The 144,179-nt window shown below is 47.6% G+C and overlaps 1 protein-coding gene across 2 annotated transcripts; it reads right to left on the minus strand.

The window, feature by feature from the left end:
• Positions 1–1,011: 1,011 nt before the first annotated feature.
• On the minus strand, positions 1,012–96,522 carry LOC146869277 (leukotriene B4 receptor 1-like). 2 transcript variants are annotated; one of them, XM_085646801.1, is made up of 2 exons: positions 95,822–96,522; positions 1,012–5,315 (listed from the first exon to the last, which is right to left on the minus strand). In XM_085646801.1, the coding sequence occupies exon 2, from the start codon at positions 5,288–5,290 to the stop codon at positions 4,208–4,210; it is 1,083 nt and encodes a 360-aa protein (XP_085502927.1). In that variant the 5' UTR covers positions 5,291–5,315; positions 95,822–96,522; the 3' UTR covers positions 1,012–4,207. The 2 variants fall into 2 exon arrangements, with proteins under 2 accessions (XP_085502927.1, XP_085502962.1); XM_085646836.1 differs by lacking the exon at positions 95,822–96,522 and adding an exon at positions 95,541–95,747.
• Between the last annotated feature and the right edge of the window lie 47,657 nt (positions 96,523–144,179).

Genomic DNA, 144,179 nt, shown 5'->3' on the forward strand with positions numbered 1-144,179 from the left:
TTCCCGCCAGAGTGGGGGTCAGAACCGGTGAGGGCCAGTTGCTGGGTACAGCAAATGGCCTGGAGAAGCTCACAAAGGCGGCATGCCTTTGAAGCTTCCCCCTGCCCATCCTGGGGGAGGAGACCTAGCACCTCGCCCAGGATGTGCATTGTTGCAGGCCCAGGAGAGCGGGGTCTCTCCACCCAGGGGTCCAGCAATAAATCTGCTGTGTGGCAGCCTAGGCAGCCTCTCAGACAAGACGTGGATTGTAGGTTAGGTTTCAGGAGGCATATCTAAGATGCCCTCGGTAGTGCTTTGTACATTAAATCCCACACTGGCATCAGTGCGGGCTTAATGTGCTGAGAAGTTTGATACCAAACTTCTCAGTCTTCAGTGTTGCCATTATGGTGCTGTGGAGTTTGTGTTTGACGAGCTCTCAGCACCATATACTCTTAAATGGCAGCACTGCATTTACAGTGCCCAGGAATGGACCTGGGTACTGTAGGGGCACAGGGCTCATGCTCCTGTGCCCGCACCACTGGCATAGGGCACCCAGCTAGAGGGATGGCTGATGTATGCCAGGGCAGTGTAGGTTGTGGGCATGGCACACAGGGATGTGGGCAATGTCGACTCTTGGTTTTGTCTTGTACCCAGACACTCAGCCTGCAAGGGCAGTGTGTTTGTGTTAGGGTACAGGGCCTCTGATGGCGGCACAATAAGTGCTGCAACCCTTAGAGGCCTTCCCTGGTCACAAGGCCCTGGGTACCTAGGGTACCATTTACCAGGGGCTGACATGTGGCCAGGGTTTGCCAATTTGGGTTTTAGGTTTTAGGGAAGGAACATAGGTCCTGGGCCCCTGATTGGCAGGAGTCCAGGGCACACTCAGTCAAAGTACATTCAGCAATTCAGCAAAAAGTGGGGGCATACCATGCAAGAAAGATGGTACTTTCTCACAGGTGTACCTTCCTGCACATAAACAATCCTAAAATGCCATTCTGTCATTTTCATGTGTGCTGCTTCATGCAGCACACATGAAAAAGTGACAAAGTGACATTTTTTTAAAGGTTTATGTACAGGAAGGGATATCGATCCAGCATATCTGGATTTTCCACGCATCACACCTGTGCGCCAAATCTACATAGATGCTTGGCTTCAGTAAGGAACTGAGGTTGCATGTCCCGAGAAGCGATGCATCACCTCCCCTCGCAGTACGAAATCAACGCATCACCTCCTCTCACAGTAAGGAACTTACACATCACTTCTCCTGGGAGCAAGGAACCGACGTATGACCTTCCCTGTGAACAAGGAACCAATGGATTGCTTGCTTTTTTGGGTCCTCACCTCCCCTGTGCCCGTTTTCGCCTTTGATTTTGAAGCATCCCAAGTACTTTTTACTAAAAGTGACGCAGCCATAGTTTCCTATGGACTGAACTGTTTTGAACCTTTTAAAAGAGATATCTTGATTTCTGTATGTTGGATTTTTGTCATTTTGGTCTTGTTTGGTTTAAATAAAGATCGGTTATTTTTAGGTTTCGCCCATAGGAAAGAGACCTTTAGCAATTGGCACAGCTTTCCCATCAAAAACTTGCTCGCGTTGCATTGCTTCCAATGGCAACGCGTGCACGTCTGGCGATTCACTTGCGGAACGTAGAGAAACTGATGTGCGGCACGAGCGTGAAGATGGCAACACTGCATTATTGATATTAGGGAGAAATTTGAATCTTCGGGATATAGAGCGAAGTCCACACTCAAAAATATTCAATGGCCGTATGGAGACATTGAGAAACGAACTACGTTTGATTCTTTAATATACAGTGATTTACCTGCATTACCATTAGAGATTGGCCTGGTGTAATACATATCATTTACAACAGAAACAGCACGTTGATAAGTGCTTTTGTAAATTGCTTTTTAGACCTGAAGAATTCCCAAGAGGGATGAAACGCGTTGGCGGCAGAGCAATTGTATGGTGATTTTAAGAAAGTAATTGATTCATAATAAAGGACGAACGAAAAACAAACTACAATCAAGTCTTTCATCATGAATAGATATATGTATTATGGGAAGCTGAATGAATGTGATATCTTGCTTTGTTTCCACTATAATAAGCAGTATTATGCAAGTTACAGAATAGAATTACAGTTTTCGGGTGCAGGGTCATTTTGTATCATGGTAAGGTAGCGCAGGGGGTTAAAATGCTGTCTCCAAAGAACGTATCATGCAGATCACAAAGTGCATATCATGTAAATAGGTCAGTGTGCTACTGTTTCTGTAAGAGGGATCCTATTGTTACTTGCAGTTTATAAGTCAAAATCCTAAACAGAACATTGAGCTATTAACTGTCATTAAAGAGCTGCATGCATACTTCACGGTATATATTAGAGCTATATGTTTTTTTTGCCCAGTCTTTCATTATTCTAATCTTGCCAAAAGGATTCATTTGGGTAGAAAACAATTCTTATTATTAAAGAGAACCCCTAACAATTGTGTTACCTTTTAAATTCTGAAATTGTACTTTTCCAGAATAAGGACTCTTAAACTAATTTGCCTACCAGTATCAATGACATGTGACTCCTACACCTTGTAGTCCTGTCTAATGTAACAGTTCCTATACACTGATTTACACACATATGATTGTCTCTGTACAATGTGTGCATGATGTAAAGTGCTCTGACACCTTACACCGGTATAAGTGGTGCTAGAAAACTAAATGAATCTGAGAGTCAGTGGCTATGGAGACTTGAGGGGCACTGTTAAAGGGTGCTAGTTAGGGAATCCATAGCAGAGTTGGTCACTGGGGGGGGCGCCAACATACATTGTCACAGAGGGCTCCACCAGTGTTAAAGCCCGCCCTGAAAACAATTAATGCCAACAAAAGGGCACGCATCTCGTTCTTGAAAAATAATATTGTTATTCTATGTAGTCTTGTGTCTGCTCCGCATGGGTACAAGGTATCAGAGGTTCTTGATTGAGCTGGAGGAATAGGCCTTGGTTTTTACCTTGAGAAAAAAAGGACGAAGGGAATGCGACCAGAACTCGTTCTAGGTTCAGGTTAGGGAGTGCAGGTGTTGTCTCTTAGGGATGGAATCACCTCAATGTCAAAGTGCAATAACGGAGAAGAGAGATGATGTGGCAGTGTTTGCAGAGATGTGGGATCCTAGCTAGGGCCTGGGGTGTGGGCACTATGAGCATACAATGTAGTAATATGATGCCACCCAATCTATCTCTTCCCTTCTCCTAATGTTTGTTTGAAGGAATCATCCTCCTTTTTTTATATAAGCAAGGGGTCCACAGGACAGAAGCATTGGTGTCTGATAAAGCAAAATCAGTCACTCACTCATGATTCCTGTCATCCAAAATCTTATATATGGGTAGTACACATTCACGGATGACTCCGGCCATTAAAAATCTTATGTATAGTCAGCAATGCTCCAGGGTCAGAAGTGAAAGGAAAGCCAACATGTGCGAATCTGTTGGAGAACATCTGCAATTGGACCTGAAGGCCGCAAGAGTTTCCAGTGCAGGACTTGCGTGCATCTGCTCAGGGGACACAATTTGGGTCCCCATTCAAGAAAGTTGCAGGAGTCCATCCTCTGAAAGTCATATCACTGTCCCACTTAGCACTATATGAGACAAATCAATTCTTAGAATTTCCCAGCGTTCAATCTAGGACCGGTGGAGTGTCTGGGATCTACCATTGTTCCAAGACATGTACTGTGAGATAATGTGATTTTTAAGAGAGAACGTCCACTATCGCCAGTATTTTAAGTTAGACAGAGAACACCCACTCCAGAGGAGGGCCATTGTCCGGTACAATGTTTATATGCCACTGTCCCTTGGTGCATGGTATGGCAAGGACAATTTAAAAGGCTTAACATTTCTGTGCAGGATTACGCTATCAATATCTCAGAAGAAACTGCCCTTCCAGTGACAGACCATAGGTATATTCTGGCATTTCCCTTCCACTTTCTTAGGCGATAGTGTCAATTAATGTGTATTTTTCCAGCCACAAATATGTAATCAAGGATTTCCCTGTCATTGCTTTAGGTACCATACTAAGTTAAATCCCTCTTTGAAAAAGGCCTATGAGCTTGAGATTTCCACTTCACTCTTTCTCAGACGTATACTCTGCTATTGACTTTTGCATGTGGGTGAAATTTTTTTGGGTGCTAATTATCCCTGTCTGAGATGAAAATGTTGTGTGATGGTTCCCATTAGTGTTGGCTCTTCAAGCTGGAGGAAGTTTGGTAGATGGGGAGATGTCTAGTATGTTGTCTCTATTAAACTCCTGCACTTCAACTCCCGTGCTGGCATCATTGACAAAGTCCTTTTCCAGGTCCCTTTGGGATTTGGTTCTCCGGTGCAGCTCCCCAACTGTGCCCTCAAGCAACTTGACAATGAAGTTCATACCAAACACCCTGATGAAGTTGCTGGCCACAAAGGCATAAAGCAGTGGGTTAATGCTGAAGCTGATGAAGGCCAGGGTGGTGGCTAAAGCTCGACTTGCCTTCCAGGCATGCTTAAGCTTCTCTGCCATGTTCCCTGTGGCCACTCGGGAGGCCACCTGAATAACATTGACCACATGGTAAGGCAGCCAAAGCAACGTGAAGGTCAACACGATGGCCAGGATTAGTTTTTCAGTACGGACCCGCCGCCGGAACTTTGTGGCCTTCAGTTTCCGTAAGATGAGAGCATAGCTCGTACAAATAATCGCTAGAGGGACTAAAAATCCTACCACAGTCTCTAAGGAGTAGTGGAAGATGGTGTGGCGGCTAGAGGGATGGCAAGGCTCACAGATCAGCATCTTGGTGTTTGCTTCTTCCACTACTTCGCGGTAAGCAAAGGCTGGGATTGACAGCAGCATGGATGCTACCCAAATACCCAGCAGAGCTTTCCTGGCCACATGCTTCTGGCGGATTGACTGCACCGTCCAGGGTCGAGAGATGGCCAACAAGCGATCAAGGCTCATCAAGGTGATGATGAAAATGCTGGCAAACATATTCACACAGGCGAGGTAATAAACAATCTTGCACGTGACCCGGGAGAAAACCCACGTCCTCATGATGAGAAATGTGATGAAGAACGGTGTCAGGCTCAACACAGTGCCATCGGCCACGGCCAGGTTGAGGATAAGAATACAAGTGACAGACTTCTCCTTGCCCCTCATCTTCCCAAGGATGCTCCAGATGATGAAGACATTACCAGGTACTCCAATGAGAGCAGCGAGCAGCAGTACGACAGTGCCTGAGATACTGGAGACAGACGAGGTGACCAAGGTCTCATTATCAAAGCTTTTCACACAGTGGTTCATGACTGTGCCTGGTTGTGTCTTCTTTCTGCAGTAGAAAGGGAGAGAGGATAAGAAGGCATCAGAGAAGCTAAGGCATGAGTTGAAGAAATTCAGAATGTAAGGTTTGAGTGAGAAAAGGGTTCACAGGATAAGCTGAGGAAATGTGCGATCAGAAAGAAGGGAGCCTGCCAGGGAGCGACAGTGCAATAGGATGGTCTTAAAAAACATGAAAGATTATGGTGTGGCAAACACTACTTCAGAGACGGACTAGCATGATTCAGGATCAAGAGGGTGACCCTGTAGGGGAGAGACTGATGAACATGCTGATCAAGAATGAAATCAGGATAAAAAAAAGGGAGATTGCAGGAGACAGACAGTAACAGGGTAAGCTGAATCGAAAGCACACTTCAGATTATGTGATTTTGCATAAAACAAACAGAAAAACATCATAACCTTTGACACTGTCCCATTGGGTCACTAACGTCAATCCCCGATGCACCAACATCAGTTTCAAGCACACTGCTGAAGACACCAAACCTTGCATCAGCCCACAGGTCGATACACCACTCTCTGAAGCAAAAACAACATACCTCAAACCCTTGGTACTGCCAAGAAGTGTCCTCTGATAAAATAGTTCACTGATCATAAGAGCACTGGTGCAAGAAACAGACACACAAAGAGACCTCGTCCCTCTCAAAGCAGCATGCACAACTTGAAAATGTGAAATCACCTAAGACAAATTAGACTTCCATCCTCATACAATCCCAAGACAGCAATCAAACTGTCCATGCCAGCCTGCATGCATATACAGCTAGCTCCTGCCAGTCCACACCGTCTACAGGAATAAAATGCCATCAACAAATACTTCATTGAAACAACATCACCCTCACCAACAATAAAACTGGCAACCAGACATCACCAGGTGATACCAAAGAGGCAAGCATTTAAGCTGTTGACAATAGACAACCTTGTGTATGTAAACTCCCTTAAAGGTATCACGTATAAAGTCATCAAAATCTCTTCTTCCATCATCAGACTTCTCTCATCAAAACCACTAGAACTTGGCATAAATTCACAATATACTTATTCCCCGCTAATTTGTCAATACACTACAAGCGAACCAATAAGCGCTCAAACACTGACCTCCTTATTCTGGAAAAGAAGCCGGAAAGAGCCATAGCAATACAACAAACACATATCAACCAGTATCAAGGCTTCAAACCCAATTGGTTGGGCTCTTTCTTCCTAGCAGCAAGAAATAGAAACTATCCTAGCAATTGTTAAAGCCTCAAAATCGCTAAAAAAGTAAATCTTTTCCACTTCTTACACCAGATCTACCATCAACATTCATTTTGTTTTCGGCAGACAAATAGTTGTTACCTCCTGGCCAGTCATTGTCCAATTGTCCCAGTCCCTACTTCATGAAATTCATAAGGGCACAATATCTACCTATACTACCAAAATGAAAATGAACTGCCCTGTAATGGGAGAAGCAGGAAGGGCTCTCCTGCTGCTAGCAAACCCGGAAGACTCGGACCACGCAAATCTTTGCAATATTAGAAGAAGAAGGTAGAGTCTTTACTTTTACGCAAGGCTGCCAGGAATGTACTGTCAAGGAAAGGGAAAATCATTGAAAAATCTAATAGGAGAAAATCGCTATGTTTCCGGGAGGAGACCGGCAGAGCAGAAGGGCCAATAACCGTAGTCTCTCACAGTGGGACCGCTCATCATGGGAGAGGAGGACATGACATGGAAGGAAAGTCGAATGGTCCAAAATAGAGGAAAAGAAGATCAAGGTGTGGGGAAAGGTAATCAAGGGTGACATCACCGATTCAAGGCTTATGATGAAAGACACTCTGGGCATTTCAGAAACCAGTCAGGGCACTGCCACATTGTGTCTGACAACTCCTAGCTGTACGGCTATAGTCTCTAGGGCAGTATCAGCGCTTCCCTCTTACACCTTTATTGCACATTCTCAGTAGGTTGTTATATTTTTGCAAGTCGGTGAACAGGCTGCTATATTTTTATGATCCTGAAACATAATCCATCTGACATATCAGCAATACTGAAGCGATGTGAGCTGGAGGGGAAGGAGCGCCTCGATGGTGACAAAGCAGCAGTGTCAATATGTTAGGAAGGTCTATGCATCCCTCAGCAAAGGTGATGTTTTATTTTGAATTAAACATCTGAAGTCTAACACCTCGTTAAATAAGATGACCTTGGCAACAGAGAATAATGCTATAAAGCTGTGTGGGGTCATGGCCTCCAAGTGTGCTGGTCCTCGTGTCACAAACCTGTTCAAGGTCTCATCCAGCCATACATCTGTTCTCAATTTAATTCTGTAATAAATCTAAAGAGGAATCTTACAGCTCACTGCGTGTGTGATCACATGGGTTTATATCTAAAATAGTGAAGAAGACCCCTTTCTTGCATGTGGTGATCCGAATCCAATTACACCATACAACCCTTCAAACTAGACCAACCACTGATAAGTAGCTGAATTTCTCAATGGTTTAATATTTAAAATGGAAAAACACACAAACCATACCTACCGACTGCTTTTCTCTGCTGCTACAGATCATTTGCATATATATTATAGGACAAGCTCCTTACTATATTGAAACTAAAGATCTTTCACACGCCCAAATCTAGCTTTCGAAAAAGGGATGTCTGCGGCACTCAATGCAGTCACACTTACACTCCCGGCCACAATCCTGCAAATCTGTCTTTGGGTAATATTGATTCTATTTTGTTCTGGACAGATCATCATGAAATCAGATTTAATGTTGATAGACCAATTTACTGATAGCTGCCAATAAACTCAAATGCGTGGTCGAAAATGTATGTTTACAGTAAAAAAGCTCCATTTATACCTCCCAGTAAGCTACTAGAAGGTTGAAATGCTTCTACTACTGTCTAATTGTGTGTGCATATAGACAGTAGTAATCCCCACAAAATTTGTGGGGAGTGGGTGGATCATGGTGCAGTTTGCTTTGAGAGTTTGTGAACACCTACAAAGTCATGACTTTGTGTGTGTATTTTCAAACTTATCTCCACTGCTTTGGCTGCACTAAATCCTCCTTCCGGAGCGAGAAGGGGGAACTAATGCTGGAATGAAGGGGGATGCAGCCACATCCCGGATTCAGTAGCCATTATTGATCCAGATCGGGGGATCCGTCTAGACCCAGCGCCTCCTGATCCAAGAAACTGAGCATTGGGAACGCATGTGCAGGGCCAGGGAGGCTGCACTGCACCAGGCCCTTGTGGGGGGTGGGGTACACCAAGTCACTGGTGCAGAAGAGAGGGCTGGTAGGGTGATGAGAGAGGGATGATGGATGCTGGATTTGGGTGCCGGAGGACCAGGAACTAGGCACAAGCACACAGGGAGCTGGTGCAGCTCTGAAGTACGGTGGGGCAAGGGACCCACCAGGTTGGTGCTGCCTGGTGGGGGATAGTGCTTTAAGGCCAGTAGGCAAGACTCGAAGACAGGTGGTAATGCCGACAGGGTACATGATGGCACCCGGACGTTGGCCCGGAGAGATGGGGGGTCTGCGGCGGCCCTCCCTATGCCGAGGGTTCTTGCTACCAAAACTCATCAAGAGCTGGTGAAGAAGAGTGGAATTGTGGTGTGCGAGGCGGTGTGTGATGACGGTGCCGGTGAGGATGAACTCGAGCTGGACTTTGTCGATGGCAGCAATGAGTAGGAAGAAGGTAAGCGGCATCATGATGAGGGTATTGCAATGCAAGAAGCAAGGCCAAGAGGGACAGAGGAGGCAACAGGGAGCCTGGTTGGTGTTTTTCAGTAGCCAGGTGCGGACAAGGGAAGCACCTTGGACAAGGCAACGCAGAGGAGCAGCAAATGTAGCAGTGACAAGAGGGAGTTTGGCGCCTTGCCATGTTTATGTGTGTTTATGTTTATGGATTTGTAAAACGCACAGCTGCCCAAGGGCTTCGCAGTGCTGCGGAGAGGTGATGTGTGAGGAGATTAATAGATCATCAGGAGAAAAGCCACGTTTTAAGTAAAAATAAAAATAACTTACCTCATATCTTAGCAGTCTCATTTCTTTGGGCAGGGAGTTCTACAACCTTGGGACCAGGGGCGAAAAAGATCTACCTCCCCATGTGGATCTTTTTATCCTTGTCGTCTTCGTGAGCAGGTGTGAAGATGATCTCAGAGACCTTTTGGGCATGTATGGGGTGATGAGTGTTCTAAGCAGGGCTGGTCCCTTGCAGTTCATGGTTTTGTGGGCCAGACATAAAGATTTTAATTTAATCCTGGCTTGGATCGGCATCCATTGATGCAGTTTCAGTGAGGCTTTCGCTAATTCTTGCCTGGGTATGCCTCGGAGTATCCTGGCTGCTGCATTTTGAACCACCTGTAGTCTGTTCACCACGTATTCAGGTAACGCAGATTGGTGGGCAGTTTGGAGCACCAGGGAGCCCAGGTTTGGGAGTAAGTCATGCAAGTCAGTGGGTGTTGGGGATGGGGTTATCGATGAAAAGGGGTTACAGGCTAAGGACACCTCAAAGGTTGGAGAGTGGCACCCAAGTGGACTGACAGTGGCAAGGCCATTGATGGGAAAGGGACACAGACAGACGAAGCAGAGGGGATAATGCTGTGGGTGGGGAGGAAGTGACCAAGGAGGACAAATATAAGAAGTGTTTGTCATACATGGGTTTGGCAATGCGCCAGGGGTCCCACCTTTACGATAAGACAAGAAACAGGATCTGGAAATACTAATACGTAGATGTATTCAAACTCTCACACAGGGACATTCAGACAAAGGAGGGGTCTAAGGAAGTGGAGTGGGAGTTGCTGAGCAGGCCCAGAGTGCCGATAAAGTTGGAAAACTGGACCTCAGCATTTTTTATATATGCCAGTATTTATTGTGAGAGACATATGGACAGGGCAAATGCCTGTTCCAGTATATGAGCTTCATCAGGAGTACACAGAAGCATTTCAAGGGGTATGCATGGCTAAACTATGATGAGTAATTCTGGGCAAGTGTGAGTCTTAATCCCGATAAACCATGGGGGAGGTGGATTTGGGACTGTGGATGGGGTGGATGCCTTCTACCCAATCCACTGCCTCTACACACACTGCGAGCGGTCTGCTTATCACCTATAGGCCTTTTCAGCCCCGTCCTGCTCCCCAAGAAGCAGGTTATATTGGGGCAGGTGGGTAGATATTTTGAGGTGTGCCAAAGAAGTGCCTTTGGTGGTGGCAGTGAAGTTAGAAAAAGAAGATTTAGAAGGGGGGAAAGTGGGCCCATTTGTGAAGTGGCCCTTGCTTGATTTGATCATCTCTCCACTGGGTGTGGTGCCTAAGAAAGGGGCGTGGGAATTCAGACTGATTCATCACTTGTCCTGGCCAGAGGGTGCTCCAGTAAATGATTTAATTGCGGAGGACAGGGTGTTCTATGCATCAGTCGAGGATGTCATTCGTCTGGTAATACAGTGTGGTCAGTGTGCCAAATTAGCGAAATATTACATCAAATTGACCTTCCGACTCTTGGCGATTCGCCCTGCTGATTTCTCCTTGTTGGGCATGCAATTTGGAGGCACCATTTACATAGACAGGGTGTTGCTGATGGGCTGTGCCATTTCCTGTGCGTTATTTGAGGCCTTCCATACTTTCTTGCAACGGCTCTTCACTAAGTCAAGCAGGCATCGGGAAGTGTCTCACTACCTTGATGATATCTGTTTGTTGGCAGGGAGGCCTCTGGGGACTGTCTTTGGGCGCTCGTGCATTTTGAGTCAATGTTCCAGGTTTTTGGGTGCGCTTGCCACTGGAGAAGACGAAGGGCCGTAGCAAAGGTTTTGACATTCTTGGGTATTGAACTGGACACTGTGCAGCTGGTGGCTCGCTTGCCGCAGACAAAGGTGCAAGAGATTCAAGATTTCCTGTTAGAAGTGATTGGTGCAAGGCCAATCGAGCTGTGGGCAGTGAAGAAGTTGTTGAGGTGTTTAAATTTCACTTGCAGGGTGGTAAGGGCTGGTCAGACTTTTTAATGGAGAGTACGGCTATGTTGGGGGTGGTGTTGCCTCATCACAGGGTATGGATCTCATTGGCTGTCAGGCCAGGGTGGACCTTTGCATATGGAATATCTTCTTGGAAGGCTTCCATGTGTTTTTTGGAGCAGAAAAGAGAGAGAGAGAAGCAAGGGCTCCTGCCTGGTGTCCGCCTGTGGAGGTTGTGGAGGTGTGGAGCTGGCCCCGTGGGGCCGATTTGCGCCGAGGAACAGGCGGTGAGTGCAGTAGTGGGGAGACATCAGCGGGGCTACCGGAGCTGTTGTGGGGGCCAGGAGCGGTGGAGACACCCCCCCATCAGGCCGGGTGTCGACGGTCGGGGGCCGGCTCCCCTCCTTTCCTCCCCCCGCCTGCGTCGCTGGCTCTGGATCTGGTCTTCCACAGCCGGCTGAGGACATTTGGATGGTGCGGAGCAGCCTTTGCAGATCGGGCCGCGGCCCGGCGGTCAAGGGGTGTGTGGCTTCCCTTCCCCCCCTATCGGGACCCCCGGGGGGGAGGTCCGAACTGAACTGGAGCCCATGGTCTTGGGCTGAACACAGGCCGTGGTGGCGAGGGGCCCACCGGGAGGGGTCAGTAGCGTGGGTGAGCGCCTTCTCTTGTGTACTGGAAGCCTTTCAAGTGCAGGACTGTTGATACGGGGTGTTCGGGCCCCGGGTCCTCGATTTGAGCTGTGAGGCCTAGCCTTGGCTGTGGTGTACGGCGGATGGTGGCGTACCTCCATGGATATCGGCGGGCGACGGATCGGTGAGGGACTCCAGGGGATAACCGGCTGCTGTATCGGGCAGCACGCTGGGAAATGACCTGCGGGCTTGGGGCGACTGGCCTTCTGGCTAAGCGGGAGGCCCTAACCGTGTCTCCTCCCTCCTGCCTTTCGCCTCCCCGGCCCTCGTGGAAGCACTGGAGGTGCCTACGCTGCTCATCCACTGGTCTCGATGTCCCCATTGCCCGAGGCGCCACCACTATGGGTAAAGACAAGGCATCCAAGCCGACGCCCGCAGCCACCCAAACCAGGATGGACCAATTCACAACCTCCGAGAGGGGGGCGGGCCCCACCGTGGAGGTGGCTCCGGCCCCTACCACGGACCTTGCTGCCATCCTGCAGGCCATCAATTTGTCCCGCTCCTCCCTGGAGGGTATGGTGGGGGAGGTCAGGGTCGATGTTGCCCTTCTCCGGCAGGACTTGCGTAATGCCACCACCCGCATCTCTGAAGCCGAATCGAGAATTTCAACCGCTGAGGATGATATCCGCCAGCTGCAGGACCAGGTACGAGAACTGACCACCCATTCTAAAGAACTGCATCGCCGGGTCGAGGATGCAGAAAATCGAGCCCGATGTAGCAACCTCCGCCTGGTGGGATTCCCGGAGGGGGCGGAATCGGGCCGTGCTGATGACTTTTTGGAGCGCTGGTTTAAATCCTGGATGCCGGCGGACAGCCTGTCTGCCTCGTTCGTGGTGGAGAGGGCCCATCGTTCCTTGGCTCCCAGGCCTCCGGGAGCGCCCCCCCGTCCCTTCATCCTGAAGATCCTTAATTTCCGGGACAGAGACGCGATTCTACGCGAGGCCAGGCGCACAGAGACTCTCAAGTATCAAAATCACACTATAATGATTTTCCCGGACTACACCCGTGAGGTCCAGGAGCTACGGCGATCCTATACTGAGGTGAAGCAGAAGATGCGATCCCTGGGCCTCCAATACCAGCTTCAGTTCCCGGCCTGCCTTCGAGTCATCTTTCAGCATAAGGCAATATTTTTTGACACACCACGGGCGGCCTGGACCTGGCTAACGGAGGAACGTCCCTTACATTGCTCTGGACAAGGATCACCACCGGGCGGACGAGGGGGGCGGGAGATGCCCCGGTCGTCACGAACCCGTCAACGGCGACGCACGCTGCCCCGGAGGCGCGCAGAGGAAGAGGTGGTCGTCACGTGCTCCATGGGGCGGCCGCGCCGGACGTCTGGGGCCTCTTCTGCCTCCTCAGCTGCACCTCCAGGTCCCACGGCTGCCGGGCGGCAGGCCGTGTCACCCCGGCAGGCGGGTTCCGCAGCCCGGCCTGTTGTACAAATGGACAACTCGTACCTTTCCCGCAGCCCTATCATTTGACTTCCTTCTTCTGTCTGTGTTTTTGTCGGGGGGGGGATTGGGATTTGCATACCAAGCTGAGGTTCCTCGAAACCGGGCCGCAGTGCTCCGCTGTACTCGTTGCTCTCGGCCAGGGCAGGTGAATCAGGCTTGTTCTGATCTATTAAGGGGTCCACTGGTGCTCAGGCCCAAGCGGTCTAGCTTGGTTGTTGTTACACTTCGTTAGGGCGACAGATGCTTCTGTTTTCGAAGTATAGGGTGGGGGGTAGGGGTTTGGGGTTGGTTTGGGGTTGTTTCTTCCTCCTAGGGAGGGTTTTGTTGGTGGAGAGTAAACTCCTCTCTGTTGTTGTTCCAAGGCATCATGTAACCTTTGACCTGATCTCCTGTCCGATTTCCTGATGTCCCTCCTTTCGGGGAGCTCGCGCGCCCGTGCCCCCCTCGGCCCCTGCCTCTGACTGTACCCATGGCTGACACACCCATTTCTAAGGTCACCATGCGCGTATTGTCCTGGAATGTAAATGGTCTTTTGGACCGTTTTAAACGCATGGCGGTCCTTAAATATGCACAACGTGCTATCCTGCTTAGACGGTCCTTTCCCTTTGTACTGGCTCAGGTGCATCTAGACTCCCACGGAATGGCTGTCATGGTTTGTGGCACTCTCGAGGGGCGACCACTCACCTTGCTGTCCCTCTATGCGGCACAGTCCCTATTGCAGGCTGCCCTTTCCTACACCACAGATCTACTTCCAACACTTCCGGCGGGCTCGCTCGTTCTAGGAGGAGATTTTAATGCTGTTTATACGCCCGATCTGGACTCGACAGGTCCGATCTCCCTTGCCAGAGCCGCTCGCACGAAGCAGCTGTCGAATTGGGCCGAAACCCAGGGCCTGTGCGACGTCTGGAGGGTTTGGCACCCACATGCTCGCCAATATACCCACACCTCGGCGGCGCACCACTCTCACGCCCCGATCGACCTAATCTTCGTCCTGTCTACCGAATGTGCAGGGGTTCAGGATGCCCGCATTCTCCCAAGGGGCCTGTCGGACCACTCACCAGTGCTCCTCGCTCTTGGCCCACCTCCCTTTTCTGCCCGCCCGATGTGGCGTCTCAACGCTTGATTCCTTCAAGGCAAAGTTTTTCGGAACATGGTGGGAGGTGAGATTGCTAATTATTACCTTCACAATGTGGGCTCCGTGTCCTCCTCGGCCATCCTCTGGGAGGCCGGCAAGGTGACTATTAGGGGGACTGCAAAGGGGCATGTGCAACAGCAGCGTCGTAGACAAATCCAGCAGCTCACGGCTTGCGAAGCACAGGCCTTGGAGCTTGAGCGGGACCAGGAGGTTTTGAGGGATGCCACGCGGGCGCGCAGACTGGCCTTTCTGCGGGAGGAGATACGCATGCACTCTCTGGAGGCGGCGAAGACTCTTTGGCGCTCCTCGGTGGCCCGGGTGTACGGATGGGGGGATAAAAATGGTACGCTTCTCCATCGGCTGGCTACCTACCCTCGGGCAGGCCGGATCATTCCTGCCATCAGGGACTCCAAAGGCGAGACCCACACGGTCTCCGTGGCAATGGCTCAGACCTTTGCAGATTACTACTCCCAACTATACCGGGCTCGGGCGCCGGAGATCTCCCTTGCGGAGCTGCTGGGGCCGAGCGGGCGGTCCTCGGGCGGTTGGGACTGGAGGCGTGTGAGACCCTTGACTTGCCCATCACGCTGCAAGAAATTGATGAGGCGATCAGCCACCTGGCTTCCGGGAAGACCCCGGGACCAGACGGTTTCCCACAGGAATACTATGCTCACTATCGCGAGACCCTGGTCCGAGGCTTCTGGATCTCTTTGCAGAGGTGGTGGAGAAGGGTTTGTTCCCGCAGGAAACAGACACCGCCACTATAGTCATCCTTCCCAAGACACAACCCCCATCACAGTCTTGCTCGGAGTAGCGGCCGATATCCCTCATTAATACCGAGCTTAAGATATACGCCACTGTCCTCGCGCAGCGGTTGCGCCCGCTTCTTGTCTCACTGGTCCACCAGGACCAATGTGGATTTATGCCAAACCGAGGGACCAGACACTGCCTGCGGCGCTTGCATATCGCCCTGGCCCACCGGGAGCGCCTTTCTCCCTATCTGGCCCTTCTGCTGGTTGCCTTTGACTCAGTGGGGTGGGACTATCTTGGAGACACCATGGAACGAATGGGTTTTGGCCCCCAGTTTCGTGCCATGGTCCGTGTCCTGTACGAGGACCCACGAGCCCGAGTGTTGGTCAATGGGGCTCTCTCCCGCCCATTCTCCATAGGACGGGAGACGCGGCAGGGCTGCCTGCTCTCGCCCCTCCTCTTCGCCCTGGCAATGGAGCCCCTGGCCGTACTGATCCGGTCGGATCCTACTCATCATGGGTGGGACTGGACGGGTATGGTCCCTGATAAAATTGCTCTATATGCGGACGATGTCCTTCTCTATCTCTCGGATCCGGCTGTCTCGGGGCCCCGTGTCCGCCAGATTCTTCGCCGGTTTGGTCAGGCATCTGGTCTTCATCTAAACCCCAGGAAAAATGTACTGGTCCCGCTGCACCCGTCTAGGGAGTGTTTCGATTGTCAGTCTGATATTCCCCTCCGGAGGCTCTCCTTTAAATATTTGGGGATCTGGGTCACCCTTCTTCCGGAGCTCTGCTGGGCTCTCAATGTGGCCCCCGTGGTCAATAAGACCAGATCAGACATGGTTAGGTGGCAGTCGCTCCCGTTGAACCCATTGGGGCGGATTGCACTTTATAAGATGATGATCCTTCCCAAGTTCCTATATATGCTACAGAACACGCCCTGCTCCTTCTCCCGCCCTTGGTTCCGGGACCTGGATAAGATGGCGACTAAATTTCTCTGGGGTGGCGGCAGACCCCGTCTTGCCTTGCACCGCTGCCGGGTTCCTTCATATGACAGAGTCCTGAGCATGACTAATCTTTATTTGTACTACCTTGCCACTCAGCTGCTGGTGGTTCATGACTGGTTCTCAGGCGGGTGGGATGATCCGTCTTATAGGCTCGAGGTGCAGCTCGCCGGGTTCTCAACTATCCAGAGCATGCTCTATGGGGCGCCGATCCCTTGGTCGCTTCCGGATGTTGTGCGGGCCCCCTTTTTGGCGTGGCACGCCGCCTTGTGGCATACCCGTTGGTCGGGGACAGTGACCCGGGTCACACCACTTTGGCACGGTACTTGGCTGCGGGAGGTGGCGGGGCTTGAAGGATTTCGGGCATGGGATCTTCTGGGGATCTCCTGCTTGGGTGATGTCTGGCGGGGGGGGCTACATGTGTTCCTTCCAGGAGCTCCAGAGCCGGTTCTCTTTACACTCTTCGCAATTCTATAAATACCTCCAACTGCGCCACGCAGTCCAATCTCACGTCCCCCTAGATTCCAGGATACCCGACCATAGTCTGCCCGAGGCTCAGGTGATGCTGGGGTGTCTTGGGAGGAGAGGAATATCCCGTATTTACAGGTCCCTGGTCAACAACACCCCGGTGGATTGGAACGGATTGAGGCTGCGGTGGGAGACCTGGGTGGGTCCTCTGGATGAAGCTGATTGGAGGGACGCCCTTATGGCACCCAGGATGATTACCACTTCGGCTAGACTGCGGCTCATCCAGCTTTACTATCTCCACGCCACATATCTGACCCTGGAACGCCTATATCGTGCGGGCCTCTGTCAGGACGCTTCATTCGCTCGGTGCGGGGTAGATCCGGCGGACTTCTTTCACATGGTCTGGTCTTGCTCACGCCTGGGGAACTACTGGGCCGAGATTGAAGTCGAATTAACTGAGGTCCTCGGATGGGAGGTCCCACATGACCCTAAGCTGGCTCTGCTGGGAATAACGGATGGGTCGGACGGATCCCGGAACGAAAAATATTTCCTAACTACTGCTCTGGTGGTGGCTAAAAGAGATATCGCAGCCGCATGGAAGCAGATTGACCCACCCAACGGTGCTACATGGAGAAGAGGGGTGGACTGGTGTGCCGCACAGGAACGGACGTTGTACGCTGCCCGGGGCTTCCCCAAAAAGTTCCACAGAGTATGGGGGAAATGGCTTGGGGGCTTGTTTTAGGGGGGGTACGAGGGCCGGGAGCGGAAGGTCAGGGAGGGGTGGGGGGTCTTGCGATTGATTGTCAATGCTTTCGTGATAGGTTTTATTGATGCCAAGTTACTCAGACTGTTGTATGTCCTACTTGATTTTGCTCTCTATAAAGAAAATAAAAATTTGTTTATCAAAAAAAATGTTGCCGAGCAGACTTTGGAGGGGAGCATTGAAACACGCAGCAATTGACAAGGCTAGGAGGAAGCTAAACAGGGCCATGAGGGTGTTTTGCATGGCCAGGGATATTACAGTGGTGTCGCATAGGAGCATTAAGGAAGAGGAGCAGTGTTTTTTCCGGGTTGACGAGGTGCACCTTTCACAATGATGGAGCTGAGGCGTGTCGTTGAGTAGGTTTGCTCGTAGATATGCGGAGACAGCAGTAAAATGCCCTACAGTGTTTTCCTGGTAGGCGGCATTTTGTGGAGGTGGAGAGTCGCATGCAGGCGTATCCACCCCTCAGGGGGGTAGGAAACACATGTAAAAAAACTGTGTGCAGGATTCATCGATCAGGTCAAAGAATTTCATTGGACGGTGTTTGGCAGGGCAAGTGAAGGAGAGACTGGGAATATGGAAGGAGGTCAGGGAGTGGAAGGGGGAAGAATGAAGAAAAGGCATGAGGGATTAGGGCTGAAAGCTTGTGTGAGGTGTGAAGAGTTTGGAGAGGAATGGGAGTGTCATTTTGAAGTTTTGATGTTACTGTTTTAAAGATTAATAAAGTTAAATAATTGTTTTCAATCTTGTCCCAATAAATGCCTTTTATGTTATTACTTACATGGCGTGTGTTTATTGCTAAATAATAGCTCCTGAGGGAAGTGAAGATAGCAGGCTAGACTCCCCCCAGGGTGCTTTGGGCAAAGGAGACTTAGCCTTAAGACAGGATAGGTTAGGTTTAAGGGAAAGGTCCAGGATCTTTAGTTCTATGAAGGAGTTCAGGAAGAGCGGGTCCAGCCTTTCCTGACTCATCGCACAACCGGGATGGTTGTTGTTAGCCAAAGACCAAAGACCCCCCACCCATACTACATGTTGTTAGAATTGGGGTGGTGTCATTCCACCTAGCACCTGCTTCGATAGGACGGGTTGAAGTGCGTAGGCAGTGTTTTAAGGGGTGGAGAGTCACATGTAGGCCTATACACCCCTTGGGCAGGGGAGCACAGGTAAAGAAGACGGTATACAGGATTCGTCAATCAGGACAAAGAGTTTACTTGGAGGGTGTTTAGGCCGGGCAAGTGAAGGAGAGACTGGGTATATGGAAGGAGGTCAGGGAGTTCAAGGATGAAGAAGGAAGCTATGGGTGAGGCATTGAGGCTGAAAGCTTGTGTGAGGTGTGAAGAGTTTGGAGACAAAGAGTTTCCTTGGAGGGTGTTTAGGCAGGGCACGTGAAGGAGAGACTAGGTATATGGAAGGAGGTCAGGGAGTTGAAGGATGAAGAAGGAAGCTATGGGTGAGGCATTGAGGCTGAAAGCTTGTGTGAGGTGTGAAGAGTTTGGAGACAAAGAGTTTCCTTGGAGGGTGTTTAGGCCGGGCACGTGAAGGAGAGACTGGGTATATGGAAGGAGGTCAGTGAGTTCAAGGATGAAGAAGGAAGCTGTGGGTGAGGCATTGAGGCTGAAAGCTTGTGTGAGGTGTGAAGAGTTTGGAGACAAAGAGTTTCCTTGGAGGGTGTTGAGGCCGGGCACGTGAAGGAGAGACTGGGTATATGGAAGGAGGTCAGTGAGTTCAAGGATGAAGAAGGAAGCTATGGGTGAGGCATTGAGGCTGAAAGCTTGTGTGAGGTGTGAAGAGTTTGGAGACAAAGAGTTTCCTTGGAGGGTGTTTAGGCCGAGCACGTGCAGGAGAGACTGGGTATATGGAAGGAGGTCAGGGAGTTGAAGGATGAAGAAGGAAGCTATGGGTGAGGCATTGAGGCTGAAAGCTTGTGTGAGGTGTGAAGAGTTTGGAGACAAAGAGTTTCCTTGGAGGGTGTTTAGGCAGGGCACGTGAAGGAGAGACTAGGTATATGGAAGGAGGTCAGGGAGTTGAAGGATGAAGAAGGAAGCTATGGGTGAGGCATTGAGGCTGAAAGCTTGTGTGAGGTGTGAAGAGTTTGGAGACAAAGAGTTTCCTTGCAGGGTGTTTAGGCAGGGCAAGTGAAGGAGAGACTGGGTATATGGAAGGAGGTCAGTGAGTTCAAGGATGAAGAAGGAAGCTGTGGGTGAGGCATTGAGGCTGAAAGCTTGTGTGAGGTGTGAAGAGTTTGGAGACAAAGAGTTTCCTTGGAGGGTGTTTAGGCCGAGCACGTGCAGGAGAGACTGGGTATATGGAAGGAGGTCAGGGAGTTGAAGGATGAAGAAGGAAGCTGTGGGTGAGGCATTGAGGCTGAAAGCTTGTGTGAGGTGTGAAGAGTTTGGAGACAAAGAGTTTCCTTGGAGGGTGTTTAGGCCGAGCACGTGCAGGAGAGACTGGGTATATGGAAGGAGGTCAGGGAGTTCAAGGATGAAGAAGGAAGCTATGGGTGAGGCATTGAGGCTGAAAGCTTGTGTGAGGTGGGAATGATTCAGGGAGGAATGGGAGTGTCGTATTTTGAAGTTTTGATGTTACTGTTTTAAAAGTAATTAAAGACCAATAATTGTTTGCAATCCTATCCTAAGAAATGCTTTTTTACGCTAAAAAGTACTGACATGGTGTGTCTTTATTTAGGGGGCTTGGAACTCTTTGAGCTACCCTCCAGCACCCTGAAGAGTAGTCTGGAGTCAGTCTACCATGCCCATTATCTCTCCTGCGCAGCTCGCCCCACCTACCTCCTGCTGCAGTGCTGCCTGAGGACCATAGCAGCACATCTGTCAGCAGCCGGAGCATCAGTGAAGAATACTCAGCTGCTGAGCATTCTTCACTGACGCTCTTCAAGAAGGGAGCTGCCTTTGTTTTCAAAGCATAGGGACAGATTTATGACCGTTTTTAGCGGCTGCAAATGGGAAATCCATTTTCGACCGCTAAAAAGGGTTGCGGCATGTCCCAAATTATTTAGCGAGTCGGTAACCTTTAAGCCCTCACTTCATCTACCACATGACAGGGCTATAGGAAGACTATCTCAGCGAATGGTCCATTTGCATTTCTATGAGACCCCTGTTTCCTCTGTCCCTAATTGAATGTCTGAGTCTTCTCCCTCCAGCTCAGGAATGTCAGCGGTACACGTCCACTGTCTGGTAACACAACCTCCCCTCCATCTTTTGCACCGGAGCAGGCCAGGAGCTTCCACATGGAGCCCACAGGCCTACTTTAATCTGGGTCAATCATATACAAAATAAATGTGCCACACAGGCTATGTATATAAATTCACACAATACACTTGGGTGGTTTTGTGCTGGGTACCTTTGTATCTGCAACTCTGTTGTTGTGAAAACAGCCAAGAATGGGATTAGGTAACATGGACTATAAATCGGAGCACGTGTTGGTGAGATGCTCTCAGACAGGACAGTATAAATCCTTTACAGGGAGTAAAACAACTGTTGAGTGCAGTGATGGTAGAACAGTGAGGAAAGATCATTAAATGAGACTTTTCCCTAAAGGAGAAGCCTGACCCGCTTCCCCTGTGCAGTACACAAACCATGTACTAAACGTGAGTACTCCAGACTGTGCTTAAAAGGTCTGCCCCTAGGCTTGGCACACAGTGGGCTCAGCCTCTTAATGTTTACATGAACTGCCCACTCTGACTCGTATTGTTTAAGCAGTCTTCCCTTTTATATCAAATACCAGTTAATGGTGTATCTTTCTACAACTGTACATCCCCTGGTTCCATGCTAGCTCAGAAAGCCTCCTTCTGCTATATGACACTAAACCTGCTTGAAAAAGTTACCTTGACTTAACATTCTTGACTGATTCCTCTGCTGTCATTTCCTTAGATTGTCTCTCTCCTTACCTTTCATGCTCTGTATGTCACCTCTTTCTGAGTGTAGCCTTCCCTCAGTCGCATGCCTATCTGCTTTAATCTCTTTTTTTCTGTTTCTGCAAATGACTAACACCTTAGATCATTGATCACAATCTCACCTTCTTTAAAACTGCATCTCTGCAGCATAACAATACCTTATCTCCGCCACCCTACCTATTCACCTCACTAGCCATGTGCATGAAGCCACCCAGTTTCCACTTTGAATCATACTTAACTCCTATTGATTTAATCTGTCGCAAAGAAACAGGAGTAAATGCATGGCATGGGCTCCTGAGAGCATATGACTAAATCCAATAACTATCAATAACCACTTTATTAACCACTAACCTTGGGTTCCAGAGTAGCGTGCTACTCGGCATAAAGTGCTTCAACCGCTCGTCAGGGGTAGCAAGCACTATATAAATGTAATTACAATTACATTTACAATTACGTTGGTACATAAATGGTTTTGTGAATATGACCCAATAACATTGAAGTTGTGTGTTAATCTTAGTGCACTTAGTGGTACAACGCTTCCCTCTTCTGGTCTTTTGAAATACCAGGTCGCAGACATTGTCAATGTCACATCAAGTAGACTGCGCACAAACATCCACTTGAAGTGCGCAGTAGCATTAGGGGGTCCTTGTAATGACCAAGTAAAATGTCTCCTTCCTGCTGCAGGTACATTAGGTGGGATTTATGTAAAGTGTAAACTAACCTTTGTGCATATCTAGTTAGCCACAGGACACCAAATCAAAAGCCCATAGTTCAACATTTCTAATAACTGGAATGTGGAAATCAATAAAATTCCTTCTCACAAGCTCTTTGCAATAAGTTAGGCCAAGTCTTTCATAGCAAAGTATTGCTCATCTACAAGTCTATTTCCCTCCACAATAAATCTACCAATCTACTACCGCTAATGGAACCTGTAAGATTTCTTTTTTTTGTTTTTCTTTTTTTTTTTTTGGTTTCCTCATATACCGTTATGGAATTTCTTGAAGGGAGCTTAGGCGGCTCAAGTTGAAAAGGTCAATCCTGCCCGTCCCTGATGATAATCAACCAAGTTCAAACGGAGCCGTGCCTGGTCCCTCAAGTTACCGCTGCTTTCCCAATCCGCTCCTTTTCACGTCATTGCTGGCTCCCTGCGTTACTAGGGAGGTTTAGGAACCAACAGGGCCCAAGATAAATCATAGGAGCACCAAATTACCTTTACCTGTCTTGCCATGCCACCAGGGGCTTCCAGATTTTTTCAAAGCTTGTGTGATCACATGCCATGTCTGACTTACTGGTAAAAATAACATGTTTAAGGCAGTTTGAAAAAGAAGGAGGTAATGGATCCTTCCAGGCTCTGCATAACTCTCGCCTGGCAAGGAGTATAACGTAAAAAATGAACCTTGTGTTGAGATCGTCAGTGTTATAAACTGCTCCAAGTCCGGAGAGAATGGTGCTAGTCGTTATTACCATTGGTTTCTGGAGAACCTCCCCCAGAAAGCCCTGTACTGAATCCCAGTAGTTTTTTATTTCTGGACAGGCGGCCAGCATATGCACATCATCGGCGGCCAGGAGTCTGCATCTTGGGCAATAATATTCTAGATTAGCAAATTTCATAAGTTTCTTTGGGGATATATATGCCCTATACATGGTGTACAAATGATTCCGCTTTAATGTGGCCGGCTTCAGAACAGCCTGCAGGGTAGTAAATGAATCAACCCAAATATCCACCAAGTCTGCACTCTCTGATACTAGTATATTATTCCATAGCTTTTGTACCTCTAGTTCAGAGATGTTTTTGGATTCTAACATAGCTGTATACCAGTATGAGATTTGATTCTTCCACTTGTTCTTCCTGTGTACAAGATCAAATTTTGGATTAGGGTTATTGAGATTCCAGGGCTTAGTTAACCACCATCTGGATAGCTGGTGGTATTTAAACCTAGTGAGTGAACCCCCGGTAAGACCCGATATTGCCTCCCAGCTGAGAAGCTGCGAGTCGACCTGGAGATCTCCCCACCGCTCAATCCCAGCGGCCCTGAGAGGGCGAGACAGTGAGTCTTCAAGGCAGTCCGGTGTTCCTGGAGAGTCCCAAATTGGAGCCTGCACTGCATAGTAAGGAATATCAAGCTTCTGCCTTACAAAAACCCAATTTCTGATAGCTGTCCCCAAAACCTTTAGTCTTATCTTTTTAAAAAATGTTGGGTCTCCAAACTTAAAAAGAAAATATGATTGGCCCTGTGGTACATCCCGTAACAACGCTTGAAATAATAAGCCTAACGATGTTGCCTCTATCTCCCCCGCTAAGGGTCTAAAATTTTTAAAATGGAAAGCATGACAATACACCAATAAATCCGGGAAGGCCAGACCTCCTGTCTTTAAAGATCTCCTAAGCTTCTTCCATGCTACCCTTGGCGATTTAGAGTTCCAGATAAAGGAACCCAGTTTCCCTTGCAGCTTTTTAATAGATGCGGTATTAAAGGATAAGGGGATGGAATTGAATAAAAAAGTAAGTTTAGGAAGGATGATCATCTTAATTAGATTCACCCTCCCAAAGATGTTAAAAGGGAGTGATGACCATCTTTGCAATAGAGCACAAACCTCCTTAGAAACCTTATCCATGTTGGTTTTAGTAATATCCTCCAATTTATGGGTCAAAAGGACCCCCAGGTACCTCATTTTTGACTTAGCTCCCACCGTACTGACCTCTTGGTTCCACTCCATGATTTCAGTTTTTTCTTTCTTAATGGAATAACCAGAGAACTCCCCAAATTCTTCAGCTAAAGCTATCATTTTGGGCAAGGCAACCCCAGGGTTTGAAGTAAACATAAGAAGATCATCTGCATATAAAGCAAATTTTAATTCTAAATCAGAAATCCTAAAGGGTTCAAATACTAGGTCAGACCTAAGCAAACAAACAAAAGGCTCAATATATAAATCAAACAATAAGGGTGACAGCGGACAGCCCTGCCTGGTCCCGCGGGCAATTGGTACTCAGTTGGTTAAAAGACCGTTGATTAATATCTTTGCCCGTGGGGAGCGGTAAAGAGACCTCATAGCCATTATGAATTTATTTGGAAAACCAAAGGCTCCCAAAACCCTCCATAGATATAGCCAATCTACCTGGTCAAACGCCTTGGCGGCATCCACTGCCGCCAGGGTCAAAGGAAGCTTCTTACTGATAGCAACATCTATCGCTGCGATAGCTTGAAATGTCAGTTCGTTTAGTTGTCTATCAGGGATGAAACCCCTTTGATCTTGATGGATAATTGTCTTAACCGTTTTAGCAAGTCTAGCTGCAATCACGCCGGCAAAGACCTTATAGTCTGTATTTAATAGTGAAACTGGCCTATAGGATTCAATATTTAATGGATCTTTATTTGGTTTCAGGATTAAAGATACAGTAGCCTCTGCCCATGAATCGGGGGCATTCCCCCCATCTGCAAAGATTTTGTTGCACAGAGTTGTAAGGACAGGCACTATTTGGTCTATAATTATCCTATAAACTGCCACAGGGAGACCATCGGGCCCAGCTGCCTTACCATTAGCCATTCTCATCAACTGAGCTCTAACCTCACCTTCTTTTATGTCTGAGGCAAGGAAACTATTGTTCTCTTCTGCCAGACATGGAAGCTGTATCTTACTTAGCCAGTTTTCTAATAGCAAAGGGGATTGGTTTATTTTAGCCGTGTACAGCGTTTTGAAAAAGGATTCAACCTCCTCCCTAATTTTCTCATCATCGCTTGTAACAATACCCGAGCTTCCCTGGGTTAGACTGGTGATCAAATTTCTATTTCTATCTATCCGAGATTTCCAAGCAAGAAGGCGACCACATTATTCCCCATATGAAAAATTTTGAAGTTTGCTAGCGTCCCATCTGGCTTTGAGGACCTTGTCCAGGCCCGCTTGATAATCTGCTCGCAGGCCATCTAGCTTCTTTTGCAGGAGAGGTTTCATACTGGACTGATTGGCTGCGGCTACTTGAAGTTCCAGCTCTTTCGATTTAATTTTACGAAGCTCTTCTTCCTTCTTCTCTTTATTCTTCCTATTCCTCACAAGTGACAAAGAGGTCAGCATACCACGCAGAAAAGCTTTAAATGATTCCCAGACCACTTGTTGGGAGGCTGAGCCTATGTTATTATTAAAGAAGTCCACAGTCAAAATTATCATCTCCATTTTTATCCCCTCCTCTAATAGCATAAGTCTGTCTAGAGTCCATCTCCTTTGTATTTCTTTTGCTTTAAAAGTAATGGTTAACTTCACAGTTGAGTGGTCCGACAAGATAGCTGGGGTATATTCGATAGTATCAACGGCCGCAAGTAGCATCTGATCAATGAGGAAAAAGTCTATTCTGGAGTGGTGGCCGTGCCTACGGCTATAGAAAGAAAAGTCCCTCTTTGTGCTGTTTCTATATCTCCAGACGTCCGTAAGGTTATGATCTTTAACTAGATTTTTGAGCTCTCTCCGGGATTTTACTGGGGGTGTAAATTTAACCCTTGATGTTCTATCCAGCTTGTCATCCAAAATCAGATTGAAATCACCCCCTAGAATAACTGGCCCTGTATAGTCTAAGAGTGTTGCTCTCAGCTTGAGGAGTGCCCCTGGTAGGTCTTGATTCGGGCCATAATATACAGCACATACAAAAGGAATGCCCCGACTTTGTAGAGACGCCACCAGCCACCTCCCTGACTGATCCGTATCAAATTTCACAACCTTAATTCCTGCATTAGCTCTGATCAGTATTGCTACCCCTCTAGTACTACCACTCTGGTCTGAGCATAGGACTTCTTGTATCCACTTAGCCTTTCCCAGACCGGACTCACACTCTCTTTTCTCTAAATGGGTTTCTTCCAATAAACAAACCTGAGCCCCTGACATAAATAAATATTCATTAACCCTTGAAAGTTTCCTCCTGTCTCTTAGGCCATTCACATTCCAGCTAACAAATTTGATTTTATTATTCATATTAACCATTCCATCTATCACCACGAACCCTGCTCCCTTCCATAACCAGTGTATTCATTAATGTGTATAAGAGAATTTGTTTTACCCCTTTTGCCCCTACCACCCCACGACCCGCCCCCCCCCCTGAGGAACCCCTCCCATACCTACTCTGGCGATCTTGTCGCCTATGGGGGTTCCTGTAGTCTGACCTAGCTCCTCCCGTCGGTTACTCAAATACAAAAAAAAAAACCACCAAAAAAAAAAAAAAAAAAAACCAGACTCCTATATACGAGCCGGGTGACTAATGACTAATAACTAAAGGGAAAAAACCTGTCCCCTTTTCTTTCCCTTCCCTCTCTTTCTTTCCTTTTCTCCCTGCTTCCATTCTCCCACTTCTTACATCTTATCTTTCCTTCTCTTTGTTCGTCTTTTCTCCTCCTATCCTTTTTTTTTTTCCCCCTTTTCCCTCCCTTTTTTTTCCTTTTTATTTTTATTTTATTTTTATTTTTTTCTTCTTTTTTCCCACCCTTTTCCACTTGTTTTTTTTCCTCTCCTTCTATTTTCAATTAAATTCCATTAGGGAGTTTTACTAAGAACTCTCTCTTATTGAGGTTATGAAGGAGTCAACTTCATACGGGGATAGAAAATTATGATTCTTATTCCTCCGAACAACTTTTAAGAATGCAGGGAATTTCATTTGAACCTGGGCACCAAGGCTCCTCAGGTCGGGCATTCTATTTCCCAGCTCCCACTGCCTTTGTGCTGTGGCTTTTCCTACATCTGACCTGATCAGATATCTGATAGAATCTATCTGGAGGGTTGTATCAGATAGTGCTCTGGTCAGTATTAGCTCCTTTACCGTATAGGTAAGGAAATTCACCAGGATTTTCCTGGGTGCCTTCCTCTCCTTATGAAGCCTAAAGGGATCTCTGTGAGCTCTTTGAATTTCGGCCTCAAGGTCTATATCCGGCCTATCTTTTAGTACCCCCTCTCTAAGCAGATTGCAGATAAATGCTTTAACATCCCCTTTCTCGGCTCCCTCAGGAATCTTCAAAAATTTGAGATTGTTCCTTCTCGAATGTATCTCGAGTCTCTCGATATCCATTTGGAGGCTTTTGTTTTGCAACCTGAGAGCCTCCAGATCTCCCTCGTGTCGCTGGGAGGCCCCTGTAAGCAGGGACACCTCTTCTTCCAATACTCCAGTTCGCTTAGACACTTCGTCCAACTTAGCCTCTAAGTTGGCACATTGATCGTGAATGCTTTTTTGATTTGCCTCGGAAATTGCAAACTTAGATAACAAATCCTCCCTCATGTTTAGTAACAAAGACTCTAATTGAGAGAGCCTGGGACCAACAGGGGTATCCATACTCAGCTGTGGGGCTACCCCATCACCTGGTGGAGCCTCTTGTATTACTGAGTCACAGTCTAGAATAGAGTATCTGTTGGTTAGAGGTAGGCCCCCTTGGGTCGTACAAATACCTGCAGGGGGTTGTGTAGTAGTATGAATTGAACCCCTCGATGGTTGAGTAGGAAGCTGTGACGCATTTGGAGCTTTCTTTCCTGTTAACTTAGATGCTGACTTGGGTAAAGAAGATAGAAGAGGTGAGCAGCTCCCCTTAGAATCCATGGCCTGCTCCAAGATTTTAAAATAGGACTTCAAAGATGGGGTCGGTTTACCTCGGAGGGGCAAATTCTTAGGAAGTCTCTGTTTCGGCTCGCCGGCCCCCCCTTTTGAGCTTTTTCCCTTCTTTTCCTTCTTCCGCCCCTTAGGTGAGGAGCGTTACAACAAACAAATGATGGACGGAATGCTGACAATGCAGACATTCTCCCCCAGTCAAGAGATCTGGGTTAAATCCATCGTTCTTTTGCCCACTACGCCACCCCAGTTTAGACATGGCCATATGCAAATCAGTCTTGACCCTGTGCCTCATGGGAACAGTCCAGCCCGAACTGCCAAGCCATGTCTTCCCTGGACCGGAATCAAGCATCCTAGGACCGGTTTCTGGCTATCAGCCGTCATCAGCCAGGATAGCTTGACTCCAGTGGCGTAGTGAGCACGGGTCCCACGTCTGGGAATACCCATCCCACTTAGGGCGAAAAGCGTTACAACAAACAAATGATGGACGGAATGCTGACAATGCAGACATTCTCCCCCAGTCAAGAGATCTGGGTTAAATCCATCGTTCTTTTGCCCACTACGCCACCCCAGTTTAGACATGGCCATATGCAAATCAGTCTTGACCCTGTGCCTCATGGGAACAGTCCAGCCCGAACTGCCAAGCCATGTCTTCCCTGGACCGGAATCAAGCATCCTAGGACCGGTTTCTGGCTATCAGCCGTCATCAGCCAGGATAGCTTGACTCCAGTGGCGTAGTGAGCACGGGTCCCACGTCTGGGAATACCCATCCCACTTAGGGCGAAAAGCGTTACAACAAACAAATGATGGACGGAATGCTGACAATGCAGACATTCTCCCCCAGTCAAGAGATCTGGGTTAAATCCATCGTTCTTTTGCCCACTACGCCACCCCAATTTAGACATGGCCATATGCAAATCAGTCTTGACCCTGTGCCTCATGGGAACAGTCCAGCCCGAACTGCCAAGCCATGTCTTCCCTGGACCGGAATCAAGCATCCTAGGACCGGTTTCTGGCTATCAGCCGTCATCAGCCAGGATAGCTTGACTCCAGTGGCGTAGTGAGCACGGGTCCCACGTCTGGGAATACCCATCCCACTTAGGGCGAAAAGCGTTACAACAAACAAATGATGGACGGAATGCTGACAATGCAGACATTCTCCCCCAGTCAAGAGATCTGGGTTAAATCCATCGTTCTTTTGCCCACTACGCCACCCCAGTTTAGACATGGCCATATGCAAATCAGTCTTGACCCTGTGTCTCATGGGAACAGTCCAGCCCGAACTGCCAAGCCATGTCTTCCCTGGACCGGAATCAAGCATCCTAGGACCGGTTTCTGGCTATCAGCCGTCATCAGCCAGGATAGCTTGACTCCAGTGGCGTAGTGAGCACGGGTCCCACGTCTGGGCATACCCATCCCACTTAGGGCAAAAAGCGTTACAACAAACAAATGATGGACAGAATGCTGACAATGCAGACATTCTCCCCCAGTCAAGAGATCTGGGTTAAATCCATCATTCTTTTGCCCACTACGCCACCCCAGTTTAGACATGGCCATATGCAAATCAGTCTTGACCCTGTGCCTCATGGGAACAGTCCAGCCCGAACTGCCAAGCCATGTCTTCCCTGGACCGGAATCAAGCATCCTAGGACCGGTTTCTGGCTATCAGCCGTCATCAGCCAGGATAGCTTGACTCCAGTGGCGTAATGAGCACGGGTCCCACGTCTGGGAATACCCATCCCACTTAGGGCAAAAAGCGTTACAACAAACAAATGATGGACGGAATGCTGACAATGCAGACATTCTCCCCCAGTCAAGAGATCTGGGTTAAATCCATCGTTCTTTTGCCCACTACGCCACCCCAGTTTAGACATGGCCATATGCAAATCAGTCTTGACCCTGTGCCTCATGGGAACAGTCCAGCCCGAACTGCCAAGCCATGTCTTCCCTGGACCGGAATCAAGTATCCTAGGACCGGTTTCTGGCTATCAGCCGTCATCAGCCAGGATAGCTTGACTCCAGTGGCGTAGTGAGCACGGGTCCCACGTCTGGGAATACCCATCCCACTTAGGGCGAAAAGCGTTACAACAAACAAATGATGGACGGAATGCTGACAATGCAGACATTCTCCCCCAGTCAAGAGATCTGGGTTAAATCCATCGTTCTTTTGCCCACTACGCCACCCCAGTTTAGACATGGCCATATGCAAATCAGTCTTGACCCTGTGCCTCATGGGAACAGTCCAGCCCGAACTGCCAAGCCATGTCTTCCCTGGACCGGAATCAAGCATCCTAGGACCGGTTTCTGGCTATCAGCCGTCATCAGCCAGGATAGCTTGACTCCAGTGGCGTAGTGAGCACGGGTCCCACGTCTGGGAATACCCATCCCACTTAGGGCGAAAAGCGTTACAACAAACAAATGATGGACGGAATGCTGACAATGCAGACATTCTCCCCCAGTCAAGAGATCTGGGTTAAATCCATCGTTCTTTTGCCCACTATGCCACCCCAGTTTAGACATGGCCATATGCAAATCAGTCTTGACCCTGTGCCTCATGGGAACAGTCCAGCCCGAACTGCCAAGCCATGTCTTCCCTGGACCGGAATCAAGCATCCTAGGACCGGTTTCTGGCTATCAGCCGTCATCAGCCAGGATAGCTTGACTCCAGTGGCGTAGTGAGCACGGGTCCCACGTCTGGGAATACCCATCCCACTTAGGGCAAAAAGCGTTACAACAAACAAATGATGGACGGAATGCTGACATTCTCCCCCAGTCAAGAGATCTGGGTTAAATCCATCGTTCTTTTGCCCACTACGCCATCCCAGTTTAGACATGGCCATATGCAAATCAGTCTTGACCCTGTGCCTCATGGGAACAGTCCAGCCCAAACTGCCAAGCCATGTCTTCCCTGGACCGGAATCAAGCATCCTAGGACCGGTTTCTGGCTATCAGCCGTCATCAGCCAGGATAGCTTGACTCCAGTGGCGTAGTGAGCACGGGTCCCACGTCTGGGAATACCCATCCCACTTAGGGCGAAAAGCGTTACAACAAACAAATGATGGACGGAATGCTGACAATGCAGACATTCTCCCCCAGTCAAGAGATCTGGGTTAAATCCATCGTTCTTTTGCCCACTACGCCACCCCAGTTTAGACATGGCCATATGCAAATCAGTCTTGACCCTGTGCCTCATGGGAACAGTCCAGCCCGAACTGCCAAGCCATGTCTTCCCTGGACCGGAATCAAGCATCCTAGGGCCGGTTTCTGGCTATCAGCCGTCATCAGCCAGGATAGCTTGACTCCAGTGGCGTAGTGACCTGGGACAGGTACAGACTAATTTGCATGTAGCCAGGTTCTGAGCTGGGATGGTGCAGTGAGCTAAAAAACGGTGATGGATTAAAACCATGATCTCTTGATTTGGTAAGAGTATTCTGCATCATTCAGAAACTCTGTCCATCACCACCCCCTTTTTCCCAAATCGAATTTATCCACACTCAGTGTGGGAGGGTATTCTCAGACGTGAGTCCCTTGCTCATTGCACCATCAGGATTCAGGCAAGCCGGGCCGACGAAGGCTGTGATGCCAGAAACCGGTCCCCGGAAGCTTGTTTCCTTCCCAGTATAAGAATTGGCTTGGTAGTTTGGTTTGCCCTGTTCCCATCATGCACTGGGACAGGTACAGACTAATTTGCATGTAGCCAGGTTCTGAGCTGGGATGGTGCAGTGAGCTAAAAAACGGTGATGGATTAAAACCATGATCTCTTGACTTGGTAAGAGTATTCTGCATCATTCAGAAACTCTGTCCATCACCACCCCCTTTTTCCCAAATCGAATTTATCCACACTCAGTGTGGGAGGGTATGCTCAGACGTGAGTCCCTTGCTCATTGCACCATCAGGATTCAGGCAAGCCGGGCCGACGAAGGCTGTGATGCCAGAAACCGGTCCCTGGAAGCTTGTTTCCTTCCCAGTATAAGAATTGGCTTGGTAGTTTGGTTTGCCCTATGCCCATCATGCACTGGGACAGTTACAGACTAATTTGCATGTAGCCTGGTTCTGAGCTGGGATGGTGAAGTGAGCTAAAAAACGGTGATGGATTAAAACCATGATCTCTTGACTTGGTAAGAGTATTCTGCATCATTCAGAAACTCTGTCCATCACCACCCCCTTTTTCCCAAATAGAATTTATCCACACTCAGTGTGGGAGGGTATGCTCAGACGTGAGTCCCTTGCTCATTGCACCATCAGGATTCAGGCAAGCCGGGCCGACGAAGGCTGTGATGCCAGAAACCGGTCCCCGGAAGCTTGTTTCCTTCCCAGTATAAGAATTGGCTTTGTAGTTTGGTTTGCCCTGTTCCCATCATGCACTGGGACAGGTACAGACTAATTTGCATGTAGCCAGGTTCTGAGCTGGGATGGTGCAGTGAGCTAAAAAACGGTGATGGATTAAAACCATGATCTCTTGACTTGGTAAGAGTATTCTGCATCATTCAGAAACTCTGTCCATCACCACCCCCTTTTTCCCAAATCGAATTTATCCACACTCAGTGTGGGAGGGTATGCTCAGACGTGAGTCCCTTGCTCATTGCACCATCAGGATTCAGGCAAGCCGGGCCGACGAAGGCTGTGATGCCAGAAACCGGTCCCCGGAAGCTTGTGTCCTTCCCAGTATAAGAATTGGCTTGGTAGTTTGGTTTGCCCTGTTCCCATCATGCACTGGGACAGGTACAGACTAATTTGCATGTACCCAGGTTCTGAGCTGGGATGGTGCAGTGAGCTAAAAAACGGTGATGGATTAAAACCATGATCTCTTGACTTGGTAAGAGTATTCTGCATCATTCAGAAACTCTGTCCATCACCACCCCCTTTTTCCCAAATCGAATTTATCCACACTCAGTGTGGGAGGGTATGCTCAGACGTGAGTCCCTTGCTCATTGCACCATCAGGATTCAGGCAAGCCGGGCCGACGAAGGCTGTGATGCCAGAAACCGGTCCCCGGAAGCTTGTTTCCTTCCCAGTATAAGAATTGGCTTGGTAGTTTGCTTTGCCCTGTTCCCATCATGCACTGGGACAGTTACAGACTAATTTGCATGTAGCCAGGTTCTGAGCTGGGATGGTGCAGTGAGCTAAAAAACGGTGATGGATTAAAACCATGATCTCTTGACTTGGTAAGAGTATTCTGCATCATTCAGAAACTCTGTCCATCACCACCCCCTTTTTCCCAAATCGAATGTATCCACACTCAGTGTGGGAGGGTATGCTCAGACGTGAGTCCCTTGCTCATTGCACCATCAGGATTCAGGCAAGCTGGGCCGACGAAGGCTGTGATGCCAGAAACCGGTCCCCGGAAGCTTGTGTCCTTCCCAGTATAAGAATTGGCTTGGTAGTTTGGTTTGCCCTGTTCCCATCATGCACTGGGACAGGTACAGACTAATTTGCATGTAGACTGGTTCTGAGCTGGGATGGTGCAGTGAGCTAAAAAACGGTGATGGATTAAAACCATGATCTCTTGACTTGGTAAGAGTATTCTGCATCATTCAGAAACTCTGTCCATCACCACCCCCTTTTTCCCAAATCGAATTTATCCACACTCAGTGTGGGAGGGTATGCTCAGACGTGAGTCCCTTGCTCATTGCACCATCAGGATTCAGGCAAGCCGGGCCGACGAAGGCTGTGATGCCAGAAACCGGTCCCCGGAAGCTTGTTTCCTTCCCAATATAAGAATTGGCTTGGTAGTTTGGTTTGCCCTGTTCCCATCATGCACTGGGACAGGTACAGACTAATTTGCATGTAGCCAGGTTCTGAGCTGGGATGGTGCAGTGAGCTAAAAAACGGTGATGGATTAAAACCATGATCTCTTGACTTGGTAAGAGTATTTTGCATCATTCAGAAACTCTGTCCATCACCACCCCCTTTTTCCCAAATCGAATTTATCCACACTCAGTGTGGGAGGGTATGCTCAGACGTGAGTCCCTTGCTCATTGCACCATCAGGATTCAGGCAAGCCGGGCCGACGAAGGCTGTGATGCCAGAAACCGGTCCCCGGAAGCTTGTTTCCTTCCCAGTATAAGAATTGGCTTGGTAGTTTGGTTTGCCCTGTTCCCATCATGCACTGGGACAGGTACAGACTAATTTGCATGTAGCCAGGTTCTGAGCTGGGATGGTGCAGTGAGCTAAAAAACGGTGATGGATTAAAACCATGATCTCTTGACTTGATAAGAGTATTCTGCATCATTCAGAAACTCTGTCCATCACCACCCCCTTTTTCCCAAATCGAATTTATCCACACTCAGTGTGGGAGGGTATGCTCAGACGTGAGTCCCTTGCTCATTGCACCATCAGGATTCAGGCAAGCCGGGCCGACGAAGGCTGTGATGCCAGAAACCGGTCCCCGGAAGCTTGTTTCCTTCCCAGTATAAGAATTGGCTTGGTAGTTTGGTTTGCCCTGTTCCCATCATGCACTGGGACAGGTACAGACTAATTTGCATGTAGCCAGGTTCTGAGCTGGGATGGTGCAGTGAGCTAAAAAACGGTGATGGATTAAAACCATGATCTCTTGACTTGGTAAGAGTATTCTGCATCATTCAGAAACTCTGTCCATCACCACCCCCTTTTTCCCAAATCGAATTTATCCACACTCAGTGTGGGAGGATATGCTCAGACGTGAGTCCCTTGCTCATTGCACCATCAGGATTCAGGCAAACCGGGCCGACGAAGGCTGTGATGCCAGAAACCGGTCCCCGGAAGCTTGTGTCCTTCCCAGTATAAGAATTGGCTTGGTAGTTTGGTTTGCCCTGTTCCCATCATGCACTGGGACAGGTACAGACTAATTTGCATGTACCCAGGTTCTGAGCTGGGATGGTGCAGTGAGCTAAAAAACGGTGATGGATTAAAACCATGATCTCTTGACTTGGTAAGAGTATTCTGCATCATTCAGAAACTCTGTCCATCACCACCCCCTTTTTCCCAAATCGAATTTATCCACACTCAGTGTGGGAGGGTATGCTCAGACGTGAGTCCCTTGCTCATTGCACCATCAGGATTCAGGCAATCCGGGCCGACGAAGGCTGTGATGCCAGAAACCGGTCCCCGGAAGCTTGTTTCCTTCCCAGTATAAGAATTGGCTTGGTAGTTTGTTCCCATCATGCACTGGGACAGTTACAGACTAATTTGCATGTAGCCAGGTTCTGAGCTGGGATGGTGCAGTGAGCTAAAAAACGGTGATGGATTAAAACCATGATCTATTGACTTGGTAAGAGTATTCTGCATCATTCAGAAACTCTGTCCATCACCACCCCCTTTTTCCCAAATCGAATGTATCCACACTCAGTGTGGGAGGGTATGCTCAGACGTGAGTCCCTTGCTCATTGCACCATCAGGATTCAGGCAAGCTGGGCCGACGAAGGCTGTGATGCCAGAAACCGGTCCCCGGAAGCTTGTGTCCTTCCCAGTATAAGAATTGGCTTGGTAGTTTGGTTTGCCCTGTTCCCATCATGCACTGGGACAGGTACAGACTAATTTGCATGTAGCCAGGTTCTGAGCTGGGATGGTGCAGTGAGCTAAAAAACGGTGATGGATTAAAACCATGATCTCTTGACTTGGTAAGAGTATTCTGCATCATTCAGAAACTCTGTCCATCACCACCCCAATTTTCCCAAATCGAATTTATCCACACTCAGTGTGGGAGGGTATGCTCAGACGTGAGTCCCTTGCTCATTGCACCATCAGGATTCAGGCAAGCCGGGCCGACGAAGGCTGTGATGCCAGAAACCGGTCCCCGGAAGCTTGTTTCCTTCCCAGTATAAGAATTGGCTTGGTAGTTTGGTTTGCCCTGTTCCCATCATGCACTGGGACAGGTACAGACTAATTTGCATGTAGCCAGGTTCTGAGCTGGGATGGTGCAGTGAGCTAAAAAACGGTGATGGATTAAAACCATGATCTCTTGACTTGGTAAGAGTATTCTGCATCATTCAGAAACTCTGTCCATCACCACCCCCTTTTTCCCAAATCGAATTTATCCACACTCAGTGTGGGAGGGTATGCTCAGACGTGAGTCCCTTGCTCATTGCACCATCAGGATTCAGGCAAGCCGGGCCGACGAAGGCTGTGATGCCAGAAACCGGTCCCCGGAAGCTTGTTTCCTTCCCAGTATAAGAATTGGCTTGGTAGTTTGGTTTGCCCTGTTCCCATCATGCACTGGGACAGGTACAGACTAATTTGCATGTAGCCAGGTTCTGAGCTGGGATGGTGCAGTGAGCTAAAAAACGGTGATGGATTAAAACCATGATCTCTTGACTTGATAAGAGTATTCTGCATCATTCAGAAACTCTGTCCATCACCACCCCCTTTTTCCCAAATCGAATTTATCCACACTCAGTGTGGGAGGGTATGCTCAGACGTGAGTCCCTTGCTCATTGCACCATCAGGATTCAGGCAAGCCGGGCCGACGAAGGCTGTGATGCCAGAAACCGGTCCCCGGAAGCTTGTTTCCTTCCCAGTATAAGAATTGGCTTGGTAGTTTGGTTTGCCCTGTTCCCATCATGCACTGGGACAGGTACAGACTAATTTGCATGTAGCCAGGTTCTGAGCTGGGATGGTGCAGTGAGCTAAAAAACGGTGATGGATTAAAACCATGATCTCTTGACTTGGTAAGAGTATTCTGCATCATTCAGAAACTCTGTCCATCACCACCCCCTTTTTCCCAAATCGAATTTATCCACACTCAGTGTGGGAGGGTATGCTCAGACGTGAGTCCCTTGCTCATTGCACCATCAGGATTCAGGCAAGCCGGGCCGACGAAGGCTGTGATGCCAGAAACCGGTCCCCGGAAGCTTGTTTCCTTCCCAGTATAAAAATTGGCTTGGTAGTTTGGTTTGCTCTGTTCCCATCATGCACTGGGACAGGTACAGACTAATTTGCATGTACCCAGGTTCTGAGCTGGGATGGTGCAGTGAGCTAAAAAACGGTGATGGATTAAAATCATGATCTCTTGACTTGGTAAGAGTATTCTGCATCATTCAGAAACTCTGTCCATCACCACCCCCTTTTTCCCAAATCGAATTTATCCACACTCAGTGTGGGAGGGTATGCTCAGACGTGAGTCCCTTGCTCATTGCACCATCAGGATTCAGGCAAGCCGGGCCGACGAATGTTGTGATGCCAGAAACCGGTCCCCGGAAGCTTGTTTCCTTCCCAGTATAAGAATTGGCTTGGTAGTTTGGTTTGCCATGTTCCCATCATGCACTGGGACAGTTACAGACTAATTTGCATGTAGCCAGGTTCTGAGCTGGGCTGGTGCAGTGAGCTAAAAAACGGTGATGGATTAAAACCATGATCTCTTGACTTGGTAAGAGTATTCTGCATCATTCAGAAACTCTGTCCATCACCACCCCCTTTTTCCCAAATCGAATGTATCCACACTCAGTGTGGGAGGGTATGCTCAGACGTGAGTCCCTTGCTCATTGCACCATCAGGATTCAGGCAAGCCGGGCCGACGAAGGCTGTGATGCCAGAAACCGGTCCCCGGAAGCTTGTGTCCTTCCCAGTATAAGAATTGGCTTGGTAGTTTGGTTTGCCCTGTTCCCATCATGCACTGGGACAGGTACAGACTAATTTGCATGTAGCCAGGTTCTGAGCTGGGATGGTGCAGTGAGCTAAAAAACGGTGATGGATTAAAACCATGATCTCTTGACTTGGTAAGAGTATTCTGCATCATTCAGAAACTCTGTCCATCACCACCCCCTTTTTCCCAAATCGAATGTATCCACACTCAGTGTGGGAGGGTATGCTCAGACGTGAGTCCCTTGCTCATTGCACCATCAGGATTCAGGCAAGCCGGGCCGACGAAGGCTGTGATGCCAGAAACCGGTCCCCGGAAGCTTGTTTCCTTCCCAGTATAAGAATTGGCTTGGTAGTTTGGTTTGCCCTGTTCCCATCATGCACTGGGACAGGTACAGACTAATTTGCATGTAGCCAGGTTCTGAGCTGGGATGGTGCAGTGAGCTAAAAAACGGTGATGGATTAAAACCATGATCTCTTGACTTGGTAAGAGTATTCTGCATCATTCAGAAACTCTGTCCATCACCACCCCCTTTTTCCCAAATCGAATTTATCCACACTCAGTGTGGGAGGGTATGCTCAGACGTGAGTCCCTTGCTCATTGCACCATCAGGATTCAGGCAAGCCGGGCCGACGAAGGCTGTGATGCCAGAAACCGGTCCCCGGAAGCTTTTTTCCTTTCCAGTATAAGAATTGGCTTGGTAGTTTGGTTTGCCCTGTTCCCATCATGCACTGGGACAGGTACAGACTAATTTGCATGTAGCCAGGTTCTGAGCTGGGATGGTGCAGTGAGCTAAAAAACGGTGATGGATTAAAACCATGATCTCTTGACTTGGTAAGAGTATTCTGCATCATTCAGAAACTCTGTCCATCACCACCCCCTTTTTCCCAAATCGAATTTATTCTAACTCTGACCCCTATGTTACTCTGGCTATCCCGGAGGGTTTTAAAATGGCAAGGGCCGACCGTTCGGAAGGCAGGGGCGGCGGTGTAGCGGTTGTCTTCAGAGACAAATGGGAATTTATTAGGGGCGAAACCCATGCTTGGGGCACGGGTGAAGCGCTGGATTTCAGTATTAGGCTCTCCCCCCACTTTCTTCTTGGTGGGGCGCTGGTCTATCGTCCCCCTGGCTCTGCCCATGCTTCCATTCAGAAGTGGGGGGATGAGCTTACTGCAAGGGCGCTTCGCTTTTCCCAGTTCCTGTTCCTTGGGGACTTGAACCTACACTTGGATCAAGGGTCATCTACCGAGGCGTGTGCCTTTAAAGAGATTCTTCAGATGACTCAACTGTCTCAATGGGTTATCCACCCTACGCATCAGGGTGGCCACATCCTTGACCCGATCTGTTCTAATTTTAACATCCTAGTTGAGGATCCTCTTCCCCTTGTGTGGTCAGACCACTTTATCACTTTTTTTTCCTGGAAGGCTGGCCAGCCTCATGCGGCTGTTTCTACCTCTCGGAAACCAGCTTTTAAGAAGGTGGACCCCGTTTCTTTGGCTGGGGCCCTGACGGCCTCCAGGCCCTACCTTATTAATAATCTCGAGGGTAGCCTTGCTGGCTTTTCCAACTGGCTGGACAAGTCCGTGACCTTGCTGGCTACTCCTACTTCCTCTCGGCCCTCGAGAGTAGCGCCTTCAAAACCATGGTTTTCGGATGAGCTGCGCTCGCTCAAACACAGCTGCAAAAAATTGGAACGGGCCTGGCGCCGTCAGGACTACTGTCCTTTGGCTAAGGCCGCTCTGAGGACTAAGCAAAAGATCTATTATGCCGCCATTTCTCAGGCTAAAAAGCATTATTTCACTGAGCGTATTGAACAGGCCTGCAACAACTCGAAGGAGATCTTTCATATAGTGCAGAGCTTTACATCCCCTGTCGCTCTCAATTGCTCGGGCCCGGCCACGACTGACTGGTGCAATACCCTGTCCTGCTTTTTCAAGGATAAAATCCGTATGATACAGCAGTCCTTGCCTGTGTGTTCGGCTCTCCAGGCGGATGATGGGTTGACTGTTCCCTCTGGGGGCGCTCCTATTCACGCTCTGTCGGTCTTCCCACCTGTCGACATGGCTTGTACTCTGAAATTACTTAAGGGCCTCAAGTCCGGTTCTCCTTCGGATGTATGCCCTGCCAGACTGCTGGCCGCGGTCGCGGAGATCATCAACCCTGAGGTGAATGCCATTATTAACCTTTCCCTTAGGGAGGCCTGTGTTCCGCCGGAGTGGAAACAGGCTAAAATTCTTCCCTTACTAAAGAAACCGTCCCTTGACCCCACGCTGCCCGGCAATTATCGCCCTATCTCCCTTCTCCCTTGCCTTGCTAAGGTATGTGAGAAGGTAGTGACCCGACATCTCTCCGAATTCGTGGAAAGATCTGAGGCTTTGCACCCTGCCCAGTCTGGGTTTCGGGCAGCCTATAGCACAGAGTCCGCGCTAGTGGAGATCTCAGAGGTGATTAGGGACTGCTTAGAGGCTGGTGGCAGAGCAGCTCTGGTAATGCTTGATCTGTCAGCAGCATTTCACACGGTGCCCCATGCCAGACTGCTCTCCCGCCTCTCTGAGATTGGGGTTTCTGGCTTGGCCCTCGCTTGGCTGAGGTCCTTTCTGGAGGGCCGTACCCAACAGGTCTGGGTGCCACCAGCCGCCTCTTCTCGGCAGGAGGTTCCTACAGGTGTCCCCCAAGGTTCGTCCCTTAGCCCCCTCCTTTTTAACATCTATGTTACTCCTCTGGTCTTTTTGGCCGAGAAGTTGGGGGCTAAGGTGATAGCCTATGCGGATGACACACAGCTTCTTTTTACCTGGGCCAAGGGGGAAGATTCCGTCTTGCCTGTACAGAAGTGTCTGTCTTCGGTATTTGGTTGGCTTGCTAGTGCCCAACTCAAGTGCAACGAAGCAAAATCAGAGATCCTTCTGTATGGTAATTTCCCCTTGGACTTCAGACGCGAGATCTGGCCCCCGGATCTCCCTCCTCCTCCCTCTAGTGGTAACTCCGTTAAAAATCTCGGAGTGTGGTTTGAGGACAACCTGTCGTTCTCAGCCCAGGTGAAGAAGGTCTCGGGTGGCTGTTTTGGCCTTCTTAAGGTGCTTAGGGGTTTTCTTCCTCTTCTCCCTAGAACTGCCAAGGAAACGGTTGTTAGGGCACTGCTACTTTCCCGCCTGGACTACGCCAATGCCCTGTATGTGGGCTTACCTGGCTACTCCATGTACAGGCTGCAGTTGATCCAAAATGCAGCCGCAAGGCTCCTCCTTGGAATCGCCAGGAGCAGTAGCGTTCGCGCTCATTTCCGTGCCTTGCATTGGCTGCCCATGGCTGAAAGGGTTAAATTTAAAGCATTGGTCATCGCCCACAAAGCCCTTCACAACCTGGGTCCCATCTACTTGCAGAGGCGGTTTTCATTTTATGCCCCGACCAGAGCTCTCCGCTCTTCAGCCCTTCTGCTGGCCAAGGTTCCTCGTTTCTCCCGGTCCAGGCTCGGGGGCAGCTCGCTTGCGGTTAAAGCTGCCGCTGCCTGGAATGCTCTCCCTTTCTTCTTGCGCAACACTAAGGACCCACTCTGTTTCAAACGTCTCCTCAAAACCCATCTGTTTCCATAGCCTTCTACTTTAGTTCTCCTCATTTGGCTTCGCGCTGGGACACTCCTTGGAGTAACTATCGCGCGTTATAAATTTATCTAACATAACATAACATAACATAACATAACACTCAGTGTGGGAGGTTATGCTCAGACGTGAGTCCCTTGCTCATTGCACCATCAGGATTCAGGCAAGCCGGGCCGACGAAGGCTGTGATGCCAGAAACCGGTCCCCGGAAGCTTGTTTCCTTCCCAGTATAAGAATTGGCTTGGTAGTTTGGTTTGCCCTGTTCCCATCATGCACTGGGACAGGTACAGACTAATTTGCATGTAGCCAGGTTCTGAGCTGGGATGGTGCAGTGAGCTAAAAAACGGTGATGGATTAAAACCATGATCTCTTGACTTGGTAAGAGTATTCTGCATCATTCAGAAACTCTGTCCATCACCACCCCCTTTTTCCCAAATCGAATTTATCCACACTCAGTGTGGGAGGGTATGCTCAGACGTGAGTCCCTTGCTCATTGCACCATCAGGATTCAGGCAAGCCGGGCCGACGAAGGCTGTGATGCCAGAAACCGGTCCCCGGAAGCTTGTTTCCTTCCCAGTATAAGAATTGGCTTGGTAGTTTGGTTTGCCCTGTTCCCATCATGCACTGGGACAGGTACAGACTAATTTGCATGTAGCCAGGTTCTGAGCTGGGATGGTGCAGTGAGCTAAAAAACGGTGATGGATTAAAACCATGATCTCTTGACTTGGTAAGAGTATTCTGCATCATTCAGAAACTCTGTCCATCACCACCCCCTTTTTCCCAAATCGAATTTATCCACACTCAGTGTGGGAGGGTATGCTCAGACGTGAGTCCCTTGCTCATTGCACCATCAGGATTCAGGCAAGCCGGGCCGACGAAGGCTGTGATGCCAGAAACCGGTCCCCGGAAGCTTGTGTCCTTTCCAGTATAAGAATTGGCTTGGTAGTTTGGTTTGCCCTGTTCCCATCATGCACTGGGACAGGTACAGACTAATTTGCATGTAGCCAGGTTCTGAGCTGGGATGGTGCAGTGAGCTAAAAAACGGTGATGGATTAAAACCATGATCTCTTGACTTGGTAAGAGTATTCTGCATCATTCAGAAACTCTGTCCATCACCACCCCCTTTTTCCCAAATCGAATTTATCCACACTCAGTGTGGGAGGGTATGCTCAGACGTGAGTCCCTTGCTCATTGCACCATCAGGATTCAGGCAAGCCGGGCCGACGAAGGCTGTGATGCCAGAAACCGGTCCCCGGAAGCTTGTTTCCTTCCCAGTATAAGAATTGGCTTGGTAGTTTGGTTTGCCCTGTTCCCATCATGCACTGGGACAGGTACAGACTAATTTGCATGTAGCCAGGTTCTGAGCTGGGATGGTGCAGTGAGCTAAAAAACGGTGATGGATTAAAACCATGATCTCTTGACTTGGTAAGAGTATTCTGCATCATTCAGAAACTCTGTCCATCACCACCCCCTTTTTCCCAAATCGAATTTATCCACACTCAGTGTGGGAGGGTATGCTCAGATGTGAGTCCCTTGCTCATTGCACCATCAGGATTCAGGCAAGCCGGGCCGACGAAGGCTGTGATGCCAGAAACCGGTCCCCGGAAGCTTGTTTCCTTCCCAGTATAAGAATTGGCTTGGTAGTTTGGTTTGCCCTGTTCCCATCATGCACTGGGACAGGTACAGACTAATTTGCATGTAGCCAGGTTCTGAGCTGGGATGGTGCAGTGAGCTAAAAAACGGTGATGGATTAAAACCATGATCTCTTGACTTGGTAAGAGTATTCTGCATCATTCAGAAACTCTGTCCATCACCACCCCCTTTTTCCCAAATCGAATTTATCCACACTCAGTGTGGGAGGGTATGCTCAGACGTGAGTCCCTTGCTCATTGCACCATCAGGATTCAGGCAAGCCGGGCCGACGAAGGCTGTGATGCCAGAAACCGGTCCCCGGAAGCTTGTTTCCTTCCCAGTATAAGAATTGGCTTGGTAGTTTGGTTTGCCCTGTTCCCATCATGCACTGGGACAGGTACAGACTAATTTGCATGTAGCCAGGTTCTGAGCTGGGATGGTGCAGTGAGCTAAAAAACGGTGATGGATTAAAACCATGATCTCTTGACTTGGTAAGAGTATTCTGCATCATTCAGAAACTCTGTCCATCACCACCCCCTTTTTCCCAAATCGAATTTATCCACACTCAGTGTGGGAGGGTATGCTCAGACGTGAGTCCCTTGCTCATTGCACCATCAGGATTCAGGCAAGCCGGGCCGACGAAGGCTGTGATGCCAGAAACCGTTCCCCGGAAGCTTGTTTCCTTCCCAGTATAAGAATTGGCTTGGTAGTTTGGTTTGCCCTGTTCCCATCATGCACTGGGACAGGTACAGACTAATTTGCATGTAGCCAGGTTCTGAGCTGGGATGGTGCAGTGAGCTAAAAAACGGTGATGGATTAAAACCATGATCTCTTGACTTGGTAAGAGTATTCTGCATCATTCAGAAACTCTGTCCATCACCACCCCCTTTTTCCCAAATCGAATTTATCCACACTCAGTGTGGGAGGGTATGCTCAGACGTGAGTCCCTTGCTCATTGCACCATCAGGATTCAGGCAAGCCGGGCCGACGAAGGCTGTGATGCCAGAAACCGGTCCCCGGAAGCTTGTTTCCTTCCCAGTATAAGAATTGGCTTGGTAGTTTGGTTTGCCCTGTTCCCATCATGCACTGGGACAGGTACAGACTAATTTGCATGTAGCCAGGTTCTGAGCTGGGATGGTGCAGTGAGCTAAAAAACGGTGATGGATTAAAACCATGATCTCTTGACTTGGTAAGAGTATTCTGCATCATTCAGAAACTCTGTCCATCACCACCCCCTTTTTCCCAAATCGAATTTATCCACACTCAGTGTGGGAGGGTATGCTCAGACGTGAGTCCCTTGCTCATTGCACCATCAGGATTCAGGCAAGCCGGGCTGACGAAGGCTGTGATGCCAGAAACCGGTCCCCGGAAGCTTGTGTCCTTCCCAGTATAAGAATTGGCTTGGTAGTTTGGTTTGCCCTGTTCCCATCATGCACTGGGACAGGTACAGACTAATTTGCATGTAGCCAGGTTCTGAGCTGGGATGGTGCAGTGAGCTAAAAAACGGTGATGGATTAAAACCATGATCTCTTGACTTGGTAAGAGTATTCTGCATCATTCAGAAACTCTGTCCATCACCACCCCCTTTTTCCCAAATCGAATTTATCCACACTCAGTGTGGGAGGGTATGCTCAGACGTGAGTCCCTTGCTCATTGCACCATCAGGATTCAGGCAAGCCGGGCCGACGAAGGCTGTGATGCCAGAAACCGGTCCCCGGAAGCTTGTTTCCTTCCCAGTATAAGAATTGGCTTGGTAGTTTGGTTTGCCCTGTTCCCATCATGCACTGGGACAGGTACAGACTAATTTGCATGTACCCAGGTTCTGAGCTGGGATGGTGCAGTGAGCTAAAAAACGGTGATGGATTAAAACCATGATCTCTTGACTTGGTAAGAGTATTCTGCATCATTCAGAAACTCTGTCCATCACCACCCCCTTTTTCCCAAATCGAATTTATCCACACTCAGTGTGGGAGGGTATGCTCAGACGTGAGTCCCTTGCTCATTGCACCATCAGGATTCAGGCAAGCCGGGCCGACGAAGGCTGTGATGCCAGAAACCGGTCCCCGGAAGCTTGTTTCCTTCCCAGTATAAGAATTGGCTTGGTAGTTTGGTTTGCCCTGTTCCCATCATGCACTGGGACAGGTACAGACTAATTTGCATGTAGCCAGGTTCTGAGCTGGGATGGTGCAGTGAGCTAAAAAACGGTGATGGATTAAAACCATGATCTCTTGACTTGGTAAGAGTATTCTGCATCATTCAGAAACTCTGTCCATCACCACCCCCTTTTTCCCAAATCGAATTTATCCACACTCAGTGTGGGAGGGTATGCTCAGACGTGAGTCCCTTGCTCATTGCACCATCAGGATTCAGGCAAGCCGGGCCGACGAAGGCTGTGATGCCAGAAACCGGTCCCCGGAAGCTTGTTTCCTTCCCAGTATAAGAATTGGCTTGGTAGTTTGGTTTGCCCTGCCCTGTTCCCATCATGCACTGGGACAGGTACAGACTAATTTGCATGTAGCCAGGTTCTGAGCTGGGATGGTGCAGTGAGCTAAAAAACGGTGATGGATTAAAACCATGATCTCTTGACTTGGTAAGAGTATTCTGCATCATTCAGAAACTCTGTCCATCACCACCCCCTTTTTCCCAAATCGAATTTATCCACACTCAGTGTGGGAGGGTATGCTCAGACGTGAGTCCCTTGCTCATTGCACCATCAGGATTCAGGCAAGCCGGGCTGACGAAGGCTGTGATGCCAGAAACCGGTCCCCGGAAGCTTGTGTCCTTCCCAGTATAAGAATTGGCTTGGTAGTTTGGTTTGCCCTGTTCCCATCATGCACTGGGACAGGTACAGACTAATTTGCATGTAGCCAGGTTCTGAGCTGGGATGGTGCAGTGAGCTAAAAAACGGTGATGGATTAAAACCATGATCTCTTGACTTGGTAAGAGTATTCTGCATCATTCAGAAACTCTGTCCATCACCACCCCCTTTTTCCCAAATCGAATTTATCCACACTCAGTGTGGGAGGGTATGCTCAGACGTGAGTCCCTTGCTCATTGCACCATCAGGATTCAGGCAAGCCGGGCCGACGAAGGCTGTGATGCCAGAAACCGGTCCCCGGAAGCTTGTTTCCTTCCCAGTATAAGAATTGGCTTGGTAGTTTGGTTTGCCCTGTTCCCATCATGCACTGGGACAGGTACAGACTAATTTGCATGTAGCCAGGTTCTGAGCTGGGATGGTGCAGTGAGCTAAAAAACGGTGATGGATTAAAACCATGATCTCTTGACTTGGTAAGAGTATTCTGCATCATTCAGAAACTCTGTCCATCACCACCCCCTTTTTCCCAAATCGAATTTATCCACACTCAGTGTGGGAGGGTATGCTCAGACGTGAGTCCCTTGCTCATTGCACCATCAGGATTTAGGCAAGCCGGGCCGACGAAGGCTGTGATGCCAGAAACCGGTCCCCGGAAGCTTGTTTCCTTCCCAGTATAAGAATTGGCTTGGTAGTTTGGTTTGCCCTGTTCCCATCATGCACTGGGACAGGTACAGACTAATTTGCATGTAGCCAGGTTCTGAGCTGGGATGGTGCAGTGAGCTAAAAAACGGTGATGGATTAAAACCATGATCTCTTGACTTGGTAAGAGTATTCTGCATCATTCAGAAACTCTGTCCATCACCACCCCCTTTTTCCCAAATCGAATTTATCCACACTCAGTGTGGGAGGGTATGCTCAGACGTGAGTCCCTTGCTCATTGCACCATCAGGATTCAGGCAAGCCGGGCCGACGAAGGCTGTGATGCCAGAAACCCGTCCCCGGAAGCTTGTTTCCTTCCCAGTATAAGAATTGGCTTGGTAGTTTGGTTTGCCCTGTTCCCATCATGCACTGGGACAGGTACAGACTAATTTGCATGTAGCCAGGTTCTGAGCTGGGATGGTGCAGTGAGCTAAAAAACGGTGATGGATTAAAACCATGATCTCTTGACTTGGTAAGAGTATTCTGCATCATTCAGAAACTCTGTCCATCACCACCCCCTTTTTCCCAAATCGAATTTATCCACACTCAGTGTGGGAGGGTATGCTCAGACGTGAGTCCCTTGCTCATTGCACCATCAGGATTCAGGCAAGCCGGGCCGACGAAGGCTGTGATGCCAGAAACCGGTCCCCGGAAGCTTGTTTCCTTCCCAGTATAAGAATTGGCTTGGTAGTTTGGTTTGCCCTGTTCCCATCATGCACTGGGACAAGTACAGACTAATTTGCATGTACCCAGGTTCTGAGCTGGGATGGTGCAGTGAGCTAAAAAACGGTGATGGATTAAAACCATGATCTCTTGACTTGGTAAGAGTATTCTGCATCATTCAGAAACTCTGTCCATCACCACCCCCTTTTTCCCAAATCGAATTTATCCACACTCAGTGTGGGAGGGTATGCTCAGACGTGAGTCCCTTGCTCATTGCACCATCAGGATTCAGGCAAGCCGGGCCGACGAAGGCTGTGATGCCAGAAACCGGTCCCCGGAAGCTTGTTTCCTTCCCAGTATAAGAATTGGCTTGGTAGTTTGGTTTGCCCTGTTCCCATCATGTACTGGGACAGGTACAGACTAATTTGCATGTAGCCAGGTTCTGAGCTGGGATGGTGCAGTGAGCTAAAAAACGGTGATGGTTTAAAACCATGATCTCTTGACTTGGTAAGAGTATTCTGCATCATTCAGAAACTCTGTCCATCACCACCCCCTTTTTCCCAAATCGAATTTATCCACACTCAGTGTGGGAGGGTATGCTCAGACGTGAGTCCCTTGCTCATTGCACCATCAGGATTCAGGCAAGCCGGGCCGACGAAGGCTGTGATGCCAGAAACCGGTCCCCGGAAGCTTGTTTCCTTCCCAGTATAAGAATTGGCTTGGTAGTTTGGTTTGCCCTGTTCCCATCATGCACTGGGACAGGTACAGACTAATTTGCATGTACCCAGGTTCTGAGCTGGGATGGTGCAGTGAGCTAAAAAACGGTGATGGATTAAAACCATGATCTCTTGACTTGGTAAGAGTATTCTGCATCATTCAGAAACTCTGTCCATCACCACCCCCTTTTTCCCAAATCGAATTTATCCACACTCAGTGTGGGAGGGTATGCTCAGACGTGAGTCCCTTGCTCATTGCACCATCAGGATTCAGGCAAGCCGGGCCGACGAAGGCTGTGATGCCAGAAACCGGTCCCCGGAAGCTTGTTTCCTTCCCAGTATAAGAATTGGCTTGGTAGTTTGGTTTGCCCTGTTCCCATCATGCACTGGGACAGGTACAGACTAATTTGCATGTAGCCAGGTTCTGAGCTGGGATGGTGCAGTGAGCTAAAAAACGGTGATGGATTAAAACCATGATCTCTTGACTTGGTAAGAGTATTCTGCATCATTCAGAAACTCTGTCCATCACCACCCCCTTTTTCCCAAATCGAATTTATCCACACTCAGTGTGGGAGGGTATGCTCAGACGTGAGTCCCTTGCTCATTGCACCATCAGGATTCAGGCAAGCCGGGCCGACGAAGGCTGTGATGCCAGAAACCGGTCCCCGGAAGCTTGTTTCCTTCCCAGTATAAGAATTGGCTTGGTAGTTTGGTTTGCCCTGTTCCCATCATGCACTGGGACAGGTACAGACTAATTTGCATGTAGCCAGGTTCTGAGCTGGGATGGTGCAGTGAGCTAAAAAACGGTGATGGATTAAAACCATGATCTCTTGACTTGGTAAGAGTATTCTGCATCATTCAGAAACTCTGTCCATCACCACCCCCTTTTTCCCAAATCGAATTTATCCACACTCAGTGTGGGAGGGTATGCTCAGACGTGAGTCCCTTGCTCATTGCACCATCAGGATTCAGGCAAGCCGGGCCGACGAAGGCTGTGATGCCAGAAACCGGTCCCCGGAAGCTTGTGTCCTTTCCAGTATAAGAATTGGCTTGGTAGTTTGGTTTGCCCTGTTCCCATCATGCACTGGGACAGGTACAGACTAATTTGCATGTAGCCAGGTTCTGAGCTGGGATGGTGCAGTGAGCTAAAAAACGGTGATGGATTAAAACCATGATCTCTTGACTTGGTAAGAGTATTCTGCATCATTCAGAAACTCTGTCCATCACCACCCCCTTTTTCCCAAATCGAATTTATCCACACTCAGTGTGGGAGGGTATGCTCAGACGTGAGTCCCTTGCTCATTGCACCATCAGGATTCAGGCAAGCCGGGCCGACGAAGGCTGTGATGCCAGAAACCGGTCCCCGGAAGCTTGTTTCCTTCCCAGTATAAGAATTGGCTTGGTAGTTTGGTTTGCCCTGTTCCCATCATGCACTGGGACAGGTACAGACTAATTTGCATGTAGCCAGGTTCTGAGCTGGGATGGTGCAGTGAGCTAAAAAACGGTGATGGATTAAAACCATGATCTCTTGACTTGGTAAGAGTATTCTGCATCATTCAGAAACTCTGTCCATCACCACCCCCTTTTTCCCAAATCGAATTTATCCACACTCAGTGTGGGAGGGTATGCTCAGATGTGAGTCCCTTGCTCATTGCACCATCAGGATTCAGGCAAGCCGGGCCGACGAAGGCTGTGATGCCAGAAACCGGTCCCCGGAAGCTTGTTTCCTTCCCAGTATAAGAATTGGCTTGGTAGTTTGGTTTGCCCTGTTCCCATCATGCACTGGGACAGGTACAGACTAATTTGCATGTAGCCAGGTTCTGAGCTGGGATGGTGCAGTGAGCTAAAAAACGGTGATGGATTAAAACCATGATCTCTTGACTTGGTAAGAGTATTCTGCATCATTCAGAAACTCTGTCCATCACCACCCCCTTTTTCCCAAATCGAATTTATCCACACTCAGTGTGGGAGGGTATGCTCAGACGTGAGTCCCTTGCTCATTGCACCATCAGGATTCAGGCAAGCCGGGCCGACGAAGGCTGTGATGCCAGAAACCGGTCCCCGGAAGCTTGTTTCCTTCCCAGTATAAGAATTGGCTTGGTAGTTTGGTTTGCCCTGTTCCCATCATGCACTGGGACAGGTACAGACTAATTTGCATGTAGCCAGGTTCTGAGCTGGGATGGTGCAGTGAGCTAAAAAACGGTGATGGATTAAAACCATGATCTCTTGACTTGGTAAGAGTATTCTGCATCATTCAGAAACTCTGTCCATCACCACCCCCTTTTTCCCAAATCGAATTTATCCACACTCAGTGTGGGAGGGTATGCTCAGACGTGAGTCCCTTGCTCATTGCACCATCAGGATTCAGGCAAGCCGGGCCGACGAAGGCTGTGATGCCAGAAACCGTTCCCCGGAAGCTTGTTTCCTTCCCAGTATAAGAATTGGCTTGGTAGTTTGGTTTGCCCTGTTCCCATCATGCACTGGGACAGGTACAGACTAATTTGCATGTAGCCAGGTTCTGAGCTGGGATGGTGCAGTGAGCTAAAAAACGGTGATGGATTAAAACCATGATCTCTTGACTTGGTAAGAGTATTCTGCATCATTCAGAAACTCTGTCCATCACCACCCCCTTTTTCCCAAATCGAATTTATCCACACTCAGTGTGGGAGGGTATGCTCAGACGTGAGTCCCTTGCTCATTGCACCATCAGGATTCAGGCAAGCCGGGCCGACGAAGGCTGTGATGCCAGAAACCGGTCCCCGGAAGCTTGTTTCCTTCCCAGTATAAGAATTGGCTTGGTAGTTTGGTTTGCCCTGTTCCCATCATGCACTGGGACAGGTACAGACTAATTTGCATGTAGCCAGGTTCTGAGCTGGGATGGTGCAGTGAGCTAAAAAACGGTGATGGATTAAAACCATGATCTCTTGACTTGGTAAGAGTATTCTGCATCATTCAGAAACTCTGTCCATCACCACCCCCTTTTTCCCAAATCGAATTTATCCACACTCAGTGTGGGAGGGTATGCTCAGACGTGAGTCCCTTGCTCATTGCACCATCAGGATTCAGGCAAGCCGGGCTGACGAAGGCTGTGATGCCAGAAACCGGTCCCCGGAAGCTTGTGTCCTTCCCAGTATAAGAATTGGCTTGGTAGTTTGGTTTGCCCTGTTCCCATCATGCACTGGGACAGGTACAGACTAATTTGCATGTAGCCAGGTTCTGAGCTGGGATGGTGCAGTGAGCTAAAAAACGGTGATGGATTAAAACCATGATCTCTTGACTTGGTAAGAGTATTCTGCATCATTCAGAAACTCTGTCCATCACCACCCCCTTTTTCCCAAATCGAATTTATCCACACTCAGTGTGGGAGGGTATGCTCAGACGTGAGTCCCTTGCTCATTGCACCATCAGGATTCAGGCAAGCCGGGCCGACGAAGGCTGTGATGCCAGAAACCGGTCCCCGGAAGCTTGTTTCCTTCCCAGTATAAGAATTGGCTTGGTAGTTTGGTTTGCCCTGTTCCCATCATGCACTGGGACAGGTACAGACTAATTTGCATGTACCCAGGTTCTGAGCTGGGATGGTGCAGTGAGCTAAAAAACGGTGATGGATTAAAACCATGATCTCTTGACTTGGTAAGAGTATTCTGCATCATTCAGAAACTCTGTCCATCACCACCCCCTTTTTCCCAAATCGAATTTATCCACACTCAGTGTGGGAGGGTATGCTCAGACGTGAGTCCCTTGCTCATTGCACCATCAGGATTCAGGCAAGCCGGGCCGACGAAGGCTGTGATGCCAGAAACCGGTCCCCGGAAGCTTGTTTCCTTCCCAGTATAAGAATTGGCTTGGTAGTTTGGTTTGCCCTGTTCCCATCATGCACTGGGACAGGTACAGACTAATTTGCATGTAGCCAGGTTCTGAGCTGGGATGGTGCAGTGAGCTAAAAAACGGTGATGGATTAAAACCATGATCTCTTGACTTGGTAAGAGTATTCTGCATCATTCAGAAACTCTGTCCATCACCACCCCCTTTTTCCCAAATCGAATTTATCCACACTCAGTGTGGGAGGGTATGCTCAGACGTGAGTCCCTTGCTCATTGCACCATCAGGATTCAGGCAAGCCGGGCCGACGAAGGCTGAGATGCCAGAAACCGGTCCCCGGAAGCTTGTTTCCTTCCCAGTATAAGAATTGGCTTGGTAGTTTGGTTTGCCCTGCCCTGTTCCCATCATGCACTGGGACAGGTACAGACTAATTTGCATGTAGCCAGGTTCTGAGCTGGGATGGTGCAGTGAGCTAAAAAACGGTGATGGATTAAAACCATGATCTCTTGACTTGGTAAGAGTATTCTGCATCATTCAGAAACTCTGTCCATCACCACCCCCTTTTTCCCAAATCGAATTTATCCACACTCAGTGTGGGAGGGTATGCTCAGACGTGAGTCCCTTGCTCATTGCACCATCAGGATTCAGGCAAGCCGGGCTGACGAAGGCTGTGATGCCAGAAACCGGTCCCCGGAAGCTTGTGTCCTTCCCAGTATAAGAATTGGCTTGGTAGTTTGGTTTGCCCTGTTCCCATCATGCACTGGGACAGGTACAGACTAATTTGCATGTAGCCAGGTTCTGAGCTGGGATGGTGCAGTGAGCTAAAAAACGGTGATGGATTAAAACCATGATCTCTTGACTTGGTAAGAGTATTCTGCATCATTCAGAAACTCTGTCCATCACCACCCCCTTTTTCCCAAATCGAATTTATCCACACTCAGTGTGGGAGGGTATGCTCAGACGTGAGTCCCTTGCTCATTGCACCATCAGGATTCAGGCAAGCCGGGCCGACGAAGGCTGTGATGCCAGAAACCGGTCCCCGGAAGCTTGTTTCCTTCCCAGTATAAGAATTGGCTTGGTAGTTTGGTTTGCCCTGTTCCCATCATGCACTGGGACAGGTACAGACTAATTTGCATGTAGCCAGGTTCTGAGCTGGGATGGTGCAGTGAGCTAAAAAACGGTGATGGATTAAAACCATGATCTCTTGACTTGGTAAGAGTATTCTGCATCATTCAGAAACTCTGTCCATCACCACCCCCTTTTTCCCAAATCGAATTTATCCACACTCAGTGTGGGAGGGTATGCTCAGACGTGAGTCCCTTGCTCATTGCACCATCAGGATTTAGGCAAGCCGGGCCGACGAAGGCTGTGATGCCAGAAACCGGTCCCCGGAAGCTTGTTTCCTTCCCAGTATAAGAATTGGCTTGGTAGTTTGGTTTGCCCTGTTCCCATCATGCACTGGGACAGGTACAGACTAATTTGCATGTAGCCAGGTTCTGAGCTGGGATGGTGCAGTGAGCTAAAAAACGGTGATGGATTAAAACCATGATCTCTTGACTTGGTAAGAGTATTCTGCATCATTCAGAAACTCTGTCCATCACCACCCCCTTTTTCCCAAATCGAATTTATCCACACTCAGTGTGGGAGGGTATGCTCAGACGTGAGTCCCTTGCTCATTGCACCATCAGGATTCAGGCAAGCCGGGCCGACGAAGGCTGTGATGCCAGAAACCCGTCCCCGGAAGCTTGTTTCCTTCCCAGTATAAGAATTGGCTTGGTAGTTTGGTTTGCCCTGTTCCCATCATGCACTGGGACAGGTACAGACTAATTTGCATGTAGCCAGGTTCTGAGCTGGGATGGTGCAGTGAGCTAAAAAACGGTGATGGATTAAAACCATGATCTCTTGACTTGGTAAGAGTATTCTGCATCATTCAGAAACTCTGTCCATCACCACCCCCTTTTTCCCAAATCGAATTTATCCACACTCAGTGTGGGAGGGTATGCTCAGACGTGAGTCCCTTGCTCATTGCACCATCAGGATTCAGGCAAGCCGGGCCGACGAAGGCTGTGATGCCAGAAACCGGTCCCCGGAAGCTTGTTTCCTTCCCAGTATAAGAATTGGCTTGGTAGTTTGGTTTGCCCTGTTCCCATCATGCACTGGGACAAGTACAGACTAATTTGCATGTACCCAGGTTCTGAGCTGGGATGGTGCAGTGAGCTAAAAAACGGTGATGGATTAAAACCATGATCTCTTGACTTGGTAAGAGTATTCTGCATCATTCAGAAACTCTGTCCATCACCACCCCCTTTTTCCCAAATCGAATTTATCCACACTCAGTGTGGGAGGGTATGCTCAGACGTGAGTCCCTTGCTCATTGCACCATCAGGATTCAGGCAAGCCGGGCCGACGAAGGCTGTGATGCCAGAAACCGGTCCCCGGAAGCTTGTTTCCTTCCCAGTATAAGAATTGGCTTGGTAGTTTGGTTTGCCCTGTTCCCATCATGTACTGGGACAGGTACAGACTAATTTGCATGTAGCCAGGTTCTGAGCTGGGATGGTGCAGTGAGCTAAAAAACGGTGATGGTTTAAAACCATGATCTCTTGACTTGGTAAGAGTATTCTGCATCATTCAGAAACTCTGTCCATCACCACCCCCTTTTTCCCAAATCGAATTTATCCACACTCAGTGTGGGAGGGTATGCTCAGACGTGAGTCCCTTGCTCATTGCACCATCAGGATTCAGGCAAGCCGGGCCGACGAAGGCTGTGATGCCAGAAACCGGTCCCCGGAAGCTTGTTTCCTTCCCAGTATAAGAATTGGCTTGGTAGTTTGGTTTGCCCTGTTCCCATCATGCACTGGGACAGGTACAGACTAATTTGCATGTAGCCAGGTTCTGAGCTGGGATGGTGCAGTGAGCTAAAAAACGGTGATGGATTAAAACCATGATCTCTTGACTTGGTAAGAGTATTCTGCATCATTCAGAAACTCTGTCCATCACCACCCCCTTTTTCCCAAATCGAATTTATCCACACTCAGTGTGGGAGGGTATGCTCAGACGTGAGTCCCTTGCTCATTGCACCATCAGGATTCAGGCAAGCCGGGCCGACAAAGGCTGTGATGCCAGAAACCGGTCCCCGGAAGCTTGTTTCCTTCCCAGTATAAGAATTGGCTTGGTAGTTTGGTTTGCCCTGTTCCCATCATGCACTGGGACAGGTACAGACTAATTTGCATGTAGCCAGGTTCTGAGCTGGGATGGTGCAGTGAGCTAAAAAACGGTGATGGATTAAAACCATGATCTCTTGACTTGGTAAGAGTATTCTGCATCATTCAGAAACTCTGTCCATCACCACCCCCTTTTTCCCAAATCGAATTTATCCACACTCAGTGTGGGAGGGTATGCTCAGACGTGAGTCCCTTGCTCATTGCACCATCAGGATTCAGGCAAGCCGGGCCGACGAAGGCTGTGATGCCAGAAACCGGTCCCCGGAAGCTTGTTTCCTTCCCAGTATAAGAATTGGCTTGGTAGTTTGGTTTGCCCTGTTCCCATCATGCACTGGGACAGGTACAGACTAATTTGCATGTAGCCAGGTTCTGAGCTGGGATGGTGCAGTGAGCTAAAAAACGGTGATGGATTAAAACCATGATCTCTTGACTTGGTAAGAGTATTCTGCATCATTCAGAAACTCTGTCCATCACCACCCCCTTTTTCCCAAATCGAATTTATCCACACTCAGTGTGGGAGGGTATGCTCAGACGTGAGTCCCTTGCTCATTGCACCATCAGGATTCAGGCAAGCCGGGCCGACGAAGGCTGTGATGCCAGAAACCGGTCCCCGGAAGCTTGTTTCCTTCCCAGTATAAGAATTGGCTTGGTAGTTTGGTTTGCCCTGTTCCCATCATGCACTGGGACAGGTACAGACTAATTTGCATGTAGCCAGGTTCTGAGCTGGGATGGTGCAGTGAGCTAAAAAACGGTGATGGATTAAAACCATGATCTCTTGACTTGGTAAGAGTATTCTGCATCATTCAGAAACTCTGTCCATCACCACCCCCTTTTTCCCAAATCGAATTTATCCACACTCAGTGTGGGAGGGTATGCTCAGACGTGAGTCCCTTGCTCATTGCACCATCAGGATTCAGGCAAGCCGGGCCGACGAAGGCTGTGATGCCAGAAACCGGTCCCCGGAAGCTTGTGTCCTTCCCAGTATAAGAATTGGCTTGGTAGTTTGGTTTGCCCTGTTCCCATCATGCACTGGGACAGGTACAGACTAATTTGCATGTAGCCAGGTTCTGAGCTGGGATGGTGCAGTGAGCTAAAAAACGGTGATGGATTAAAACCATGATCTCTTGACTTGGTAAGAGTATTCTGCATCATTCAGAAACTCTGTCCATCACCACCCCCTTTTTCCCAAATCGAATTTATCCACACTCAGTGTGGGAGGGTATGCTCAGACGTGAGTCCCTTGCTCATTGCACCATCAGGATTCAGGCAAGCCGGGCCGACGAAGGCTGTGATGCCAGAAACCGGTCCCCGGAAGCTTGTTTCCTTCCCAGTATAAGAATTGGCTTGGTAGTTTGGTTTGCCCTGTTCCCATCATGCACTGGGACAGGTACAGACTAATTTGCATGTAGCCAGGTTCTGAGCTGGGATGGTGCAGTGAGCTAAAAAACGGTAATGGATTAAAACCATGATCTCTTGACTTGGTAAGAGTATTCTGCATCATTCAGAAACTCTGTCCATCACCACCCCCTTTTTCCCAAATCGAATTTATCCACACTCAGTGTGGGAGGGTATGCTCAGACGTGAGTCCCTTGCTCATTGCACCATCAGGATTCAGGCAAGCCGGGCCGACGAAGGCTGTGATGCCAGAAACCGGTCCCCGGAAGCTTGTTTCCTTCCCAGTATAAGAATTGGCTTGGTAGTTTGGTTTGCCCTGTTCCCATCATGCACTGGGACAGGTACAGACTAATTTGCATGTAGCCAGGTTCTGAGCTGGGATGGTGCAGTGAGCTAAAAAACGGTGATGGATTAAAACCATGATCTCTTGACTTGGTAAGAGTATTCTGCATCATTCAGAAACTCTGTCCATCACCACCCCCTTTTTCCCAAATCGAATTTATCCACCCTCAGTGTGGGAGGGTATGCTCAGACGTGAGTCCCTTGCTCATTGCACCATCAGGATTCAGGCAAGCCGGGCCGACGAAGGCTGTGATGCCAGAAACCGGTCCCCGGAAGCTTGTTTCCTTCCCAGTATAAGAATTGGCTTGGTAGTTTGGTTTGCCCTGTTCCCATCATGCACTGGGACAGGTACAGACTAATTTGCATGTAGCCAGGTTCTGAGCTGGGATGGTGCAGTGAGCTAAAAAACGGTGATGGATTAAAACCATGATCTCTTGACTTGGTAAGAGTATTCTGCATCATTCAGAAACTCTGTCCATCACCACCCCCTTTTTCCCAAATCGAATTTATCCACACTCAGTGTGGGAGGGTATGCTCAGACGTGAGTCCCTTGCTCATTGCACCATCAGGATTCAGGCAAGCCGGGCCGACGAAGGCTGTGATGCCAGAAACCGGTCCCCGGAAGCTTGTTTCCTTCCCAGTATAAGAATTGGCTTGGTAGTTTGGTTTGCCCTGTTCCCATCATGCACTGGGACAGGTACAGACTAATTTGCATGTACCCAGGTTCTGAGCTGGGATGGTGCAGTGAGCTAAAAAACGGTGATGGATTAAAACCATGATCTCTTGACTTGGTAAGAGTATTCTGCATCATTCAGAAACTCTGTCCATCACCACCCCCTTTTTCCCAAATCGAATTTATCCACACTCAGTGTGGGAGGGTATGCTCAGACGTGAGTCCCTTGCTCATTGCACCATCAGGATTCAGGCAAGCCGGGCCGACGAAGGCTGTGATGCCAGAAACCGGTCCCCGGAAGCTTGTTTCCTTCCCAGTATAAGAATTGGCTTGGTAGTTTGGTTTGCCCTGTTCCCATCATGCACTGGGACAGGTACAGACTAATTTGCATGTAGCCAGGTTCTGAGCTGGGATGGTGCAGTGAGCTTAAAAACGGTGATGGATTAAAACCATGATCTCTTGACTTGGTAAGAGTATTCTGCATCATTCAGAAACTCTGTCCATCACCACCCCCTTTTTCCCAAATCGAATTTATCCACACTCAGTGTGGGAGGGTATGCTCAGACGTGAGTCCCTTGCTCATTGCACCATCAGGATTCAGGCAAGCCGGGCCGACGAAGGCTGTGATGCCAGAAACCGGTCCCAGGAAGCTTGTTTCCTTCCCAGTATAAGAATTGGCTTGGTAGTTTGGTTTGCCCTGTTCCCATCATGCACTGGGACAGGTACAGACTAATTTGCATGTAGCCAGGTTCTGAGCTGGGATGGTGCAGTGAGCTAAAAAACGGTGATGGATTAAAACCATGATCTCTTGACTTGGTAAGAGTATTCTGCATCATTCAGAAACTCTGTCCATCACCACCCCCTTTTTCCCAAATCGAATTTATCCACACTCAGTGTGGGAGGGTATGCTCAGACGTGAGTCCCTTGCTCATTGCACCATCAGGATTCAGGCAAGCCGGGCCGACGAAGGCTGTGATGCCAGAAACCGGTCCCCGGAAGCTTGTTTCCTTCCCAGTATAAGAATTGGCTTGGTAGTTTGGTTTGCCCTGTTCCCATCATGCACTGGGACAGGTACAGACTAATTTGCATGTAGCCAGGTTCTGAGCTGGGATGGTGCAGTGAGCTAAAAAACGGTGATGGATTAAAACCATGATCTCTTGACTTGGTAAGAGTATTCTGCATCATTCAGAAACTCTGTCCATCACCACCCCCTTTTTCCCAAATCGAATTTATCCACACTCAGTGTGGGAGGGTATGCTCAGACGTGAGTCCCTTGCCCATTGCACCATCAGGATTCAGGCAAGCCGGGCCGACGATGGCTGTGATGCCAGAAACCGGTCCCCGGAAGCTTGTTTCCTTCCCAGTATAAGAATTGGCTTGGTAGTTTGGTTTGCCCTGTTCCCATCATGCACTGGGACAGGTACAGACTAATTTGCATGTAGCCAGGTTCTGAGCTGGGATGGTGCAGTGAGCTAAAAAACGGTGATGGATTAAAACCATGATCTCTTGACTTGGTAAGAGTATTCTGCATCATTCAGAAACTCTGTCCATCACCACCCCCTTTTTCCCAAATCGAATTTATCCACACTCAGTGTGGGAGGGTATGCTCAGACGTGAGTCCCTTGCTCATTGCACCATCAGGATTCAGGCAAGCCGGGCCGACGAAGGCTGTGATGCCTGAAACCGGTCCCCGGAAGCTTGTTTCCTTCCCAGTATAAGAATTGGCTTGGTAGTTTGGTTTGCCCTGTTCCCATCATGCACTGGGACAGGTACAGACTAATTTGCATGTACCCAGGTTCTGAGCTGGGATGGTGCAGTGAGCTAAAAAACGGTGATGGATTAAAACCATGATCTCTTGACTTGGTAAGAGTATTCTGCATCATTCAGAAACTCTGTCCATCACCACCCCCTTTTTCCCAAATCGAATTTATCCACACTCAGTGTGGGAGGGTATGCTCAGACGTGAGTCCCTTGCTCATTGCACCATCAGGATTCAGGCAAGCCGGGCCGACGAAGGCTGTGATGCCAGAAACCGGTCCCCGGAAGCTTGTTTCCTTCCCAGTATAAGAATTGGCTCGGTAGTTTGGTTTGCCCTGTTCCCATCATGCACTGGGACAGGTACAGACTAATTTGCATGTAGCCAGGTTCTGAGCTGGGATGGTGCAGTGAGCTTAAAAACGGTGATGGATTAAAACCATGATCTCTTGACTTGGTAAGAGTATTCTGCATCATTCAGAAACTCTGTCCATCACCACCCCCTTTTTCCCAAATCGAATTTATCCACACTCAGTGTGGGAGGGTATGCTCAGACGTGAGTCCCTTGCTCATTGCACCATCAGGATTCAGGCAAGCCGGGCCGACGAAGGCTGTGATGCCAGAAACCGGTCCCCGGAAGCTTGTTTCCTTCCCAGTATAAGAATTGGCTTGGTAGTTTGGTTTGCCCTGTTCCCATCATGCACTGGGACAGGTACAGACTAATTTGCATGTAGCCAGGTTCTGAGCTGGGATGGTGCAGTGAGCTAAAAAACGGTGATGGATTAAAACCATGATCTCTTGACTTGGTAAGAGTATTCCGCATCATTCAGAAACTCTGTCCATCACCACCCCCTTTTTCCCAAATCGAATTTATCCACACTCAGTGTGGGAGGGTATGCTCAGACGTGAGTCCCTTGCTCATTGCACCATCAGGATTCAGGCAAGCCGGGCCGACGAAGGCTGTGATGCCAGAAACCGGTCCCCGGAAGCTTGTGTCCTTCCCAGTATAAGAATTGGCTTGGTAGTTTGGTTTGCCCTGTTCCCATCATGCACTGGGACAGGTACAGACTAATTTGCATGTAGCCAGGTTCTGAGCTGGGATGGTGCAGTGAGCTAAAAAACGGTGATGGATTAAAACCATGATCTCTTGACTTGGTAAGAGTATTCTGCATCATTCAGAAACTCTGTCCATCACCACCCCCTTTTTCCCAAATCGAATGTATCCACACTCAGTGTGGGAGGGTATGCTCAGACGTGAGTCCCTTGTTCATTGCACCATCAGGATTCAGGCAAGCCGGGCCGACGAAGGCTGTGATGCCAGAAACCGGTCCCCGGAAGCTTGTTTCCTTCCCAGTATAAGAATTGGCTTGGTAGTTTGGTTTGCCCTGTTCCCATCATGCACTGGGACAGGTACAGACTAATTTGCATGTAGCCAGGTTCTGAGCTGGGATGGTGCAGTGAGCTAAAAAACGGTGATGGATTAAAACCATGATCTCTTGACTTGGTAAGAGTATTCTGCATCATTCAGAAACTCTGTCCATCACCACCCCCTTTTTCCCAAATCGAATTTATCCACACTCAGTGTGGGAGGGTATGCTCAGACGTGAGTCCCTTGCTCATTGCACCATCAGGATTCAGGCAAGCCGGGCCGACGAAGGCTGTGATGCCAGAAACCGGTCCCCGGAAGCTTTTTTCCTTTCCAGTATAAGAATTGGCTTGGTAGTTTGGTTTGCCCTGTTCCCATCATGCACTGGGACAGGTACAGACTAATTTGCATGTAGCCAGGTTCTGAGCTGGGATGGTGCAGTGAGCTAAAAAACGGTGATGGATTAAAACCATGATCTCTTGACTTGGTAAGAGTATTCTGCATCATTCAGAAACTCTGTCCATCACCACCCCCTTTTTCCCAAATCGAATTTATTCTAACTCTGACCCCTATGTTACTCTGGCTATCCCGGAGGGTTTTAAAATGGCAAGGGCCGACCGTTCGGAAGGCAGGGGCGGCGGTGTAGCGGTTGTCTTCAGAGACAAATGGGAATTTATTAGGGGCGAAACCCATGCTTGGGGCACGGGTGAAGCGCTGGATTTCAGTATTAGGCTCTCCCCCCACTTTCTTCTTGGTGGGGCGCTGGTCTATCGTCCCCCTGGCTCTGCCCATGCTTCCATTCAGAAGTGGGGGGATGAGCTTACTGCAAGGGCGCTTCGCTTTTCCCAGTTCCTGTTCCTTGGGGACTTGAACCTACACTTGGATCAAGGGTCATCTACCGAGGCGTGTGCCTTTAAAGAGATTCTTCAGATGACTCAACTGTCTCAATGGGTTATCCACCCTACGCATCAGGGTGGCCACATCCTTGACCCGATCTGTTCTAATTTTAACATCCTAGTTGAGGATCCTCTTCCCCTTGTGTGGTCAGACCACTTTATCACTTTTTTTTCCTGGAAGGCTGGCCAGCCTCATGCGGCTGTTTCTACCTCTCGGAAACCAGCTTTTAAGAAGGTGGACCCCGTTTCTTTGGCTGGGGCCCTGACGGCCTCCAGGCCCTACCTTATTAATAATCTCGAGGGTAGCCTTGCTGGCTTTTCCAACTGGCTGGACAAGTCCGTGACCTTGCTGGCTACTCCTACTTCCTCTCGGCCCTCGAGAGTAGCGCCTTCAAAACCATGGTTTTCGGATGAGCTGCGCTCGCTCAAACACAGCTGCAAAAAATTGGAACGGGCCTGGCGCCGTCAGGACTACTGTCCTTTGGCTAAGGCCGCTCTGAGGACTAAGCAAAAGATCTATTATGCCGCCATTTCTCAGGCTAAAAAGCATTATTTCACTGAGCGTATTGAACAGGCCTGCAACAACTCGAAGGAGATCTTTCATATAGTGCAGAGCTTTACATCCCCTGTCGCTCTCAATTGCTCGGGCCCGGCCACGACTGACTGGTGCAATACCCTGTCCTGCTTTTTCAAGGATAAAATCCGTATGATACAGCAGTCCTTGCCTGTGTGTTCGGCTCTCCAGGCGGATGATGGGTTGACTGTTCCCTCTGGGGGCGCTCCTATTCACGCTCTGTCGGTCTTCCCACCTGTCGACATGGCTTGTACTCTGAAATTACTTAAGGGCCTCAAGTCCGGTTCTCCTTCGGATGTATGCCCTGCCAGACTGCTGGCCGCGGTCGCGGAGATCATCAACCCTGAGGTGAATGCCATTATTAACCTTTCCCTTAGGGAGGCCTGTGTTCCGCCGGAGTGGAAACAGGCTAAAATTCTTCCCTTACTAAAGAAACCGTCCCTTGACCCCACGCTGCCCGGCAATTATCGCCCTATCTCCCTTCTCCCTTGCCTTGCTAAGGTATGTGAGAAGGTAGTGACCCGACATCTCTCCGAATTCGTGGAAAGATCTGAGGCTTTGCACCCTGCCCAGTCTGGGTTTCGGGCAGCCTATAGCACAGAGTCCGCGCTAGTGGAGATCTCAGAGGCGATTAGGGACTGCTTAGATGCTGGTGGCAGAGCAGCTCTGGTAATGCTTGATCTGTCAGCAGCATTTCACACGGTGCCCCATGCCAGACTGCTCTCCCGCCTCTCTGAGATTGGGGTTTCTGGCTTGGCCCTCGCTTGGCTGAGGTCCTTTCTGGAGGGCCGTACCCAACAGGTCTGGGTGCCACCAGCCGCCTCTTCTCGGCAGGAGGTTCCTACAGGTGTCCCCCAAGGTTCGTCCCTTAGCCCCCTCCTTTTTAACATCTATGTTACTCCTCTGGTCTTTTTGGCCGAGAAGTTGGGGGCTAAGGTGATAGCCTATGCGGATGACACACAGCTTCTTTTTACCTGGGCCAAGGGGGAAGATTCCGTCTTGCCTGTACAGAAGTGTCTGTCTTCGGTATTTGGTTGGCTTGCTAGTGCCCAACTCAAGTGCAACGAAGCAAAATCAGAGATCCTTCTGTATGGTAATTTCCCCTTGGACTTCAGACGCGAGATCTGGCCCCCGGATCTCCCTCCTCCTCCCTCTAGTGGTAACTCCGTTAAAAATCTCGGAGTGTGGTTTGAGGACAACCTGTCGTTCTCAGCCCAGGTGAAGAAGGTCTCGGGTGGCTGTTTTGGCCTTCTTAAGGTGCTTAGGGGTTTATTTCCTCTTCTCCCTAGAACTGCCAAGGAAACGGTTGTTAGGGCACTGCTACTTTCCCGCCTGGACTACGCCAATGCCCTGTATGTGGGCTTACCTGGCTACTCCATGTACAGGCTGCAGTTGATCCAAAATGCAGCCGCAAGGCTCCTCCTTGGAATCGCCAGGAGCAGTAGCGTTCGCGCTCATTTCCGTGCCTTGCATTGGCTGCCCATGGCTGAAAGGGTTAAATTTAAAGCATTGGTCATCGCCCACAAAGCCCTTCACAACCTGGGTCCCATCTACTTGCAGAGGCGGTTTTCATTTTATGCCCCGACCAGAGCTCTCCGCTCTTCAGCCCTTCTGCTGGCCAAGGTTCCTCGTTTCTCCCGGTCCAGGCTCGGGGGCAGCTCGCTTGCGGTTAAAGCTGCCGCTGCCTGGAATGCTCTCCCTTTCTTCTTGCGCAACACTAAGGACCCACTCTGTTTCAAACGTCTCCTCAAAACCCATCTGTTTCCATAGCCTTCTACTTTAGTTCTCCTCATTTGGCTTCGCGCTGGGACACTCCTTGGAGTAACTATCGCGCGTTATAAATTTATCTAACATAACATAACATAACATAACATAACACTCAGTGTGGGAGGTTATGCTCAGACGTGAGTCCCTTGCTCATTGCACCATCAGGATTCAGGCAAGCCGGGCCGACGAAGGCTGTGATGCCAGAAACCGGTCCCCGGAAGCTTGTTTCCTTCCCAGTATAAGAATTGGCTTGGTAGTTTGGTTTGCCCTGTTCCCATCATGCACTGGGACAGGTACAGACTAATTTGCATGTAGCCAGGTTCTGAGCTGGGATGGTGCAGTGAGCTAAAAAACGGTGATGGATTAAAACCATGATCTCTTGACTTGGTAAGAGTATTCTGCATCATTCAGAAACTCTGTCCATCACCACCCCCTTTTTCCCAAATCGAATTTATCCACACTCAGTGTGGGAGGGTATGCTCAGACGTGAGTCCCTTGCTCATTGCACCATCAGGATTCAGGCAAGCCGGGCCGACGAAGGCTGTGATGCCAGAAACCGGTCCCCGGAAGCTTGTTTCCTTCCCAGTATAAGAATTGGCTTGGTAGTTTGGTTTGCCCTGTTCCCATCATGCACTGGGACAGGTACAGACTAATTTGCATGTAGCCAGGTTCTGAGCTGGGATGGTGCAGTGACCTAAAAAACGGTGATGGATTAAAACCATGATCTCTTGACTTGGTAAGAGTATTCTGCATCATTCAGAAACTCTGTCCATCACCACCCCCTTTTTCCCAAATCGAATTTATCCACACTCAGTGTGGGAGGGTATGCTCAGACGTGAGTCCCTTGCTCATTGCACCATCAGGATTCAGGCAAGCCGGGCCGACGAAGGCTGTGATGCCAGAAACCGGTCCCCGGAAGCTTGTGTCCTTTCCAGTATAAGAATTGGCTTGGTAGTTTGGTTTGCCCTGTTCCCATCATGCACTGGGACAGGTACAGACTAATTTGCATGTAGCCAGGTTCTGAGCTGGGATGGTGCAGTGACCTAAAAAACGGTGATGGATTAAAACCATGATCTCTTGACTTGGTAAGAGTATTCTGCATCATTCAGAAACTCTGTCCATCACCACCCCCTTTTTCCCAAATCGAATTTATCCACACTCAGTGTGGGAGGGTATGCTCAGACGTGAGTCCCTTGCTCATTGCACCATCAGGATTCAGGCAAGCCGGGCCGACGAAGGCTGTGATGCCAGAAACCGGTCCCCGGAAGCTTGTTTCCTTCCCAGTATAAGAATTGGCTTGGTAGTTTGGTTTGCCCTGTTCCCATCATGCACTGGGACAGGTACAGACTAATTTGCATGTAGCCAGGTTCTGAGCTGGGATGGTGCAGTGAGCTAAAAAACGGTGATGGATTAAAACCATGATCTCTTGACTTGGTAAGAGTATTCTGCATCATTCAGAAACTCTGTCCATCACCACCCCCTTTTTCCCAAATCGAATTTATCCACACTCAGTGTGGGAGGGTATGCTCAGATGTGAGTCCCTTGCTCATTGCACCATCAGGATTCAGGCAAGCCGGGCCGACGAAGGCTGTGATGCCAGAAACCGGTCCCCGGAAGCTTGTTTCCTTCCCAGTATAAGAATTGGCTTGGTAGTTTGGTTTGCCCTGTTCCCATCATGCACTGGGACAGGTACAGACTAATTTGCATGTAGCCAGGTTCTGAGCTGGGATGGTGCAGTGAGCTAAAAAACGGTGATGGATTAAAACCATGATCTCTTGACTTGGTAAGAGTATTCTGCATCATTCAGAAACTCTGTCCATCACCACCCCCTTTTTCCCAAATCGAATTTATCCACACTCAGTGTGGGAGGGTATGCTCAGACGTGAGTCCCTTGCTCATTGCACCATCAGGATTCAGGCAAGCCGGGCCGACGAAGGCTGTGATGCCAGAAACCGGTCCCCGGAAGCTTGTTTCCTTCCCAGTATAAGAATTGGCTTGGTAGTTTGGTTTGCCCTGTTCCCATCATGCACTGGGACAGGTACAGACTAATTTGCATGTAGCCAGGTTCTGAGCTGGGATGGTGCAGTGAGCTAAAAAACGGTGATGGATTAAAACCATGATCTCTTGACTTGGTAAGAGTATTCTGCATCATTCAGAAACTCTGTCCATCACCACCCCCTTTTTCCCAAATCGAATTTATCCACACTCAGTGTGGGAGGGTATGCTCAGACGTGAGTCCCTTGCTCATTGCACCATCAGGATTCAGGCAAGCCGGGCCGACGAAGGCTGTGATGCCAGAAACCGGTCCCCGGAAGCTTGTGTCCTTCCCAGTATAAGAATTGGCTTGGTAGTTTGGTTTGCCCTGTTCCCATCATGCACTGGGACAGGTACAGACTAATTTGCATGTAGCCAGGTTCTGAGCTGGGATGGTGCAGTGAGCTAAAAAACGGTGATGGATTAAAACCATGATCTCTTGACTTGGTAAGAGTATTCTGCATCATTCAGAAACTCTGTCCATCACCACCCCCTTTTTCCCAAATCGAATTTATCCACACTCAGTGTGGGAGGGTATGCTCAGACGTGAGTCCCTTGCTCATTGCACCATCAGGATTCAGGCAAGCCGGGCCGACGAAGGCTGTGATGCCAGAAACCGGTCCCCGGAAGCTTGTTTCCTTCCCAGTATAAGAATTGGCTTGGTAGTTTGGTTTGCCCTGTTCCCATCATGCACTGGGACAGGTACAGACTAATTTGCATGTACCCAGGTTCTGAGCTGGGATGGTGCAGTGAGCTAAAAAACGGTGATGGATTAAAACCATGATCTCTTGACTTGGTAAGAGTATTCTGCATCATTCAGAAACTCTGTCCATCACCACCCCCTTTTTCCCAAATCGAATTTATCCACACTCAGTGTGGGAGGGTATGCTCAGACGTGAGTCCCTTGCTCATTGCACCATCAGGATTCAGGCAAGCCGGGCCGACGAAGGCTGTGATGCCAGAAACCGGTCCCCGGAAGCTTGTTTCCTTCCCAGTATAAGAATTGGCTTGGTAGTTTGGTTTGCCCTGTTCCCATCATGCACTGGGACAGGTACAGACTAATTTGCATGTAGCCAGGTTCTGAGCTGGGATGGTGCAGTGAGCTAAAAAACGGTGATGGATTAAAACCATGATCTCTTGACTTGGTAAGAGTATTCTGCATCATTCAGAAACTCTGTCCATCACCACCCCCTTTTTCCCAAATCGAATTTATCCACACTCAGTGTGGGAGGGTATGCTCAGACGTGAGTCCCTTGCTCATTGCACCATCAGGATTCAGGCAAGCCGGGCCGACGAAGGCTGTGATGCCAGAAACCGGTCCCCGGAAGCTTGTTTCCTTCCCAGTATAAGAATTGGCTTGGTAGTTTGGTTTGCCCTGTTCCCATCATGCACTGGGACAGGTACAGACTAATTTGCATGTAGCCAGGTTCTGAGCTGGGATGGTGCAGTGAGCTAAAAAACGGTGATGGATTAAAACCATGATCTCTTGACTTGGTAAGAGTATTCTGCATCATTCAGAAACTCTGTCCATCACCACCCCCTTTTTCCCAAATCGAATTTATCCACACTCAGTGTGGGAGGGTATGCTCAGACGTGAGTCCCTTGCTCATTGCACCATCAGGATTCAGGCAAGCCGGGCTGACGAAGGCTGTGATGCCAGAAACCGGTCCCCGGAAGCTTGTGTCCTTCCCAGTATAAGAATTGGCTTGGTAGTTTGGTTTGCCCTGTTCCCATCATGCACTGGGACAGGTACAGACTAATTTGCATGTAGCCAGGTTCTGAGCTGGGATGGTGCAGTGAGCTAAAAAACGGTGATGGATTAAAACCATGATCTCTTGACTTGGTAAGAGTATTCTGCATCATTCAGAAACTCTGTCCATCACCACCCCCTTTTTCCCAAATCGAATTTATCCACACTCAGTGTGGGAGGGTATGCTCAGACGTGAGTCCCTTGCTCATTGCACCATCAGGATTCAGGCAAGCCGGGCCGACGAAGGCTGTGATGCCAGAAACCGGTCCCCGGAAGCTTGTTTCCTTCCCAGTATAAGAATTGGCTTGGTAGTTTGGTTTGCCCTGTTCCCATCATGCACTGGGACAGGTACAGACTAATTTGCATGTAGCCAGGTTCTGAGCTGGGATGGTGCAGTGAGCTAAAAAACGGTGATGGATTAAAACCATGATCTCTTGACTTGGTAAGAGTATTCTGCATCATTCAGAAACTCTGTCCATCACCACCCCCTTTTTCCCAAATCGAATTTATCCACACTCAGTGTGGGAGGGTATGCTCAGACGTGAGTCCCTTGCTCATTGCACCATCAGGATTCAGGCAAGCCGGGCCGACGAAGGCTGTGATGCCAGAAACCGGTCCCCGGAAGCTTGTTTCCTTCCCAGTATAAGAATTGGCTTGGTAGTTTGGTTTGCCCTGTTCCCATCATGCACTGGGACAGGTACAGACTAATTTGCATGTAGCCAGGTTCTGAGCTGGGATGGTGCAGTGAGCTAAAAAACGGTGATGGATTAAAACCATGATCTCTTGACTTGGTAAGAGTATTCTGCATCATTCAGAAACTCTGTCCATCACCACCCCCTTTTTCCCAAATCGAATTTATCCACACTCAGTGTGGGAGGGTATGCTCAGACGTGAGTCCCTTGCTCATTGCACCATCAGGATTCAGGCAAGCCGGGCCGACGAAGGCTGTGATGCCAGAAACCCGTCCCCGGAAGCTTGTTTCCTTCCCAGTATAAGAATTGGCTTGGTAGTTTGGTTTGCCCTGTTCCCATCATGCACTGGGACAGGTACAGACTAATTTGCATGTAGCCAGGTTCTGAGCTGGGATGGTGCAGTGAGCTAAAAAACGGTGATGGATTAAAACCATGATCTCTTGACTTGGTAAGAGTATTCTGCATCATTCAGAAACTCTGTCCATCACCACCCCCTTTTTCCCAAATCGAATTTATCCACGCTCAGTGTGGGAGGGTATGCTCAGACGTGAGTCCCTTGCTCATTGCACCATCAGGATTCAGGCAAGCCGGGCCGACGAAGGCTGTGATGCCAGAAACCGGTCCCCGGAAGCTTGTTTCCTTCCCAGTATAAGAATTGGCTTGGTAGTTTGGTTTGCCCTGTTCCCATCATGCACTGGGACAAGTACAGACTAATTTGCATGTACCCAGGTTCTGAGCTGGGATGGTGCAGTGAGCTAAAAAACGGTGATGGATTAAAACCATGATCTCTTGACTTGGTAAGAGTATTCTGCATCATTCAGAAACTCTGTCCATCACCACCCCCTTTTTCCCAAATCGAATTTATCCACACTCAGTTTGGGAGGGTATGCTCAGACGTGAGTCCCTTGCTCATTGCACCATCAGGATTCAGGCAAGCCGGGCCGACGAAGGCTGTGATGCCAGAAACCGGTCCCCGGAAGCTTGTTTCCTTCCCAGTATAAGAATTGGCTTGGTAGTTTGGTTTGCCCTGTTCCCATCATGTACTGGGACAGGTACAGACTAATTTGCATGTAGCCAGGTTCTGAGCTGGGATGGTGCAGTGAGCTAAAAAACGGTGATGGATTAAAACCATGATCTCTTGACTTGGTAAGAGTATTCTGCATCATTCAGAAACTCTGTCCATCACCACCCCCTTTTTCCCAAATCGAATTTATCCACACTCAGTGTGGGAGGGTATGCTCAGACGTGAGTCCCTTGCTCATTGCACCATCAGGATTCAGGCAAGCCGGGCCGACGAAGGCTGTGATGCCAGAAACCGGTCCCCGGAAGCTTGTTTCCTTCCCAGTATAAGAATTGGCTTGGTAGTTTGGTTTGCCCTGTTCCCATCATGCACTGGGACAGGTACAGACTAATTTGCATGTAGCCAGGTTCTGAGCTGGGATGGTGCAGTGAGCTAAAAAACGGTGATGGATTAAAACCATGATCTCTTGACTTGGTAAGAGTATTCTGCATCATTCAGAAACTCTGTCCATCACCACCCCCTTTTTCCCAAATCGAATTTATCCACACTCAGTGTGGGAGGGTATGCTCAGACGTGAGTCCCTTGCTCATTGCACCATCAGGATTCAGGCAAGCCGGGCCGACAAAGGCTGTGATGCCAGAAACCGGTCCCCGGAAGCTTGTTTCCTTCCCAGTATAAGAATTGGCTTGGTAGTTTGGTTTGCCCTGTTCCCATCATGCACTGGGACAGGTACAGACTAATTTGCATGTAGCCAGGTTCTGAGCTGGGATGGTGCAGTGAGCTAAAAAACGGTGATGGATTAAAACCATGATCTCTTGACTTGGTAAGAGTATTCTGCATCATTCAGAAACTCTGTCCATCACCACCCCCTTTTTCCCAAATCGAATTTATCCACACTCAGTGTGGGAGGGTATGCTCAGACGTGAGTCCCTTGCTCATTGCACCATCAGGATTCAGGCAAGCCGGGCCGACGAAGGCTGTGATGCCAGAAACCGGTCCCCGGAAGCTTGTTTCCTTCCCAGTATAAGAATTGGCTTGGTAGTTTGGTTTGCCCTGTTCCCATCATGCACTGGGACAGGTACAGACTAATTTGCATGTAGCCAGGTTCTGAGCTGGGATGGTGCAGTGAGCTAAAAAACGGTGATGGATTAAAACCATGATCTCTTGACTTGGTAAGAGTATTCTGCCTCATTCAGAAACTCTGTCCATCACCACCCCCTTTTTCCCAAATCGAATTTATCCACACTCAGTGTGGGAGGGTATGCTCAGACGTGAGTCCCTTGCTCATTGCACCATCAGGATTCAGGCAAGCCGGGCCGACGAAGGCTGTGATGCCAGAAACCGGTCCCCGGAAGCTTGTTTCCTTCCCAGTATAAGAATTGGCTTGGTAGTTTGGTTTGCCCTGTTCCCATCATGCACTGGGACAGGTACAGACTAATTTGCATGTAGCCAGGTTCTGAGCTGGGATGGTGCAGTGAGCTAAAAAACGGTGATGGATTAAAACCATGATCTCTTGACTTGGTAAGAGTATTCTGCATCATTCAGAAACTCTGTCCATCACCACCCCCTTTTTCCCAAATCGAATTTATCCACACTCAGTGTGGGAGGGTATGCTCAGACGTGAGTCCCTTGCTCATTGCACCATCAGGATTCAGGCAAGCCGGGCCGACGAAGGCTGTGATGCCAGAAACCGGTCCCCGGAAGCTTGTGTCCTTCCCAGTATAAGAATTGGCTTGGTAGTTTGGTTTGCCCTGTTCCCATCATGCACTGGGACAGGTACAGACTAATTTGCATGTAGCCAGGTTCTGAGCTGGGATGGTGCAGTGAGCTAAAAAACGGTGATGGATTAAAACCATGATCTCTTGACTTGGTAAGAGTATTCTGCATCATTCAGAAACTCTGTCCATCACCACCCCCTTTTTCCCAAATCGAATTTATCCACACTCAGTGTGGGAGGGTATGCTCAGACGTGAGTCCCTTGCTCATTGTACCATCAGGATTCAGGCAAGCCGGGCCGACGAAGGCTGTGATGCCAGAAACCGGTCCCCGGAAGCTTGTTTCCTTCCCAGTATAAGAATTGGCTTGGTAGTTTGGTTTGCCCTGTTCCCATCATGCACTGGGACAGGTACAGACTAATTTGCATGTAGCCAGGTTCTGAGCTGGGATGGTGCAGTGAGCTAAAAAACGGTGATGGATTAAAACCATGATCTCTTGACTTGGTAAGAGTATTCTGCATCATTCAGAAACTCTGTCCATCACCACCCCCTTTTTCCCAAATCGAATTTATCCACACTCAGTGTGGGAGGGTATGCTCAGACGTGAGTCCCTTGCTCATTGCACCATCAGGATTCAGGCAAGCCGGGCCGACGAAGGCTGTGATGCCAGAAACCGGTCCCCGGAAGCTTGTTTCCTTCCCAGTATAAGAATTGGCTTGGTAGTTTGGTTTGCCCTGTTCCCATCATGCACTGGGACAGGTACAGACTAATTTGCATGTAGCCAGGTTCTGAGCTGGGATGGTGCAGTGAGCTAAAAAACGGTGATGGATTAAAACCATGATCTCTTGACTTGGTAAGAGTATTCTGCATCATTCAGAAACTCTGTCCATCACCACCCCCTTTTTCCCAAATCGAATTTATCCACACTCAGTGTGGGAGGGTATGCTCAGACGTGAGTCCCTTGCTCATTGCACCATCAGGATTCAGGCAAGCTGGGCCGACGAAGGCTGTGATGCCAGAAACCGGTCCTCGGAAGCTTGTTTCCTTCCCAGTATAAGAATTGGCTTGGTAGTTTGGTTTGCCCTGTTCCCATCATGCACTGGGACAGGTACAGACTAATTTGCATGTAGCCAGGTTCTGAGCTGGGATGGTGCAGTGAGCTAAAAAACGGTGATGGATTAAAACCATGATCTCTTGACTTGGTAAGAGTATTCTGCATCATTCAGAAACTCTGTCCATCACCACCCCCTTTTTCCCAAATCGAATTTATCCACACTCAGTGTGGGAGGGTATGCTCAGACGTGAGTCCCTTGCTCATTGCACCATCAGGATTCAGGCAAGCCGGGCCGACGAAGGCTGTGATGCCAGAAAATGGTCCCCGGAAGCTTGTTTCCTTCCCAGTATAAGAATTGGCTTGGTAGTTTGGTTTGCCCTGTTCCCATCATGCACTGGGACAGGTACAGACTAATTTGCATGTACCCAGGTTCTGAGCTGGGATGGTGCAGTGAGCTAAAAAAAGGTGATGGATTAAAACCATGATCTCTTGACTTGGTAAGAGTATTCTGCATCATTCAGAAACTCTGTCCATCACCACCCCCTTTTTCCCAAATCGAATTTATCCACACTCAGTGTGGGAGGGTATGCTCAGACGTGAGTCCCTTGCTCATTGCACCATCAGGATTCAGGCAAGCCGGGCCGACGAAGGCTGTGATGCCAGAAACCGGTCCCCGGAAGCTTGTTTCCTTCCCAGTATAAGAATTGGCTTGGTAGTTTGGTTTGCCCTGTTCCCATCATGCACTGGGACAGGTACAGACTAATTTGCATGTAGCCAGGTTCTGAGCTGGGATGGTGCAGTGAGCTTAAAAACGGTGATGGATTAAAACCATGATCTCTTGACTTGGTAAGAGTATTCTGCATCATTCAGAAACTCTGTCCATCACCACCCCCTTTTTCCCAAATCGAATTTATCCACACTCAGTGTGGGAGGGTATGCTCAGACGTGAGTCCCTTGCTCATTGCACCATCAGGATTCAGGCAAGCCGGGCCGACGAAGGCTGTGATGCCAGAAACCGGTCCCAGGAAGCTTGTTTCCTTCCCAGTATAAGAATTGGCTTGGTAGTTTGGTTTGCCCTGTTCCCATCATGCACTGGGACAGGTACAGACTAATTTGCATGTAGCCAGGTTCTGAGCTGGGATGGTGCAGTGAGCTAAAAAACGGTGATGGATTAAAACCATGATCTCTTGACTTGGTAAGAGTATTCTGCATCATTCAGAAACTCTGTCCATCACCACCCCCTTTTTCCCAAATCGAATTTATCCACACTCAGTGTGGGAGGGTATGCTCAGACGTGAGTCCCTTGCTCATTGCACCATCAGGATTCAGGCAAGCCGGGCCGACGAAGGCTGTGATGCCAGAAACCGGTCCCCGGAAGCTTGTTTCCTTCCCAGTATAAGAATTGGCTTGGTAGTTTGGTTTGCCCTGTTCCCATCATGCACTGGGACAGGTACAGACTAATTTGCATGTAGCCAGGTTCTGAGCTGGGATGGTGCAGTGAGCTAAAAAACGGTGATGGATTAAAACCATGATCTCTTGACTTGGTAAGAGTATTCTGCATCATTCAGAAACTCTGTCCATCACCACCCCCTTTTTCCCAAATCGAATTTATCCACACTCAGTGTGGGAGGGTATGCTCAGACGTGAGTCCCTTGCCCATTGCACCATCAGGATTCAGGCAAGCCGGGCCGACGAAGGCTGTGATGCCAGAAACCGGTCCCCGGAAGCTTGTTTCCTTCCCAGTATAAGAATTGGCTTGGTAGTTTGGTTTGCCCTGTTCCCATCATGCACTGGGACAGGTACAGACTAATTTGCATGTAGCCAGGTTCTGAGCTGGGATGGTGCAGTGAGCTAAAAAACGGTGATGGATTAAAACCATGATCTCTTGACTTGGTAAGAGTATTCTGCATCATTCAGAAACTCTGTCCATCACCACCCCCTTTTTCCCAAATCGAATTTATCCACACTCAGTGTGGGAGGGTATGCTCAGACGTGAGTCCCTTGCTCATTGCACCATCAGGATTCAGGCAAGCCGGGCCGACGAAGGCTGTGATGCCAGAAACCGGTCCCCGGAAGCTTGTTTCCTTCCCAGTATAAGAATTGGCTTGGTAGTTTGGTTTGCCCTGTTCCCATCATGCACTGGGACAGGTACAGACTAATTTGCATGTACCCAGGTTCTGAGCTGGGATGGTGCAGTGAGCTAAAAAACGGTGATGGATTAAAACCATGATCTCTTGACTTGGTAAGAGTATTCTGCATCATTCAGAAACTCTGTCCATCACCACCCCCTTTTTCCCAAATCGAATTTATCCACACTCAGTGTGGGAGGGTATGCTCAGACGTGAGTCCCTTGCTCATTGCACCATCAGGTTTCAGGCAAGCCGGGCCGACGAAGGCTGTGATGCCAGAAACCGGTCCCCGGAAGCTTGTTTCCTTCCCAGTATAAGAATTGGCTCGGTAGTTTGGTTTGCCCTGTTCCCATCATGCACTGGGACAGGTACAGACTAATTTGCATGTAGCCAGGTTCTGAGCTGGGATGGTGCAGTGAGCTTAAAAACGGTGATGGATTAAAACCATGATCTCTTGACTTGGTAAGAGTATTCTGCATCATTCAGAAACTCTGTCCATCACCACCCCCTTTTTCCCAAATCGAATTTATCCACACTCAGTGTGGGAGGGTATGCTCAGACGTGAGTCCCTTGCTCATTGCACCATCAGGATTCAGGCAAGCCGGGCCGACGAAGGCTGTGATGCCAGAAACCGGTCCCCGGAAGCTTGTTTCCTTCCCAGTATAAGAATTGGCTTGGTAGTTTGGTTTGCCCTGTTCCCATCATGCACTGGGACAGGTACAGACTAATTTGCATGTAGCCAGGTTCTGAGCTGGGATGGTGCAGTGAGCTAAAAAACGGTGATGGATTAAAACCATGATCTCTTGACTTGGTAAGAGTATTCTGCATCATTCAGAAACTCTGTCCATCACCACCCCCTTTTTCCCAAATCGAATTTATCCACACTCAGTGTGGGAGGGTATGCTCAGACGTGAGTCCCTTGCTCATTGCACCATCAGGATTCAGGCAAGCCGGGCCGACGAAGGGTGTGATGCCAGAAACCGGTCCCCGGAAGCTTGTTTCCTTCCCAGTATAAGAATTGGCTTGGTAGTTTGGTTTGCCCTGTTCCCATCATGCACTGGGACAGTTACAGACTAATTTGCATGTAGCCAGGTTCTGAGCTGGGATGGTGCAGTGAGCTAAAAAACGGTGATGGATTAAAACCATGATCTCTTGACTTGGTAAGAGTATTCTGCATCATTCAGAAACTCTGTCCATCACCACCCCCTTTTTCCCAAATCGAATTTATCCACACTCAGTGTGGGAGGGTATGCTCAGACGTGAGTCCCTTGCTCATTGCACCATCAGGATTCAGGCAAGCCGGGCCGACGAAGGCTGTGATGCCAGAAACCGGTCCCCGGAAGCTTGTGTCCTTCCCAGTATAAGAATTGGCTTGGTAGTTTGGTTTGCCCTGTTCCCATCATGCACTGGGACAGGTACAGACTAATTTGCATGTAGCCAGGTTCTGAGCTGGGATGGTGCAGTGAGCTAAAAAATGGTGATGGATTAAAACCATGATCTCTTGACTTGGTAAGAGTATTCTGCATCATTCAGAAACTCTGTCCATCACCACCCCCTTTTTCCCAAATCGAATTTATCCACACTCAGTGTGGGAGGGTATGCTCAGACGTGAGTCCCTTGCTCATTGCACCATCAGGATTCAGGCAAGCCGGGCCGACGAAGGCTGTGATGCCAGAAACCGGTCCCCGGAAGCTTGTTTCCTTCCCAGTATAAGAATTGGCTTGGTAGTTTGGTTTGCCCTGTTCCCATCATGCACTGGGACAGGTACAGACTAATGTGCATGTAGCCAGGTTCTGAGCTGGGATGGTGCAGTGAGCTAAACAACGGTGATGGATTAAAACCATGATCTCTTGACTTGGTAAGAGTATTCTGCATCATTCAGAAACTCTGTCCATCACCACCCCCTTTTTCCCAAATCGAATTTATCCACACTCAGTGTGGGAGGGTATGCTCAGACGTGAGTCCCTTGCTCATTGCACCATCAGGATTCAGGCAAGCCGGGCCGACGAAGGCTGTGATGCCAGAAACCGGTCCCCGGAAGCTTGTTTCCTTCCCAGTATAAGAATTGGCTTGGTAGTTTGGTTTGCCCTGTTCCCATCATGCACTGGGACAGGTACAGACTAATTTGCATGTAGCCAGGTTCTGAGCTGGGATGGTGCAGTGAGCTAAAAAACGGTGATGGATTAAAACCATGATCTCTTGACTTGGTAAGAGTATTCTGCATCATTCAGAAACTCTGTCCATCACCACCCCCTTTTTCCCAAATCGAATTTATCCACACTCAGTGTGGGAGGGTATGCTCAGACGTGAGTCCCTTGCTCATTGCACCATCAGGATTCAGGCAAGCCGGGCCGACGAAGGCTGTGATGCCAGAAACCGGTCCCCGGAAGCTTGTTTCCTTCCCAGTATAAGAATTGGCTTGGTAGTTTGGTTTGCCCTGTTCCCATCATGCACTGGGACAGGTACAGACTAATTTGCATGTAGCCAGGTTCTGAGCTGGAATGGTGCAGTGAGCTAAAAAACGGTGATGGATTAAAACCATGATCTCTTGACTTGGTAAGAGTATTCTGCATCATTCAGAAACTCTGTCCATCACCACCCCCTTTTTCCTTAGGTGAGGAAGCAATAGTCCCAGACCCTGGCTCTGTTTCAGACCCGATACCTGCCGCCTGGAAACCTACCTTAAGGAGCTCTAAATTCGACCTGAGCTGGTACCTGTTCCTGGCGCCCCCTGCTCTAAAAGCAGCTGAGGCTTTAGTGACCGGGGTTTTGATTTCTGATCCCTCGCTATTATTCACTGATGGAGGAATGACCTCTAGTGATTCAGGGTGAGCTGTGTGTATAGAGCTGGAAAAAGATAGAGATGTCCGAGCTCATTCCCTTCCCTTCCCCTCCCTTCCGTAGTCCCAATTGCAGGAGGGCGCAGGCTGGCTTCACGAACGAAGGTTCTATGTATGGTTTGACAGCCAGTTCACCTAGCTGTTGTCCGATGTTGGTGTAGCCACCCCCTCCAGTCTTAGAGCACCTTAAAGACCATATACCAGAAGACTTGCGGGACCCGACCCTCGCTAAAACCAGCCTGACTCCATGCCAGAACTTCGCGCGCCCAAAAAGCCAATTCTCATGTTTAGGTACGAGCACCTTTGTATGAGTTTGAGCTTGCTGATTTATTAGCGTTGTTTTGTAATTAAGGCTTGGTTCTGAGCTGATAGTACGGACACCCTCACCGGTACCACATCCCCCCAATACTCTCACCGGTGTTTCAGGGAGCTCGATATCCAGAAGCACCATCGAGGCTGAGGCTACCCCGCGCCTCCTGCGGTCCTAGCGCGAGAGTGTTCACGCCAGTAGAGAGGCTGGGAGGCAGACAGGCGGCAACGCAGACGGGGCCAGCCGTGGCTTGCGGAGCAGGAAATGGAGCAGGTCCGTCGTGTGAATACGGGGGATAGAAGGAAAAAAATGCCGAAATTTAGAAAAGGATCGTACTGCAAAGAGGGGTCATAAACACCCGCTCACCATATAGGATGTCACTGTCATCGGTATGGAATCCGCATTTCACCGCATTTCACCTCGGAGACTTGCTGGTCAGATTGGAGCTCCCTGCGAACGGCGTCAGCCCTCCGCCATGTTCCTCCGCTCCCTCTTTAACCGCCGGAACCTGTAAGATTTCTAACAGATCCCTAGGGCGCAGGGATGGGGGCCACATGGGACTGCAGGACTCCATCCTTGCATTTGCATTCCCAAATTACCTTCTGGCCATTGAAACCACAAAGATTCATTCCTCAATGGAAGATAATGACCTGATCAGGAACCAGGGCAGCCTGTCTAACTCAAGTCTCAACAGCCACCGCTACTGGGGCAGATCTCTGGAAACCTGCGATAGACCGGGTTTGGGTTGAAGCCCGAAGGTCCATCAGACACTCGGACAGAAACAATATTGGCCAGAACGGATCATCTTTTTGCCAAACGTCTACAGCCTGACAAGAACCAGAACTAGCCTATCAGCTGGGCCAGCCACGTGCGCGCCTTTGCTTGGTCTTTGTGGCCTGCTCTGTTCAACAGTTCTTAGAACGAAACTCAGACCCTACTCTCTGTTTGACTAATTAACTTACTAATCATAGTAATCAAAGACTCCGGATCCTCCTGTCCCACCCTTCAATGAGGGAAGATAAAGGCTAGGGCAGGACCCACATTGATTTTTAAGACTGTCGTCCTTGTCTCTGACGGCAAAGACTCAGGATCCACAGCTTTTCTTAAGATAAACTTTATAGCAAATTATTCATCAGCAGCAACATGGCCAATGCCAGGCACGGGTCAACAACATTTGGAAGATACCATCTGTCCTCTCAGGAATAGGAATCTCAGCAAACAGGGTTGGTAAAAACAGTTTTTCTTTAACCTTATGACTAAAAAATAGACTGCCATCCAGCTGGCCATGGAAGATAAGAACATCATAAAAGGTGGGGCTCTCGTAACGAACTTTAAGAGCCTCTAGGCCCCACCATCCAAGAGTGGACCAAATGGTGGTTAGTATAACCAAAGCCGGACAAATCAAACATGTGCATATCAACAACTTGATTAAGTACAAAAAGTTCAAAACGACACTTTTAGCTCTCCATTTAAAATGTACTCAAGATTCCTGATGTAACAGCATCAAACTCATCCCTCTCCCGACCCCAACCGGAGCACGTATTAGTGACGGATGCGTCGGGGCCACATGGGGGAGGCGGAGATCAGTGGACTCTGATCTCTGGCGGAGTCTCGGCTCCATATCAACCTTTTGGAGCTGAGAGCGATCCGACTTGCACTGAAGGCATTCCTTCCCATTGTCCGGGGAAGTGTATTGCAGGTGTTCACGGACAACACCACCGCCATGTGGTATTGCAACAAACGGAGCAGGGTGGGGTCGTGGACCCTTTGTCAGGAGGCTTTGCGCCTCTGGACATGGCTGGAACATCAGGGCATCACCCTGGTGGTTCAACAACTGTCGGGCTCTCTGAACCCCAGAGCAGACGAACTCAGCTGCCGGTGCATGATGGATCACGAATGGCGTCTGAACTCGGACGTGGAGCAAGGCCTCTTTCGGCAGTGGGGAGAGCCTTGGTTAGATCTATTCGCCACCGAAGAGAATGCGCAATGTCAGCAGTTCTGCGCGTTGGAGTTTCCAAGGCGGCACTCGCTCGGGGATGCCTTTCGTCGCGAGTGGAGTTGCGGTGTGTTGTACGCCTTTCCGCCTATACCACTTCTGCCCAGAGTGCTGAAGAAGATCAGGCATGATCGGGCCCAAGTCATCTTGGTGGCTCCGGATTGGGCACAAAGGTACTGGTATCCCGAGCTACTCAGTCTGTCAATCGATTCCCCGATACGACTGCCTCTTCAGGAGGACCTTCTGTCGCAGCAGCAGGGGACGGTCCTCCACCCGAACCTGTCCAGTCTCCACCTCCATGCGTGGAGATTGAGCCATGACAGTTGATGCCATTTGACTTGTCTCCTGAAGTCTGCGATGTGATTCTGGCAGCCAGGCGTCCCTCCACAAAAACGGTATACGCCTGCAGGTGGAACAAATTTGTGGCATGGTGCACAGCAAAGGCTGTGGATCCCCTTTCTGCCCCTCTTTCTGAGGTTCTCCTCTTTCTTCTTTCCATGGCCCAGCAGGGCTCTTCTCTGAGCACCCTAAAAGGTTATCTTTCTGCTATCTCTGCTTTCTTACGGCTTCCTGATCAGCCTTATCTTTTCAAATCCCCTGTTGTTTCTCGTTTCTTCAAAGGCAGTACTCACATGTTTTCTCCTGTCCCCTTCGTAATGCCTCAGTGGGATTTGAACCTGGTCTTGACATATCTGATGTGCGCTCCCTTTGAGCCTCTTCATAATTGTCCCCTTCGTCTTCTGACTCTTAAGACTGCTTTCCTGGTAGCCATCAACTCGGCTAGACGGGTGAGTGAGCTCCAGGCTCTATCTTCTAAGCCTCCTTTTCTTTCTGTCCATCCGGACAAGGTTGTCCTCCGGACTCGTCCTTCCTTTCTTCTGAAAGTGGTGACTGCCTTTCACATTGGGCAGTCGTCACGTTGCCTACCTTCTTTAAGCCTCCGCATCCTTCGAAAGAGGAAGAGAGGCTCCACCGTCTGGACCCAAAACGGGCGCTGTCCTTTTATTTGGACCACACCAAAGAGTTCCGGGTGGACGACCAACTTTTTTTTGGCTACGTGGGTGCTAAGAAGGGGCGGGCGGTACACAAGCGAACCATCTCGTGGTGGGTCGAATTGTGTATAAAAGCTTGTTACTCCTTGGCTAAAAAGGACCCTCCAGTAGGGCTGAGGGCCCATTCCACCCGGGCCACAGGGGCGACTACTGCCCTGGGCCGAGGAGTCCCCTTGCAGGACATCTGTCAGGCAGCAACGTGGGCCTCGCTGCACACGTTTGCCAAGCATTATTGCCTGGATGGCCAAGTCCGGAGAGACGGCTTCTTTGGCCGTTCTGTTCTCCAGGACTTTCTGGTGTGATCTTTGTTCGCAGACCCACCGCCGCGGTTGGCATTACTGGGGTATCTATTCTAAGGTGAGGAATCTAACTATCGTGTTTCTTTCAGATGAACAAGTTACTTACCTTCGGTAACGATGTATCTGTAAGAAACATTAGTTAGTTTGATTCCTCACCGACTCACCCATCCTCCCCGTTCTGCGAACCGACATCTAGGGTTAAGATTATCCTTTTCAGGGCCCTAGACTTTTTGGCACCAGTGTCGGTCTCTTGCATGGCTCTGCGTTCCTGGCGCGGAAAGCTGTGTACAAGAACTCACGTCAGTGCGCGAGGCCGGCGTCTAAGTACTCCGACGTCATTCCGACGCCGACGACGGACGCGGAGCTGCAGACGACGCCCAGCGACACGCAAGGGGTATTGCTGACGAAAAATCTTTCTGGATCCAGCCTGACGCCTGGGGATATTCTAAGGTGAGGAATCTAACTAACGTGTTTCTTTCAGATTAACTTTTATTACAAGGCACATCCCAAAGGAGCTCTTATTTTAACACAATCCCCTACTTTAACTTTTCTCTTACTCTGTATATATACACCATTGATCCCTACAACAGCCTATCCCATTAAAGTCCACTCCTTTGTTCCAGTTCATCCACCCCAGACACAGTTTTGTATCAGGAGATCTTCTTTTAAAGAGTTCAAAAGGAGATTTTCCTGTTGAGGAATGTGGAGACTTACGATAAGCAGTTATTCTTTGTAGCAATTCAAATTTCCAGTCTAAACAATTTGCCCTTGACAATCAAAAGTAATAGTGATATAAATAACAACCAGGGATGATTCGGAAGATTCCTACACAGTGTCGACATCTGGCAAGGAACTAGAATTGTATCACTTCAACTGCACTTAACGAACTCTCTACCAGACCCTTTCACCTCGTTGTCCATTACTGGCCACCACAACTTAACCCTCAACCTTTCTTTGGTCTTAATAATTCACATTAGAACTTAGTGGGCTAGAACTACATGCATACCTCTTAAACTTGAAGGGGGAAACCAATCTTGGTTCTTTCAATAGCATACCTTTGTCCACTGATAAATCATCTTTTAACAAGGATCAAGATTTATCAACCAACTTAAATCCCTTAGATTGAGATGCCATAATCACATCAAGCAAAACAGCATCTTTCATCAGTTCATCCTTCCACAATTCTTCAGATAATGCCCCCAAAGTTACTTCACACACATTAACTTCCTCCTGAACAAACTCATCTTGAAGTTCATCATATGTTGAGTCAGCTACTAAACAGCATAAAAAGATTGCAGACAAATTATTAACTCCCAGTTTATACTCAATTTCCACACTGAACTCTTTACGAGCTATCACCCATCTTTTTATCATAGATAAAAACAAAGTCTAAACCTTTCTTCATAAAAAACTCTTTCAGATATTTATGATAAGTATACACCTTCAACTTGGTTCCCCAAACAAAATTTCAGAATGTACTTAAAACCCAAAAGATAGTCAGTGCTTCTCCCAGGAACAGAATAGTTTGCTTTAGAACCCTGTAAACACCAAGCTGCACATGCATTTGAACAGTCCTCACCATGCTGTTAATGCATCAAATCTGTTCCTAAGCCCTTTAAGCTAGTATCAGTTACAATAAAAGTTTCTTCACCCGGCACAGAATCTTGTGAATTAGGTACATTCGTTAATTCCATGTTCAACATTTCAAATTCCTCTTACTACATCAGACTCCACAAAAATGTCACATTCTTTTCAAGTAATGCTCTCAAATCTACAAACGTATCCACAACTTTTTAAATACATTTATCGTAATACTCAACCGTGCCTAGGAATGAAAGCAATTCATCTTTAGCACATGGCTCTTTCAACTCCACAATGGTGTCAATGAGATCTTTTTGGGGGGCAATACCTCTTCCATAAATGAGATGTCCCAAATAATTAACTTCTCTCACAACAAACTTAGGGCCTGATATAGATCTTGGGAGACGGGTTGCTGAGTCACAACGGTGACAGATATCCTGTGTGCCAAAAAACAAATCCCATTATATCCTATGGGATTTATATTTCGCTGATGGGATATCCATCACCGTTGTGATGGAGTAACCCATCTGCAAAGATCTAGATCAGGCCCTTAAATATTTCTTCCTTTGAAGCCAAACCTGCCATTAAAAGTCTCCCCAAAGTAGGGGAAGGCAGAGCTTGCGGAGTTTCACTCTGTGGAGCTACATAAAACTCTGTGATATTGCACGGAGTTCTATGAGCACGCAGAACTTGGCATGTCACGCTGCTCGCTCTGAGTTTTAGCACCGGAAGCTTGTTTCTTGCTGTAAAATCAGTGCGAATGGCCCCAGGCGGCGTGCCAGAGGGCGCTGCTTCTAAGGCCGCTCAAGTAGATTTTATAGTTGAGGAGCAGCTTTCTCAACGCGAGCGGTTGCGACCTTCTGTGACCACCGGTTTTGAGAAATCTCACTGGAAGGCACCCAAAAAACACTCTAGGGGATGCAAATTCTTGCTCATCAACTTAACATTGGTTAGCCGTACACAAGAATAAATTGTGCCATGTGGAGCTGGCCCAATCCAGCTCTCCTCCCCGCTCCCGCCTCCCAGCTGTCCAGCCCTCCCCGACCCCTACTTAATGGCGGCCGCTGCGCAGCCGCGTCACCGGCAAGCCCATCTGCGCCCGTCCGCGACCCGACTGCGACCTGCGCCAGGAAGAACAAAAGTTACTTACCTGTAATCTGTGGTTCTCCAGTATTGGTATCTTACATAGATTCACATGCCTGAATCATTCCTCGTCGGAGTGGGAGTCCCACATAACATAAAGATAGCAATAAACATGCATATAGAAACCATACCATAGGTAACCTAGAACCAGGAAGTAAAGTAGCTAGAAATAAAAAGGAAAAAATCCTCCACTTTCATGACTCATCCAAGTCATTATATATAGTCCAAACTACAGCCAATCAGATGACAGCACCCTCCAGAATGTTCTCCTCAGAGGCTCAGGCTCTCAGATTTTCTAGCATAAGTGTGATCCAGAGTGAAAAGAGCATAGAAGAGCCTCTGAGGGGAGGTGGGTGGAAAGCATGTGAATCTATGAAAGATACCAATACTGGAGAACCACAGATTACAGGTAAGTACATTTTGTTCTTCTCCAGTATTTTTTTTTGTCAAACCATTTTTATTGCAGGACCAAGTACAACGCACAGCAACTAGGATGCATGTATACTTGTTGCACAGCTAAAATATATCTTCAAAGTCAGAGTGTATTCTTTATCAATCCTCAGTCTACTGATCCTTGATAAGATCTGTAATAGTCCAAAAACCAAACATATAACTTACATAGTGTCACCTAGTCTAAAAAAGATTTTTTTTTTAATTATTAAAGAGTTTATTTTAATTAAATATTTGTTGGACCTTATACCAGGATTGAACCAGCGAAGTTTATTTTTTGTTGATTCCATGATCTAATGCGCTACGCTATCCTTCTTGTCAAAGCGAATCCAGTTTCAACTAGCTATCTGTTTGTTTTTTTAGGTTAGTTGTATGTTCAAAAAGACTTCTAATGAGTTGCACCCAAAATTAAAGAACACTTACTAATATTTCACATTTGAATCTACACTATAGGTACACTCTACTCTTTATGATGACTAAAAAGCTTCATTCTGTCAATATCAGTAAAAAAAAAAATATCTATGACAATTGACTCTGAGAATAGCTGTGAAAAGTATTTACAAGATAGGACAGGACCTGTCAGTATTGTAAAGTCAAATTGACAGAGAAATGACTACACTTTTTGTCTAAGTTCAACAAAATTAGAGTCCCTATGCTAGAGAATTCTTCTTACCTCTCAACCTTTCGACGATCGTCTAGCCTTTTCCTCAGCCCGTACCGCAGACAAAACATTAGTGTTAACTGCCACTTTATATACTCCCCCTTAGTCAATCAATTAGCGTAATTTGGCGGGAAAGTTTGTTTAAATGTTAACAGACTCAAGATGCACCGTTGCCAAATCAACATTAGTTCTTCTCCTTAATAATGTTCAACATTTATTTAGAACAAAATCTGAATTTATATTAAAAAAATATATAAAAATAGAGTACTACATGTGGCAAAATTGAGGGATTTATAAATCGAAAAATTATTTAGAAGAACTGCTGAATGATGGAGTAAAGAGAGTTGGAACCATCCTGTCCGAATCTTGAGATAGCTGCTAAGAATACTTTAAGAGTCGAATGGGAAAGGCCTGATCTTGCCAAATGTAAAAAGAAAGGCAAAATTTGTTCCGGTTTTGCATGGATTGAATGAATGTTGGCGGCTTGACACCACAGGCAAAATCGTTTCCATTTGAGCCTGTATGTCTTTATTGTGGAAGGCGCTCTAGCATTGGCTAAGACTTCCCTACAGCCTAAAGGAATGTCTAAGTGAGCGAATTCAAGGTGTTCAGGTGCCAGGCCGCTAAGCGCAGAGATGCAGGATCCGGGTAGCAGATCTGTCTGCTCTGAATGGATTGAAGGTTCGGTATTGGTTGCAACTGAATGGGATCGCATTCGGAGAGAAGGAGGAATTCGGTGAACCAGAACTGGTGAGGCCACCTGGGAGCTATGAGTATTAGGCGACAATTCTCCTTCATTTTCCGGAGAACCCAGGGAACCAACGGTATTGGTGGAAAAGCGTAAGCATAGATTCCCCGACCAGTTCATCAAAAACGCATTCCCGCACGATCCTTTGTGGGGAAGCCTGCTTGGGAAGAATGAGCATTTGCGGTTCCGACTGGTCGCGAACAAGTCCAGATCGGGCCGACCCCACTTGTGAAAATTACGATCCAAAGTTGGTTGATGGAGCTCCCACTCGTGATTGGAAATTGCTGACCTGCTGAGGGAATCCGCAAGGATTTTGGAAACTCCACGGACATGGACTGCTGTCAGACTTATCCGATGTCGGATCGCCCAATGCCAAATTTGCTGGGTTTGCTGAGACAGTGAAGCGGATCTAAACCCTCCTTGTTTGTTCAAGTCGTGCATACTTGTCGTGTTGTCTGTCCGGCTCAACACTGATGCTCCGAGAATGATGGTGCGAAAAGATTTTAGGGCCAGGAAAATAGCTAGCAACTCTAAGAGGTTGATATGCCAAGTCCGTTGTTGAACATCCCATTTGCCACTGACTGAGTCCTTGCAGGCGTGCTCCCCATCCTTCGAGGGAGGCACCCGTGGGGATGACGAAACTTGGAGCTTCCACTAGGAATGAGCAGCCTGCTGTCACATTCTTCTTGCAAGTCCACCAGCGTAAAGCTTTCCAAATCCGAGGATTGATGTGGATGAGATCGTCGGAGGATCCTGAAACCTGTAACCACTGTTTGTTGAGCTCCTCTTGCAGAGGTCTCATCTTGAGACGGCAGTTGGGGACCAGGGGAATGCAGGATGAAAGCATCCCCAGAAGTGACTTGAACTGCGGGACTGAAACGCACCTTCTTGATCACAGTAGTTGGGCGAGTTTGCAAAGTTTCAGTTGTCTTTTGTTTGAGACAAAGGCTTGTGTCAGCAGAAAGTCTATAGTGGCTCCCAAGAACGTTCTCCTTTGCGATGGAACGAGGTGAGACTTGTTGAAATTGATGGAGAGGCCCAGAGATTGGAAAAGAGACCAACATCTCTGAGTATAGGTGTTTGCGATTGTGAAAGAATTAGCCTTGATAAGGCAGTCGTCTAAATAAGGAAAAAATGTAATTCCCTCCAGTCGAAGATGTGCAGCCACCGGTGCTAAGACCTTGGTAAACACACGGGCCGCAGAACGTAGTCCGAAAGGAAGGACTTTGAAGTGGAAGACCCTGCCAACCACTCTGAACCTCAAGAACTTTCTGTGTCTGGGTAGAATTGGTACATGAAAATAAGCGTCTTTGAGGTCGAGGGTGGTCATGTGATCCCCCGCAGTGAGGAGTTGAAGGATTTCTTGAAGAGTCAGTATCCGGAAGGATAACTTTTTTTGATATTTGTTGAGGGAGCTAGAATGGGGCACCAATCTCTCGATTTCTTTATTAGAAAAAATCAGGTATAGAAACCGGTTCCTCTTTGCAATTGAGGAACTACTTCGATCGCTCCTTTTCGTAACATCAAATTTATTTGGGAAAAAAGCTCTGTGAGTTGAGCTGGAGGTGGTCCTTTGGAAGGAGAATTCAGAGGAAGTTTTACAAACTCTAGAACATGGCATCTGGCCACAATGTCCAAGACCCATTTGTATGTTGTTATAACCGACCAGTTTGAGCAAAAACGGGCGATTCTTCCTCCAACTTTGAAAGGGGTAAACGGTAGAGCAGGTGGCAGTTGTCACTGCTTCTTAGACGTAGCACTTCCGCGGTAGGAAGACTTTCTTCTGTTTTGTGAATAAGAGGTAGTTGGTTGTTCCCTGAAGGATTGTTGACGCTGAGAAGAGCAACGTTGGTTACTGTGATAGGACTGGTATTGTCTTTGCTGATTATAGCCTCCTCGACCAGAGAAGGATTCACGGCCTCTAGCACCATGAAAAGGTGGTTTCTGAAACTGAGGAGTACCGAGAGATCTTGCTGTCTCAGTATCCTTTTTAATAGCCTGGAGGGCCTCGTCAACATGCTGATCAAAAAGAGACTCGCCGTCAAAAGGCATATCAATTATTTTAGCCTGAACCTCCTGGCGAAATGATGAGGATTTTAACCAGCGCTGTCGCCGCAGGACTGCGGCACCTGCCAGTTGTCGAAAACCTGTAGACGCAACATCCACAGCCGAATCAATAAGCTCAGCCAAGATTCGTTCCCCCTCCTGAAGGATTTTGAGCGCCTCTGACTTAGAGGGCTCAGGCAACATGGAGATGTAGGGAGAAATGTCCGACCACATCTGTCTGTCGTATCCAGTGAGTTAGCTGCACTGACGGTCGTTGCTGCCATGGTCGAAACTTTCTTTCCAATAGTGTCCAGATGTCTCCCATCCCGATCGGGAGGAGCTGACGGCGGAGAGGAGGGATTCCGCGCTCGTCGTTGAGCTGCTTGGGCGATAACGGAATCTGCCTTTGGCTGACCTATCAGACATGCTGTCGAATTTTCTGGTGCCTTGTATTTCTTCTCGAGGCGGGGCAGGACCACAGGAATAGAAGCAGGAGCTTTCATAACCTTTAGTCCTTCCTGCCAAATGAAATCAATAATAGGGATAGACCGTATTTGTTTCCTCGGTTGATCTTTAAAATCGTAAAGGAGGGGGGCGGAGCCAAGATGGCGGAGTGAGCAGACGTACTGCTCTTGTACTCCCGCCGGCGATCCTCAAAGCACCGGCCTACGGGCCGTTAATGGCGTCCACAGCACAACCCCAGGAGCCGGAGCAATCCCAAGATCGGCGGGAACCGCTTGAGGTGGTCCCGGTTGGCAGACGGATCGGAGCACGATGGAGGCACTGGCGAGACGCAGCTGCGCTGAAGGCAGCACGACAAGCAGAGTAGCATGGCCGGAGGAGGGGCCCTGCTTTCACCACAGCGGCCGGCTGCGGTAGCAAGACTGCTGGCGCAGAGGTCGCTGCTGGCGGCACGAGAAGGCGGTCTCGAGGGCCTAACACGGAGCAAGGGAGAAAAGCGGCTCAACACCTGAGGAGTGTGCTACTACGGAGCTGGAGCCTGGGTGGCGGTGGAGCTGGTGAGTGGGCCTCGCGCCCCCTTTTCTTCTTCTTCCCTCCCCCCCCCATGCATCAGGACATTTTTACCAGAGGCAGCACTATCCCGGGGGGGGGATTGGCTGGCTTGGAGGAGGGGTGACGGCGGCTGCACGACCCACGGGAGATATTGAGATTGGGCTTCATCCTCACCGGGACCGGCTGGCACTTCAGGAACAGCGAAGGCCCTAGGACGTTGAGGCCACATAACCCTAAGTGTGAGAGGCACACTGGCAAGGGAGATCCAATGCGCCGGAGAGGAGGCATAGTGATAAGAGGTCCCTATTGATCTGGGAGGGGGACAGGTCACTGACCGGAAGTGGTGCAACGCACTAGTACAGAGTGAAGGGGCCAGTTGCTTGGCCCAGACTACTGACCTGGATTGAAGGTGGGCCCCAGTGGGGCCATCGGAAAGATCCCTGACCGCAGGGAGCTGGGCCGCACATCCTGGAACAGAGAGGTGGCTGACGCTGGTGTTGCGCGCCCCGGCGTCTGCCTTGGCGACGTGGCTGACCGCCGACGGGTGCACTGGCGGTGGAGGGCGAGGCGGTCTGGGCGACCTTCCGACCCCTTGGACGTCCATCGTCCCTGACCCTAAGCGGGGGGCCTGGGCCGACACTGTGCTCCATTGGGAGAGTAGATACGGCGGCACCTCGACGCCACCTACTCACAAATCCTTTTCTAGAATAGATCATGTTTTTTTCAGTCCCCATCTTCTCCCTAATTTAATAAATGCTGACATTGGGTCTATTCTCATTTCCGATCATGCCCCGGCTTTCATTAGTCTGGACCTCCCTTCTGAACCTTCCAAGCCACGCAGATGGCGCTTCAATAATTACTTACCCTAACTTTTTGGAACGTTTTAAAGAGTTCTTGCCAGAGTTCTTTCTTAGGAACGCCAGTCCAGATATTCCTTTTCATGCCGTATGGAATGCCTTCAAGGCGACAGCCAGAGGATTAATTATCGACTATGTTGCGGTTAAAAAGAAACATGATATAAAGGACTCTGCTTCTCTTCTAACTTCCATTAAACATCTTGAACACGCCTACTTCACTTCTAATCATGCAGATACCCCTCAGAAATTAATTCAGGCTAAAGTATCCTTTAATAGGAAGTCAACAGAGGAGGCTTCTGGGACCCTACTTAAAATTAACTCTAAATTCTATTGGGGTCGCAACAGATCTGGCAAGCTACTTGCGAATTACTTGAAAGGAAAGTCCCAAAGATCTAAGGTAGTCAAAATTACTGATAACGGTGGTGTGGATCATTGCAAGGCCGATGAAATACTAAATTGTTAAACAAACTTTTATAAGACACTTTATACCCCAGAATCTTCCCCCTTCCGATGAGGCATTGGATTCTTTTTTTTGCAGCGCTCCCTCCACGTAAATTCTTCTTCTCTTGATTGCTCGTTATTAGAAAATGATCTCTCTCTTTCTGAGCTTAAGTCCGCTCTAGCCCAACTACCTAAGGATAAGTCCCCTGGTCCAGACGGCTTCACTGCCGAGTTTTATTCCTGATTCTCCCAGACTCTCCTTCCACACCTTTTATATTTATTCCAACATTTCATGTCTAATAAAGATGCTTGTGGCTCCTTTCTTGAAGCATTGATCTGTCTCATTGCTAAGAAGGGCAAGGATCGATCTTTTTGCGCTAATTATCGCCCCATCTCTTTAATTAATTTAAACTGTAAGATCTTTGCCAAGGCCCTTGCTCTTCGCAATAATAAAGTGATCCCCGATTTGATTGGATATGAACAAACAGGATTCGTTAAGGGTAGAATGATTGCAGACAATTCTAGAACTTTTTTCAACATTATACATCTTGCTTCCAAAAGCTCCTCCTCGGTTGCACCTATTACCGAAGATGTGGAGAAAGCTTTTGACCGCATTCTTTGTCTTTTTATGATGCGTGCTCTTAAGTGGCATGGCTTTGGTCCTGTTATTTTATCTCTTATTAGTTTGTTGTATTCCTCCCCCACCACTTCGGTTTTTGTTAACGTTTTCAATCCCCTTATTTCACTCTATATTGAGGCACTCGCCAGGTTGCCCTCTGTCTCCTTTGCTTTTTATTTTGTCTCTCGAACCTTTTCTTTCCTCCCTTAGGAACTCCCCTGCTTTTTGGGGCTTTACTCATAAATCTATTGAAGTCAAGTTCACTGCCTATGCAGACGATATTTTGTTATATATGTCTGATCCTTCTACTTCTTTACCCGTTTTTATTGACCTCCTGTCTTCTTATGCTGCCTTGTCTGGCTACAAGCTAAATTTCTCCAAGTCTGAAATTCTTCCCTTAAACAAATATTGTCTTAGTAGTATGTTTGAAGGGACAAACTTCAAATGGAACACTAATTATATCACTTGTTTAGGGATAAAATATTCTTCTTCAATTGCTAAAACAGTTCAACTCAACTTGGATGATATTTTGTTAAAGATTTCTGGCATGACTGAGAGATGGTCTCCTTTATTTCTGTCCTGGTGGGGTAGGCTGGGCACTTCTAAGATGATGATGCTTCCAATCATTAACTTATACCTTACTATGTTACCAGTACGACTTCCTTTAAAAAAGATAAAAAATCTTAACAGTTTCTTGAGCAAATTTCTTTGGAATAACCGGAAAGCTCGCATTTCTTTGTCTGCTTTGTCTGCTCCCAGGGGTCACCTTTCCCAATTTCCATCAATATCACTCTTCCTTTTTAATTCGTCAAGTTCTGCCCTATCTCTCTTCTTCAGATGATCCTCCTATCTCTGTTTGGTATAAATTGGAGGAATTCGTTATTCATCCACTTCCTTTTTCTTCGTTAGCCAGCTGTACTCGCCCTCCTCGCTCTTTCAAATCCCCTACCATTCCTCATCTTATATCGACCCTCTATCCGATTTTTTCTAAATAGCGTTCACCACTCCAGTTATTCCTGGATTCCTCTATTTGACATAATAGATCCATTATAATTTCTAATCGAACTATCTTCTGGAAAGATTGGATTGTCATAGGGATTTTACAGGTTAAACACCTAATGCATAACCAGCAGCTTTTAGCTTTCCAGGAGACTCAGTCTAAATAGGATTTACCTGTTTTCTTCCCTCCCTAAGTTTGACTCTTTGAGAATGATTTTAGCTCAACAGCTTTCTCTTTTATCTGAGACTTCCTCCTCTTCTTCTGACCCCCCTCCTTCGCTAGCATTACCCTTTCTGTTCGGGCCTCTCACATATACAAATTTCTCTAGGTTTCTCTCCCCATTCGTCCCAAAACCAAAATTGAACTTTTATGGAAAACGGATTTACAACATACTTTTTCTATACACACATGGAATTCCATTTGGGCTCGGATACATCATACCTCATGCAATGCCAGTACCACTCAAACTCCCTATTATTTTTATCAGAGATCATTTTTAACCCCAGTAGCTGTTTCCAAATTCAGTCCTGACTTATCTCCTAACTGTTGGTCCAGTAAGAACACTCCTGGCACATATATCCATTCCTTTTTTTCTCTGCCCCAATATTTCTATTTTTTGGACAAAAGTATGCAAGTCAATTTCCTCCATTTGTTCCACTAATTTTCCCTTTGATATCCATTCCATTTTTGGGGCAGTAATTCCATACGTTGGTTGGGCATTCGTAAACTAGGCTCTTTGGTAGATGTGTGCATTGCTATAGCTTTTCAGGTTATAACTTCTAAGTGGAAGGATGCCTCCAAGGTCTCCTTCTCTGCCTGGTGTAATCTTTTATGTCATCATCACCGGCTCGATAGAGCTTCTGTGACCACCTCGCAGCAACTTATTCGAAAGGAATCCTTCTGGTCTCCTCTCACTAATTACATTTCTTCCTCTGCATTGCGTGCCAAAGACAGTAACTAAGTTGCTATTTGCGATTCTATATTTTCTGTCATCGGTAAATTGTACTAGATTATATGATAAGGTTGCCGATACCTTTTAGCTTTTATATTCTCGCTTCCTTTTCCTTTCTCCTCTTTTCTTCTCTTTTTCTTTCCTCCTCCTTTTCTTTTTCTCTCCCCTTCTTTGATCTTTAAAATTCAAACGCAAAAATGCTAATTTATTATGGAACTCTTTGTTTGTATTTCATTTTTAACATTGGTATTTGACCCTGACAATGTATGATGTATTAGGTTTTTCATCCTTTGTTTTCTATTGATATGCTATGCTATCCTCTGGATTTGTATTTTTTTTGCTCTTTACTATAATTGTGTACCTTGTTTTTGTACCTGTTTAATAAAGCTTTCTAAGCTAAACAATAGAAATGTTTTTCTGCGGCTTCTGCAGGCGACACAATAATATTTAAAATGTTCAATGCACATAGACCATAAAAGTAAACGGTTTGGATCATTAAAAAAGAAAAAAGTGCATTTGAACCAGAAATAACCGGGCAGGACTCCTGTGCGTTTAACAGGAGGGTTGTTGGTGGGAAATAGGTTGAACACAGCTTCTAAAAGTAAACGGTCGGGCATTGCGGCCCTAAATCTTGCTAAAGAGCCACAGAGCAGCACATGTTGCATGCTGGCTGGTTACCGCCCAGATACATGTGGCATGATGGTGTAAAGTGTGAGCAGTGAGTACACATTGAAGAGTAAAAGTTCTGCGCCCTGGACTCCCAGGAACAGTTACAGGAGACAGCGGTGGAGCAGAGACCCAGGCACTTCCCACCCCCTCTTTGCACCACTAAAGGCTCACATTTGAGATGAGGGAGGGGTAAGTAGCAATTATAAATGAAAGGACAGTAGACAAAGCGTGAGGACAGCAGTGGTTAATTTGTAAAAAATAAGTGCTGGGGCTCTCGTCAGGAGGCAGCTGGCACCAACCCTCCTCCTAGCGCTGCCTAAAATAGAACCAACTAGTGGCCATGAAAGTGGGGAGAGCATGTGGTGTAATGGCCAGGGCTGCCGTCTTCGGAGCTGGGTGAAACAGTTTTGAGTCTCTTCTACGGCTCAACATCCTGTGATTCTGGGCAAATCACTTGATCACCCCGAGCCCAATGTATCTTTGCTAATAGATGAATGTGTCCTTAACTGGTGCTTAGAAAAGCGCCAGTGTTGATGAAGTGCCGGTGCTGAGCCCTGGAAGACACCAGCCCAAATTAAGAACTGGAGGAAAGGACAGGTGGCACTGGGTGTGTAAGGGGGGATACAGAAGTGTAAAGCAAAATGGTAGAGAACATGTGTGGTTATTTAAGAAATACAGGGGAGCAGCCGAAGACTGTGGCATGGGGAGGAACAGGATGCGAGGGAGGAAAGGGGCCTGAGAAATTATGCAAGACGGGATTGGGGGGCAAGAGTCGGGGTGCGCTAGAGTGGGGATGTACTGGAGGGAAGCTGTTCCCTTTGTACACAGGAGGTGTCAGTGTAAGGGGTGCATACAATGCAACAGAGCAGGGGCATTCCAAAGGGTACAGGAATAGAGGGGACGAGACAAGGAACGTGTCAGGGGTGGGGTGTAGACATTAGAGACGGGTTAGGGCATGGCAATCGCGGTGAAGGTTATACAGAAATAAGGAGAGTGATGCAGGCATGTCCAGGCGGGTGTAGGGATGAATGGGGAAGGGACATGCCCAGATGGAGAGTATGTAGAAATGAAAAGAGGTGAGCAAGGCACATGCCCCAGCTTGGAATAAGTACACATTACACGAGATAAGTAAAATTAAATGGTCCTACAACCTGTGAAAGTAAAGAATCAGAGAGCGGACCCATTCATTTTGTGGAAAAAAACAAACAAATTGTTTAAGAAAAAAGCAAAAAATCGGGCATTGCAATAAGATATATGTAAACAAAAGCACACAAAGCAATCTAACACGCTGACGGTGAAAGTAAACGGTATGCAGCATTAACACAGAAGAAGTAGTACAAAGCATCAACGTGGATGGGGATAAGTAATTGGTCCACAGGAAACTGATACGATAGGCATGGAAGGGAGAACGGCTTACATCCAATAGTAACAGAGGAAAGCAAACTGGCAAGCGCATGAACCAATCAGAAGTGAAGGCGGGGTGTAAATCTCTTTTAAGATATATACAATACAATAGATTTCACAAGCACAGTGCAAGCGCTATGCAGGTGAAACCTAAAAAACGATCAACAACCGTAGGCGGGGACAATGGAGTAGCATTTTTTAGTGCCGCTTAGTGAACAGTAGGGCTGTGGGAGATCAGGCTGCGACACGCTGTGGCATACGTCACATCACATGCCAGACGTGGGGAAGAGTGGATGCTGAAAAGCATTTCACGACATATAAAGTCAGAGAAGTCATGTGAAGGGGTCTGGCTACACAAACTAGGCACCATTTATTCCCACAGCCTGCACACCTGACACGATTCAAGCACCAATCCAAGCTCGTCATCGAACAGAACTGATGCCGATGAGCCCTGGCACACACATCTGCCAAGCACCATTGCTCAGACCTGTGAGAGGCCAAGCCCCATTACCCATGTCTTACCAAGCCTTGCACAGAGCAATCGCCGTTTCCCACCTCCACCCCCAAAGAAGACATTATGTTCCGGGTGTCTTTTGGCCTGCTCAGGAGAGTACAGCTAGTGCCAATCGGCAAAGTCTCACTTTAATGCCGTCTCTGAAAAAAAATCTTCCTAGCTTTACCGAGTGGGTGTTACCCCAGGAGGTGGCCTGTCCTGCCTTGGGGGGGGAGGGGGCAGTAAAAGGGTGTGTGCAGAGCTCTCACATTTTCCAAGTCCAGAGTGAGCAGCACACCCTGGCCAGGTTTTTTATGTGCATTCTGGGACTTGTAGTCCTGGTTTTATACTTGCATCAACAAGATTACAAATCACAGGAAGTGAATAAGCAAAGCAGGACTGGATGAACTGCTCAGGCATGGAACTAGGAAATGTGTGAGCCCTGCTGGGTGGAAGCCCCCAGGGCATCCTTGTGGACAGAGCTCTCCATCAGTAATGGGACAGAGAGACGTCATCGCTCAAACTCCATCCCCAGTGGCCCAAGAACCCCGAAGTACCACATGAAATGCTTGTCTTACACCATTAAATCCCCAGTGATGGGTCTTCCGTATGTGGAGGGTCGGAGTCTTATAGGACAGTCTGGAAGTGCTGAAAGGGCAGGTTTGTTAGGGGGTGGGCTGTTTTTTTGGAGGGGTGGGATATTTGTGCATACTTTCTGGTCTGCTAGGCCGTTTTTTACTTGTAATTTTCCTGAAATTGCCAAAAACAGTGATTGCATCAAACACATACAGTCTCCTGAAAAGGATGCAGGAACTTGACCTTTAACTTAGCCCGTAGCTACTTGTTTAGCATGAACTATACCCAACCCACTGTTATTATTTTTTATTTATTACAGTGATGAAAATTGGCTATTGGAGTTTTTAAGTTATAGGATCTTTTCGTTTTATAAAAAAAAAAAAAAAAAAGTGGGGGGGGGAATTTTATTATTTTAGATTGACAATTGAGTGTATGTTGGAAATTGGACAGTATGCACATGTTTCCTTTTTTGCCCTTTTTTTTAAATGAGAAAATTGCATTGGTTTTTATTAACTCTGCAAATAAAATTTACTTACTTACATATCTTGCAAAACACGTATACGGTATTTCTTTACAGCTTCAAAAGTTCCCGGAGTTGCGGATGTGGACATTGTGGAGTACTTTTTTAGCCACCCGATTCGCCAGGGTGCCAGTTTGATTTTGGCGACGCGTCCAAGCTTATGTTTTGTCCTGGTCTATCTAACCCTGGGTGCCAGTTGTTAAACAGGCCCTGAAGGACCGGGGCGCGCCGTGGACAGGAAGTGTGTGATATCCTCGTCAGCAGTGCTCCACTGAGGACTGAATATGCTGTACTTACCGCGCGAAAATGTATTCTTTGATCTGGCTCAGCTGTCAGTCATAAGCGCCTTCCCGTGACGTTCACTGATTAGAGCTGGTTCCTTAATTCTAGCTCCTTGGGTCTCTGTCCAGCGCTCCCAAGGCGCATTTCTTGCTCTTTAATGCGAACTCCTCGCTTATCCCGGATGCCTCTCCTACCCCAGCCCTGGCTTCTCGGCTGTAGCAGCCCCTCGCCTCTCACTCCTCGGGTCTCTGTGACACGCTGTCGCTTCTTGGCGCTAGCCCTTTAGGTCTCATTCATTGGTTCCCAGAGGCCAGCTCTCAATCCTTGCTGTAAGCGCGCAGATCTCGGTCCTCTGCCTTCCAGGCGCTGCTCTCGCTCATTGACTCCTCTCCCCACAGGGTCCTGGCTATAACCATTCACGCTTCTCTTCCCCTCTAGCGCTCCCCTCCCCTCCTCGGTGCTAATGATCAGGCCTTAGTCCTTCTCTGCTTCTGCGGTTTTCTGCAGGCCTCCTCCCGTCCATTTCGCGCGTTCACGCATTATTGATTGAGTGTACTCTCCTCTTCCTAAGGCTCGGAGGCCCCTTATCTGCCCTAGCTGCGGTCTTGGGAGCTGGGTGTGGGGGTCAGAGGGGAGGTAGCAGAGCAGGAGTGTGTGCGCTGTGGGGGCGGGCAGGAACGACTGACTGCCTTCCGTGTCACTCACTCTTTGCGCTCTCCCAGTCAGGACTTGCACCAGGCACTGGCACACCTCAGCATCGCCTGCAGCGGCTTGGATCAGAGATTCCAGGCGCTCTGAGGGCCGGCCGGGTGTTCTCTCTGCCCTTGAGATCTGCCTGTCTCCCTCTGAGGACCCAGCCACTCTAAATACTGTGGGCCTCATTTATGAAAAGTGACGCATCACTGCGTGAAAACAGTGATGCGCCACTTTTCACTGCGCCCTCCCTGCGACTCCAGTGATGCGTCATATTTACAATATGACGCATCATGTCGCAAGGAGTCACAGATACGTCAGTATTTCTGACGTATCTGTAGGCGCAAAAGTGACGCATCGCTGGAGTGTGTCACAAAAGTGACGCAACTCCAGCAATGTGTCCTTTCACATGGGGCAAGCCCCATGTGAAAGGGCCTGCGTCAGTCTTACGCCTGCTGTGAGGCAGGCGCAAGAAATTGACGCATTTGCACACTAGAAGTGGCGCAGTGAAATCTCGTAGATTTCACTGCGTCACTTCTACGACCCTTTGTTGCGTCAAAACGCCCCCCTTGCATACATTATACCTGGCGCAGGTATAATGTGGCGCAGGGGTTTACAAAGTGACGCATCTACCTAGATGCGTCACTTTGTAAATATGGCGCAACATGGCACATGTTTTACGCCACTGGTGCGTCACAAAAAGTGACGCACCGGCGGCGCAAAAGTGACGCAGGGGCTCATAAATGAGCTCCTGTATGTCTCTCCTTAGAGACTATCGCTCCCAATACCGCCTATCTCGCTGAAAAGATGATCACTCTAAGGCAGTCTGTCTCACTGCCACGCTAGAGAGAGCTTCACTCTGCACACTGTCAGCAGAAGCACTAACTTTCTCTCCGTAGGTCTGACTCTTTCCATTTAATATTAGACGTTTCACCTTCATTTCCTGCTCTTTTTCATCTGCCTCTCCCCCTTCAGCTTCCTTCTGCTGTCGCACCCTGGCTCTCTTACTAGCAGTCTCGTGCCTCTGTAGTTGTACAGTAACTGTCTCCCGTGTTGTTTTTCTGCTGCTCTCTACCTGGGCGCATTGACAGCGCCTCGACGACTGTCTTTCTCTATGGTTGCTTTGTGTCGGCAGATTGCCTGTCATTGTGAGGTCTTTTGGGGGGCCCTGGGGCAGTGCTTATTATTGGGCAGTATCGCCTGTGTCCCAGGGCCGTAGTACCGCAGCCGCTGCGCTTCAATTGGACAGTCGAGACTCCGCTTGGACACTTACTGGGTGGCTTGGCCGAGAGCTTCTCATCGGGAGTGTCCCCTTGATAAGCCCCTTAGTGACCACACCGTCATCCGCTTCAGTCAACACGCATACACAGACGTCACCCAATGATTACACTGACACTTTATTTGTGGGTGAAGAACTGCTGCAGGTTTATTTCATACAACACAGTATGATAATAAAATTGGGTTATCTTACGGGCGATCCAGGGCAGGCAGCCCCTTGCTGCTCCGCCCGCCTGGTGAGCCAGCACACACGGTGGGTCGATGCCCGGCAGTGTGGCACATAATTATTTACAGATCATCCACTGGGTCACGTGATCTGTCTCCTACTCCCGCCCCTTCCGACAGGGGCGGAGCGTGTTGTGGCACACCCCCGGTTGGTCAGGCCCCCCAACCGCCCGAAGGACTAACGGGGCGCCGTCGCGGTCTTCCCAGAACCCCCTTCGGCTCCTGGACCTTGGCTCGGGCACCCTTACTGTGCCGGACAGGGGTACCCTTACTGTACCGCCTGTCGCAGAGGTACCCTTACTGTACCCGTCTGCATCCAGATCGCCCTGTAACTCCGCCACAGCTCTGGGGAGGCTACCGTCGCTGCCAGAGCCCCCCTCTCCTAATAGGTGTTACTGATGTCCCTTGCTAGCCAGTGCCTCTTGTATGTCAAGCAGGAACATGTCCATCCCTACCCTGGACAGGTGCACCCCGTCAGCCTCATTAATTTGCAACATTACTCAGGAGCCCAGGGCAGACTAACAAAGGATGTCTTTTGGCCCCACTGCCGTTCAGCTTAGACGTTACTGGTGTTCCTAACTTTCTTAGCGATGCCACTGCAGATCTTCCAAACGTAATTATGGGAAGATCTAGCACCTACATATGGAGCCAGAACTGAACCATAGCTGAATTCGTCAATCCAGCGATTCCCTTCGTATCCTAGCACGAAGAAGGTTTTACTTTCCACTTTGTCTACAAAGGTGATGCATAGATAGCGTCATGGTTCCTGAATTGCTGCTGCTGCTGCGAGGGGTGCATGATTTCTCAGCAGGACAAAACATTTCAACGTAACTGCTAACTGGACGGCTTTTATCATGACTCCGGATAAAGCCAATGTGACTGACTGAGCTGCCGAAGCATACATCTCTCAGCTCGAGGACTAAATTTGTGAACGTATCCCACCTCCCTGGCTCCAAGGAGAGGCTGAGCGAGAAGAGCAACACCTAAATCTGTTTCTCAGGCTGGAAAATATGGCATGGGTAACAAGGCATTGGTGAAATTGGCGCTTATGGACCTGCAATCCTAATAAGATTTTCAATTGGCCAAATTAGGTGCCTTCCTGGCTTGGAATTGTGTTCCCAACAGCTCCAGCACAATAAGCAGGGTGAAGGTAACGTGTGAGTTACCCACTTTACCTACGTATATAAACACAAGCTGACATCACCGGTATCTCAATTTTCTTCCTTACACAACTTATTATCCTATTGTTTACTACAAACTGACCCATATCTTTAGCAACATCTCCTTGTTTTAGCCTTTCTACTGGCAAATTACGTTACATTAAATTCGACGATAGAGTCGTATACTAGTCCCGCTGTGTATCCCAATCTTTTCTTACTCTCCACTGGGACAGCGTAACCACTTTCCTTGCTTGTTGAATAGAAGCTAGCTTCGGGACTTTATTGCTGCTGAAAGGAGTTAATAGGTTTGCCTACAGTCCATGTTATACCGTTGTTGCTGTGCTATAGGTAATTCGTTGCACCGACATCGTGGCTTGAAAATGAAACGTCTTATTTTATCAAATAATAAGTTGTGAGCCCCAGTGATGATTTCGTTCATATCTTCATAGTTGGCAGTGCCTCTATCTCGCCAATACCTGGGTCACGTCCGCCTTAAATGACGACAATACATCTGGCTTTTCCGCTAGCCTTGCCCATTAACCTGTCAAATGTCTGTGGAGAGCAGCACATCTCTGGTCATGCTCATTTCAGAAGGTGTTAAGCCCTTTCCATTACTAGAAAGTTTAAGTGCACAATTCAAGAGGTATGGTCGCTCTCTGCTCTCTCAATCATCACCATGTAGCTGAGGGCATGCCATTCACGGGAGTCTGGTTGAAGTATGCACAGGTCATTGCCACTCTCCCGCGTGCAGTGCTGTGAACCATTTGAAGTAGTTCATCAGATTCAGCCAGCCACCTAGGTGGAGGCTTGCACTCCCAAACTTCTGCTAGTGTAAAACCCGGCCACACCTCCAGTGCAGTGAGATTTAGTAATTCACGACACTGACAACCCCAGGGGCGATATACTGGGCTGTGTAAATGCGGCCCAATACCACCATGAACAATTAGCTTGGAGTGGATGGGTGTTAACCTAGGCTGGCTGAAGGCAAAACCTTTGACAATCACTCCTGGCAAGATGTGCCAACGCAGGTAGAATAGGAGTTGTCCAGCCCGCCTTACTTCCTTTCCCAGTTCGACACAGGTCGAAGAAGAATGCCCCTTCCAGCCCGCCTTACTTCCTTTCCCAGTTCGACACAGGTCGAAGAAGAATGCCCCTTCCAGAAAGGTCATGGCCTTATCCCTGAAGCCTATCCATACAGCATTCTACCGGAAATCTTCAGCATTGCTTAGTAAAGCTTTTTCTGGTTCCACAATTGTTTGTGGTCGATATGCTCTCCCTCAGTTTGCAAAATCTTAGCTAATCGTACGCCTGCCTAATTCCCAGGGCTGTCTGGCTTAATGCTGGAAATGCCCCACCAAACGTAGCCTTGCATAGAAACTTAACTTGGTTGTCTCAACTTTCCTTTTAGAGCTAGGAATGCCCCCCGTGCTCCTTTTGCTTACTTAGTTGCCAGCACACAATGCACTTAAATGTCCTCTGGCCCTGGTGCCTATCAAACAACAGTGACAGCCTCTGTCACCTTCATACAATACATAAACAAACCTCACAGGTCGCAGAAGCGGCAAGCCAGGCTAAGTCTCGGTAAAGCATGTCACTCTATGCTTTCCCTGGCCTCCCTGTGGAACAGGGAGAATAACCTCAAAGATGTTAAGTATGATATACAACCCCAGGCCTTCCGCCTGTCTCAAAACAGCTCATGCTGCTGCCTATCCTGTATAGACTAAGCTGCCACTATGACTGAGTTGTAGAAAATATCACACCAGCTGTTTCCGAATAGCAAGGCTAAAGATAAAAGGCAGCCACATCTCTTGACTTAAGCGTGGAACTCACAAAATACCTTCAAGATGTTATGTATGACACACAAAACCCAGGCCTACAACTTGCCTCAACCCAGCACAGGCTGCTGACTTTTCTATAATACTAAGCTGCTACTATGACTAATTTGAGTGAAACCTTACCCCCAGCTGTTTTTAAATAGCAAGGCAAAGATGAGAGACAGCAGCATCTCTTGACTCAAGCGTTGAACTTACAATAATAACATTGGTCGCTCAATTTGTGTTACACCTTTGCACAAGCTGACCATTGCATCATGGTTGAGACTGGGTTATCGGCTGAACCCTGACATATTTGTACACCTGCTGCCAGGGAACATATATCTACATATATACCTTCCCTTACCGGTTGCACCACTTGGGACACAACTTCGTCCCTTTGTACCCACCGGCATGGAACTAATGCCCACGAGATTCCCCCCTAGTACCGGATAATCCTAATAAATGCTGCATTTTGGGCCAAAGATACCAGGGAATAAATGCAAAGGGGGGGCTCTCGAGTGCGTGTGAACCCATGTCATTGCGATTAGTAACAGTTGCTCTGTTCGAGCTAGAACATGCGACTTTATTCATATAATCAATTAATCGGCAAAGCATGGCATTCCCTAACTTGGACATACACACAACCGCCTCTAGTGTCCTGCAATACCAGCTATCCCGAATCTGGCTGACAAAAACTACCATTGGCCCAAAGCTAAACTAGTAAAAACTATCACCCTGGCCCCCCAAACCTTTCCCAGGGAACTGGAGAGAAATGAACTCAATTGCGCAGGGCAAGAAATACCAGAAGTTACTGCTGACCACGTTTCCCTGACCACACTCTCAGATGCATTGAATTAGTTATATAGTGCCACTCCTACCAGTGTAGGGTGTCCCCGAGCTTTGCATCTTACACAGAATCCGCCGAGCCAATCAATCATATGCATGTGAATCAGTGTATAGGAAATGTAACCTGTGCCAAAGGACGCAAAGTGTAGGAGACACATGTCATCCCTACTGGCAGGCAGTTCAGTTCAGGGCTGCTTGGTGTGGTGAGGCCGTGGCCCCGACAAGGACTGGGTCAATATATAATTTAATAAATGGCGGCCCCCACGTGGGTGTAACCGCGTGCACGGCAACCAATTCCCCCATGTCTATTCTCAATCAGGGTGCGGATACTGTAAGGATGCAGGATAGCACCATACCTCACACCCAGATGTTCAGAGTACCACCGAATGCTACCAATCCCACTGCTGCAGATGCCATGCAACGCAAGCGTGTCCTATTTGTGTTTGTGCATCCTGGGAGCAAAAACGGGTTTGGGCTTCGATGCATACTCTCTGTACTCGTGAGTGGTTTCCCATCGTACGCATGTCAAATAACAAAAGTCAAGCGTCGACCGGGGGACAAAGTGCAACCGGAGATTACCAACCGCGCGGCCCGGGAGCGCCATGCAATATGCTCAGTATCCCTGTGTTTTGAAATTGAAAGAACCCTTTTAAAAGTTGGTCCACCTGTACTGGGAAACAAGGCAAGCCTGTACGCGATACATCCTCGGTACTACCGAAGACGTTTATAGGCCCCAGGGTCTCCCCAAAGCTGAAAGCTGTACAATCATGTGCAATTCATGTGCATGGGCTGATAAGAACAGTGGGTGTTTGAGAGCTGTCTGTTCCCTGTCAAAGGGAAAATTAAACATTCTGACTTTGTTATAAAAGAGCTCAGCGCACTGAAAGCTTTACAATGAGTGAAAATACAATTTCTTGCGTCCCTGGGTGGGCTTGAACCACCAACCTTTCCTTTAAGAGCCGAACGCGCGAACCGATTGCGCCACAGAGACCGATGCCTCAAGCATTGGCCAGTACGGGGATCGCACCCGCCACCTTCGCGCCACTAGCACCACGCTACAACCAATCGAGCTAACCGACCAGGCCAGGAAAAACAACTAGCTCAGCGCACTGAAAGCTCTATAATCCGTTTAGAAAATACAATTTTGCGTCCCTGGGTGGGCATGAACCACCAACCTTTCCTTTAAAAGCCGAACGCGCTAACCGATTACGCCACAGAGACCGATGCCACACGCATTGGCCAATACGGGGGTTGCACCCGCGACCTTCTTGCCACTAGCACCACGCTACAACCAACCGAGCTAATCGACCAGGCCAGGAAAACCAACTAGAAGTAACATAGTCGAGGAACTTGGACACCAAAATTCAACCTGACGTTTTCGCCTCCACAAACGGCAAGATCGGATGTCCACAACACGCCAGAGGGTACACTTACAATGTGCTGCCAATGCCCATTCGTGCAGGCCCGGCATATACCCCAAAACAATCTCACAATTCAGAAATTGAGAAGGAATTACCTGGGATATTGTCCAACAACTCGCACATATGTACAGATTGACCAAGACGTTGACCAGAAATCGATGGAACAATGTTAGAAAGGGCAAAAGCTTCCCCCGTGGAACAAGCATTCTGAACAGCAGACCCCCAAACTATGAGTGTGGTCGACAGCAACCAGCCAGCTACATCCCACAGACACTGCATGCATTCCTGCCACCTTCGACATTTCATTAGAAATTTAACTTTTCTTTCATTCCACACATGTTGTGTTCTAGAGATGTTGCCAATGCATTTCTCACTAATGAGTACTTCATCAGGGGCTTTTACAACGAACTCTTAAAACAGTGAATATTTTGTGAGAAAGCCCTGGCTATCCATTCACAAACTTCACCTCGTGCATTTCAGAACTGGGGTGGAGTTAGTGTTGGATGAAAAAACGAAAATGCAAATTCCACTGAGTATTACCCTAAATTGTGAAACATGCCGATTACCTGTGTCACAATGAATAATCTTACCCAAAACGTAACAGTGAAAACATAATATGTGGTACTTTCCACCCAGTTTGTAACACCCATTCCACGCACTGTGCGAGGCTGACACCTGTTTAAATCATGCTACAACATATATATATATATATTTCATTTGTAGTAAATCTCATTGGCTACCATTTTGTATAATCACGCTTTACGCACCCTGAGGCCGGACCTTATGCCATGTAATAAACATGAATACTTTTACCCATCAGCTCTCGCGTCACAGCATGAAGGCATGTACCTAGAACCACACATAAAACACAGCTACTTTTGGCACACAGTGGCACGCATGCTATGAATTGTGGGTCAAATTTGCAACGGAGACCAGTACATTTGCCCACGCTTTGTGCAGTTTTGCTGCAATATTTCTGTTCATTTCACAATTAATAACAAATCGTCTGAATAGAGAACTCGTGGCATTCCTGTCGTCGCTACAAAAAGAAAGGTTAATCTATATCACCGTTTGAATACATTGACCTCTTTCCGCCGCGATAGCCCAGCCATCAAGATAACGATACTTTGACAAAGCGCGTGCAGACAGGCGTCTCAATGTCCATCCTCCCCATGGCAGGCACTCCGCCATTGCTGCCGCAAGCCCACATGGCACCGCATTACATCCACATCCCGGGAAAACAAGAAAAGAAACGAGGGCCACCTCGTCAAATATCGAAGCACACCTGCCCGGTCTAGATGAGGCGGGGTGCAGACGCGAACACGTGGGCCCTCTAGGACCACCGGCAAAGCGCCTCCCCCCTGCCCCCCCCCAACGTATCCTGATAAGGCGCTGGATAGCCCATAACTACAAAAAAGGGGGGGGGGCACCGCTTATCAGATACAAGTAAATACAGCCCTCGCGCTGACCATCGACCCGACACACACCCCGCAGGCGGCGTATAGCCTCTGCCCGAACGTCCCCGCAGTCAGGCAACAAATCGATTTCCTGCTCGCGCTACCGTAGTAATGACACATGCGGAGGCAGCGAAAGCAGCGGAGCGCTTCCCACGAGCACCGTATTTAAGCTACACCAGCAGGCACGCAAAATAACCCCCACTGCAACCATTAGTGTTGCGCCGTTGCCGAGACCCCCGCTTGCTGCCAAGCCGCGAACACCGGTCCCCCAGAAAGCGTCGACCGCCAAAACCAGCCAGCAACCCCACCACATATCGCTGCACGGGTACCGCCAAAGCAACCGGAGGGCCCCGCCTGAAACCGGAGACAGCGACTCAACAGTTAAAGTAGGCAATCCTCACATATCTATATAGCGCGAACTCGATTCGAGGACAACGGGGCACCCCACTTCGCTCCTCATTTACAGTGGCTACGGCACAATACGTCAACGCGCTTTGCCAATAAACAGCAATTCCCGATTAAACCTTAACAACAATGCCACAGTGCCTCGCTGAGCCGCCGGACTCGAACCAGGCTGTCCCGCCACACGGTCCGCCACCATACGCCCTCCTCCCCGCACAGGCCGCGAAAAACATTTCCCGCCGCCATCCACAAAAAAAAAAAAACCGACCAACTCAATAAACTCTGCTGCCCAAAGAACTACACTCACCGAATACCAAAGGCACGATGAAAACCCGGTGTGCAGGGCAGCGAGGAGAACCCAGCGCTGGGGCGACACCCGACGTGACGAACGGCGGGAAAATAACGCGTGTCCAGGCTGGAGCGGCACGCAGGGAACAGAGGAGGAACTGGGCGAGAGGGCCTCCTAAGTAGAGGGGGGAAGCCGCGCCCCCCGCCCTCAGCGGCCAGCCTCCAGCTCCACACTATTGGGGGTCATAACCCTAGTGGGCGTAGCCTCGCGCGCGAGGCAGCAAGGGGGAAGGCTCCGACGGGCGGCCACTAGAGTGCTGCCCTGCTGATGTCCCACTGCTTGGGACGCGGGCAGCGGCATTCCTACGGTGCCCGAGTGCCCCTGCGTGCGCTGCCGGGCTGGATGGCGCCCTGGCGGCACGACCCGAGGCACCGGGTCTTGGGCTGTTTCCTGGGCCTCTTCTCCTTTCCTTTCTTCTTCTCCCCCTCTCCTTTTCCTTGCCGTGGCCCTCGCTCGGGGCCCGTATCATCCTCAACAACCCGCCAGCGACGATGCCCCCCTCTACATCCACTCACACTTTCACACAGAGCTAAATAAAGAGACTTTTCAAAAGTAACGACTTTTCTCCATATTTTTGTTTCCATGGATGAATGTTGCACAATTGACATTCACACGTCACCCCGCCTCTCATGATGATGTGCAGCGACGTGCTGCTTGTCACCGTCTGATGTCCCCTCCCCAATGACTAAATATACTGTGGAAGAGTAATAGCCCCCGCCGCACTACCCACCCCTGATCTCAGCTAATCCCTTGTTCCCTGTGATCAGGGCCACTGGAATTATGTGGATTTGAGGCTTAGTGTTTTGCTGTATTTGCCAGATAATCCATCATCCCCTGCATAATATGCAAATTTGAATAGAATAATGTTTCTAGCTGAAACTGATCAAAAGTTGCTGACGGCGCATCGAGGGCTGCGCGCGCCGCCCAGTGGAAGGTGAAAGTTGGCTGGTCCACTTTCTGTTGCTCATTTTGTATGTGGCTGTTAAACTGGCACTAATGAGGTGAAAGGTATGCTCAGACAGTGTTAACCTGTGTAAAAATGGCAAAATATGGAAGTAATGTCATCACTAAATGAGCTCCATTAAGCCGCATAATTAAGCTTTTCTTGCGCTATAATTTAGTTACTCAGCCGTGCCGCATAGTCGTGTCCTCCCCGGCCGCATAATTCCAGTGACCCTGCATGTGATTACTGACTCGACAAGCTTGCAGCTGAGCAGTGACCCCCGCCCCCCCTCTGCCGTCCTGTGATTGATGCTCTGACAGGCCAGGACAGCTGCAGGGGGCTGACTCTCCCCAGGGGCAGGATGGGTGGCTGGTGACTGGCCAGTTCTCAGTTGTCTAATCTGTAGCAGGCCCAAGTGCAGAGGCGTGAGCAACTCCTGCTTGTAGCTGACCCCCAACCCCGCACCCTAAACCACCGAGCCCCTCCACTCCCCCTAGAGCCGGCCCTTCTAAGTCCCCACCACTTGGCCCGGAGTTCGCGGCTGCCCTGGCGCCCGCAGGGCGCCCTAGAAGGGCGGGTCTCTAGTGCCAGCCAGGCACCAGCCCACCCCCCTTCTGCTAGGGGACCCCTCGGGGAGGAGTCCCCCCACTTCTAGCAGCCAGTGGCTGCGGCGCGCAGGGCGCGTCACTTCTGGGGCCCGAGGAACGAGGGTGGGGGTATATAGGCCTCCCCACTCTCTGTCCTTCCTCTTTTCGCGCCCCGGACACGCCGTCTCTACCCCTCGCTCTGGAACTGACCCGTGTGGCGTGAGTGCAGGCCTTGCCCCCCCCCCCCCTTCCCCCCCCCACAAGCCGTATCTCCCCTTTCGGGTGATTTGGCAGGCGGTCCAGCCTCGGCTGGAGGCTGCCGGGGAGGGGGAGGTAGCAGGGTGCTGCTCCAGTCAGGGCACACAGCCGGCGCTGCTTCGGGCCAGCCTGCATGCGGGGATGCGGTGCCATCCGCAGCCTTGCTCCGACTGGGTGACCTTCCAAGGGCAAGGACGGAGGGGTGTGCTTTTCAAAGCATATAATGTACAGGGCCATGGCCTTACGGTTAAAGCGGCCTACCTCAAAGCTGGGGAACCGGGTTTGAGTCTCAGCAACGACGCTCAACATATCGTGATTCGGGTCAAATCCATTATCTCCCAGTGCCTTACAAATGAATGTGTTCTCTTGTGACGGAACTTGTGCTCAGGTAAAGCGCTTTGCTACGCGACGTCTCGGTTAGCTGCGCTGAAAAGAGAAAAAAAAAACTTTACTAAGAACGAAAATAATTATTTATTCTTAGTTCAGCCCTGAAGGCAGGCAAAGATCCAGTGCCCAGTTACGCTGTGATTGAACACATCATACCAACACAGGTACTTCATTGTATACAATGTCATGCGGCGGAGGGTGCTTTTCCCCCCTGGGGTATCAAACTCTTGTGCTCCGGATGCGCCGGGAAGACCTCCGATGAACACCGTATCATCTCTTCCAGGGCCTTGTGGTGCTGTCAAGTTGCCCATACTGGTCAGTTTTCTCAGCGATATGGTGGTACCTCTGATTGGAAGGTTGGGAAGGGGTAGTTTTCCTCGAAGAAACACAGGCTGAGGGTCCCGGCTCTGGCGCGTTTAACTCGGCATTCTGAAGGTTTGAGGTCAGGAGGGCACTCTTGTGCACTCAGCACATGCGGTAGTTGGTAGAGACTTATTCGGGGGCCCCCGTTCGAACAGCTTTGAATGTGAACAGTTCAGCTCTTCCGTGCCCATCTTGGGGAAAGTTACTGACAGTGCATGGGCATACTCGTCTAATTTCTAAATGTGTTTGCATACAATATCAGGGGATGGTGACATATTTCAACACAGTAACACAGCAACAGCTCACTAACATCACTGGAAATAATAGGTGACTTCACCACTTAGCAGATAGGAGGTTCTGTCTCGATCTAAAAGAATCATTTTAGTGATGTTGTAAGTGTGGAACACATGGCCCTAGCGGTGCAGGGTGAAGCTTTGCAGGTATGATACCGGGGTCGGTAAGCGGAGCGCTGTGGGTCGGTAGTGCGACCGTTGGTTAGTTTTGCGCTCTCACTGAAGAATGAAAGAAATTTACATCTGTGCACTTCACTTAACTGGCACAACGGTGCTTGCGACAGCCTGCCACGGGTTGGCGCTGTCTGTCTATTTTAGAAATGACCTCAACAGGCATGGTTTAATTCAATTTACATTAAAATCACTATTGCCTGATGCCCAAGCCATTCTTTTTAGCTTTGAGGGCCTTGGAATAGGCGGACTTGTCACGCTTGCACGGGTCAGGGTTAGTAGTGGTGGTGATAATAGGATGGGCAGCATGGCAGGAGCAAGGTATGGTGCAAAGGAAGTGGCCGCCTGACGGGAGTCAAGGCATATAGTGGCACTAGTGTCAGGTTGTCTGTTGCACTGCCTTGCGGTAAGGTAGCGCAAGCATATGCGGATTCTAGTTTCACGCAATACTGGGCGTCTATGTAGGCGAGCATTGTTTAATGGGTATCCCCTGGAAGGGTGGTAGGCGATATAGTTACCTTCCCCCTTCGCGTAGGCCTACATTACCCCCGGTTTTACTGCTTGTCTCGTATTGAAACTCACGACCGGGGCACCCTACTGTGACCTGCACGCTTGACTAAGTGACAGTCCACCTGTGCTAGACCGGACAGGGTGGTCCCTGGTGCACGGCACTTTCACTTAATTGTCAACACCAGCGCTTGTGACAGCTTGCCACTAGTCAGCGCTGTTTGTTGATTTAGAGATGACCAAAGCAGCAGGCAGTAATTTATTGAATATAAACTATATTCCGTTGCGCTGCCCAAGCCATTCCTATAGCCTTGAGGCCCTGGATTGAGCTGAATCGCCACTCTTGCCCAAGTGTCAAAGTTAGTGGGTGATGTTACTTGGTTTTGCGGCTTGGCGGGAGCATTGTGCGGTGTAATTACGGATCGGTATGTCTCCCTCGCCTCCAGAGTTTGATTTTGCTAGCAATAAATGTCATTTCATATTCATTCAAAGGTCTCCCATAGTTGTACTTGGACTAGGAATATGCACCTGCCTGGAGCAGCTTTAAGTGAGACAGTGCAGTTCTTACATGCCCACTGTGAGGAAGGTTACTGACAGTGTAAGTTAAGGGCACGAAGGCTTGAGACTTCTTCTCCAAGTCACTTGGCATTCTGTCGATGATATCAAGCCAAGCCTAGGTCACATGACTGAAGATTATGCGAAGACAGGTAAAGATAGCACCTTAGTTGAGGTTCCCCCCTTATAGCAAGAGCCTTTGCACCCTCGGAGCTGTTACAGTTGAAATGCCCCTTTTCAGTCACTTGGCATCCTGTTAATGATTATCGAGTTTCAGACAGAAGTGACAGGTTGTCTTATCGGTTACGTCTCTACAAAGCCACAGATAAACGGCTTCCAAGGTTTCGTCTGGCTATGGCTGGGTTTCATACACACTTTACCTGTTTTGCAAGGGGGCACGGTTGATTTCCATTGATGGGTGGGGTTGCTTAGTGTAAGGGTCCCACTTGCGCTTGAGCTTGCTATTCTTGGAAGGCGCTGTGCAGGGGTGGATCCTTCTGCGTTGCCTCGGTGAGTGACTTGCGCAGGGGGTTGGCTCGGTGGTGCCTTTCCTTTGGAGTCGGGTTGTTCGGTGTAAACCTCGGTGTCCTGTTTGGCGCCTGGGTGGCGTGCGCCGTGAGAAGTCTGTTTCGATTGTTGCATTGGGCGAAGATTTCGCTGCTTGGCCAACAAGGTCCTTTGGCCACCAGGAGTTATGCATGTGGCCCTTATCAATGTCTTATGGATGTATGTTCTACTGATGACAAATGGTAAAATGGTTGTCGGTTTTGGCCGGGGCTCGGCAAGTATGGTTTCATCTTTCTCACCTGACACTTGTGCATTATCGGCCTAGAAGCCAAGTATACTTCACGGGGCTCTGCTCACACCAAAGTGGGCCAAGATCACAAAGCACAGGATGAGTGATTGGTGTCAGTCAGATAAGGCGAATCATGAGAAATATGCTAGAGGCAGCGTAGACGACATCTCAGACTAGATCAGTGATATTACCATGGTTCATCCTTGTCCCAATACAGACAAAAGTTGCGGACAGGCTCTGTTTTGCAAAGAATGGTTAATTTGTCTCCGCATGTGCCTCTTTCGCAGTACAACAAGGTCAATTTTGTCTCCAGCCCTGGGATTGTGCGCCGTTTTTCCGTTTACACATGGCTCCCGCTTTCGGTACCTGGCTCACGGCCTGGTGACCTGCCTGGCCGTTGCGGAAGTTGATTAAGGGAATGGTCCCAATGGCGGGTAAGCTCACTACTCATCGTAGGGAGACAATTCATGCTTGTTCAACCCATAAGGTGACAGTCCCACCAGCTCTGAATGGAGGTATGATCAACATGCTACGCAGGAAGCCGGAATCTTGGCTTCAGTTACCTCATGCAACTAACAAGCAATGGTACTGACGTGTTGTAGGCGTATTGTGGTTTTGTAGTAGTTACACAGCGGCAAAGCCAGAAGGCCCTAAATAACAGTCTGCCTTGCCTCCGGTTTCCTGCTCAATGGTTTGAAATTATAATTTTGACTTACTCAAAGGAAATTTCAACGCAGAGAGAGGCACTTACAAAATGATGACTGCATGGTGCAATTGGCTACGAGGGCCTCCATGGGGCACACCTGCGAGTACCATATAGAACCAGGTACCTTGTACACTGGGTGGGCAGTCCCCCGCAAGTCAAGGGCCTGCATCTGGCAGCTCCTGTAGGCATATCCGCCCGCGCTTCCACCAGGGCAGCAGGCAGGTGGTGGTAGTTATCAGCTAACCAGTGTGCTGTGGCGCGGAAAGGTTTGGTAAACTCTGCGTTAGTGCCACTTGGCAACAGGGTATTTTCGACCTTTTGGCGTCCCAAAATTCAGGAAAGGGCAGGTAATTGCACTCTCCTCTCCCCCTGGTTCCGCAGACTTGTCTGCCCCCCCCCGGGTTAGCCTCCTGCAGGCTAGAACCAGACATTAGAAGGGGCATCACATTGATAGTCGAGTGCTGGGGTAGATGTACCAGGTAAGACAGGGTCACCCTGGGGTTGTCCCCAAGTTCCGGGATCATAGTGGGTTGGAGCATTAAGTCTTCAGTCCTGGGGTAGCATCCAGCATCTCCTCAACCCAAGTAAGGCCAGCTAGGATAGATAAGTATCAGCGACTGGGTACATACACTGGCCAGCAGCGTCATCGTGCCCTGTGGGCATGCACGCTTTACTAATACACCAAGCTGCAACAAGAAGGGTGGCAAGTGCATAACGAGTAAAGAGGTTTAAGAGGTGTGTCTCTGGCGTCACAGCTGGGTGGAGCCAGTCCCACGTAGAGGTATGCCCGGGGAATATGGTGTGCTCCGTTAGATCCCATGACCTAGGCGCAGTACTTAAACTGGAGTTCGGAAGTGGCCACCGTCATGTGAGCGCGATATCTACTGCGCAGACTCGGATGGCCCTGAAGATCTCCAAGCGACCTCCGATGAGAAACGAAATGCTCCTTGTCAAGGATAGGACCGTGGAGGACTGCCAAGACCCAGACTAGTGTGAATGACTGAGGGGACAATGAACGACCTGTACAAGAAGGTTTACATGTTGTTACTTCGGAACTTTCACCTGTGAAAGAATACAATCGGGAAGATGTCATGCCCGGTCTCATGGGAAACAGGCAAACCTGGGAATATTGAAAAAAATTACAAAATTCAGAGGATTTAGCCAATCAGAACACTTTCTACTCCTAAATTGTTGCACATTGTCCTAAAAGTAAGGAGAAAATGAGTATATAAGGGGGGAATTTAGAAGAGAGTATTATTCCGTATCATTATCGCTGCTGGTGGCTGTTGGTGCGGAGAGTCGATTTGCTGGATTGTTGGTTTGTTGGCGCGATCACCCGGTCCCGTGGCTAAATTGTGGGGACTACATCGTGCTGAGGGAGATTTCCTGGACTTACCTGGGTTTCTCTTTGATTATAAAAGGACGATTCCATCTGAAGGGATTTTGATTTTTGCTGTGGGTAGACGGGTTCTTCTGGAAATGGTCGCCAATATTCAAATTTAGGTAAATATAAATGTTATGTCAATTTATGTTCAAGATCAAAGGTTGGAAATTGCGCAATAGAAATCTGATATGAACTGTAATCCTGAATATGCCAACACAGAATTACTTAGATAAACTAAACATTGATTAATAAGAAATGAGTTTGCGATTCTTTAATAAGGTATTGAAAGTTAACCGAAAGGTTCCGAAGCTTTAAATGTGTTTTAGCTGGTTCTAAATCACCATCAACCAGTCCAACTAATTGGTCCATCGACCAAGTGGTGGAGTGCCTTGATGTTAAAGTTAGGATTCTATTGGTGCAGATGTATATAATGTATATAATGTAAGGAATTACTCCCGATAGATAACAAGGTACCCCCCACATGTCCAGTGCTTCTTTTCCTCCTGTGCGCAGATTCGAGTGAGACGTATGAGTGTTGGTGTTATGGGCCCCACCAATGAATGAATGTATGAATGAGTAATGTGGTGACGAGTCTGTGACATAGGGAGGATATGTAAATTTGCCCTTTTCCGCTGGAGCAACCCAAAGAGGATAGAGGTTCCAGTTCAGATCACGGAGTCCAAGAACCCAGCAGGTAAAAGGAGGGCAAATTAAGGCTATTAAAAATCCAACATGCTAAAAAGGGAGAAGGGGCCGAAAAAGCATAGCATGTTCACTTAAGGATCACACCCAAAGACGAAAGAGGTACCAGTCCAGATAACGGATGGCAAACAGTCAGGAGGAGAAAGGGGGATATAAAACGAGAAAAGCAAGGAAAAAGGGAAAGAACACCAGGTAATAAGGCGTAAGAGAGAACAGACAGCAACGAACATAGTAGCCAAAATTCAATAAAAGTCACAATATATAGAATAGGCAGAGTATGTAGGATGCCCTCTATCGACCAGCAAAGTGAGCCAAAAGAGCCAGTAATACATATGGAAGCAGGAAAATTGGAGCAAGAGTCAAAGGAAGCAAAACAACCGGATACTCTACAGGAAAAGATCTGCAATGAACAAAGGAGTCAAGACAGACGTATTGATAATGAAATCACGCACACCATAAATACTCAGATAGAAAAAGAGGAAAGTGTGGGAAGTGCAATTTGCTCTGAAAATAACTTGTGGGAGAATACATCGAAATTGACGTTCATGCCAGAATATTGCACAAAAGGAAGGCAAGATATATTAAATAGAGGGAACCTTTTAAGGTTGTTCAAAGAAATCCCAGAACTAAAAGGAATACCGTGACATGATCTTTTTGCTGTGAAAGTTTAGCACTCCCCGGAAACCCCGGACATTGAAGAGACTTTGACTACCTGGTCCTCAAAGGAACTAGTGGACAGGATATATGCTACCAGAGTAATTTTCGAATTCTGGGGAATCGTACTGAGGCCTTCCAAACACCCACGATACTCTTACCCCTTCCTAACAAATCAGAAGTACGCACCTGCAAAAAAGCAAATAACATGCTTACACGGCGCCCGATCCACCACGCCACCGGGGCCAACAAATTCAAAAGAGGGCAAGGAAATAGCGAGGCAATCAAAACCTTGAACAGTCTACAGATGGCAGTACAGACTGGTCCTGGGTGCCAAAAGTTCTTAGTAACACGCGTACCTAACGAACAGTCAAACTCACTTACGATGGATAAAAGATGGGGGCAGATAGTTCAAGCTAATGAGCAGGATACAACAGAATCCCCGAGGCAGGACCACATGTTGAGGGAAAGAAGGCAGAACAGGATAAAGATCTGTTCATGGAACGCCCACGGATTTAAAAATATGGGGCAGGACCATGAAACTCTGTCCTTCCTCGAACAACAAGACATAATATTATTTCAAGAAACGTGGAACATGAACCCAACAGCAATACCAGGTTACATAGAACATCACATTCTAGCAGAAAAATGTGCAAGATTTGGTCACCCACGGGGAGGCTTATCAACATATATATTACAAAAACATGGTTGGCAAACAGAAGAGTTAGATGCCGGGGTAAACTGGCTGCAAGTTACAAAATTTACCGGAAAGCGAAATTCAAACAAACTAGACTGGCAATTAATACTAGTCAACGTATATGTTCACCCTGCAAAAAAAAAATCAGAAGGAAAAATTCACAACATTAATGAATCTGATCAGTGCACTGCAAAAATCACACAAATTCTGCCCATTGATTATTTCAAGAGATTTCAACAGTAACCTACTAAAACAGAACCACAGAGGCAGGAGGACTGGGGATACCAAATATTAACGCGAAAGTTAGAAAAGTACGGCCTGTCAATCATGAATGGTAACATTATAGGGGATAGGCCAGCCGTAACAACATACTCAAATGGAAAAAGTCAATGTACAAGAGAAAGGAGGGGCCGGCGTCGGCCACGCCAAAAGTATGGTGGTCGTGCCGGCCCCTGACGACCATAGAGGCGGGCCTGTCACGCACGGTGGTGACGCGACAGGCGTGCCTCGCCAGTGATTGGTGATGGGTCCTGGGCATGACCCGGAAGTTATTGTAATCACTTCCGGGTCACACGTTGGACTAACGCCAGGCTGGTTAGAACCGGCCTGGCATGGAACTAGCATAAAAGGCTGGGGAGGGGAGGAATCTGTCTCTTTGCTCCCCGCTCCCCCAGCCTGCTGCACCAGCATCGCTAGGAGGCTGTAACTTGACTTCTCCTTTTTTTTCCAGATTGCGGTTCGTTGGACGTGGTTTTGTTACGAGGCGATTCTACGAGGATCCTGGGTTCAAGTCCATGTGTGGCGACTCATATTGATCAGGATGGCGTGGGGTCGTGACGGCCTCGCTCCGAGGCGTATTCATTATTTGCTTTTTTGTGGTTGCAGGCTGGGAAGTGTGCGAGAGAGAGCAGCAAGTGATTGCCACCGTGAACTGCGAAGCGGTAAAAGTAAGCGGCTGGTGTGATTCACCGCACCGCTCGCCTACAGCGAGGATCGGCTGTTAAGGAAAGTAATTTATGGGCTTGTTGTCCCACATTGAAAGTAGCGCATTAGTCATTTGCGAGCGCTCTGCAGTTACAGGGAATTTTAAGAGTGCCGGGTAGCGCGCTGATTAAAGCGGGTTGTGCGAGGGGGATCGGATGTTTTTTCCCACTTTGAGGCGCGCATTCATTATCGAGCGCGTGCCGGTAACAAGAATTTTATACAGTGCCGGGCAGCGAACTAGCAAAGGCAAACAGCTTTTTTTGTCCCGCATGAAGGGGAGAGTTCACCGGTGCACAAGGTTTGTGCACCGGGCTGTCCTAGGGGTGTAATTTATGTTTGCTTCCTTTTTCCCACGGTCTCATTGATTGTATTGAGGGGTGCCTGCAGCTTTTATAGGCAAATGGATTTATGCCGCGTTTGCTCGCCAGGGAGCTGCTCAGCCTCATCGGAGGCCTCACTTGATCTGTCTTTGGTTCTGTTTTAGTCTACAAGCAGCAGGGGACACGGGGACTTACGTGATTGCATGGAGGCCCACGAGGACTTCGCTGGGTGTTTAGCAGCAGATGGTGCAGATCACATGAGGATCTTAAGAGGACACGGACAGGCCTGCAGTCCAGCGCTTCTGGGAGCCACGCGGGTTTGAGAGTACTCACCTGATCCACTGGATTACCCACTGGATTAGCTGGTGTGGCGTGGCTCTGGTTGCGTGGGTACTTACGGCCGGTTGTGTACCTCCTGCGTTGTAAGGTAAGGGCTTGGACAGTGTGCCAGGTCATTGTGGTGCGGTGGGGTGTGTTTAAGTTAGGCTATTACACTGCTGCCTTTTCTTAGTGTTGGAGGGCATTGTATGAAATGTGGGTAATAGCCAGCACATTACCAGTAAATACTGCAGTTGGGATAAGGATAATGGCTGGTAAGGCAAAGCGGGGTGATCAGCGTTCTCGTATGGAGAAACTGATGGAAGCAATGATGAAGAAGGTTGACGAGTTGGGGCAGGGTCTCGCTGAGCTCAGAGAACGAGTGGATGTGTAGGGGGAGACAGAGGAGAGGGCTAGGCGTAGCATTGTGCCCCCCGGGGCGGCATTTCCCCCCCCTTCCCAAGCGGGTTAGGTCTAGAAAAGGGGTGCCAAAAGAACCTGTTACACCTAAACCTTCAGGGGTGCTCCCACCTGTTACACCTCTGCCTGTGGCCCCTGTGCCAGTCCCGCCGCCCAGGGAGGAGCCCGTGCCTTCAGGGGTGGTTCCTTTAGGGGGTGTCCCACCTGATACACCTGTGGCCCCTGTGCCAGTCCCCCAGCACGGGGAGGCGCCTTCAGGGGTGATCCCACCTGTTACAGCTGTGCCTGTGGCCCCTGTGCCAGTCCCCCCACCCAGGGAGGAGCCCGGGCCTTCAGGGGTGGTTCCTTTAGGGGGTAGCCCACAATCCCCAGTAGTCCCGGCGGGAGGGAACCTGGTTCCGCAAGATTTAGTGTCACAGTTAGCGGCAGTCCTTCCTTCGGTGGGGAAGGCAGGGGTTTTGTCACCAGCAGTGGGGGCGAAAGGCATCGGTGAGGATGTACTCGCTGAAGCAAGACGGATAGTTGCTCGATTTGATGGGTCACCTGGGATAAGACAGTTGAGGGGCTGGGTGCACCTTCCCCTGTCATTCCAGCGGGTGGGGCCACCTCACTTGAACCCTACAAAGGACTACCAGTGATCAGCCTGGCAAAGGAGAAGCTGACAGAGCCAACTGGGGCCGCTCCAGTAGGTAAGCAGCAAACGTTGCCTGTGTTCGGTGTGGGGGAATCCCGCACCGAGAGGGAACACTTGGCGAGACATGTCACACAAGAAGTGAAAGAAAAAATATGGTCTGGGAGTTATGTTAGTATGTTCTCATTGCTCCTTGATGAAAATGAAAGGGAGGAAGCAAGAAAAAAGGACTGGATGCTCCCTAGGGAATGGGAAGTGAACTACAAAAGTTCAGGATTGAGGAGAGTTTGAATAATTGGATCAGAGGTTTCTCAATATTCATGGCAGTGATGGCTGAACGTTTCCCTAATATGCAGGCAGAGATGGCATGTTACCAGAGCAGGATCACGGGGGCGCATGACAAGTATGGTGGGATGGGATGGAAGGAATACAACAAGAATTTTAGGAGAGCCAAAGCGTCTGACCCATCCCTCTCTTGGGACCGCATAGACACGATTGCCTGGTTAGACCAATTTGGTGGAGGGTCTCAGGACAATGCCAAAAGCCAGTCCTTTCAGTCCTCTCGGCCACATTCATCCACAGGCTCCTCCAATAGTGCAGGTAGCGGGGGAGGAAGAAAAGGGACATGTTGGGACTTTAATAGGCGCACATGCACTAGACCTCAAGGCACGCGCAAGTTCAAACATGCTTGTTCTATCTGTGCCAACCCATCGCACAGTGAGTCCAAATGTTTCAGAAAGTCAAAGGATAGGGGAAGGAAGAAGCAGGAGTGAGAGTATTGCACAACACATGGCACGTTCACCCATTAATGTAACGGCTCTGACACCCTGGCTAAACAAATACCCTTGTCATTCTACTGCAAGGACATTGCTAGATGGTTTCTGGATACCAGCACCTGAATATGTGGGGACACCGGAATGCAAGAATCAACTCTCTGTTAGGGCCAACCCAGGTGTAGCGGCAACAAAAATTGAAAAAGAATTGCGCTTAGGCAGAATAGCTGGGCCATTTGATTCCATCCCGGTAGAGAATTCTGTCTGCTCCCCTTTGGGAGTGGTCCCCAAGAAGGAAGGTGGGGGTTCAGGTTGATACATAATCTGTCGGCACCCAGAGGCAGCTCATTGAATGACGATATCAGTGATGAGATTTGTATTGTAAAATATGCCTCCTTTGAACAAGCAGTAGGGATGCTCAGGGCGTTGGGCCCTGGAGCACTGTTGGCTAAGTCTGGCAGGGAGTCCGCCTTTCGTTTGTTGCCAGTTCACCCATCTGACTTTCGTCTCCTTGGTTTTCAGTTCCAGGGTGGATTCGACATGGATATGTGTATGCCTATGGGCTGCTCGGTCTCCTGAGCTTATCTTGAAAAATTCAGTTCATTTTTGGAATGGTTTTTTAGACATGTAACAGGGCACCAGTTTGTCATGCACTACCTTGATGACTATCTTATCTTGGGGTCACCGGGCTCCCGGGAGTGTGTGTGGGCACTGCAAGAATTTTGCACACTCATGCAGGCTTTTGGGGTCCCCTTGGCGCCAGGAAAAACAGTTGGACCAACAACAACGATAGAATTCTTAGGGATTGAGTTAGATTCCGTCCAGGGGTGTTTTCGGTTGCCTGCAGACAAGATTACCAAGTTCAAGACAGCTTTGCAACAATGCTTGGTTAAAGAAAAGGTCACCCTGCACCAGTTACGACAGACAGTAGGGCAGTTGAATTTTGCTCTGAGGGTTATCGCTATGGCATGACCATTTTCCCGATCCATCTCACAAGCCATGGCCGGTCTCAAGGAGAAGCACCACCACACCAGGCTGTCGGCTGAGGTTAGGCGGGACATGCAGATTTGGATGGCATTCCTGCAGGACTTCAATGGCAGGGTAGTGTGGCCCGGTCCACCCACTACTTCTGCGGAGTTAGGTTAAATGACTGACGCTGTGGGTAGTGAGGGATTTGGTGCCATACTCGGTACTGAGTGGGTGGCACAGCGTTAGCCGGCCTGGTGGGTGGAGACTGGTTTGACGGGTAACATCGGTTTCTTGTAGCTGTTGCCCATCTGGGTGGCATTAACAGTATGGCCAAAACAATTGCGTAATCAATCTGTGGTGTTCTGGTCGGACAACGTGACTGTGGTCGAATGCATCAATCAACAAGCAGCGCAGTGTAAAATGATTCTCCCCTTGTTGAAAGAGATAGTTTTGCTATGCATGAGAGTAAATATGCAATTTAAAGCTAGGCATGTGCCAGGGGTCTTGAACCATGCTGCCGATGCACTCTCTCGCTTTAAGATGCAGGTTTTCAGGGCACACCTACCGTCAGCAGGAGCGACTCCCACACCCTTCCCAGAACTACTTTGGCAGATTGATGCCCCCAACTACCGGACTTCGTGGCAGCTAGCCTAGCACCCAGGACCAGGAAAGCGTATGAAGGGGCATTTGGGCATATTGTACCTTTTTGGGAAGGGACTGGGCAGAGAAGTGGCATGACACGGGGGCACTCCTTGTCTGCTTAGGGGCCTTGAAGAGGGAAGGTCGCTATGCGGCAGCAGCCAGGCGGCATGTGCCGGCAATCTCTTTCTTTGCTCAAACAAGAGATAGGGGGTCACTACCAACAGTTTCACAGTTAGGAAAGCTTTGAAGGGGTGGCAGCGCCTACAAGGGTCAGCACCGGACACGAGGCGTCCGATAGGGGTGGAGCTGCTTGCATCTTTACTGGGGGCTCTTCACCTCATCTGCAACTCCACAGAGGAAGCTCTTCTTTTCAGCGCCGCCTTTTCATTGGCCTTTTATGGTGCGTTTAGGATTGGGGAACTGGTGGCCCAAAACAAACAGGATGATCAGGGTGGTCTGCAGTTTGACCGCGTGAAGGTACAAGGTGCTGCTTTATTGATGTCCATCAGGAAGTCCAAGACTGACCAGGAGGCCCGTGGGGATGGGGTTGTATTGCATCAGGCACAAGGTAATCCTTGCTGCCCCATCACACATTTAGAGGCATTCCTACAGCGTAGACCCAGTAATAAGGGGGGGCATTGTTAATTCATGCTGATGGTACTCCACTCACACAGTTTCAGTTTAAAAGGGTCATGGACATGGCAGTACAGAAGGCAGGCTTGGGTCCTAGTTGCTTTGGGACACATTCTTTCAGGATAGGGGCTGCCACTGAGGCAAGAGCGAGGGGTTTCCCCAGCAGCAACGTTCAAAGGATTGGGAGGTGATCCTCCAATTGTTATAAGCGCTATGTGCGGATGCATATGTTGTGAGTAGGACATTTGCCCGGTGCTGATGCATGTTGCTTCTCTGCTCAGATTTAAAGTTTCTCAAGCCTGTCACGCAGGGGGGAAACTGGAGGCGGCACGACAGCAACATCAAACAACGCAAGGAAGTGCACAGCCACAGAAACCAGGACCACATGTTGTTTGGATCATTGGCCATTCATATGTGAGGCGTTTGAATAACTTTTTCCTTGCAGGTAATTACAGGTCTGGAGCAGAGCAGGCTGGTTTTAGGGTGTCATTGCATTGGAAAGGGGGTCTCTGCTTCAGTCAGTTCAGGGGTTTTGTAGTAGATCTATTAAACAAGGGTGGGGCTCTTCCCAGTGTTATTATCTTGCACCTGGGAGGGATCGATCTGGCAAATCTGGGTAGAAGGGGGCTGGTAGAAACCATAATCACTGAAGTGGGTTGGTTAGCTCGGACGTGCCATGGGTGCACCATCGTATGGTCACAAATGGTGCCCAGATTCCAATGGAGGGAGGGGGGGGGGAGTCTGTGAGGGCACTGAATCAGTCAGTAAGAAGGATCAATAATAAGATAGAGAGGCTGTTCACGGCTCCTCCTCTGCAGACGATCGCCCACGGGTGTATCAGGGGGAGCCGTGCTTCTTGAAAGACGGTGTCCACTTGTCTAAAGTAGGGAATGAAATCTTCCTAGAAAATCTGCTGGCTTGGTTGGGTGGCTTCAGAAGCAGGACATGATCCTAAAGGTAGCATTTGGGGGCGCGGCCAGATAGTCGGTCAACTATGCTGCCCTGTGGCGGTAAGGTCATGATTGGTGAGCAGTAAAGTTAAGGTCCTTAGAGGGCGGCGCCATTCTTGAATGGGGTCGTCCAAGGGGGAGGGACAAGTGGTCGCTCCTAGAACTCCAGGGGCAGTTACAGTCAGTTGGCTGGATGGGTGCGGGGGAGTGGGGAGTCACGCTTTCCCTAAGCTGGTGGGTCACCCCGCATGTGCACAATGGCGCCAGTAAACGGCGCAGAACTGAAAGGCCCCTTATGGAGATAATATACAGAGCGTACGGGGGTAACGGGGGGGGGACTACCCTCACGGTGAACAGGCCCTCTGCGCATGCGCACTCCGGTTTGAGGGCAGGCATAATTTGATAAGGATCTGACACCAGTTATTGACCTTGCCGTAGGCTCAAATAGGGATACGCAGAAAAATGAACTGCTATTATGGTTATTGATGATGATATGTTTAGATTCGGATAGGAAATACCTTGTACTAGAGATATGTTAAGGTTAGCCATCTGACATCTGTACTTATCAATGTAATCAATGTAATGCAATGTTTTTCTGCGTATTTTGTAAATATTGTATATATTAATTATGTTTTAAGTTTTTATGTTAATAAATACGGGTGTTTTTTTTTTTTACGACCCCCACATCCAAAACTCTTCTCATGTCATTATCTGGGTCTTGATAAGGGAGGAGGGGGTGTAGGTAGTACCTGGCCATATAGATTTTACCATCATTAGCAGCAATCTTGTCCCAAGAATAGACTCATTCCAAGTCTGCCCACGCATAGAAAGCGACCACTACCCACGGATGTATGACGTTACAACGCATGCTATTACAACGCATACCTTTACAACGCATTTTTTACAACGCAAGTACTACTACAACGCATTACTTTACAACGAACACTTTTACAACGCAAAACCTATTAAAATACTGAAAAGTGCTGTTACAACGAAATCTATTATAACGCATACCATTACAACGCGATTTTTTTTTTTTTTTATTTAAAAGTACAATAAAATCTGGCACGGGATGCAGGGAAATTAGGGGTTTTAGGGTGGGGAAGTGTATTAAAATGTGGAGAAAAACTGAGCGTAAATCGACTTAAATGCATTACCAAATTAATACTCGAGTATTAAAATTAATACTCGAGTATTAAAATTAATACTCAAAATCCCCAATAAAATTCCGTTTTCACACATTTCAAAGATTAACAAAAAGAACGATAGTTAAAACAACAGTACTAACACAATTTTTATCATGATTAAATCGGAAAGTAAATAAACAGAGTAAAACACACATACACATAGGCGCCATTTTAACCATCTCACTTGTAAAACTTGTCCTACAACACTTTCTATGAAAACAATACCAAAAGACATGTTCCAAAATGGATGCCAAAACGGAGCAAATGAGTGAAAACAATACATTTTAAAATGCATTTTTAAATTATCATTTTCCACAGTAAAATAAAGTACAAAAAAAAACACATCGAACGCAGTTTTTAAAAAAATTAATAGTGACACAGAGTAAAACTTATAAATACCAGGAAGACACCATTTTGCAATCAGTTGATTATCAACTACCAGAGAGACCAGACGTCAAAACCTGACCCTCTGTCACCTCCACTGCGACCTCCTCAGAGAGAGCACTGAATTACTTCGGAAAACCATTATTAGTAGACAACTACTAGTAAGTCAGTAAAATATTTTTAAGCCATGGTTTTGCGTAAAATATGTCTACTTTCCATACAAAATATATTTTTAAATTTTTAATATTAACTTTTAAAATGTACTGTTTCTAATTTGTTATGACTAAAAATATATACCAACTAAAAACAACTACTTTCTTTTCCAAAAACAGAAACTTGAAATACATTGAGAATCAAAAATTGGTGTACCTAATTTTCCATCGCCTCCACATAAACGACTGACCTTTAGTATAGTGAAGGTAAATGTAATTTAATTTAAATTATTTTAGTTTAAAAATATATTTTAAGCATTAGCTAAAGTGTTGTAATGGCAAAGGTGATTTTTTTTCTTTCCTCATTCTCACTACATCATAAACGAAATTATACCATGGTGCAGAGGTAACAATTACTAATAAGACTTCAGTTAGGTACAACACCTGAAAAAGCGTTCCAAGTTACTGAGGTAACGATTAGTATTCTAAGTCCCAAAATGTTCAGCAGTAGAGTAATTGAGTGCTAGTGTAGGTGTATCCATTATTACTCTTATTTTAAAATGCATTCAATGTGTATTATGTTTTGCTTAACCAATTTTGACACATACTCATTTGTCAAATATCATACTTTTCAAAAATGAGTTTTTTTTTTTACCAACGTTGGCTAAGTAACATTAATTTTTATATATTTTTTTTTTTCCAGAGTAAATCGGTTACAAAAAATATAACTTTATCCTGCAGCAAGCATTACCTTAAAGGCACGAAAACAAACAACAACTGACAAAGGTATTTTACATTATGAGTGTTATAATTTCCACAATTTAATAGTCATTCCTTTTGCTATTGTTACTCCCCTAAAGTGCAGAAATAGGATAACTGATGGATAGTGTAAAGGTACAATTTACTATTCTAACTCCAGGAAGGTGCAGCAGAAGGGAAAGTGATGGATGGTGTAGGGGTGCAATTTACTATTCCAACTCCAGGAAGGTGCAGCAGTAGGGAAAGTGTTGGATGGTGTAGGGGTGCAATTTACTATTCCAACTCCAGGAAGGTGCAGCAGTAGGGAAAGTGTTGGATGGTGTAGGGGTGCAATTTACTATTCCAACTTCAGTAAGGTGCAGCAGTAGGGAAAGTGATGGATGGTGTAGGGGTACAATTTACTATTCCAACTCCAGGAAGGTGCAGCAGTAGAGAAAGTGTTATGTACTATATGTTAAAATGAATTTAATTTTTGCAAAAAGTTATTGTAAATTTGCATTTCTCTACAACGTTCATTTTTCTCATTTTTTCCATTTATCACTTTTGCAGACAATTGTTTTTGTTTTACATATCCAATCAATACACAAGTGTCTACTCCAGCCTACAGGCCATTCCCAGTGAAGAAGACTCAGCAAGGAAACCAATTTCAAAAAAACAAGGTATTTTTAAACAACATTATAAGGTGCAGCAGTAGGGAAAGTGTTGGATGGTGTAGGGGTGCAATTTACTATTCCAACTCCAGGAAGGTGCATCAGTAGGGAAAATGTTGGATGGTGTAGGGGATGCAATTTACTATTCTAACTCCAGGAAGATGCAGCAGTAGGGAAAGTGTTGGATGGTGTAGGGGTGCAATTTACTATTCCAACTCCAGGAAGGTGCAGCAGAAGGGAAAGTGTAGGATGGTGTAGGGGTGCAATTTACTATTCCAACTCCAGGAAGGTGCAGCAGTAGGGAAAGTGTTGGATGGTGTAGGGGTGCAATTTACTATTCCAACTCCAGGAAGGTGCAGCAGTAGGGAAAGTGTTGGATGGTGTAGGGGTGCAATTTACTATTCCAACTCCAGAAAGGTGCAGCAGTAGGGAAAGTGATGGATGGTGTAGGGGTGCAATTTACTATTCCAACTCCAGGAAGGTGCAGCATTAGGGAAAGTGTTATGTACTATATGTTAAAATGATTTTAATTTTTGCAAAAAGTTATTGTAAATTTGCATTTCTCTACAACGTTCATTTTTCTCATTTTTTCCATTTATCACTTTTGCAGACAATTGTTTTTGTTTTACATTTCCAATCAATACACAAGTGTCTACTCCAGCCTACAGGCCATTCCCAGTGAAGAAGACTCAGCAAGGAAACCAATTTAAAAAAAACAAGGTATTTTTAAACAACATTATAAGGTGCAGCAGTAGGGAAAGTGTTGGATGGTGTAGGGGTGCAATTTACTATTCCAACTCCAGGAAGGTGCATCAGTAGTGAAAGTGTTGGATGGTGTAGGGGTGCAATTTACTATTCTAACTCCAGGAAGGTGCATCAGTAGGGAAAGTGTTGGATGGTGTAGGGGTGCAATTTACTATTCCAACTCCAGGAAGGTGCAGCAGTAGGGAAAGTGATGGATGGTGTAGGGGTGCAATTTACTATTCCAACTCCAGGAAGGTGCAGCAGTAGGGAAAGTGTTGGATGGTGTAGGGGTGCAATTTACTATTCCAACTCCAGGAAGGTGCAGCAGTAGGGAAAGTGTTGGATGGTGTAGGGGTGCAATTTACTATTCCAACTCCAGGAAGGTGCAGCAGTAGGGAAAGAGTTGGATGGTGTAGGGGTGCAATTTACTATTCTAACTCCAGGAAGGTGCAGCAGTAGGGAAAGTGATGGATGGTGTAGGGGTGCAATTTACTATTCCAACTCCAGGAAGGTGCAGCAGTAGGGAAAGTGTTGGATGGTGTAGGGGTGCAATTTACTATTCCAACTCCAGGAAGGTGCAGCAGTAGGGAAAGAGTTGGATGGTGTAGGGGTGCAATTTACTATTCTAACTCCAGGAAGGTGCAGCAGTAGGGAAAGTGATGGATGGTGTAGGGTTGCAATTTACTATTCCAACTCCAGGAAGGTGCAGCAGTAGGGAAAGTGATGGATGGTGTAGGGGTGCAATTTACTATTCTAACTCCAGGAAGGTGCAGCAGTAGGGAAAGTGATGGATGGTGTAGGGGTGCAATTTACTATTCCAACTCCAGGAAGGTGCAGCAGTAGGGAAAGTGTTGGATGGTGTAAATGTTATGTTTTTGGTATTTCATTTATTTTGTCAGGCTAATTTTTTTTTCTTCTCTTCTCTTTTCAGATAATGTCTAGTCTGGAAGCTGCAAAGTTTATTAAATCCAAGAAGGGCAAAAATTTATTAAACCATGGTGGATACATATATAGTAAGGAAAGAATAAGTTTAACTAGAAATCATTGGAGGTGTGTGCAATACTACACTACCCATTGCAGTGGCAGAGCGGTTACTGTTGATAATTTAGTTGTGAAAACCACTGAACATAACCACTCTGCCTCTGCAATGGAGGTAGAAATTAGAGAAACAATAAACGAAATGAAAGCTATTGCAAGCACCTCCAATGATTCTACAGGATCCATTTTAAGAGAGGTTGCACAGCATGTCCCCAGTCATGTTGCTAGTAACATGCCTATAATTCCTAATTTGAGAAGAATTATTCAGAGACAAAAGCAGGCAAGTAACATTCAATTATCTACACCACATTCTTTCTCTGACATTAGAATTCCTCATGATCTTTCTATTTCTTTTTCTGATGAACCTTTCCTTCTGCATGACAACGAAAACCCTCAGAAACGAATTCTCATTTTTAGTACCCCACGTAACCTTGCTAAGTTAGAAAGTAGTGAAATTTGGATGATGGATGGGACGTTTAAAAGTACACCCCATCCTTTCACTCAAATTTACACTATACATGCTAAAATTAACAATAGTGTTATTCCCTTAGTTTATAGTTTGCTACCTGATAAGACTTCTGCAACATACACTGAACTTTTATCAGTGATTAAAAGTAAAACATCTTCAAGTCCTCGAAAAATAATTATTGATTTTGAATTGAGCATGATCAATGTGATCACTAAAACGTACACGGATACCCAAATTCAGGGATGTTTTTTTCATTTTTCGCAGGCATTTTGGCGTAAATTACAGAAAACATCCCTAGTTGCAGAATATTCTCGGGATAGCAAACTACAATTTGAACTAAAAAAATTAACTGCACTTTGTTTTGTTCCTCCCGATAGTGTGGACGAGTACTACACTGCAATTATAGAATCTGTTTATTATACGAGTAACGAAGAAAAATTGGCACCCATTCTAAATTATTTTGAGGACACATGGATTGGACACCTAAGCAGATCGGGTCGCAGGAGGAAGCCACGATTCCATGTGGAGTGGTGGAACTGCTACACGAGTTGTTTAGAGGGAGAAGCAAAAACAAACAATGCCATTGAGGGATGGCATAACTCCTTCAACCACACAATTGGCAAACCACATCCAAACTTCTACTCTTTTTTGGAAACTTTGAAGAAGGAGCAAAGTTTTCAGGAAATGAGAATAGCCCAAACACTCGCAGGTAGTCTAAACCCACGAGTTACAGTCAAAACAAGGGAAATGTCTGAGAGACTATTGGCAATTCTACAACAATTTTCGTTGTGTGTGGCTATAGACTACCTGGTAAATCTTTCTAACATTCTTTCTTTCTAAAATAATGTATTAACTTACTTTCCTGCTTTGCTTCAAAATTTAATATTTTTAAAATTACAATTGGCATACAATTTTTTTTTCTAAAAACTTTTACAAACAAACAAGTCGGGTCCTTTTTTTTTTTTAAACAAATCTTCATTTCAAGAAAAAAACTTCCAATGTGTTCAAATTTACTGTCCCACAGTATTTGAACAATTTTTCTAAATCGGAACGCCATTACTATAATTACCGATAACTTCCATTATAATTTCCGTCCTAAGAAATCACCAAAAGTCAAACAGATCTAAATTCTACACGTCAAACCATAATCAAAAATGCACTTTGCTGCTTAATCACCATTTTTCAATCAATCTTTATTTTCCAAATTTTACAAGTGCGCAATTTTTTTCCAATTCGAAATGAAGATCGACATTACTTTTGTTACTTCCTAAGTAAAGAAATCAACTTTCTGAACAGTAACTTTAAATTCTTTAACAGTTACAAACTTTTTTTAAATAAAAAAATAACTTTTCGCGACCCGACTTAGGCATACATTAATGACATTAATGTGGACATGTTTAAAAACATTTAAGACATCAATTAGTTTTCCCGCAACCTCTCCTTATTCTTTCCTCACTATATATGTATCCCTTTTAAAGGTTTAATCTATAATATCAAATGAAAGTATTTCCTACCTGACCGCAGATCAGCTTCCTGCTGCTTCCTCCTCCGATGCTCTGCAAAATGGCGCATTACGTCGACGCTCACGTAATTACGTCATCGCGTGCATCAAAATATTCAACGGACTACTTTATTTAACTAATCTGTTAATAAATGTTTATAAATGTAAATAAAATATTAATATGTTTTTTGGAAAATGTTACTTACATTGCAAAATTAAATAAAAATATGGTTTATTTTATCCTTATTTTTGTATAAATAAATATTTTCAAAACAAAAATTGTTTGCTGTTATTATTTATTAAAAAGTGATTTAATCTTCAAAATTGTAACTATTTATATGTAAATTTACTAAATATGTTCCTTACCTCGACTCTTTTGTCTTTTCCCTTCAAAACTTCCTCTTTCTTCTCTTTCTGATCCTTCTTTTCGCGATTTCAATCTTTATTCTCGGTCTCTTGGACCATCAAAGATAAAAGTACATAAAAAGAACTTTGAGCATTTAACAATGTTTTAAACAAGTTCAATCAATCAAATACCTTAAAAAATTTCATATTTCAAAACATTTAAAAACATTAAAATAATCTTAAAAAGTACACCAGTAAGTTATACTTTAAACTTTATACAGAGGCCCCTGTTTTTAAAATGCGAGATCGAACATGCCACATTGCCATCAGATACTTTGATAATGCAAAAACGATCGGAGGTGACAAATCAGTTTTGAGAATTCTGAATGCCTGTGAGTAATTCCTAAAGCCCATGTTTTTAAGAATAGGTAAAAGCCAATATTTCCTCGCTCTTTGATAAGCTTTACAGAAGAGAGTCACGTGTAAATCATTCTCATGAGGGTATGTGCAGGCAGGACACAGCTCTACCCCCGGGGGCCTAAACCAGGAACTCGTAAAGGCCCTCAGTGGGAGAGATCCGTATCTCCATTGTAGGTATAACTTTCTTGCCAGCACAGGACCCATTCCATCCAGTACACTTTCCATTTTATAGGAATCTTTCAATTGTATAAATGCGTAGGTTAAAGATCCCATCCGTGTATTGGCTATACTATTTGACAATTTCAACTGATAGTATAATTGTGAAAGTGCCTTCCTAGAAATCCTGTTACATGAGTTTAGAGGGTCGATCCAAAGTTCGGAAAGACCTAGACTTTCACATGTACTCCTTATATATTTTAGCCATGGGATTTTAGAAATAATTGGTAAGGCCATGAACTCTTGGAGCTCTTTTCTATAATCCTCGAGGTCTTGGCTGCTCCATATTCTTCGCCAAAGGGCCAGGGGCTTGAGTCCTAGCTCCTCGGCGATTGGCCTTAGGCCTAGATCCAGTCTTAGGGGCACCAGTGGGGTACTCGAGGGAAGGGCCGCTAACTGCCTGAGGAACCTGTTCTCAGTTGTTGTTAAATTATCTGTAGATACATGGCCCCAGAGCTCCGCCCCATAAACAACTGAACCCCGAGCTTGAGATTTGTAGATCTGTATCATAGGGCCCAGAGGGCGATATATGGATTTACCCACCATTCTTAGGATTCCCCCCGTCTTCTGCGATAGTTTCAAATTTGCCCTAGCCAAATGGGTCCCCCATGTCATTTTCTCATTCAGGGTAACCCCCAAATATTCAAATGTTGTGACCCTCTCCAGTCTCACCTTACCTAAGAGAGGGTTTGGACGTGTTGAAGGTGTTGGGTTCAGAATCATGAACTTTGTTTTGGAGGCGTTAATTTCTAAACCCCTCTCAATACAAAATTCCAAAAACCCGTCCACTATCCTTTGAATTCCCATGGGGGATTTGGAGAGCAGCAGGGTGTCGTCTGCAAACATTACAGCGGGCACCCTGCTGCCGTTTAATTTAGGAGCATCAATGTCATTTATCCTGGACAAGTGGGCGATTACCCCGTTGACAAAGAGGCAGAACAGGGTGGGTGCTAATACACATCCCTGTCTCACCCCCCTATCAACGGGGAATCTTTCTGTTAAGCCTCCCATCCTGCCACACCTGACCTGCGCAAAGTTATTCTGGTGTAATTTAATCAGTATGGCTAGGATGTCATGCGGGACTCCCATATCACCCAGGACGTTCCAAAGTTTTGATCTAGGCACCAGGTCGAAGGCAGCCCTTAAATCCACGAATACCGTGTACAGGCTGCCCCCTTCCAAATGCGCAGTCCTCCAATATATGAGACTAAGGCGAAAAATTTGATCAATGGTGGATACCCCCTTCCTGAACCCAGCCTGATAAGGGCTCATGGTAGCGGTGTCCTCTATCCAATTCTGCAGACGGTCGAGAATAACCCTCCCAAAAAGCTTTTGCGACACGTCTATCAAGCTAATGGGTCTGTAGTTGGATGGGAGCAGGGGGGAGCCTTTTTTAAAAATCGGGACCACCTCTGCGCCCAGCCAAGTACAAGGTATTTCCATGCCCTTTAAAATCGCATTAAACAACACCATAAAATAAGGGGCCCATATATCTGGCTCTTGCCTGAAGAGATCACCTGGGAGACCATCCAGACCAGGTGCCTTTCCCGCTGACAAGCCTGATATAGCAAGCTGGAGTTCCCTTATAGTAAATGGATCCCCTTCCTTGCAATTATGGACCTGCCGAATAATACTAGTGCTACCGTTGCCTGGCACCTCTGAGTATAGTGACTGAAAGTGCTCCTGCTAGGCTTTTGGAGAAATATTTGGCTCTATAGCCGAGACAAGTTCCTCAGAGCCAGAATTCACAATTCTCCAGAACTTCCGCGAGTCCATAGAGGCTAGAGCACTTGCAATTCTCTCCCATTTGTTCTGGTCCCACTCGAGCTTGGCATTAGTAATTAATTTCTTATATTCACGTCTCTTGTTTTGTATCTCCGACCTGCTGTTGCGGTTCTTGATACTCGACAAGAGATCCTTCCTTGCCCTACGACACGCCACATTGAACCAAGTGGGGTGGTTCCTTCCTCTGCCCCTCCTAGGACCATTATTGAATAACTCCGAAGATAGGGTCTTTACGAGTTCTTCATGGAGTAGCCATATTTGATTGTTATTGGCCCCTGTACTAGGTTCAACACCCAAGAGCGCCATTTTTTCCAAAGTGGGAATGAGGCTATTATAAAGCCGAGGTAATTTGTCTACGCATGTTACTAATTTTTCCCACTTAATTCTTCTCCTGTTATTTTCTACAACCAGGTCGGGGTGTATCTTGTGATGTTCTCCTTCCCCACGACCCCGGCCGGGGAGAAGAAAGTCCAATTCTAGGGCGTTGTGGTCGCTGTCTTCTCTGTCGGTGACCTTAAAATCAACGACATGTGGCCATGAGGAGAGTTGCACTAAAATGTAATCAAGTCTTGACTCCCTGCCCTTCCGATTAAATGTGGGTTTACTCGGGATATCAGACTTGGCTCGGCCGTTACAAGCCCTAAGTCCATGTCTCAAGGTTAGGGCTGTAATCTGTACTGCCAGCGGGCTCCAGGCTTTTGGGGGAATGGATTCGATCAGTGGGACTTGCCATCTTGCCTCTTCCTCTAGACTTGCCCCATCTAAAAGACCGGGTAGGGGTTCATAGTGTGAATTCAAATCCCCTCCCACAATGAATGGGAACCCAGGGGGCAGTTCAGCTAAAAGGTCTGTGAGCTTGTCAATGGTAGGCGATTCCTGCGAGGTTGGAACCGGTCTCGAATAGACATTCACCACCGCTAGTCTGCAGTGGTAGGACCATTCCAATAGAACCACTAGTATATCATCTGAGGCCACAGGGAATTGTGTTGCTTTACATCCCAAATGGGCAGCAACCCACGTTTCAAGACCACCTGATGGCCGCCCCCTACCACCCCATTTAGCGGGGATAGAAAATACAGCGAAACCCTGCCTCTCATGTACCTCTCTCTCCCAGGTTTCCTGGAACATACAGAGGTCTTTGGTAACAGTATATTCAATCCATTCATTACAATCAGACTTGTTTCCCAAACCCGCGACGTTCCACGATAAAATTTTGAGTGGCAAGGATCTGTCACTCCGGGAGATATTACGGGTACAATCATTCCCTTTGTTGTTACTCATGGTCTCTCTATACGATAGAGGCATACTTATTTGTCCCTTTGCATCCTGAGATGTATTGCTGGTGGCGTTACTCAGGAGGACGTGATATTCCAGGTCGGTGGGGTGCTCTAGTTCTTGATTTATTTCATCCTCAATCTCCTGTGCTACAGGATTAGACTTCCCACTGCGGTCTGCGGGCAGTCAATCGACCATTTCTAAAGTGCTGTAGCTATTCCAGGTTGGAAGATGGAATTGGTGGTGGGGCCTCCGGGAGGGATAATTGTGCTCTCCTGCACCCCAGTTGCCTCCTTTCCCATGATAAATTTCCCAGCCCTCTTCGGCCATGTTGGGAGTGTGGTGGGCAGACTCCTCTCTTCGAGGGTTGGATGATGCTCTCCATCCTCTAAATGGACCCCCTCCCAATCTCTCTGGGTAGGAGTGGACTGTGTTAAGATCGGGATGCCCTTGGTGTTGTCTACTAGGGTGGTGGAAGACTCCCCTTACATTTTGGGCTCCCCACCCAACCTGTCTTTGCATCTGGGTCTCCCAAATCTCACCTTCCCTATCGTGTGTCCGTGGAGGATAGAAGAAAGAGAGGGGTAAGGATTGAATGGTCGTTCCCTCTTCACTTGCAGCCCATCCATTAATATAACGGACTGTCCTTGGGTCTTTAAAATTGACTATGATACAGTCACCGTTAATAGATTTGGTTAGACTGCCCAGCCACGAGACCCTTCGTACCATTAGAACGGGGCTGGAAATACCTTCAGGTAGTGGTCTATAGGTACATAACCAATTGATCACCTTATTTTTAAGGGAAAGAGTAGATTCATTAGTGGAAGCATTCAGTTCTGGCACTCCTACCAGTACAACGGTATATGAGGCTGCCTCTGGTAGTAGGTTTATTAACCCAGGGTTTGGCCTCTTCTTCGCTCCCTCTCCCAATGGGTCCACATTATTCAATAGTTCACTAGGGGCGGGGTTGCTTTGCCCGCATCTGCTAACCCTTATTAGAGGGGAGGATGGGTGATTAAGCTGGTCTGTGTGGTTTTTTTGAACGACTGCCCTCGATTTTGTATTGGTGTTTGTCGGCGGGGTGGGTAGTGCCTGCTGTATTGAGTGTGCGGGGCTTTTGGCCTGATTATTAAGCTGAGGGCGGCCAATTTTTGTAACCCCGTTAGGACCCTTTGTTCCCCCGTTGTTTGCTGGTTTCAAACTATCAGCTAGTTGTACTGTCGATTTCTCAATAGCCACCAACCTAGCTTCTATTTTTATCAGCCTTTCCTCAAGTGGGCTAAGGAGTTTCCTGATAAGGGTGCCGATGTCAGCTAGGGTAATGTCCTCTTCAACAGACTCACATGGATTTAAATCGGGATGGTTGTTTGTCTCCCCTGTTACATTGGAGCTGGTATGCCCAGCTCTGCCCTTTTGTAGGATTTCCCTGTCATTGAAAACGGAGCTTTTTGTTGACGAGCTGGTGCAAGGTTTTGTGGGAGTTAATTTGCGCACCCTCCTGGTCTTAGATCCTCCGCTCTTTTTAGGGATAGCTCCTTCCCTAATCCCCTTTTGCTTATTCACTTTAGCAGTTTTAGAGTTGGGATTATCCCTATTAGTCACGGGGCTTTGATTTATAGATTTAGGGAGGGGTTGAGCAGGCGGGAGGGTTAACATGCTGAAATCAATAGAGTCACTAGGGTCCTTTCGACTTGACTGTGAGGTGTAATTTAATATATCTGGGGACCCAGTGAGATTATTTGTGCCATCCCCCCCTGTGCCCTCCCCCCCTGTGTCCAACACAATCAGTTCAGAGCTTACCACAGGAGATTTTGCCTGTGCCAGAGGACCCATGGACGATCTCCGCACCCAGTCCAGTTCTTGAGAGATTCGTCTTTCCAGTAACGTAATGTCCTCTATTAGCAACGACCCAGCTTTTACAAAGTATTTGTCCAGTGTACCCTTGGAGGTCGATGCGCCAGCCATGGCGCTTTTGCTTCTGGTTTCAATTGGTGGCATCCCTGCAGACACGTACCAGTAGTGACCCTCTGTGTCTACTGGTAGTTTGGGAGATCCAGGGGGAGTGGCCCAGGCCCGACCTCTCCCGTCCTCTAACGGCCTCAAACGGCCCGCTCTTTGTCCGGTCTTCGTCCGAGCTGCGACCGCGCGCGTACCGCTGGCGCGTGTTTGCTTGGCCCTTACTATAGGAGAGGGGGCGTGTAGGAGGCGGGGCAGGGAAGAGGCTCCAGGTGTGCTCGTGGAGGTTGTAGGCGTGCACCCTGGACCTCGCAGTCCCGTCCGGTGTTCCGGTCCGCCGATACCCCCCTGCAACTGTGAAATGACCTGGCTGGTTCAAGGGTCAAAGACGGTGTCCCAACGTGCTCCTCCAGGAGCTGGCAATAAATACACAAAGCCTCCGAGCGGCTCCCGCGAAGCGGGGGCCGCGAGGCGTGGGTTTAGCGGAGGCGGGGCAGGGAAGAGGCTCCAGGTGTGCTCGTGGAGGTTGTAGGCGTGCACCCTGGACCTCGCAGTCCCGTCCGGTGTTCCGGTCCGCCGATACCCCCCTGCAACTGTGAAATGACCTGGCTGGTTCAAGGGTCAAAGACGGTGTCCTTCTTTTCTTGTTCCGCGGGTTGTATATTCAGAAGCTGCCAAAATAAATGAAGGACAAATAAGCTCATAGACTTCAATGCAAAACCGTGGGAATTTTTTTTTAAAAGTAAGTACTTTTTTTCCTTCTCTTTTTTTTAATATAATATTATTTTTAAAATTCATTTTTTATTACTCTTTAAATATTAAAAATATTTTTATATTTGTAATTTTATTTTTAAAATTTCTCTAAATATTTGTTTAAAAAATCAAAAAGTACTCTTCCATTTTATAGATAATAATTATACTTTATTTGGAAACTTAAAAATACTCTAGTATTAATCATTCTTATTACTGATTAAGTACTCTTTTTTTTTTTATTAAATTTATAATATATTTTTTTTCTCAAAAAAAAACTCAAGTAATAACATAATGTAAAAAATACACTTTTAAATTTGAAAAATACTCAAGTATTAATATTTAGTTACTCACTCTTTTTTTTTAAATAAAATATTAAATACTCTTTCTATTTAATATAATTCTCAAGTATTAATTTAACTTTTTACAAACTCACTATTAACTCTAATATGTTTCAAATTAAATTTAAAAATACTCTTTCTATTTAGAGAAATACTCAAGTATTAATTTAACTATCCTAAAAAACATTTCTATTAGTCAAAATACTCAAGTATTAATATTTTGAAAAACTACTCACTTTTCAAGTATTAATATTTAGTTACTCACTGTTTTTTTTTTTTTTTTAAATATTAAATACTCTTTCTATTTAGAATAATTCTAAAGTATTAATTTAACTTTTAAAAAATCACTATTAACTCTAATATGTATCAAATTAAATTTAAAAATACTCTTTCTATTTAGAGAAATACTCTAGTATTAATTTAACTATCCAAAAACAACATTTCTATTAGACAAAATACTCAAGAATTAATATTTTGTAAAACTACTCACTTTTTAAAAATTATATTTTATTTAATAAAAATTAATTATACGATATATATATTTATTTAAAATAAAATACCAACATTAAAAAATGCGTTGTAATAGTATATGCGTTGTAAAAGTACTTACCATATAACATCATGCGTTGTAAATGCATGCGTTGTAAATGCATGCGTTGTAAAGGCATTTTCAAAGAATGCGTTGTAAAGGTATATGCGTTGTAAAAGTACTTACCATATAATAGCATGCGTTGTAAAAGCATACGTTGTAAAAGTTTTTGCGTTGTAAAAAATGCGTTGTAATAGCATAGCGTTGTAAAAGTTGCGTTGTAAAGGTAGTTCCCCCTACCCACACATCACAAAACTAAATATAAACTTGGCCCGGGCGCAAAAAATAAAGACACTGGGACAATACGCAGAAAGGTTTAACCTGAGGAAATTGAGATGGCGAGGACTAAATATGACGACCATAATGGACTCTCTTAAAGAATACATGAGTCAAACAGGCCCCTCGATAGCAGAAAATCAAATAAAAACCTGGGAAGACCTGTGTCTCTTCCTTACCCGGAACTTTCAAGCTACCAATAGAAACAGAAAAAGGATAGACATCAGAAAGGATCCATGGTTTAACCTTGTGCTACGAGACAAAAAGAGAAGGATGGCAAAAGAGGCGCGAACCCATGCCATAGTGGACAAAATGGGTAAGAATACAGATAAGGATAAACTAAAGGATCTACAGAAGAATTATATGAAGATGCTGAGGGAAGCAAAGACAGAATATAAAGAAAAAATCTGGACAAAACTATTGTGGGCAAGCACATTACCAAACAGTAGGGAATTCTGGGGCATCATAAATGACATGACAAAGGGAAAAAATTACAACAACAAGCGGGAATTGGCGAGAAAATCTGGATACAGCATATACATAATAGGTACAGCAATGCGAGGAATGATAAGCGTGCAACGGCAACAGACCCCTCAAAATCCCCAAAGGATATAAGACCTGAAGGAGAAGAATATACCGGTCAAGCAGTAAACTGCAACAATTCAAATGATCTGATCGACATAAAGCAATTGAGAGGAATAATAAAAAGATTAAAAACGGAGGGGGCGGCAGGCCCGAATGGACTACCCAATGCACAATTTAAACACGCTCCGGTGGTTTGGGCTGACTACCTCGCGCCTTTTTTTAATCAGATGTGCAGACAGAACACCATCCCCAAATCTTGGAAAGGGAACACTATTCATCCCATATTTAAGCAGGGAGACCACAACAATCCAGAAAACTAGAGATTGATATCATTGATGGATGTGGAGGCCAAACTATACGGATCATGCCTACTTCACCACCTGCAAGATTGGATGGATGAGACACGCATAATCCCCATGTTCCAAACCGGCTTCAGACCAGGCATGGGCACTTTAACAAACCTGGCCACGAAAAAGGAAGACAAGCATTTGCAATGCAATAGGTCTCGCAGTATTAAAGTTTGAGATATTGGCATTGCTAATAATAATGCAACACCAATAGCTCAAACATTCAGTAATGCAAGACCTATTGCATTGCAAATGCTTGTTTCCTCGTGCATTTGCACTACACTTGTACTATCCTTGGTTTATACCAACCGAGTGGTTCAAAAGCTTACACTGACCATCACTACAAACGTCACTGCAGAACTGCCTGGCACAGAGGAAAAATTGCTCGAAACCGATACTAAATAGCCAGGAGCCGATGTCATCTTGCTGGCACCAGTGCGACGTACGTGATCGTGCCTCATGTCTGCATGTCTGCTTATCTATGAATAGCCCAGAGATGAACGACGTCCCTTTGGCGTTGTGAAAGCATTTCAGCTCTAAACTATTGACTGATGCCTGTGGTGGGCGCTATGTAAATGTTATTTTTTATTGTTAAATATCAAGGACGTTTAGGGTGGAAATTAGGTCTAGCTAGAGACAGATATTGGGTCGGACTGGTATGTATCAAATATTTGGGAAGCCAGTAACAGACCGTCGCCACTATCGGTGGCGAAATGTTCTTCCTTAGCAGCTAGGGTCAGTGTTGCCAGACCCAGATTGCCATTGTGGAAGCATTTGTAACTTTATTCAGCTTCTAAACCACCTGTGTGCAATACAACCCACAGGGACAGATGGAGCATGTATTTAACTAATGTGAGGAAAAGTGTCCGGGCGTTAACCAGTCTGAGGGGGCGCCTGGAATTCATGTCCTCAATGAAGCGCTTTTCCCCAAGGCATGTACATGAATGGAAAACACGTGTGAAATGTGCAGGTACTGCGATCATGTAGCTCTTGGTACTGGAGTTCGCTAGGTTCGATGCGCTCCCAGTTTCGCATGCAACGCATGCATTATGGTGAGGATTTAAGCGAATTTTATAGGATGCCGTTTTAATCGGGGATATAATAAGTGACTTAACAAGAGTGCTCTGTGTTCAAATGCATTACATGTACATATAGTGCGGTCTCAGTAATAGCATGCTCATGTACGCCGTACTTGAAAAGTTATATTAAATTACATGACAATGTTTCTATAGCCCTCTAATAATATCAAAATAATGGGCGCTTAGTAGAGGTATACGGGTGGTCTGAGACTGGAAATAATGGGGCAGGGACATTTCTCATCTAATGGGGACATGACATGATGACTACGGGTGTGACGTGTTTTAGTCAAAGGCTGAGCGCGTGGACATAAACTCAGTGCACCCTTCTCACAACAGCCGAGTTCAGATCTCTGAGACTGGGGTCTTGTGTGGTTGTTGTGTGGGAGGGGAAAGTGAAAGTAACGCTGCATGAGGCTTGCGAGGACGGAAGGGGGACAGGAGATGTGCACACCGCGTGGCTGTACGTGCGCGTACACCAACTCAAATCCGCCAAAGCCTGCGCGTGCCCATCTCCTGTCCAACTTCCGAGGCAAGTCAGCAACAATAGATCTCGCTGGCGACAGCAGCGCTTCGCGCTGCGTTCACCAGGTGAGACCTAAAAAAGGAAAACACGTTGTTTGCATACTTTGTCGACTTGAAAGCCGCATTCGACAAAGTCAGCAGAAATCGCCTCTGGGAAAAACTAAGAGCATGGGGGCTACCGAGCAAACTACTGGATGCAATAATAGCCCTGCACAGTGACACTTGGGCGATGGAAGTAGTACCACCACCAGTATTCACACCCAGCAAGGCCTAAAACAAGGCTGCGTCCTAGCCCGAGCTTATTCAATTTATTTATGGCATATATCAGTAAAATCAATTGAATTCAGAAAACATATATTAATTCATATATGTAAATTATTTTCACACATATACATTTGGTGCGTTTTTTTTTTAGCAGAACACATCACTTGTAGTGCATCCTGATACTGTTACATTTATGTCAGTAAACGCACAAAGTACATTTTTGGATAACACAGTTTAGTACATGAGAGGATAAAGATGAGCCCAATGCATTTCGGGACCGGCACGTCCCTTCGTCAGGGGCAATCTAAAGGCAAAAACATAATGATAATTGACATTACAGATAATCAAACACATACTGGTAGTACCCAATGAAAACCATTACAAATGATTAGACATGCTATTAGCCACGCTACAATAGGACAACTTTTCCTGGTGGCGTGGTTCTTGCTGCCTCTATTTTAGCACTACATATTGTCGTATCTACACACCCCAAATACAGGGTCTCGTTTCACTGCTATTGTAGCGTGGCTAATAAAAATAATAATCTGGCAGATTATTGAACAAAAAACTGGGCTGCCCGAACCATGCACATCTTTTAAAAGGGATGGCTGCACAAATAGTACCGACATTGTCATATGCCCTAGTAGTTTGGTGTGGTAAAGAGGTGGAACTGCTAAACGAACTTCAGACGAAGGTTTATAAAGCTGTTTTAAATTTACCGAGGTCCACTGCCCCAGCTCAGATCCGGCTGGAATTCTGCCTTCAAAATCAGAAATTCCGGAGCATGAGCGGCTTCGTGAAACTATGCCACAAATTCTGTGCATCTGAACTGGGGACATTAAACAATCTATGCTGGAAAGAAATCAAAATCCAGATGGATCAGGACATCCCACACTCATGGGGAGCCTATCTGAGAAAATCATTGGGGGAACTTGATATACAAACGACATGGGTCAGCCAGATGGACCGGGCAGTTTTTGGCAAATTGGCAAATAAGACGGCAAAGAAGAAGTCCTTCTTAGAAGATAAAATAACATCCTCGAAACGTAGGCATGGGTGGACTGTGATTAACTTCTACATATCAACAAAGCCTCAGGCCTATTTAGTAACTCATTTTAGTGTGGAGTTAAAAAAGAGTTTCACCAATAACCGTTTGGGCATGCGTGACTCAAAAGATCTACAACCGTCCTGGAAAAGCAACCAACAAGCAGCACACTGACGACTATGCGGTTTTTGTAATGAAACGTTAACTCATCTCTTGTGTGCCTGCCCCCCAGTTAAGGAAATAAGGAGGGGGCTTTTAAAACCGATTTTTAACGAATTGAACATTTGCACATGCAGGGAAGCCGTTATAAGTTGGTTGGAAGGTTCCTCTATAATCTTGGCGTGCCGGGGGGTAAAATATCTGGCAAAAGTAAGGGAACTTCTAAGGCAAGCCGATTTAGAGGACATTGATAAAGTATCAACACGGACGGCAGGGGCTTCAAATATATGGCTCTCCTTCACTCGCCCGAGTAGCAAAAGGACTGCGATCCCATTTCACAAGATAACAGGAACAATACAGAACAAGCATTTACAATGCAATGGTCACGGCATTGTTAAAGTTAGAGCTATTGGCATTGCTCATGACATTATTTTTGTTTATGTTTTTTTTTATTAAACATTTAAAGAAACGGCATTGTTATTTACAATGTCAATAGCTTAATCACTCTCAAATGCGAGACCTATTGCATTTGCACCCACACAGAGTCACACACAAAGCCACCCACACACACAGAGCCACACACAAAGCCACCCACACACACAGAGCCAGCCACAGAGCCACTCACAGAGCAACCCACACACACACACGCAGTAGCCCACTGACCTATTTACATTATGTGGTTTTCCGCGACTGTATAACATCGGCAAAGCAGGCTTTGTAATCTGAATATTTCTTGATTAAAGAATACTAAGAACAAATGAAACTCAATATAGATCTCACTATAAAGTGCAAGTGACTATTTACAGAAACATAATTGTCATAAAACAATGGCCAGCAAAAGATTTTTAACCAATCCCACAGTTCTGGCCTGAGGTTTCTAAGGCTAAAAAGAAACATTTAATTACATTTAGCAGCATCTACAGGATAACAAAGACCAATGCAAGTGAGCCCTAGATATTGAAACTGCTTCAATAGTATATAAAGTTCTGTGATCTAAGAGGATAAAGTGCTAGGTATGGTACAGGACTGATGATAAAAATAAGCACTTCGTCGTCGGAATGGTTGGTCTGTCTAACTATAGGCAGGAGAATTTGGTAGATTACATAAAAATATCTCCCTGGCGAAAAGTACATCTGTGTCTTGTCTACCACTAATACTATTGGGTAAATAAGGTTGCTAAATGATTTGCACTTACAACGTTCTTTGAAGACTGCAGTGCTAGGGGTGTTATTAATGCCAAACAAGCACAGGGACAATAGAAATGTACCACTCTAAAACAAGCATACTCGAGGGACAGAGGTTAAAGTAGTAAACAGCTTAATTTGAGCCGGTGCTTTCGGGTGCTTAGCACCTGCACTTTTTTTTACAGGTCCGGGACTACTGCTTTTTCTCCAGTTGGTGGTGGTCCCGAACTGAAAATAAATTAAAAGCTTTAACTCGTTGGTATATTATGTCAGCACTTTACTTTCTAAAAGGGACGTGGAGGACTACTTTCCATGATTGGATTCGGCTCATGTCACCCTTACTACACTACTGGAATGACTAATATAGAGCGTTCAATCGAAAGTGCGGCATAGCTCAGAGAGTTAAGGCTTTGCTGCTTTAATTTGTATGCAGTCTGTATGTCAAAGGCTCGACTTCTAGCAAGTCTGAGTCGCGTTTCATTTTTCCATAAAAAGTGTTGTTCCGGGTTATATTATCATCTGAGGCCGCATACATAATGCATAAATGTTATGTTATGTTATGTTAAGATGGATTTATAAAGCGCTCGGCTACTCAAAAAGAGTGTCCCGGTGCTAAAAGTACCTGCCGGATAACAAACACTCGCACACGACCTAAATACCTGTCGAGGCGACAAAATACAGTCTAAAGAAGAAACAGCCAAGTCTTAAGATGCTGTCTGAAACTAAGGAGTTCAGAGTCGCCTCTAAGGGCCAGAGGGAGGGTGTTCCATAACTTACTGACAATCACCTGAAAGGATCGGCCTCCCTTCCTAGTTAGAAAGAATTTAGGAACCTGAAGCAGATAAAGAGTAGAAGATCTTAAGGACCTCACAGGGCAGTATGGGATGATTCTCTTTTTAAGATACGAGGCCCCTATGTCATGAAGTGCTTTAAAAGCAAGGACCAATGCCTTAAAATGAATTCTATGTTCCACTCTGAGCCAATGGAGTGTTTTGAAAAGGCTAGACAGATGTGTCCTAGGACCAACCCTCATGACAGCCCTGGCCACGGCATTCTGAACCAGTTGCAGACGGTTCAGCAAATATTTTGGGATACCCAGATAGAGAACATTTGCGTAATCCAATCTAGAGATGATAAGAGCCTGGACCACGGTCTGTCTATGGGGCAAAGAAAGAAGGGAGAGAAAATTCCTCATCATTTTAAGAAGCCTAAAACCTGTGCCTGTCACAGATTTCACCTGCGATTGCATGGAGAGATCAGAATCCAGTAAGACTCGAAGATTTTTCACTGTAGTCACAGGATTGGGTGGAGAAGGCTGATCCTGAGGCCACAAATTTCTCCACACGTCCCCAGGGGTGTGTCCAAAAAAAATAATTTCAGTCTTATCCGAATTGCAGGACAACTGGTTCAAATGAAACCATCCAAAAATGTTAGACAGACATTCCCTGATTAGAAGTTCATTAAAAGGTGCATTTTTCCCATAAGTAAACAGAATTTGAGAGTCGTCAGCATATGTTAACATTTTGGCTCCAAATTTTTCAGCGAGCGGGGCCAGTGGGGCCATATATATATTAAAAAGGGTCGGGCTCAACACAGAGCCTTGGGGTACTCCCACATTTAATTGGGGAATAACAGCCGAAAAAGGAGGAGACCAAACAGATTGTTGACGCTCTTAAAGGAAAGAAGAGAACCAGTTGAAAACCGTGCCCCGTATGCCACACTCCCTCAATCTCTGAAGGAGGCGGTCATGGGGCACGGTATCGAAAGCAGCTGAGAGATCAAGCAGTATAAGAACTGCTTTACCTCCTCTATCTAGAGTGTTCTTAATGCTTTCAGAGATTTCTAACAGAGCTGTCTCAGTACTATGATTTGCTCTAATGCCAGATTGGCTCGCATGAAGAGCATTGGTGGTTTCTAAATGATTAGTAATTACTGCATTCACATATTTTTCCAGGGTTTTAGCGAAAAAAGGAAGCAGTGTGATAGGCCTGTAGTTGTTGGTAATTGCTGGATCGGCCGTGGTTTTTTTTAAGAGAGGGAGTACCTTACCCCATTTCCATCTCGCAGGGACGGTACCGGTGCTCAATGCCAAATTCAGCACGTGATTAGCGGCCGGGTTTACAACTTCTGCAACAGATGCTAATATTTTGGCGGGACACGGGTCAGAAGGCGAGCCAGATTTCAATGCTCTCATAATAGTTAAGGAAGCCTCCAGGAACAACGGCGGAAATTCTTCCAGTGTGTCCGTCTGGGGTCACCAGAAAAATCAGAGAGACTCACTGAATCAAACTGTGGAGATACAGCAAAAGAGTCCTGAATGGACTTGATCTTGTTATAAAAAAATGTGGCAATATTTGCAGTCCATTCGGCAGTGGGAGTGAAAGGATTCTGGGTAACACTAGGGGCAGTAAAGTCTTTCACTACTTTAAAAAGTGCCTTACTGCAATTATTAGCGGACTCAATTTTATTTCCTAAAAACTTTTTCTTCTCGTTGCGGACCTTCAAGAAGTGAGCTTTAAGAGCCTGTTTATAAATGAGCTTGCTCTGGGGAAGATCATTTTTCCTCCAAGAGCGCTCGAGGCATTTACAGGCTTTTTTACTCTGCCTCAGTTCCTCCGAGAACCAGGGGGCCGAGGGGCTATTCCGCGAGTCCCTGTGTGCTTTAGGAGGAGCCAGGTAGAGTGTCCATGTATAAAGCCAATTGTCAAGAGTTGGGGAGAAAACAAAAGGAGGCACGTCAAAAGTATTGAATAATTCACATAGCTTTTTAGCTTCCAGATCGGTGTTCTGGTCAAAATGTAGAGTAAAATCCCCTAATACCATGCACTGTTTATATCTAGCAACGATGGGGGCCATAGCCGTGGTGATAGATAAATAACTGGTGCACGGCAAGTATACATGGACCAGCACAGAGAAACAACCCAGGCATTCAGAAGCGGCAGGCTTCTGAAGAAAATGTGAGCCCCGGCACCTATTCTTATACAAATTAAGCACTGCTATATTCCTGGTGGGGGCAGGATAGTTAAGACTGTCTCATTAAAACGAACATCCAAGACAAATAAA

The sequence above is a fragment of the Triturus cristatus genome, chromosome 1_1, assembly GCF_964204655.1.
Source record: "Triturus cristatus chromosome 1_1, aTriCri1.1, whole genome shotgun sequence".
In the NCBI taxonomy this organism is placed as follows: Eukaryota; Metazoa; Chordata; class Amphibia; order Caudata; family Salamandridae; genus Triturus; species Triturus cristatus.

Bases quoted from the DNA above. Each gene is read 5' to 3' on its own strand.
- LOC146869277 (XM_085646801.1), bottom strand. From the start codon at position 5,290: ATGAACCACTGTGTGAAAAGCTTTGATAATGAGACCTTGGTCACCTCG.